Source organism: Chenopodium quinoa, unplaced genomic scaffold, assembly GCF_001683475.1.
Source record: "Chenopodium quinoa cultivar QQ74 unplaced genomic scaffold, ASM168347v1, whole genome shotgun sequence".
Taxonomy (NCBI): domain Eukaryota; kingdom Viridiplantae; phylum Streptophyta; class Magnoliopsida; order Caryophyllales; family Amaranthaceae; genus Chenopodium; species Chenopodium quinoa.
The window spans coordinates 334,718-478,896 of record NW_018744290.1 but is presented as its reverse complement, the minus strand read 5'-3'; the positions used below and the strand labels follow the sequence as shown (position 1 = coordinate 478,896).

The following is a 144,179-nucleotide window of genomic DNA, read 5'->3' as shown; positions in this document are numbered from 1 at the left end:
AAGCTTTGATTCAATGTTGAGTGATACATGTGACGTGTATCCTACAGAGTACCTGAATAAACTTTGTTCTGGTGGTTTAAGTCCTCATGAGCTGATTTTAAAGAAAAATTGTCCTGTAATATTGCTGCGAAATCTACTTCCTTCTGCTGGCCTTTGTAATGGAACACGCCTTATATGCAAGAATTTATACCCAAATACTGTGCAATGTGTCATTGCCATAGGACAATACAAAGGAAATGAGGTTTTTATTCCACGGATAAACCTTCGTCCTTCTGCTTCGTCTAGATATCCTGTTCAATTTGAAACAGTTCCCACTGAAGTTGAGCTTTGCTATGACAATAAATAAGTCTGAAGGACAAACCCTAAGCCAAGTTTCTGTTTATCTTCCTTATCCTTTCTTTTCACATGGCCAGCTATATGTTGCTCTCTCACGAGCAAAGAAACAGATTGATGTTACAGTGTTTTCTAATATGCCTCCAAAAGAGTTCCTTCCATCATCTGTTAAGAACGTTGTTTGTTATCAAATTTTAAGATTATCTGGGATATGTTAGAAAAGTTATTGATAGTACTTGTGTTTTGTATTTTACCTTATTATAGGCAGTGATGTGATTATTGGTAGTGTTCTTTTGGACTTAATTAGCATTTACAATCATACTTATCTTTATAATGTAATTTAGTGTGCTCCTGCAAGAAAGCCTGGTATATACATGTGTTGCTTTTATGAATTGTGTAGTTAATAATGATACTGAAGCAACAAATAATTCTGATGCTGCATCTGAAATTGTTTCTGCTATGTTAATGGTTACCATTGCTATTGCATGTTCTATTGGTTCATTATTTTCCAGCAAGAAATCGGAAGATTTACAGGAAATACATGTGTTGAACTTCACATCGCACTCTTAAGCCCACGAGGGCCATGATTATTATCAGTTTGGTTTGGTTCCAGTTTTCTGCTGTAATGGTGTTAAATGTGCGAGACTGACATCCATGATTTTGTATAATGTTAGTGTACATTATAGTAAATATGTTTACCATTAGGTCTTGTTAAAACTGTTTATATACAATTCAGAACAAGGGGTGATAAATGAGTTGACCATCGTATGTTAGCTCGAGCTGAGTTTAGGAACTTTTCAGTCTAAGCATATTAGGTTTAACTTATCTACTCAACTCAAAATTGTGACAAGTTTATACTCTTCTATATGTTAGAATTTTCCTATGACTCTGATTTTGGCTAATATTTTGAAGTAGTCCTGCTTGGCTCATGAACTTCTCAAGTTCAGTTTTTAGTAGTTTGCAACCTTGCTAGCTCATTACCATCCTATGTTTAGGGAAGGCTTATAGAGTCTGATTGGAAACGTAGCCAAAAATCTTGCTAAATTTTTTTTAATTTCTTGTTTACATGTCATTACAGTTTATATATATACCATAAATTTAGTTGAATGCACTATAAGTAAAGTAGAAATCACAAGAAGAATGAGTTGATAAAAACTATATAAAAAAAAAATTCACACTTATTATAATTCTATAGACACATGAAAAAACAATAAAACTATACCATATCAAATATATGCCACATAAAATCATAAACAAATGATGACACATGAAGTCTATAACCTAAGTCAACTTATAGTCTGCTATAAGATGTGAAAAAGTACATAAAATCTTCTGAAAGTACAAGTATGATCTAATAAGTTCTACAGTATATATATCTTCAGTGTTAAGAAATAGGAAAAAGACAAAACTTTGGCCTCTAGATACATGTATTCCATTGCACAACACTTTATGCTCTAGATATATTTGCTTGTCCTTTTCCTCTTGTATACATCTTATATATACTAAATCTCACAATCCATTTTTGTCATCAGAGACAACAAAAAACTTTTGAGCCATCAACTACTGCTACATATTCAAGGTAAATTCAAATTTTATTCTAATTTCTTGTTTACATGTCATTACAGTTTGTTTAGAAATATATATACCATTTTCTAATTTCTGATTATACATCACAGGAAAAATCTACACAATAAAATTGCATCTATGAAATTTGTAGGTTCATAATCATGGTACAGGGGTATGTATATCTGAATGAATTGAACAGCAGTAGCAAGAATTACAGTGTGAAAGTTAGAGTTGTGAGAAATCAAGGCCAAAAACTTCTTCCAAGAAAGGAATATTGTTTCATAATTTGTTACTCACTGATGAAAAGGTACTTTCCTCTTCTGAAATAATAATATGCTTTCTATACTAATATGTTAAAAGTTAGTTATCACAGTTACATGTCAGGAAAGTTTGTAAAATTTGATTAGCTGGAAATTGCAGGGAAATAAAATGAAGGCTGCATTATTTGGGGAACAAGTTGAGAGTATCAATGAAGCGATAGTCTATAATGGTCAATATATCATTTCAAATGCTCCTATCAAGCTCATAGAAGAACGGTGGAGAAACAATTCAAATGATCTTACTTTCCAAATGTCTTTTGGAGGACAAAATGTGGTGCAGAAAGTGAATTCTGAAGAAATACTAGATGGACCAATGTTTCAGTCTACACAGTCAATTCCACGCATGTTAATGCCAGGAGCTAAATATGGTAAACAGTATCTTACTTTCTACTTTATATTTCAGATAAACAAATTAGTAAGTGATCAATCACTGGCACTACAATTAATATGTTTATATTGTAGATGTTCTAGGCATTGTTCTTTATGTAGAAGATAAAGTTCGTATTATCAATATTAATCAAGGCCGAGAATGCTATGTGAGAGAAATTGTTATAATTGATCAAACGTAAGTTTATACATAACCTTGATTTTATATAACTCTATTCATAGGAACTCATTTGAAGCTAAATTTACATTTTGTTTTAATTATTCCCAGCATGGACCAACCTCTTGTCATAACTACTTGGAACGATTTAGTCGACAATGCCTGTAATGCTATTAGTTTATATGCTAAAACCTTTGATGTGATTGGATTCACTACTTTAAGACCATCTGTGCATAAAGGTATGCATGACTAAAAGTATTAATATGAAGTCAATATTGGTAAATAACAGTAAATATTTACCTATAAAAACTAATTGCCAATATTGCTTTACAAGGATTCTCTTTATCTACTGGTATGTCTACTGAAGTCATATATGATCCTAAAGGAGATAAAGCCGAAATTCTATGCAAATGGTATGTATACAAAAACATTATACGATCTGATATCTCTTACAAATGGAATATGATAAATATTAACCGCATTTGTACATAGGGCAAAGTTTCATACCCAACAGCTCTTAGAACGGCAAGCAAAGGTACTGCAGGTGCGTTTTGCAGTGACAGATGAAACACCTAAAGACATTAAGAGTATCAGAACAAAAAAAGTAATGTTCACTCTACCATTAAGTTTAGATTATCATGTAACTTGTTTCTATCGAATAGACCTATTAATGTATAAATCTACTTACAATGCAGCCATGTAATGTACTTCAAGAAGAGCATCATTGGTTACAAGTAACGATATCACAGCCTGATTTAAAGGATGTCGTTACTTATATAGGGTGTTCAGCTTGTGGGAAACGCTTAGATATTCCTGTTGGCAAAGAATTCAGTTGTAACAACTGCAAGAAAAAAGGATAGCATTTCTGTATATCGGTAAAAGTTAAGAATCCAAAGTTTTCATTGTTGCAGCACAACTATATATCACTAATATGATCAATTCCTCTATGTGTTGCAGAGTTACATTCAAATTCATTGCAACAGATCACTCAGGCACAATGACTTTCACAACTTTTACAGCTGATACAGAAAAGTTGTTTGGAATATCCGCTGAAGAAATTCATTTGATGAAAAACTCTGTAAGTATTTTTTACTTGTACAGAATGACTGCTATGCCTTTACAATTTAGGAAGTTCCCATTAACTTCTGTTTAATGATATAGTTTCAACAATGATAATGGTTACACAGGACAATGTTCTGATGTTCGATTCAATTCAGCAGCAGATTTGTAATAGCCATGTTCTGGTACAAGTAGGTCCAACAGCAGCCCTCTCAAGAAATAATATTCTTCAATGGTGTTTGAAAGGCATAAAGGTAGAAGTGAGCAACACAAAAAATGGTGATAGCAGTTCTATAACATCATCAGAGCTTAGAAAAACAGAATCACAATCACAAAATCATGGTGCTAATAAACTCAAACAGTTGAAATCACCACTTGAAGAATACACTACAGATTCTGGAATGGTTAAGGAAACAGAATATTAAACAGCAAATGAGATAGCCACTGTGAACTCATTGTTGGAGCTTTCAGAACAACCACCTAAGAGAAGATGTACTGAAGCACAATTAACCAAAGCCAAAGATGGTGCAATTCCTCAGGCAGCTTCTTCAGTCCATGGTCACTCCCCTTCACATGTGAGCAACCAGGTTGATTTGAGCACTGCTAAACCAATTTCTGTTCCAAGCCAACAAGTTGCTGCAACTTACAATTCTGTTGAAACATTCATTGTTCCTATGAAAGAAGAACCAAGAAACAACAAATTTGCTGAAGTGATTTCCACAACAACGCCAAAAAAACGTTCTTTGACTGCTCTGCTTGCAACTACAGAAGTTATAAATGCAGCACAGACGAGTAATTCAAATATCAAAAACTACCACCATGTTGAAGAACTTACTTCTTCCTCCACATCTGAAGGAGAAATTGCTCACACGGCTTCTCCAACAGCATGAACTAAGTAGCACCACAAGTTCTTAAAGCTTAGAAAGATATATAAAGTATTATTAGTATTTTAAGAGAGAACTCCTTGACCTTTTGCATGCAAACAATAGTACTTTCAATCCATTTTGTCATGCATGAACTATAAATAAACAGACTATGATATTACTGCCTATTCATATATGCATGTTAGTATCTTGGCTAAGTTAGAATTTTATGGACCTTTAAGTTTATATAATATATTAGACACATTTCTATTTTGCTTTTGTGTGCCTAAAAATATTAAATACTATGTTAAAAATTGTATTACTTATTTCTTAATGAAATTATATTAGCTTATATTAATGATGCTTTTTATAGTGCATAATTGCTGATCACATGTATACAAAAGTTACCTTATCACACACATAACTATCCCTCACTATTTTTCATATACTTAACATAGTAGTAGATAATATGATGCTCATGATCAGATTTCTATACAGAACCATTTTATCTCCATACAAGATGCTAAAGGGAAACTATAGATTTTTTAAAATATCACATGAAGACATTTGAATTATAGTTATTTTAAATGAAATATAGACAAAGCATATAACTATATATTCAATGTGTCAATTCTAAACTTGTATCAATACCATTTTCACCTAAAAGAATTTAACAGAGTACATGAATCATTTTAAACTCTCCCTGCTATCAATTTTTAAAAATCTTCTTTATGTTAGCTAAGTGCTAAGACAGTTTCATTACTTTTCTTGGATCTTTTTTAGAAATATCATTGCTAAAGAAACTTTATGCATGTGCACCATTCTCACTAATGTAGACATTCTTTGTCACGTAGTAACTTATCATAGACCACTATTAGTATAGCTAAATCTATATCTAACAAAACCATTCCCATAAAATAACAAGCTTGACTACAAAAAAAAAAAAAAAACAGGTCATTAATTTATATTATTTTTAAAACATCAACAATATTACAGTTAAGCAAAAATAATCTACCTATTATCAACATTGCACAAAATCAGAAACTCAAACTCAAAATCAAAAACTCAAACAGTGTAAAGTATGGGTTGCAGTACAATTATGCTTATTCCAGAAGTTAACCAGTAAAAGGAATTAGATTTCCTTCTGCAAAACACTCTCCTATCAAAATCAACTAAATTAGCAACAAAGAAAGTACATTGAACAAAGCTCCACCACATTCTTATTTACCTACTACAGTGTAAAAGTAAATACAAGTAAGTATCTTTTCTATAAATATAAACCATCCATTCACCTTCATTCTCAATTGATACATATACTTCACTGCCAAACGCATCTCTTTGCAAAAGTTGTTCCTTTCTCATTCAATATTATTATTATACTTAAAGGAAAGCAAAAACCTACTATTTACACACTCTACAAAACTAGGTAATTTGCCACACTCTACAATCTATTGTAATAAAAAATACTTGAATGTCGTAGATTTACTCTGTTTTCTTCTGAGATAAATATTTCTATTGTTTATTCATTAGTATGTTCAATTAGTTAGCAGCTTTTAAATGTTAGTAAATAATTCATAATTTAACAAACTCTTTGACAATTGAATACAGGGTTAACAATGAAGTCAGAATTGATGTATATTGAAGACCTAAATCCTAAAATAAAAGAGTATAGAATCCAAGTCAAAGTAGAAGCCATTGAAAAGCAACATCTATCTTTCAATGAAGTTACTCCCTGCCAGACAATCCTATTTGTTGATGAAAAGGTATATTTTGTACTTATTAGGCTTATCCACAATCTATATACTCATAAATATAATTTTGTTCCTTGTCACTTAATATATATATAGCTTTTTCGTTCACTATGTATATAGATACATAAATGCTATCCCATCCACTTATATAATAGCATAAATGTTACTTTAGCAAAACAGAAATATTCCTAATAATAACATACATGTTTTTATGATATGCATATAATGATATACAAATTGATTATAGAAATAGCTTATCTATGATAAATTTAATTATATATTATATATTCAATGTCAATTCATTGTGTAAAACATATAGTAATTTAAAGCACAAAATCAAATAAAGCATAAGTGAAATTCAATATAATCTATATGATCTTTATATATGAAATTGTTTAGTTTGTATAATCACTTATGGAAAAAGTAAAAGAATGCTCTATTTCAACATTGTTGATTAATCAAACATATCTAATTTAAATTCATAAAGCATATACATTTTTCTAACACATAGACTCCTTATTTTTGGTAAATAAGGAGCTTTCATATATGGTCATTTAATTGAAGATGAAATTCAAACTATTGGACCAAAATTTTCAATCAATAGGCACTATGAAATAAACAATGCTCCAGTGAATCTGATGCCAAAGCCTCTCGAGATTGCTGTAACCAAAAATCCATATGAACTAACTCTAAGAGCACCGGCTTTGATCCATCCAATATGTCCAATAAGTGGTCATGCTGTACCTGATTTTACTAAAATATCTTCTATTGCTACAGCTCATTTTCTTGACGAAATATGTGGTATTGTAAATTATCTTTTCATACAGTTTTGTTACTATCCTATATGTGATTTAACATCACTTTATTGCAGAACTGAAACGAGCAACCACCTTTACAGAAGATATCTGTGATGATTCAACATATGGAATATCCAAGTAAAACATTTATAAACACCGAGCAGAAACTAATAATCTAATCACTAAAATTTGCAACCTATTTCTAGATGTGTTAGGTGTAGTTTTATTTGTAGAAGAAGAAGCTCGGCTGGTTGACTCATTCTATGGTCAACAGGACTATGTTAGAGAGGTCATTATAACAGACCAAACGTATGGCTTTTTCATGATCTTTCACATAAACATTATTATACATTTCAATAGCCTAGGTAAAAATAATCTAATCCTCATGTTGTTATTACAGCAATACACAACCTGTAATTGTTAACTTGTGGAATCATCTTGCTGGGAGTGCATGTGACACTTTGAACGTGTGGGCTGAAAAGTTCATAGTAGTTGGATTCACATCAGTTAAACCCAGCAGCTTACAAGGTTAGTTTTACATATCAAACAATGAAAATACAGTATAACATTGTAGATAGCTAATTACCATGTTTACCTTACATATTATAGGGTTTTCTTTATCTACTGGAATGTGCACTAAAATTATCTACAATCTAGAGGGTGATAGAGCCAATGTTCTGCGTGAATGGTATTTAAGTTTCATTAAGTAGCTACTGAAATCTATTACACTTTAATTAGCCTATTCTAACACAATATCAACAATACAGGGCAAAGCTTTACACGCAATTGCTGCTAGATCGGCAGGACAGAATTTTACAAGTTCGTTATCCTCAAAAACACCAAGGAACTGTCACAATCCAATATTTAAAGGAAAAGAAGGTTTATTGATCAAATCATATATACTCATATTACATAAATGCAGTTCATTCTCTATGATACACTAACCTTCTCCCGAAACATCTACTTAAACTGACTGTGCTAATTCATTACAACCACAAAATGCATTACAAAATGAAAAGCATTGGATACATGCAGCTATACAATCTGCAACATTTGACCAACTGATTATATACTTAGGCTGCTTACAGTGTGGAAAACCCACAAATCATCCAGAAGGAAAACAATTTGCATGCAAAAAATGCTACACAAGAGAAACAATGTCTTGTTTCAGGAAAATGAAATTCTTATTACTAAAACTACCTAAATATAACTTTGATAATTATAATTACTCTTTGTTTATTATTTACTGTGTATTCAAACATTTCATGCAGAGCTGCGTTTACTTTTAAGGCTATTGACTCTACTGACAACATCTCCTTCACAACATTGAACAATGAAACAGAAACAAACTTTGGAATGAAGGCAAGTCAGCTATGTGCTATGAAAAAAAATGTAAGATTTAGTACATATATAGATTAAATGAAAAATATACTTACTACAAAAAAGGTTTTCTACTCTTTTTTGTGTCAAATACTCACAGAAATACTAATATTATCACAGCAAGACTTAATGTCTTTCACCATTGAGCAAATGAAGATAAATTCAAAGGTTTTCTGTTTCAAAGTTGGACCAACACCAGCCTTAACTGCCAGCAATACATTCAAATGGTCACTGGAATCAGCTACCATTGCAGATGCCAATGCACATGAAGACATAATTTCTAAGAAAACATCATTCCCTAATTGGTGGATGCATAAACAAATGAGGACATCAAAGAAAAGAAAGCAGCAGCAGATGCACAATGAAACTAAAACCACATCAAACATCTCTTTTCCTGAACAAGAGAACACAATAGCAACTGCTAATGCTACACCAGAAGTGAAGAAACAAAGGCACGAAGGAGGGAAATCTGAAACACCAGTTCCGCAGCATGAAATATGAAATCCAACTCTTCCAAGCTTGGGTGAGAATCCCTTTTTGTTAAAATATATATTCAGCTTATAAATAGCAATATATAAGTGCTACATTTTACTAAATTATGCAACACTCTAAGTTTAGCGGCTGTAAAGAGCAATGTTGTTGTTCCTGCTGTTTTTGCTGGTTGTAAGCCTTTTTCAAGGCTATCAAGAAACACAAGTGGTAATTTTGCCTAGCTACTTAGCTTCTGTATATCTAAGTTAAATCTTTTGATGTTTTCAATGAACATGTAACAAAGATTATGAAAAACAAAAGCAGTATATTTTGGATGAAATTTTATGTACTAAGACAAATTTTATATAGTTTATATAAATATCATATTTTAAGAATTTCAAGCGTATTACCTTTTTACTTGCTTATTAAAATTGCTTGATAAACGAGCTAATATATATACTAAGTTAACATGTTTGTCAAACCAATATGAAAAGTATAATTAATCTACAAACTCAACCATAGCTATGAGCTTAAAGCATCACCATCCAGAAGTTAATTTTATGTTCTTTCTGCTGACATATTTGCAGTATATACCCTGCATTTTTGAAATTTTCTTTAATGAAATGCACACTGCTTTTGTTGTTCAAAGAATTCAATAGGGGAAAAAAACAGGGTCCATTGTATTAGACAGTAGTTAGTAGATAAAAGAATCCCTTAAAACCCATTATCATAAGGCTTTTTATATTTTGTTGAACACCTTTGACAAGCAGCTAATTGTGCAGGATAGTTACCTACTTATATAGACAAGACTTCTAATGACAATGAGAATAATAACCACAAAATATATAACAGAAGTTGTACTTCGTATTTGATATGAAGGAAATCAATATATTATACGAAAGAAGAAATGAATCATTATCCCCCATATTACTAACTTATTTTGTTCCTTTCTTCCACAGTTTCAACCATTCCCTCCATTTCCACTTTTCCTTTTATATTTACCTTTTCAATCAAAGAATTAAACAAAGCAGAAGGAATTTCAAGTTTACATTTAGTCAATATGTTTTCCATTGAACCAGACACAACCAAAATTAAAGTATTCTGCAAGTTCTGAATAATTTCTTGAAATTCAAGCTCCTATAAGTTTATAAAAAATTATATAAAATTGACTGAGCAAATAACACCTAACAATGTCAATTATTATTCCTTGAATATTCAGCCCATCTCAAATCACTTTTTACCAGCTAAATCCACGCACAAAGTAATTTGGCAAAAGATTCTGCCAAAAAATTAAAACAATCAAAGCAAGAATTCTTAAATGCAGGGCTATGAAACCCAATCATCTGGTTGGACTACAATTCAATGGGCACATTAGATACCTAAGTTAAACAATTAGTACTCAGAATGAAAATTCTAAGCACCTTAAAAACCGTCAAGTAATATTATTATTGTTCCAAAGCTCTAAAACAATTACACCATCGTAGGAATCATCTTTGCAGCTCAGTGGACAATACTCATCAAATTGAACAAAATGATTTGAACATTGTGAGGATTTAAAAAATCATTGCTATGCTAGGGAGCACCAGTTGATCTCAATTTCAAAGATTTTAAGTTTAGCTAAAATTAACACAGTATATGTAGTTGAATACATAAGTGGATTTAGATAGTCCATAGTTACCCAATTAAAAACTCCACAACAAAAAATGTCTATAAAAATCACACAATAATATAATGAAATTAAACCAAAATCATTAATTATATATAGATCATAACTTCAAAGATTCAACAGGTTAAACCTATTGTTCATATTTCCTAATTACATATCATAGATTTAACAGTAATTAAAGATTATATACAAAAAACTAAACATCTTTCAAAAGCTTTCCCTTAATAATACCATCTAAAAAACTTAGCATGTTAAAAAACCCCAAAAAAAACCCTAAATTAACATTCCTGACCATAACAATCACTGTAGCCTTCAATCCAAACTTTTCCTTCCATACATGTCAGTGTCCTCACTTGACTCTTCATTTTCTCCATAGTAGTTCCCATGACTAGAATTCGACGAACTACCATCATCACCATAAGCCTTATCAGCATCAGCATTACCTGCATCATCATTATCATCATCAGCAGAATTTTTTTCTAATGATGCATCCAATTGCGGTGCTACCTCTTCTTTGGTCTCAGTTTCAGAATCAGAAATTTGCTCACTATCAGACTTTTCCTCAGTCTCATCATCCTCCATACTTTCACCTTGTTCTTCAGATACATGTCCTTCCCCTATTATAACAACATCATCATCTGTATCTGGTTCAGGAACAAGCACTGGTACTTCATGAACATCTTCATCAACCTCTCGTTTCCTTTTTTTTGCTCGATTCTCCTTTTTGTATTTTTCGCACCATTTTCAGAGTGCATTCTCGCAGAAAGTCCAGATGTCTATTCATCTGCTTTGTTATATCAGCAAAATATAACAAAAAGCTTGAAATTTTCTCCTCTTTTGAGTTGCCTACATTTGGTTTCCATGAGGGAGGAGTAAAAATTTCCCCGAAAGTGGCTGTGTTATCAGTACTGGACATTGTTTTGGGATTTTGAAAATTGAAGAAAGAAGATAACTTAAGTAAAGAAAAAACAGAGGAAAAAGAAGAAATGGAAGAGGAAACGAAAGAACAGTAAATAAAGAAAGAAACTGCAAACAGAAAAATGGACCAATCAAAATCAAGTTGACTAATTATTACACATTCTCGAAACAATAAAACATTCAATCTTCCAAAAAGTACTATTTCGCATCACTTGTTACATAATGTTTCGGTATAGAGCAAACATCTGAAAATTCTAAGAATAGAAATAAACTTTTCTTACATATCTTATTATGGAAAGTATCTATACACACGTGTGTTTGGATAATTTTCCCTGTTTTTTTGACCAATTTTGAGAAAATACGGTATTTTTAAAACAGATTATATCTACATCTAAGATTTTAAATTTAATTGTAACATTACATATTTAATAATTTATAAGACCATATATTCATTGTATTTCATATAATTGTACACCTTTTAATAAATAAAAACAATATGACAATATCCTTTCATAGATATCCTACTCGAATTCCAATTCTCTTATGCATAATCCAGAAGCTATTGCAAAAAGCTATAAGACTTTCCACATGTTACTTAATTACTAAAACATAAATTTAACAATGTAAATTAGGTTCCAAATTAATTAATAGAAGAAATCAAAGCTATCACAATTAGTTTATATGTACCAATGTACACATTAGTTTACACATTAGTTTATAGATACCAATGCAAACATCGGAATAAAAGATAGATTAGTTATGTGCTATTTCAACGTGATTATTTTTTTACACTAATTACTTATGACTCATATATAATCACAAATACATCAAGCAATTATGTCATAATTACTCTCTAATTAATATCGACAACTTGGGGAACCGCGTGCAGGTCCACAACTAGTAATATAAAGTATAGTTAGTAGAGATATATTTAATTGTTAATAGGAGAGAAATAATAAAAAGATAGTATAAATGAGGTTGGTAGGAGATATATTTAATTGTTGAAGGTGTATATGTTATTTCAATTAATGGGTTGAATGTCTGTGTATTAATTTATTTAAGGCTGGTTTATGAGTTGATGGATTGCATTTTTTTTTTTGTCGTTGTTGTTTTTGAACTAAGGTTTAGGTTATACTCCATAAAACATAAAATTTAAATGTTTATTTTTCCTTAAAAAAAAATCAAATTTGCTATTAAAATAGCATTTAAATAATATATTTTTAAAAAATCCGGATATTGGATATCCGAACTATCCGATCCGAAATTTTCGGATATCGAAAAGTTTTCGGATCGGATATGGATATCAAATACAAGACTTTTCGGATTCGGATATCCGATTCGAAATCCAATTTTAGATCGGATATCTGAACCGTGATCACCCCTAGGTGGTAAGGTAGAGGTTGTTGTGGGGTTAGGTGTGTGGTAGGGTAAATGCTGGCGGTGTGGATGGAGCTGGTGGCTTGAGTAGAGGTGGGGCTGGTGGTGGTAGGATTTTTTTTTATTATTATTATTTTGGTTGGATTTCCCGATGGACATTCCGTCGGAATTTTCCGGTGGAAAAGTTTCCAGCGGAAAAGGTCGTTTTTCCTACAAATACATTTACGACGACAGTTTCCAACGGAATAATTCCATCGAAAATCGCCTGTTTTCTAGTAGTGGATATTATCATTCAAACTTATGCATTGGCGTACAAGAGAAACGTTTCACTAATTTAAATACAAACGGAGTATTATATATAGATAGATAGATTTATCTCTCTCACACTAATCCTACTTTCACAAATATTATTATTATTTCTCTTTTTTATTATATACTATACTTTATTTATATAGTATAATAAAAAATCTTCTTTTAGTCACTAACTATAATTTTCCTAAAATTTTGTTCATACCCTCTAGTATTGCAAATCTGCAATTATTATGAAACGGAGAGAGTACATGGTAACTGATGAATAAACATGTATGACCAAACAGTTTAGACATTATACTAGAATGGGGTGCGAAGAGCCTTTCATATCTAAAGGGTCTAATAATTTGGACTGCTAGTCATTCTATAAAAGGGGAAAAAATCCTTATGAGATTATGACTTGGGTGCAGCGAGCCAACACTACGAGCATAAAGCGAGTTATGGGTGAAGCCAGGGGGGCTGGTGGAGGCCCGGTCCCAGCGGTCCAATTTTGCGCCCTGTGGTATGTGAACACATTCCTAAATGAACACATTCCATAATATGTGAAAAGGCAACTAATTGTTCAGCATTGAGGCGATGAATGCAATCAATACATTATTGAGGAATAGGTGCATCTAAAGCATCAACAATGTCTTTAGTATGCTGCAATCCATCTTCTTCACCAGAACATAAATCACCCAATCCTACACTTTTTAGTGTTTTTCCCATTGCTTCTAAATATTGTTCAAGTGATCTAATAGTTAGCTTTCTAACTTTATTCACATTCTCTTGGTATTGGTGACTGAAATCTTCAGATAAAGAGTTAAAATCTTTACACCATAAAGAATAAAGGTCTTTTGGTTGATAGAATATCAGGATAGTTGCAAATAAACGACGTAGAGCCATAGGTAATTGAGCATTTTCTGCCTCGGACATACAAATATCACCTACATCATCTTCCTCAAGTAATCCTAATTTCAGAGCAGCTTCTTGAAATGTAGGATATAAATGTCCGTTAACTGTTCTGAGATCATCAAAAGATGTTGGACTTTTAACGTTTAATCTCAGAAAAAACTGTTCCCCTTCAGCTGGATAAACAAATGCTAACCTCCCAACAACTATATTGTCTTGCTTTCTTTGAACCCATTCTTTACTGGATGCATTCCATCGATAGTGCTCACAAAATTCATCATATGAATAGCCCAAACCACCTTGGTAAAATTTCAGTCATTAAATAAGTAAAAAGCAGAGAAGAATATCCAATCTTTATATAAAAGAGATGTAATGTAGATAGTAATAATAATCATTTAAATCGAAGAAAAAACTCTATCTTAAACATAGCAGATCCTATGTAACATAGTGATAAGAAAAAGCATTATCCAATAATGAGTATAGAATTTCTTATATAAGCAAGAACATTTAGAAATGTGACAATAATGTGATTATGTACATACCTGGAACAACAACATTAACCGAAAAGAACTCAGTTAACGGAGTTCTACCCTGTCTACCATCAGAAACAACCGATTGTAGTCGTTCATGTGGCCTAAATTGAATATTCTACATGTTCGGCAAGTGAACTGGTAATAGGAGGATCGGGGGTTGCTTTTCAAATAAATCAAAACCGAAGATTTTCCATGCAGCTTCACACGGTGACACCCATCTCCCAGATTGATACTGTTTAATTTCATCAATCACATTATTGTTTTCAGGTACAATGTTATATTGGATTCGATCATGACCTTTATACACATATTTATACAGATATTTAACTGCTCTAATAGTTGAGCAGACCTCAACATTTATATGGCTATCAAACATCAGTGATAAATATGGATTGTATGGTATGACCCAACGATTGTCCAACTAGGCATTCCTTATTTTAACACTTTCTCCTATGTTTTTGCGTCTGTAAAAAGGATAGCCTTCTTTATTTACAACGGTCTCATCACAGAACTGTTTAGGGTAACCATATTTGCAAGATTCTTTTGCTCCTGATCTGCGCATACATGCACATTTAGGATTCAAGCTTCCACATGGCCCATACATCATATGTCTTAGCACTATTTTCCGAAGTGCAGGAGATGTAGTAGGAGGTATTTCTGCAGATACAAATTTATCATGTCTTCAATACGTCTCAGCTTGTACTCTGGCTTTAAAATGATCAGGAAGTGAGCATGTGGAAGTCCTCGTTTTTGAAATTCAACCACAAATATCGTAGCAGCTACTTCACCAAAGCACTTTTTCTCTTTAATTTCCTTTTTCAATGTAATTAATTTAGCATGGAAAATCCGTGCTACTAAATCAGGCCGATCTTGTGCTTTCTAATTAAGTCCCAATTCATCTTTGATCTCATGCCAGTTTACATTGCACGTTATTGTTACAAACAGATCAGGTTTTCCAAACCTTTGAACCAAAGCCATTGCATTAAAATAACGCTTCTGCATATCTCGTGGTCCTCCTATATACGTAGGAGGTAATACAACCCTGCGACCAACATTTGCTGCTATTTTTACACCACAATCCAAAGAATCAAGTACACCCTGATATAAATCAGCTCTAATTGTATCTTGATTCGTGCGGAAGAAATCTAGCCTTGTATTTTCTATCTTCACATACATATCAACTATATACTGCTGTAAACATCTCCCTGCCCGGAGCAGCATATTATCACCCCTTATTTGTAATTTATAAGCATAGTATTCTCTAGCTGACACATACTTATCTGCTTTTGTGTTTCGTCTTGCAGCACCTAGAATGTAAATACATTTAAACTATTAAACACATTTTATAATACACATTTATATGATTGATATATATGATAGATTAATATTTAAGAACATACGTGATTCTTCTTCTGCAAGTAATTCTTCTGTAGTATGAACAACACTTGACATAATAGGATCAACCTGTTTAGCTAATTGCTTCCTCCCTCCCCATGTCTTTTTCTTGAGTCCCTGCGTCCAACCACACTCACCTCTTGGAAATAAAAATGGATACTGTAATGGATCATAGCAGCCATAATAGTGTTGAATTCGATGTGGCTCTGATGACTTACCCTGAACAACGATGTGAGGACTATTACTATTGCTAGAGTTTGAGTTATCTGGCCATATACCAGCCACTTCATCAACTAATGGAGCATTGTATACACTTTGGTCAGGAACTGTATTTTATTCAAAATAATAATTGTGGTTTGTTCAACAGGTATCTCTCTCAAAGATCTGAAGAATCTGGCATATGGATTTTCCTTAGTAACATTCATCAATATAGAAACAATGTCCTCCCTTACTTCTGGGAAACTATTTGTGCGATTGGCAGTTTCATGTTGACCATCGTAGAAATACAACTGTAAATACTTAGCCTTCCCATCAGCCGGAAGTAAATCTGGAACAAATTAAAGTGATACATCTGACCATGTCCCTTGAACAAATAAATCCCCTTGTGAGTATCAGCATCATAATCACCGCCCAGTGAGCTGAAAGCAAATAAATTGTTGTCCAATCGAGCATATTTTTTAAAATGCAGAGCATCTTGATCATCACTTGTAAAGAGTCTCTTTAGCTCCAAAGGATATTCATTAGCAGCTATTTGGATTTCTCCATTACCGCAACAAAAATGCAAGGTTTCATATTCAAACACTACTACAAATCTGGCCTAAAGTATCACTAATAGAAACCCCTTTTAGTAAATAGGGGGTTTTTTAATAAAAGAAACCTATGATCTAAGAAAAGGGGTCTCTTTGAATGAGATATAAGAGACCCCTCTTTAAAAAATGAGGTTCCTTATTTAGTATTAAAATTTAACCAAACTTAAAGAAACCTTTTATTCCCAAAACCGGTTTCTTATTTTTTATTTATTAAATTAAAAAAAATGAAAAATTAGAATTGATAATTTAATTAAGTGCAAAACTCTGTATTACCCTCTTTCATTCACTTCATTGATATTCACGCTAATTTACCGCCACTACTACACTCACCCTCCCATCTTCCTCCATTACCTCCAATTACATACGATCAAGCTTTCCTCCACCGCCATCGCAACCGCATAAGCCCTTGCCCATCACAAAAGCCATTGCAATTTCGCTTATCTGCCACCATCGCCACTTTAATTTGTTCTGGTTTTTGTGTCGTTTGAACTACTGCCGGCACCGCCACTGAAGCCACCGCTCATCCTCTCTGCAGAATTTTGCGTGTTGTTTCCTTCTTGGTAATTCTAATTTTTTGACTTTTTAATTTAATTAATTTAATGATAAAAATACCCTAATTTTTGTTCTGTTGTTAATTTGGTACTTTTTTTTCGATTTCGTATGATGGGGTATGCATGTATGGCTAAATTAAAATTGAGATTATAGGACCATTGAAATTATAGGTTTAAATTATATGACTTGTTATATACTGTTTGGCGATGGGTTTAAGAGAACCATTGAAAGTATGGAAGAATGAAATGAATATAGCAAAAGGATTTTTTTTATATTCTAGTGATTCCTGAGTGAAAGAATGACGAATTATTAATGTATGAAGATGGAGATTATACATTTGGGCATAATATTAGACAGATTATTAAGGTTGGTTTGTACTCAGAAGATCAGATTTCAGCTTAACAGTGTGAGAAAAGAGTTGTCTGATCATGACTTTAAAAATATGTCATGTCAGCACAAAATTGAATACAAAATGCTTTTTTGTGATCTTTCCTCTAATAAAACATATATGTATTGAAATCTCGTGATTTTGATAGGATCTTCGCTTATAGATATACCATAACAACTTTTGTGCAGCTCCTAGAGCATTGGAGAAATGCAGGAACAGGCGCTAGCTTTCCTTGGCTTTGCTGATCATTCCTTGTCTTGGACTGATATGCAAAGTGTATATCAGATTGTTATTGTGTTTGTATTATCTGCACTGTTAGCTATGTTGCTAACTCCTGCTTTCTATCAGGACAGCCTACATGTAAATTACTCTGCTTGGCTATTTGCTGTAGTTTTCTATTGTGAGTGCTTCATTTAAACTTAATCGCGCTTGAAGATGCAAATAAGCTTATCTCTATGTTGCCTCTACCGCTTGTCTGCTATCTATGCTTGTTTGCCACATTATTACTTGTATTAAACAAGTGTGAATTTATATATAAAACTATTTTTTGGGATGTTCAATGATAATAATGTCAATGTTACTTCTCTTACTAATGTTACATATAGTCGGCATTGGATGGTTGCGATCATTAGTCCTTGGAATGCAGTGGTGTTTTGGCTAGATCCAGATGGAGCAGAAAATGAAATTAGTGAATTTGCTCAAAAGACCATCAACGAGTATGTAGTACATCACATATTCATTATAATGTGCTTAAAATCAGTTTACTTTCTTTGTGTTGTGATTGTTTAATTTATGAGGACGTATATTGCAATATTGATAATTACTAATCTAATTTTTTTTATATTACATTTTTTTAGTGGGATAAAAAAATTTAGCCAAAAACATCGAAAAGACATTATCAAGATAAAAAAAAATCCAGGAAGTAGGTGGAAGAAACCACAGGTAAGTTTTAGTTAATTTATACAAAGCTTCTTAATAATTATAAAAAAGAATTATCATGTGACATAACTAATTGTTTATTTTTGCAAGTGTCCTCGTCAATCACTAAATTCCTGCGATAGTGGATACTATGTGTGCCGCTACATGCTTGAGACTATAGACAAAAGACGACAAGTGATTCCTGATCAGGTATTATTCATGCATGCATAATGTATATTTATTCTAAAGAAAAAAAAATTCTGTTTTCATTTTTTTTATTCTATTTTCAATTTTTTATTTTGTTTTCATTTTATTCTGTTTTATTTATATTACTTGTTTTTATCTATATTATTCTGTTTTTGTATTCTGTATTATGTTTCTGGGGGAAACATACTCCATGTTTCTGGGGCAAGTTTACAGATTCTGTAGCAAACTTTGAAGGCTACTTTAGGATTATCAGCCTGTTAGAAGTGCATTATTTATTTGCCCTGGAAATGGGCTGGAAGTTTGATTGAGTCTGAACCACTGCATTATATGGATGTGAGAATGATCATATCAATAATTTTGGTCAAACTAACTTCCGGAAGTTGTACACATAACTAACATCAGTTATCTTAAGGCCTTTATGATTGTTCATTAAGAAGCTGGTCATACATTCTATAATAGTAGTTAAGAACCTAGAAGCTTTTAATTGCTCAACTTTGTTTGTGTTGGCTATGTTCTGATTGTCCTAGAATGGGTATCCGGCATATGACGACATGAATAAGTAAAAGATGCAGGCACATAAATATTGTGGTTTTGAAAATCCAGTCATTACAACTTTAGTCACATGAACTAATTAAACTGGTTCAGTTAAGGTCAATTTGTCGATCAAGTATCAACTAGGGTCAAGTAATGCGTTACTATGGTGTGTTTTCGTTGTGGTGGGCTTCAATGCTTTTTTATACTATAGAAAATTTTCCATTTAGATGAAATAATGCATGCTTGACTTTTAACAGAAATAAGGCATGTAAAGTTACTTCACATTGTCTTTTTTATGTTCTTCATAGTGTACTTTAACTCAATGTATTTGTAGTTATTAATGCATGTTGTTAATGCTTTATATGTAGTACTTAACTGGAGTATCTTCTTCTTATTCTCAAGCAAAGATTGACGAGCTAAGAGACTTATGGGTTAATTATGTGAACGAGCATAAGCAAGTCGGTGAAGAATATGACGATGGTGTGGATTATGATGAGTAAATTTATAAGCAAGTCGGTGAAGAATATGACGATGGTGTGGATTATGATGAGTAAATTTATATGCATCGCGCTACCATTACAATTTTAGTATTTTATATTGTCTTTTTTCTTTTGGTACTACGTACAACATAAACACTCTAAATTTGTACTCGTAGTAAAATATTTATTTCAATGAAAGTATGCAATATTTTATCTTGTACAGTAGCTTATTTTCATATTTTTGTTTATAATTATATATATATACAGGTTTGTCACCTGTTAGGTACTCGTTACATTATGTTGCTTTAAAAAAATTAAAAAAATAAATAAATAAATAAGAAACCGGTTGTCTAACAAATCTTGCCGGCGATTCATTCATATATTTAAAAATTTTGAGCCTAGATAAGAGACCCCTTTTCCAGTTAGGGGGGTTTTTTTAAAATGTGATATAAGAGACCCCTTCTCGCTCTTATGTGGTTCCATATACAACTTTCATGTATAATTTAAAGGGTTGGATAAATAACCACCTAAGAAAGAAAAGGGGTTTCTTATTATCTTTAAGAAACCACCTCCAAAAAGGGGTTTCTTTACCTAAGAGGTCGCTAACCTTAAGACCCCCTCTCATGTGGTCTCAAAGGGAGGTTTTAGGGGGTTTCTTATGGGTTTTTTGTAGTAGTGAAATTTCTTAGCATTGCATTCAAAACAATAATATGGGTGATAACCTTGCAGGACCAGTAGGTAAACACATTCCAATTGTAGCTGCTGGGATTTCTGCAATCCACAATATTTGTTTATTAGGTTAGCATTGTTCATGTACATGAAATAGGGAAAACAAAACACTATTAACTTGGCATTGCATTATATTACAAATACCTGACAGACTGAGGTTGAGACCCTATTTCAATTATTTTTCTTCGTCTAAAGTAGATTTTTTTCCACAGATATTCAAAGTGCATTCTCACATATCAATTAATTCATCTGAATATAGAACCTACCTGAAGGGTGCGTAGGTAAAAGATGTATTCACTTACTTGTGCTACGTCTGCTCTCTGCATCAAATGTTGTTATAGCTGCATAAAACATATATCTTCAGTACTTTAGTCTTTTGGTAAAGTTTCTATTTGTAGGCAATAGCTCTCACATACTACTATTTTACCAATTTCATTCACTTGCTGCTGAGCCCCGAGTTCCCTGTCAAGTATGTCAGTTTGGTTCTGTTGTGCTGGTAATGCAAACACAAAACATTAATGTGTATGTATATAAACTCTGCATAGGCAAGCAATTCAAGTGCACTAATTTAGAAGACACTACATATAACAACCACCTGACAATATTTGACTGAGACATGGCTGCTATTGCACGCCAACGTTTACTTGTACTTGGAAGAGACCTTAACATAAGTTCGAATGTCAACCTATTCATAAAATAAATTATTGAACAATTAGATACAACAACAGTACTATGACTAAGAGTCTATTTAATTATGATCATTGTTATATCAAAATAATAATTTACATATTGCAAAGCTATACAATATGCTAAATCTGCTATGATAAATGGATTAGTACCCCTATAACAATAAAATAGGAAATTATATACACTGACTAACAATAAACTTTAAGCTATTGAACATTGTTGAAAACTAAGATATATATATATAATCCGTTCAAAAGCGTTTCATACAACCAAATACATTTAAGCACAAGTCATGATTACGATACATTATAGCAACTGATAAACATTAAATAGGTCTTTACTACATATTGGAAAGGCTAAATCCATACACCCACATAGGTAACAAATTTCAAGACTCATACAAATTTAATTCTTTTTGGTACTACAGATGGGGTGCTAATTTTTGCTCTAGATGTACATGCAGTCTCTGGAGTCCTTGATGGTCTTTTGCAAACAGAAGGACCAGGAGTGCTTGGACCAGAAACAATCATAGAAGTTTGAGGATTCTGCTTATGCAAAGTTGATGAGCTTTCTTTAATCAACAAAGGCATCAGTTGTGCATTATCTTTATGCCCATTCTTTCGCTCTTCCACTGCTAAACAACTTTCCATTTCTAAAGAACATAGAACTCCTTTAAAAATTGCAGAACCATAATTTGCATCCACAATATCTAAATTATATAGCTGCATAAGATAATAAATTGTTTTCTTAGCAACCATTTGTCTAGATACATTGCTATCTAAACACAATTCACTGAATATACACTCCATCCCACACTTCGCATAAGTAGAAGTCACTGTAAGCCAAGATACATAACCCTGCCCTTCAGAATGTACTATTTCTAAACCAGTTATAAGAACACCGGTGTGTCTGATGATCTTAGGCAGAAAGGCCACATAATCTATCACAACATGTATAACATCACCTACAATCTTCTTACTACAATTCTTTGTCCTACCACGCGATTCTAGAGAGTTACGTTTTAGCCTATACAACTTTCCACACAAGTCATACATTCGCATTATGTCCATAGTGAAGTCACCTACACACACATCATATCTTTTAGTTAAAAAATGCACTGCTATTTCAGCTGCACTTTCCTGAGAGTCCTCAATAGTAGCTGCACCTTCTCCATTAAACCAGAAAATGCCTCGCTGACCCTCAGTTCTTATATATACACATGATTTACACTTAACTGGATCATCCACAGAATACGTAGCCCTAGGGAAGTCAAGACAATCTGTGATCTGATCCAATAGTGGTCGGAAAGGAATAGAAATTTTTTCACGAGATGAAGATGGAGATAAAGAAGCCATAACCTGAAATGGCCACATTGCTATCATTTAGGAAGCTAATTTTATGAATAGAAACAATCTTCATGATAAGCACATATGCATATATACATATCATAAGGCACTTAGTTATCACCTTAAATACTAACACATAGCAAGCCTAATCTTAGCATTCAATGTGTCAATGTATTTGTGTTATCTTAAGTCCATATACATTAATTTTGACTACTTAGCTTACATAACCATTTTAAACAAACGGTATACTGTCTCACTTACACCAAAAGTAATTGAAATATTAACTGTCAAAAGATTGAAACCAAACCAAAGGAACTACTACTTTTCATACTGCTTACAATTTGGCACACTTGCACAAACCGGTGATTACAAGGTTCAATGTAAAAAGTATGAAAGAAATTTCATAATGTTGTACATGTAAATTTTGAGAGAAAAGTGTGCATATGCCATGAAACAAGATATATGTATATATCAAAAAACCATAATATCATCCTACTTAGCCACAAATATTGACAATTAATTAACCACGAAGTTATAATCCTACTTAGCCACAAATATTGAAAATTAATTAACCACGAAGTTATCATCCTACTTAGCCACAAATGTTGAAAGATAACTAACCACAAAGTATGAGAAATGGGACTATGAATAGATTAGTAAAACAAATGAGTTTAACCAATATATTAATGTTAAAATAAAAGAAAAAATTGTTTATAATCAGAATGAATTAACAAATACAAAAGACTTACAGAAAATCTAACGTCCTTGATGATACGAGCAGCTTCACTTGGTCTCTTTTCTGAAATTTTTAAAATTAAGAAAAATAGCTTCAATGCTTTTGTACCCACAACTGTAGCAATCAAATACACATACTTCAGGGGGAAAAAAAAGAGAAAAAAAAAACCAAAGATACATGATGGAAAACAAACTACAATAATTAGACCTACAATTCTAAAATACATTTTGATAACATGGTTTTAAAGAAACAACAACCTTCAATACATATCAAATCATGACATTTACAAACACGCAAAACATAAACAAGGGCAAATGAAAAACGCATGCAAAAAAACATAAGATGAACTCTAATCCAGAAAATTCGAGAGAACACTAAAGCAAAGTTAATCCACACCAACTGCAGAATTATAAATACAGGGCAAATGAAAAATGCATGCAACAAAACATAAGATGAACTCTAACCCAGTAAATGGCAGCTATCTTGTAAATTCGAGAGAACACTAAAGCTAAGTTCATCTACACCAATTGCAGAATTATAACACTCACCTTATTAAAGGAAAATTGAATCACCAGACTAAACACTTCTCTTGCTTTCTTCCTAGCAGTGTATACATCTTCAAAGAAAGGTTCTAACGTTGAGTATTTCAGTGAAAATAAAATACTGACTTTGAGTATTGCTTTGTGTGAAGCCACAAAAGCTATAGAAAGTACAAAGGTACTACAACCTACCCTACAAAGCCTATACCTCACTAAACACTCAATCTTCTGTACTTGCACGTGTACAGGGAAAGCAGAGGAAAAGGATAGAAAATGAGAGGGGAAAAAAGCTATTTCAGTATTCATGTAGAAAGAAGAGGAAGGGCAAAACAGCCAATGCACTACTGAGAGAAGAGGAAGGGCAAAACAGCCAATGCACTATTCATTTTCAACAGTAGCTAAAGTTCTCATATTTAAAGAAGGGGTAGATTAAATTTCTCATTTGGCCCCCACCCTATGTTCTTCCTAAAACCATGTGTCAAATCTATTGTTGCGAGTATTATGAAACAGATAGTCAGATAGAGTAACACAACCACACACGGATTATGTACTAAGCCTATCATAGCATGGAGAAATTCCATGTTTCTAAACGGAAAATTATACACCGTTACTTTGCTGGTTTTGCTCTTCATTTTCAATTTCTCTTTCAACCCCTATCTTTTTTCCCTCTTCAATTATTCTACAATCTGGTTTTAAGATCAATAAGGCCAACAAATTTAATAATGTTACAATCTGGTTTTGCTGCTTCAATTTCTCCACCACCAGCACACCATTTCATTCAGATTCTTACTCATTGTCGCTTCCATTTCGCCACCACCAACACTAGATATAAACATTAAATAAATTTAAATTATAAAAAAAAAAAAAGAAAAAAAAAGAAAATTTACATACTTACACAAGTCATTTAATTTATTTCAATAATTTAATTTCAAAAATTGAGCATGGCATGATATCATTAATTTAATTTCTCTACACAAAGTGGAACATCGAACTTGGCATCTTTAGTAAAATTGATCGCATCAAATCGACCATGGTCGATCGATCGTCCTTCACACCTTCAAGTGAGGAAAAACTGCACAAGTCATATTCGTCTCCAAATCAAGATAGAAAGTTACAGTAGAATGTAAGATATTATTCTAACGCAAATTCACTCCAACACCATTAATCACTTATGGGTCTGTATTATGACTTGAGTGCAACCAACAACACGAAATTAAACAAGTGTAGGCGTGTAGCACATAACAATATATAATTGCCATTAAACAGAATCAGCATTCATAGCTGTCGTCCGTCAAATCTGGCGGAAGACAAGCAATATATTATCTCACAGATCATACATTCAGATAATCAATACATTTTCAGCTCCTTAATAAATACTTTATGGTATTGGTATATGTATATTGTATATAAATATTTGTTAATGCTCAATCATTCTAACTTTATTTGAACTAAACCTACTCTGACGTACGCCTAGATGGTAGTACTACTCTCCTGCACGATGATTTGGAAATTTAGAAATTTAGAAATCGTATACATTGAAATAAATTTACCAAGATTTCACTTGAATATGGAGTATTTTGAATAGAGTTGGCAATCGTGTCATGTCATGTCGTGTTCGAAATTAAACGGGTTGGAAAGCTTCAACACTAACCTGACCTATATAATTAATAAATATGTCGTGTCGTGCTGACCCGTTTAATTCAGAAACCCTTAACACTAACCAGCTTTTTTTTATCCGGTTCGTGTTGTGTTGTCGTGTTATATGAAAAAATATAAGCCACATTCAGTAAATCTATCAAAATTTCCATAATTTATTACCCCCTCTGTTTTTTTTTAAATGCATCAGTTTGACCAGCACATTTGCCAAGACGTAACTTTGACCATTAATATATTTAATTGTCTATTAATTAGTAAAAATTGTAACAAAATTAAATTATGAAAATAGACATTGTGACGAATGTAATGATACATTATATCATAACATTTATTTAGTTTATAATAGGAAAAAAATAAGTCAAACATGACACGTGAATAGTGCAAAAGTCAAACTGATGCATTTACGGAGGGAGTAGGGGTTTTTCTTAGTCAGATTGAGTCATGTTAATTTTGTGTTGAGAACCTCAACACTAATCCGACCTGTTTAAGTATATGTGACAGTCTTATGATAACCTGTTTAATTAAACGTATCGAAAACTCTTGACAATAACCCAATATTTTCTTGTCCGATTCGCATCATGTCAACTTTAGCCAGCTCTAATTTCGAGTAGGTTTACTCCCAAATACGAAGTATAAATCACAAAATTACAGTAAAAACAAACCAACTAATATAAAATGGAGGAACTCGAGGAAGTACACACTACACCCTTTATCTATTAGGTATATATTAACTTTGATGGCAGTATTTTACTAAATTATTAAAAATATATATTATCGTGCAAAATGTTATTATATAGGTGGTGTTAGGGCTTGTTTTGTTCACCTTAATTTTTACTTATCTGATCTGATCTGGTCTGATCTGATTCTATTGTCTGATTTCACCAAACTTTGACCTTATGTGTACGATAATCTATAAAGAAAAAAAAATATATCAAGTGGGGTATTGTTAGATTCGTAATATTGTGTATTTTATTAATATGTTATTTTTATAATTTTTTTTTCATTATGAAATTAAAGATATTTAGCGATAAAAAACCGCACATAAAACAATGATATGATCTGAACTTAACTTACTTTTCTGAAATAAGTAAAAATAAGTTGAACAATGCCTTAATATTAGGTTTTGCCAATTATTTAAAAAGTAAAGTTATTATCAAATAATAATCGATGCATTTTTAATTTAAAAATTTGGAATGAAATTGCTTGTTGAAACCAAATTCCCAATTGAAAATGTTATAAAGAATAAAATCCACATCTGTATATCCGTATGTCAATATATAAAGCTGCCGTCTAACCAATACTAATACTTTGTAGTATTTTTTAATAAGAAGCTGCATGAACTAAAAACGTACTATAAATAGGGTTCGGATTGAAGGGTAAGAGGCATCCTCATTAAAAACCACTAGAGTTATTTCAAAAAGGCAACCAAAGAAATTTGTTAATCCTCTTATCACTACTGTATTATTATTCCAAAAATGGAGGGCAAGCAAATTATTTCCAACAAGAAGAATGTATTAACAGTATTCCTGGTTCTTGCATTAGGTAATTTAATAACTATACTTCGTAATAATCTATTTACTCTGGATCCTGCATGCGGATTATTTAATTTGTATATTTTCTAAAATAATGGTACGGAGTATTAATTTGACAATTTATGGTGTTATTATATGTTTGTAATATTTAATGTCTTTTTTTTTCTTTTCTTTTTTTTTCTCATTTTGGTACATACTTTGTGTTTAATTTTGAACCTTTAATTTGCAGTGCAAATGATGTTGGGTGGAAAAGTACTAGGATGTGCTGATGTTCGAGAAGGTTGTGGGCTTTTTAATTGGTGTTGTGCGGGAGGTATATGTTCAAATTCCTTGACTGGAGGTGAATGTCAAAATGGTAAGCCTTAGCAAATCCCCCATTATTCTTAGGGACTTAGGGTACTCTATTCTCTTTGGTTTCATTATTACATTTTTTCAGTCGATATTTCTTCATGTTCTATTTTTTTACTTGATCCAATCAGACTTAAATTAATCGTTTTAGCCATATCATAAGTCAAGCATATCATTAAATCGATTAATACTGTATATAGCTAGTGTAGACATAATAAAATTAAAAACCAAATTCACCTACAAGATTAACAACCAATATTTATATATCAATTTAGCCCAATTTTCAAAACTGTTATTTAAAGCATTTTGTCAGCTAGTTATATACTCGTATAACATACGGAGTACAATGTAACATTCATAATACATACGGAGTAGTTCTAATTTTTTTTTATTTTTTTTACTACGTATATATAAATTGGTTGACATTTAATTTGTTGCACCATACCATGTACGTACCATTTACCTGTACCACATGGCACATACAGTTGTGTATAAAAGATTGATTTTGAAACAATTACTGTGTATTTTTGCAGACGCTACCTCAGGTTGCAGGAGCTTAGGGGAAGATTGTGGGTTTTTTGATGCTCCATGCTGTGGAAAGAAGGTTTGTTCAGCCACCTTTTCGGGTGGTCGTTGTGAAGTCTCATGAAACAAACTACTGCGACCTCGAAAATCTTCAATAATATCTCAATATAATTAATCATCATCATGGGATCATATATATATATATATATATATATAATACTCCGTAATATATATGCTGCCGATATAAGTATTATTTCAGCATTATGTATCTTTGATTTCGAATTTAACTTGATTTGTCATGTTTAATTTGTTGCATGTATTTCACTTTTATTTCCATTTTAATCCCAGCTATGACTGGTCAAATTGTAATTCTCCCCAATGGATTTTGGGAGTGCATAATAATAAGTTTATTTACAGAATTGGAGAATTAAGCATCGTTATCAATCTTATCATTATTACTTGTATTATTATCATTCATTTTGGTAACACATGCACCCTTTTTTTAATACATTTTATATTTGCTTGGTACTATTAATTTAGAAAACTACATTTCAAAAAAATTAAATAAATACATAAAAATAGAATTGCTTAATTTTTTTCCCCAACTTTTTACATAGGCCACAACTCTTCACATCGTCAATATTCAAAATCTATGCACTTTATTCTTACAAAATAAATAAATAACTTTCAACTAATTTCCCCCTCTTAACCAAAAAATAAAAAAATAATCCTTCCATAACTTTCACTTCTACTCTTTTTTTTTTTTAATTTTCTCCTAACTCTATATTACTCCGTGCATTAGCAGGGTTCTAGTGTGTGACAGCTGACAAATGAAGTACTCCTTCCGTTTCACCTTGGTAGTCTTTTTTTGGAATCAATCACTTAAAAATGAGGAATCCTAATAATCTGAAATTTGATTGCAACTTTGTAATTAATGTTTGTCATTTTCTATTTTATTTGTTTTATTAATGGAAATTGGAGGCAAATTTGAAATCAAATCTATTAATCTATTAACTAAAACTAAAACAGAAAATTCTGATGTCACCGCTGCCTAGTGCCTACATGTCGCTCTCTTAATAAAAAAATTGCCCGCCTAAATGCTAGGATGATGTCATCTTCTTTTTTTTTCGGAGAGGTATCATATTTAACATTTTTGAAATTTAAATATTGGAAGTTTCTACATTACAACAGGAAATTGAAATTATTTTAAACAAATTATCTCCTACATTGAAATATGTATTAGCTCCTACATTGAAATATATATTAGGTGACGTTGAACCGGTACTATATCATAATTTTGATGAAAATCTAAAATTTAAAATTACTCATTTTTTTCGTACAAGGTGCATAATTCTTATATAGATTTTATATAAATCGTGCATTGCACGGAGTCTAACCTAGTCGCCTATAATATATCTTGATTTGGAAGAATTTGCCATGTCGACAATCCACTAGCACATATATTAACCAATCAAAATTATTTGACTCTTTAAACACCCAATTAGATTAATTATTCACTTTCATATTATGAAAATATATGTGAAATTTTTTACGCTCAAAATATTCCATATGTGTATATCATTTTGAAACGCCCAAAATAATATATGGGGCTAACAAAGTGAAACGGAAGGAGTACTAATATATAAATTTTGGTGTTTGATTTAACTATGTGTCGCCTTCTTTCTAACATTATATACATAATACGAAGTTCGTCATACAGTTCGATTTTGGATTAAAATGGATTCATTTATTGTCGGGTCAGTTCGGGTGAATTATTGGTTTTGTTAATTAGTTTTTTTTTTTATTTATTTAATATATTTACAAAATTACCTTATTTAAAATATATTACGGAGTAATAATTTATAAGAATAAAACATGATGTATTGTACTATTTAAAAATATGACATACGGAGTAACATTTATATGATACTCCCTCCGTTTTTAAATAAATAAAACGTTTTCTTTTTTCGACCGTGTTTAAATGAATAAAATATTTCTTTTTTTAGTAATTTCTCTCTTTTTTTTTAAATAATATGCTCTCTATTTTTTAATAATATTTTATTAACTAATGGTTCCCACAAACCCTCTTACTTTTTTCTCTCTCCTCAAACTTACACCCCATTACCTATTATTATAAGGGAAATTTTCAACGGTAACCCCTAACTTTTGCTACGCACCAATGGTAACCCCCTTTTTTTGGATGATACAAAATGACCTTAATTAAAATTTTCATCTCACTCATAACCTTATTTTATTAATTTTATTAACTATAGTTAGATTTATATTTTTTAAAAAAAAATACTAAAAAAATTAACCCAACCACCTACCAAGCCACCCCCACCTGCCCAGCCACCCCCAACTTTATTTTTTTTTCCCTTTCTCCTTCTTCTTCTTCCCTTTCCCCCTCCATAACTTCAGGCCACCACCTCCGCGGCCTCCTGCCCCACTTGCCTTCCGGCCACCCTACCCAAAAACCCATTCATTTCCCGTCCTTTTCCGATTTCCGGCCACCCCCACCTGCCCATACCCCATCCCCTGCGCCGACGAAGCTAATTCGCCCATCTTCACCCACTTTTCCCCCTTAAACCACCATCCTCGACACCCTAAAACCCTAGAAACGAATTCCCTAAATATTTCATGAAGTCACTGAATATTTTCTAAGGCGATGCAAACTCTAATGTTTCCCTTAATTGCGAAGGGCTGGAATGACACGAAGTCGCTGAGCTTTTTCCAACGTGATCCCAAATTTATCTTCCATATCCATTTTTCCTGGTGGAATTCCTCCTTCTAGCTTCCAGTCAAACCTGTGAATTAGTGAACCCAGCATCAAATGGATCATCCGATGAGCCAATGGCAATCCAGGGCATATCCTACGACTAGCACCAAATGGAATCAGCTCAAAATCACAACCTTTTACATCAATTTTAGATCCTATAAATCTCTCAGGCTCAAAGGAGTTTGGTTCTTCCATAGATTCGGTTCCCTTCCAATTGCCCATACATTGACCAGGAATTGTGCATTTTGAGGCACTGTGTAACCGTAGAGCTTCACATATGCATCAACTTTTCTCGGTACTAGAAAGGGTGTTGGTGGGTGTGGCCTGAAGGTTTCCTTGACAATGGCCTGCAAGTATGGGAGCTGGGGTTTTGATTTTAGGGTTTTTTAATTTGGGGTTTTGGCGTGGTGGTTCTGGGGGTGGAGATGGCAGAGGAGGGGTAAGGGGAGATGGCGTGGGGTTCGCCGGCGGGAGAAGGGTTTCGATTCGTCGCTTGCTGTTGGTCAAAGGGAGTTCCGGCAGATTGAGCAATCAGGAGTCTTGGAGGTTCCGGGATTGTGCTACAGAAGCACACCTGCTGTCGTCACCAGTGTTGTTGGTCAAATGGAGTTCCGGCAGATTCGGCGCTGGCCGGGGGATTGGCGGGGATAGGGTGGTGGCGATGGCTACGACTGGTTATGGTGGGTGGGTTTTTTTGGTGGGGGTGGCTAGGCAGGTGGGGGTTATGGTTGGGTTAATTTTTTTATTTTTTATTTTTTTTAAATATAAATCTAACTACAGTTAATATTTAATAAAATAAGGTTATGGGTGGGATGAAATTTTTAACTAAGGTCAATTTAAATAAGTGAAGCGTTTTGACTTTTTGAACTATTCATCTAATTCACTTTGAGTAGTATTTGTGATTTATATATAAGAATTATTATAGTCTTTTGGGTACTTGTTGGAATTGTCTCAATGAAAAATTTATAAATATTTAATTGTTATAATTTTACTTATTTATAATTAAAGATCACTACACGAATCAGGTCGATTTCCGACAGACAGGTTTCAACGTACATGTAATTCCGTCAAAAAAAGGGAAATTTTTGAAGGATTTGTATTCCATCCGTCGGATATTTCCAATTAATTCAAAAATTCCGTCGGAAATCCTTTTAAAATTTAAGACGAAAATTATCCATCCCGTAGGAATATATGTAATTTCCAAAAAAATATTCCGTCTTTAATTAAAATTTCCGACGGATTCCGTCGAAATATAATATAAATTAAAAAAAAATATTTAATCCCTTTAACCCTAAAACCGGATCCCCTTTCCCCTTCTTTTTTTCCGCCTCTTTCTCTTTTCTCGCCATTTTCCCCTTCTATCTTTTTTCCTTCTCTCTCCTCTTCTATTTCCTCTTCTGTTTTCTCTTCTTTCTCACCTCTTTCTTCTCTCATCTTCTTTCCCCTTTTTCTCACACCAACAAAAACCACCGCCGCCGCATCTCTGTAATACCCCGTATTTTTTAAACGTATTTTCTAATTAATTAATTAATTAATTATTTTTTTAAAAGGGTATCTTAATAATTTATTTACTATTTGAATTTTGGAGCCAAAATGATATTTGAATTTTGGCGGCTAAAAGTATTTTAAAACTTAATTATTTTTGGATTTTGAATTATCCATTTATTTTATTTTAAAAATCGGATTATTTATATATTTCGGATATTTTAATTAAAGCAAAAACTATATTTTATTATTAAATTAATAAGGTCCGAAAATTCCTAATTATTGACTAAGATTTTCAGATTTTCCTAGTGTGGAAAATCTGATTTTCTAGGTTAATTATTTAGTGAATAATTGGTATCTTTTTAACTAATTATTTTATACAATAAATATTATTTACACAATTATTTTTAATTCCTTAAATCTAGCAAAATAAATCTCTAAAATATACTAATAGGATCCTAAAATTTGAGCTATGGAAGCTCAATATTTTCGGCCCTCATGGTCAAATTTTGGGTGATTTATTTGGAAAATTGTATTTTTAATTATCTCCTTAAAATCTCTTATTTTCCTTAATTTTATTTCTCCATCTCCTAAATATTTGATCATCTTATTTTCCTACCTTAAATCTTCCTTGATTATTCCCCAAGTAATGTCTTTTGCCATATTATTTTTCATGACAACACACTTTCCTTAATTTTATTATTCTTAATCACCTTAATATCAAAACTTTCCATATTTCTTTCATTCTCTTCTCCAAGTAATTCCTTAATTCTTTTTACCATAATTCTTCCTACATTCTCCTACCATAATTCTTGCATGAGCTAGCCTATAAATACCCCCTCATACCTCTCATATTCTTCACACCAAAAAGTCAATTCTCTTCTTCTCTTTTACTCTTCTTTTCCCTCAACCTTTTCCTACTTTTCTTCTCCTCTTTTCTAAAAGAAAATATGCCCGTATATCTTTGGAGTCAATTTTCGGGCAATTTTGGTCAGTTTTGAGGTTTTCCTATTTCACGGAAAATTGTTTCTCTCGGAATATCCTTGAGTTTAGGCTAAAGAATCACCCAATTTGAAGTTATATAAAGGAGTTATGACCTCTGCAAGTTCTGTCTATTCTTTCTAACGCAAATTCAATTCTCTTTAATCCCATTCCTTTATTTTTTTCATGGTTAGGTTTCTAAAATACAAATACCTATTTCAAAGTTATAATTTTATATTAAAGTATTATTTTTAAAAAAAAAGAGTTTTATAGTCCATGCACATTAGATTTGGGCTTATGTCTAAGATGTTGTGATAACCTTATGGTTATGTTAATTGCAAGGTGTATTCGTGATTGAACTTTGAAAGTGCGAAGTGTTGATTGATATTCAGAATCAAGGTACGTTTAGGTGGCTAGATACATTCGAAAGTGATTGGTTTAAATAACATGTTTTATATGATTTTATTGGTGATTAAATTAAATTGATTTGAACTATGATTTATGAAATAAAGTATGGTTGGAGGAATTGATTTTAATATTTATTTTAATAAATGTTTTTTTGAAGGATTGATTTTAATATCATGTTTTGAATGGTTTGAAATTTTTTATTTTGTTTAACAGAAATTGGTTTTTAAAAGTATGTAGGATGGATTTAAGGAGTTTTTTTTTTTAAAAAAATGGATTTTATAAATAAATTGTAGGATTGATTTTATATCATGTTTTGAATAAAATTATTTATCATGTTTTAAAAAGATTTGATTTTGAAAGCAAAAAAAGGAGTTTTGAATTATGTTGGAATTTTGAAATTGAAAAAGGATTTATGGAATTTTTATTATTAAAGCTTTACAAGCATGTTGATAGTAATCCCACTATGCGGATTTGGTAGATAAGACTTTGGACTTTGTATAACCGAGTCTTTCCTCAAGAATAGCCTTGAAATAGTAGGAGACTAGCTTGGGGGGTGTGCACACTTGGGTGAGGAATTGGTTTTCAAAAGAGGAATTGGTTTTAAACCGTTTTATCGAATTATTGAATAATTGGAATTGGTTTTGAATCATGAATTTTGGAATTATATTATTAAAATTGGTTTTGAAACTATGAGTTTTGGGAATTATTGGATTGACATTGGAATTGGTTTGTAAAAGCATGTTTCCAAATAAATTGAACTTACTTTTCTTGCACTTATCGTACTTAGCAAATTTTTCTAATCCGTATTTCCTATTTGTTTTGGTTCGCCCTGTTTACCTTAACGGTAATTAAGCAGTGTTAACTACTTTCAGGTGGAGTCAATATTTGAGCATATGGGAGTCCGGGATGTTCTTCACCTAGATTAGGAAATGTTGGTCTTTGTTTATTTATGAGTACTCATGACAATGGTTTCTATTTATAGTTATTATTAATAAAGAAAGAGTTTGAGTTTCCGCTGCGAAGTATTGGTTTTGGTTAGTAGTTTTGGTAGCTTTGCGTAATCACGCGGCGGTAATATACCTAAGTCTATCTCTATGGTATAATTATACGTATTATACTAGTATTTCCGTAGATGGAGATTTGGGGGTGTTACAATCTCACACCAGCATTAACAACCACCAACGTCAACAACATCAACACCGCCGTGCAACAACAACTACGCAACCAACACTACTACTACCACCACCACCACCACTGTGCATCCAACACAAGCCCGACCACCATCTCAAGGTTTTTTGTATTAATTTAGGTTAGATGGTAGATCTAGGTTTTTTTTTTTCAATATTTATGATTATAGTTAATTTTTTTATGTAATTGTAATATAAGCTAATATTATTAGATAATTGTAAATTTATTTATTTCCTTCAAATTCCTTTGGTTAATTTTTTTTTTTAATGAAATTGCGAATAAATATGTAGATCTACTGGTTTGTGGTAATTGTGAATTAGTTTGTGACTTTGTGGGTTTGTGGTAATTTTCGATTTTTACTGTGATAATTTACTTTTTTTTGGGATATAATTTTTCGTTTTTGTGGTGTCCATTTTGGTTTTTGTTTTTTTTTTTTTTGGACGGTGAAGGCTGGTGGGGGATGGTACGGGTAAAGATAGCTCTGGGCCGTGGCGAGTCATGCCTTGTGCCAGAACCACGTGCTTTGGGGTTCGTTAGGCTCGGCCCATGAGTTTCGTGTCGTGCCGTGTCGAGCAGAAGTTTTCAAAAGGTTGGCCCGTGCACGACCCAGGCTCACGTGCCATCGTGGCGGGCTTGCGTGCCTAAACAAAATTATTGCATTGATTTTAGCATGTGCTTTGTCGTGCTGGGCCGGTCGTGCCGTGCCTTATCGTGCTTCTCCCAAATAAAGACCGCCAAGCCCGGCCCACGGCTCACACCCACAGTATTGTGATGTGCTTTTTTCGTGCTAGGTCGTGTCAGGCTTCGAGCCGGCCCGACCCAGTGCCATCTTTTGGTACGGGTGGGAAATGGTGGCGTGGGGGCTAATGTGGGGTGGGAAATGGTGGTGTCGTGACTTGTGAGGTCTAGATCTAATGGATTTTGCTTTTTATGTGTATAGACACGACATTTAATAAAAATAGTAAAATATGCTAAATGTCATATTTGTCCATGTGATACAAACAAATTATAGAGTGAAATGTAGGGGTAATCTGGGAAATAATGGTTGTTGCAAATAATAAGGAATAGAAACGAATGTAGAATATTATAAATTGTGATTTAGTTCTCCGGCTAGGACCTCTTTTGCAAAATAATAATAATAATAATAATAATAATAATTAAAGTGCAATTTAAAAAAAAATGAATGGTCTTGACTCTTGAGGTCTTGACCTTTAAAATGACTGTGTTTAGTCCTTGACATGCTATAAAACTGAGAATACAAAATGTCAATTCTTAAAACAAAATGTCAAAAGAATAGGGATGTCCATTTAGTTTTCGGTTTGGATTTAGGCCAAATTCAATCCGATCCTAAATAAAATCCGATTTTGAATTATCATATCCAACCTGATCCAAATTCCTCACCAAATCCAATCAGAATAAAAATTTGATTATTTTGATCCGAAAATCCGAATTAAAATATGTTGTAAATTTTTTGAAAATATAGTTTTATATGATTAATATTAATGTAATTATAAATATAGTTTAACATAATTAATATTAACAATTCTTATTTGTATAATAATGGTTTCATATTTCGATTATTACGGTTTTTTAATCCAAACTAGTATTTAGCCCTCGCGATGCACGGGTTAATTTTTGGCTAATAATTTTTTTAATTAAAAAACTTGTACTATTGTGTATTTGGATAATATTGTTCCCATAAATAAAATACTACGTAAATGTAATGAAATATATTCTTTTAAAAAAACAACGAAAAAGTAAAAAATGAATTTTGGAAAGAAATTTGAAAAAAAAAATGAAGTGTAAATAAAGTTGAGAAAATATACCTTTGATTGCTCCCATAAATTCAATACCACTATTATTTCTTGAAGTTTATATAGATTTTGATAGTAATAATTTTTATTTTAAATTACTTGAGATAAATTATAGATTTAGGAATTGTAAAGAGAGGGAAGATAAAGAAAGAGTAAAAAGTGAGAAAGAGAGAAGGAAGATAAATTATTAAATTTTTGTGTAATTAAAAAATAATACGAAGTATAATGAAATTTAGAGGAACCAAGAGATAGAAATAAAAATTGATATAGTATTTTTAAAGTGATTCAAATTAAAGCATTTGGGAGAAAAAAGAATTTTTTTTTTTTTTTAATTTTTAATATTTACACTTTAGTTGGAAAAAAAAAAGTGTCCTTTACACTTTCGGTTTTAAAATAATACGGTGTAGTATAGATTGGATTAAATTGGATTTTCGGTTTTAGGGTATGTTCTATTCACCTTATCTTCACTTATTTCAGATCTTATAAACTCAGAAAAGTACAGTTATTCATATAAAATAAGTTTAGAAAAAAAATAAGTTTTGATCTGATACGGGTTACCCAAGTTTATATTGCAACTAAATTTTTTTTTATAAGGCATAATAAAAATTTAGATAAGTAAAATTCGGGTGAATAGAATAAACCTTAATTAATATTGTGAAACTTAATATTAATATAGTTCGTATAAATTTAAACCTATTTAACAACATTTTGATTGCATGATTATGTCAATTATCGTACCAGTATTTTGGAATATCCCTACATTTTTAAAAGTATGAGTAAACTCTTATGAATAGTGTTGAGACGGTTATGCCCCTAAAAATGTTTATTTACGTATTTACCCATTTTAAAAGTATGACCACACTTTTATGAATAGAGTTGAGACGATTATGTTCCTAAAATGTTTACTTATATACTTGCCCGCATTAATGTTAATTTTGATTAACCTCTTAACAACAGTGTGTGGACATTTATACCCTTAAAAAAATTTGTTTAATATATTTACCCCTTATTAATGTTGTTAACAACTAAAGTTATAACATAACGTCAAATCAAAAGAACTTCTCAGACATGGCTAACTAATTAGCTACGATGCGCGCGATACTTCTCGAGCATGACTAGTTATGACGCGCATCGCACACGTTAACCGCCCTAGTTTTAATATAATTAGAACTCTAACCCTTCTCTTTTCTTTATCGGGTATTCGGGATTACAAATTTGGCTATTTTCGATCTTTTTTATCCAATTCATTTAGGAATTTGCGGTTGATTTCATAAAGCTAGCTACAGTTTATGAGCATTGTGGGTTTGTTCTGTTTTGTCTATCTCTCGATCAATTATGAGCATCGTGGGTTTAATCGGTTTTGTCTGTTTCTCAAGCCATCGTCAAAAAGTCAGGGTGTTAACTACATAATGGAATCTCTATTCATCAACTGAAAGCTGATTTATGGTGATTTTTTTTTTTATCATAAACTATCTAATAAATCAGGCCTATATTTTATGAGAAATCACCTAATAAATAAAATAGGCCTATATTTTGTGAAAAATTACCTATAATTAAAATGTTGTAAGAAACTACCTTATAAAATTAACGGTAAAATGTTGTAAAACTCAACCTCGATCTGCCGGATTTCCACCGTTGACCCACCTCAAAACACCCCAAAAACCACCGTTTTCATCCCCAAAACCAACATAACTTGCTTGAAATCGCCTCTGCCATGACGAAACAACCATCCAACCCCAAAACAACCCCCTCAAACCCCAAAAACCACCATCCCAAAAACGCAAAACTACCCTCACCAACTTGGAATATCCTCCAACCACCTAAAAAATAACCTTACCACATTGAAAACCAACCCTCGCGTTGGTTTCGGGGGGATGTTATGAGGTGGGTTAACGGTGAAAATTCGGTTAAAGGTGTTATTTTACAACATTTTAACTTTTATTAGATAGTTTCTTACAACATTTTCTTCTTAAGTAATTTCTCACAAAATTTAGGTTTAATTAGGTAGTTTATGACAAGAAATCTTTCATATTATTTACAAGTTTTGAGCTTTTGACTCATTGGACAATATTCACAAATTTTCCACTAACGTTTGTGATTTATATATCCACTAAGTTAGGCCCTATTCACTTCACCTTATAAAATAAATTTCAGTAAAAAAAAATTCAGTTTAGCAAAAATAATTTCAGTTCAGTAAAAATAAGTTTAGTTCTGTAAAAATAGTTTCAGTTCAGTAAAAATCAGTAACTTTAAAGAAGAAATTAATATAAAGAGAATTAGTAAAAATAATTTAAGTTCAGCAAAAATAATTTCAGTTCAGTAAAAATAAGTTCAGTTTAGCAAAAATAAGATGAAGTGAACGGGGCCTTAGTGAAAAATTAATGATCGCGTAAATGGAAAATTCATATATTCACAAATATTCCACTAAGTTTAATTTTGATCTTGTTAAATTTGTTTTTAATGTAAATTTTCCAAATTACTCCATATGGAGAATTGAAATAGAAAAACTTTTCTTAATTAATTAGTGATCGTGCAGGAGAGTAATATTAGGAGTTCATGAGTAGGTTACGTGCAAAGAAAGCTAGCTAGACTGATTGGGCATTATTATATACATATTACATATATAATATACAGTATGTAATACTGTATGTATTAAAAAGTTGATAATGTATTGATTATCTGAATGTATGCAGATAATATACTGCTTGTCTTGCGCCAGATTTGGTGGATGACGGTTATGAGTGCTGATTTGCGCCAGATTTGGTGGATGACGGTTATGAGTGCTGATTCTGTCTATCGAATGGGGTGATTCTGAGCACGTGTAGGGTGGTCGATCGCACAGGGCCCCTAAGTGAAAGTACTATAAACGGGCCCTAATATTTGAAACTTACTTATGCAAAGTAAGAGATAACTTGTTAATTAATAATCTATTAATCAATTTTATCATAAAATTTATAATTTAGTAAAATATTTTTCCTTAAAGAAATGATTTTAGGGCCCAATTTAACAAAATTGCACCGACCATTTTCAGTGTTAGCATTTGTAGCTCCGCCTCTGCTATCTAACATGATATAGTGGCAATTATTGTTACAGGCCGGTTGATACTTTAATTTACTATAAAACATAAATAAAATAGCAGCTAAGTATTTACTAGCAACATAAATACAAAGACGAGATGTAAAATTGAAGCTACAAAAATCAAATTTACTAGCTAAGCTAAATTTTTTAGTAGCAATTTTTTTTTAAATTAGAAAGTCTATATCAATAAATAATCTAGGATACTTTCTTCTTATTGTTTTGTATAGCTAGATATTTATCTTTAATAAAAGATTCAAGTGTTATATACTCTGTATTAATTTATTCGATAACCTACGAAAAAAATAATTATTCAAATTCAATCTATAGTAATATAAAGTGAAAGGGATTTTGAGTGATAAATTTTACTTTTCCAAAATACCCTCTCATCTTTTATTTTCTTTAAAAGAAAAAACTACCATCCTTTTATTTTATGGGTAATGCTATATGCAGACTTCCATTTTTAGTATTAAGTTGGGAATTTATCGACAATTCACGAGTAAATCAGTGTAATAAATAATGTTTATTTATTGTCTATTATTTTCACTTTTAGCTTCTTATATGCAGCCCTAAGGGATGCATATATCATTTTCCTTATTTTATTAAAATATAACTACCATCTTTTAATAATTTTTTAAAAAAACCTACCATTATTTTAATTTTTTTTAAATTTTTTTTTATAGGGAATACTATTAGCCTCCATGACTTCATCAATTTTTAAAGCCACAATTTTTTTTTTTATTAGATTAAGGTAGATAATATCTCAGGGAATTAAAAAAAAGGAGAATCGAGCCAAATAAATTTTTATGTTGCACACGCAATGTGCGTGTCTCCTAACTTGTAACATACTTTTTCCGTTCTTTTTTACTTGACTCGATTTGACTTTTACACTACTCACCACCCCAATTTTGACCGTCTTTTGTGAATTATATATAAGTAAAAACATATTCATGTGGGATTTTGTTAGATTCGTCTTTTGTAACAATTTGTTTAAATAGCTTTTTTGTGTCACTAAGATTGAGAAAAAAATTGACAATTTAGAGTGAAGGAGAATCGAACCTAGAATCTAGGATATTAAAAGCTTTAACAAACTAAAAGGTCAAACCATTGAAGCAAATGCAATATTACAAAAAATACCTCACAAGAATATTATATATACATAATTTTAAGCGGGCCAAACATATCAAAAGGCGCAAAATTGGACCGCTGGGACTGGGCCTCCACCAGCCCCCCTGGCTTTGCCCATAACTCGCTTTATGCTCGTAGTGTTGGCTCGCTGCACCCAAGTCATAATCTCATAAGGATTTTTTCCCCTTTTATAGAATGACTAGCAGTTCAAATTATTAGACCCTTTAGATATGAAAGGCTCTTCGCACTCCATTCTAGTATAATGTCTAAAATGTTTGGTCATACATGTTTATTCATCAGTTACCATATACTCAATCCGTTTCATAATAATTGCAGATTTGCAATACTAGAGGGTGTGAACAAAATTTTAGGAGAATTATAGTTAGTGACCAAAAGAAGATTTTTTATTACACTGTATAAAAAAAAAGTAGAGTATATAAGAAAAAAGAGAAATAATAATAATATTTGTGAAAGTAGGATTAGTGTGAGAGAGATAAATCTATCTATCTATAAATAATACTCCATTTGTATTTAAATAAGTGAAACATTTCTCTTGTACGCCAATGCATAACTTTGAATGATAATATCCACAGCTAGAAAACAGGCGATTTTCGACGGAATTATTCCGTTGAAAACTGTCATCGTAAATGTATTTGTGGGAAAAACGACTTTTTCCGCTGAAAACTTTTCCACTGGAAAATTCCGACGGAATTTCCATCGGAAAATCCAACCAAAATAATAATAAAATAAAATAAAATAAATCCCACCACCACTAGCCCCAACCCTACTCACACCACCAGCACTTACCCTACCACAAACCTAACCCCACAACAGCCCCACCACACACCACCTCACAACACCACCATTTCCCACCCTACACCAGCCACAACCACTATACAATTCAAAAATCGTCCCAAAAAAAAGCCAAAAACCAGTAGATCTAGACCTCACAACACCACCATTTCCTACCCCACATCAGCCCCCACACCACCATTTCCCACCCGTACCTAAAGATGGCACTGGGCCGGGCCGGCCCGAAGCCCGACACGGCCTAGCACGGTACTGTGCGTGTGAGCCGTGGGCCGGGCTTGGCCGTCTTTATTTGGGAGAAGCACAATAAGGAACAGCACAACCAGGCCGGCCCAGCACGACAAAGCATGCTAAAATCAATGCAGTAATTTTGCTTAGGCACGCAAGCCCGGCACGATGGCACGTGGGCCTGGTCGTGCACGGGCCAACCTTTTGAAAACTTCTGCTCGACACGGCACGACACGAAACTCATGGGCCAAGCCTAACTAACCCCAAAGCACGTGGGCCTGGCACAAGGCATGACCTGGCACGGCCCAGAGCTATCTTTACCCGTACCAGCCCCCACCAACCTTCACCGTCCAAAAAAAAAAACAAAAAACAAAAACCAAAATGGACACCAAAAAACCTAAAAATTATATCCTAAAAAACGTAAATTGCCACAGAAAAAATCAAAAATTACCACAAACCCAAAAGTCACAAACTAATTCACAATTACTACAAACCAATAGATCTACATATTTATTCGCAATTTCATTAGAAAAAAAAATTAACCAAAGGAATTTAAAGGAAATAAATAAATTTACAATTATCTAATAAAATTAGCTAATATTACAAGTACATAAAAAATTAACTATAATCATAAATATTGAAAAAAAAACTAGATCTACCTTCTAACCTAAATTAATACAAAAAACCTTGAGATGGTGGTCAGGCTTGTGTTGGTTGCACAGTGGTGGTGGTGGTGATGGTGGTAGTGTTGGTTGCGCCGTTGTTGTTGCACGGCGGTGTTGATGTTGTTGACGTTGGTGGTTGTTGTTGTTGGTGTGATATTGTAACACCCCCAAATCTCTCTATACGGAAATACTAGTATAATACGTATAATTATGCTGTAGAGATAGACTTAGGCGTATTACCGCCGCGTGATTACGCAAAGCTACCAAAACTACTAACCAAAACCAATACTTCGCAGCGGAAACTCAAACTCTTTCTTTATTAATAATAACTATAAATAGAAACCATTGTCATGAGTACTCATAAATAAACAAAAACCAACATTCCTAATCTAGGTGAAGAATATCCCGGACTCCCATATGCTCAAATATTGACTCCACCTGAAAGTAGTTAACACTGCTTAATTACCGTTAAGGTAACAGGGCGAACCAAAACAAATAAGAAATACGGATTAGAAAAATATTCTAAGTACGATAAGTGCAAGATAAGTAAATTCAATTTATTTGCAAACATGCTTTTAAAAACCAATTCCAATGGTAATCCAATAATTCCCAAAGCTCATAGTTTCAAAACCAATTCCAATAATATAATTCCAAAACTCCTAGTTTCAAAACCAATTCCAATTATTCAATAATTCGATAAAACGATAAGTAAAACCAATTCCTCTTTTGAAAACCAATTCCTCACCCAAGTGTGCACACCCCCCAAGCTAGTCTCCTACTATTTCAAGGCTATTCTTGAGGAATACTCGGTTATACAAAGTCCAAAGTCTTATCTACCAAATCCGCATAGTAGGATTACTATCAACATGCTTGTAAATCTTTAATAATAAAAATTCCATAAATCCTTTTCCAATTTCAAAATTCCAACATAATTCAAAACTCCTTTTATTTGCTTTCAAAATCAAATCTTTTTAAAACATGATAAATAATTTTATTCAAAACATGATATAAACTTAAAAGTCGTTGCCTTTTAAGATCAGTTTGCCCATATGTGGCAGGGTGAAATGTTGTACTCATCTTAAGTGTTGTACCAAAGTTTTCCTGCACACTCTTCCAGAACCTTGAAAGAAACCTAGAATCTCTGTCAGACACAATATCTTTTGGAACCCTATGTAGTCTCACCACATTTTTTATGTAAGCTTTTGCAAGTTGTTCCATCTTCCAGGTCTCCTTCATTGGTATAATCACTGTAGATTTTGTAAGTCTATCCACCATTACCCAAATGGTGTCATTTCCACTCTTTGACTTTGGGAGGCAAGTCACAAAGTCCATTGAAATACAATCCCATTTCCATCCAGGAATTTCCAATGATTACACAGTTCCTTGCGGTCTTTTGTGTTCTATCTTCACTTTCTGACAAGTTAAACACTTTGCCACAAATTCTGCAACTTCATTCTTCATTCTGGGCCACCAATACACCTTTTTCAAGTCTTTATACAGCCTGTCCCTTCCTGGGTGTACTGAGTATGGTGTATTGTGACTTTCTTCCATTAACTTTCCCTTTACCTCCTCACATTTTTGTGGTACACACCAACGGCCTTTGTACCTTAAACTCCCATCTTCATGAATTTTGAAATCCGTAGCTTTTCACTAGGCAAAAAACCTCAATCCCCACCGGTTCAAACCACACATTCCCTGCCGGTTTTGAACCGTTCTTGATTTGGGGGGTGCTAAATCCCCAAAGATTTCCCACCGGTTTTGGAGTGAACCGGTGGCAAAAACATGTGATTTATCTTATAGCTGGAGGACTTTTCCCACCGGTTTTCAAGTGAACCGGTGGCAAAACTATAACATTTCCCACCGGTTTTCACACTGACCCGGTGCCAAAAGTGCCCCAAAAAATTAAATTTTTTTTATTTGCATTTTTTTCACTTAAATTGTACCAAATACTTATATATAATCATAATATACATAAAACACATATATTTGCCTCAATAACTTGTAATATTACACTTTAAAAACTGAAAAAAAAAACATATAGTTGTTTTGCTGGGCCTGGTGCTACAACGTTGTGAACGATAGTGCATGTCAACAAGATAATTATAAAAGCTGCCCAGAACACCTCCGATAACTCCAAGAACTATCACAGCCAGGATATCATAACTACTGCTGTTCTGCTTCTACTACTGCTACTGCTGTTCTGCTACTGCTTCTGCTACTATTGTTCTGCTTCTGCTACTTTGTGTTCTGCTTGTTGTTCTGCTATTGCTATTCTACTACTGCTTGCATTGCTTTGTTGTTCTGCTATTGCTATTCTGCTACTGCTTAAAAAAACGTATTTGTTGGAATCTGTGTTAATAAATTAGAAGAAACAAATCCATTCAGCAAGGTGATTTTTCTAAGAGCATAGCATGGATACTGGAAACTATATGCAACAAAATAACCTAATAAGGAACCATAGAGTTGCATGATCCCTAAAGAGAAACATCAGACCCATAGTCTAAACTAGATGCAGCATTCTTTTCTGAAAGAAAGTAAAAGAATTTCAATCACTTGGACCACATGGCCAACAGCCCGTACTATTCAGACACCTCATTTTATATCGTGTTGACTGCTATGTACTTGACACTAAAATAAGTGTGTAGACAATTTATTATCACATTTCGGACCAAAATCATCCAAAATCTTTCATAAAGCAGCTAAGTCTGACACTTAGACAAGATCTCCTATCCAATACAAATAGCCAATTCTGAGTAACATAGCTTCTTATCATCCATCTGTTTTCCCTCTCTCCTTCTTAGAGACAGTGTATTAGGACTGCCAGTTCATAAATCTAAAGGTGTGGACAAAGCTAAATAAGGTCAGAGCCCATACGCTACAAGTAACAACTAACAGCGGTACGAAAATCCAAGATAGAAACAGATAAGGTCAAAGTAAGGGTTAAATAAATTTCAAAGGAAAAGAAATACTTGGATAAGAGAGAATGTGTGGTCCAAAAAATCTAAATTATATAAGATTTACCGAGAAAGGAAAGATGCCAAGTGAGTACGAAATTCATGAAATGGACCAAAACAGAAAGTAGATAGCAATTCATGGAACGAAGGTAGTAGTTAATAATAAAATGGCACTTTGTATCATGATAGCAATAGAAAATTAAATGTTTGTAAAATAAGACAAAAGAAAACATCCATATAATAAAAGAAAAGACTGGCTTCATCATCAAAAACACCACATGCAATCCTAATAAGACAAAGGAAGATATCCATATACGAGTAATAGAAGAAAAGACTACTTCATCATCAAAAACACCAAATACAATCCCTCCTAAAATAAAAATGCTAATATGATATTTTATGAGTCGGCAAGGAATTCGTTTGACAAAATTTGTTGGCTAGTTAGTAAGGCATACACTGAATCAACTTATTGCATGTTTATGCTTAGAAGCCTTAGACCACAACTCGTTTGAATAAGCCGTCTCAAGACCAGCTGATTGCAGCAAAAATAAGTTGTGAGACCGATCTCATCATACAACTATAATTCTAGCGGCGAAATGCCTCTGCCTATTGCTAGAAGTTTGTTTGATCACCTCACATGAATGATGCAAACTACAATATCCCAACATTAAAAATCAGTTTTTGCTTCATAGTTCAGAGAAATTTAAAGTTCAAATGCTTCATTATTATACATATGCAACAAGCTATGATCAATCAAATGATCCAGAATTCACAAATTAAGTTAAGAAATTATTAATCTGATCATATATATCCCTCTTCATTTTTAAGAATCTACATTTCTGTAACAAATGAACTCTTTTAATTATTTCTTCCACAAATCAGATCAGATGAACCCGATTCGGATTTCATACACTTAACAAATTATCAAGCATATTCAAACAAATGATCCTCAGAAAATAACATATATACTGTACATAACTTTAACCGTATATGTTTACATCATCAAAATATGCATTAATAATATGAATTTTATTGTATGTCACCGACAAATCTTTTAGATCAAGCAAAGAAAAGACAGCAACAGTCCAAATATGAGCCACAAAATAATAACAGAACTGCTAAAAATCAGGTGAGTTTAATCTGATAAAATTCCATTCCAACTTCCAAAACTACTACTATAATTAAACATTTCATAGATTAATTAAACGTGATTAGCACTAATAAGTCAAATTATGAAATATATGCAGATTCAACTATTCAAGGTATGCACATACCTTGTGGAGAAATCTGCCACCACCACCACCAAACAATCGAGTCGCCTCGTAAATGGTAACATGAAGAACACCATGTAATAGTATCTTCGCCATATTATATCAATCAACCTAAATCATAAATAATTGTATAAAATAAGAAAACATCATAATTATAAGCAATAATAACAACATTTTGTAGCAAATTCATCAGATTAATTATACACTATATCTATATAATTTTATTTTTACCTGAAACAAACCAATAGTAATCTCTGAACTTATTTATTTATTTTTTCAGAAAAAAAAAGATGAAAAACAAAACAAAATAACAAAACTGAAAGCAATAAAAAAATTAAGGGAAAAACAAGAATAGAGCAATTCAACAAATTTAGCAACATGGTCTTCCTGACTTTAGGACTAGAGCTAGCTAAGTATCAATATTATGCTGCCAGAACTTGCACTAACTGCTAGCATAAACATCATTTGAAAAGACTTAATCTATTGATGCATCCAATTTATGTGTGATAAATATAAGCTCAAGAACTTGCAACAAGATAAGACTTGCCTAATATACTTAAGTAGACTAGAAGACTCCTAGGACAACAATTCTATATTCTCAATTCTATCTAACTGACAAAACACCTGAGGTAAACAGGATTATAGCTTGCAAAATCCATGAACAAGCAAAATTTACAATAAACTCAGATCATTAACATATCATATTAATTTCCAAAAAGCTAATCTAATTTTGTCAATATACTACTGATTAGTGCATTAACACAATTATACTCTTACAATCATCAAGCGGTGTACTGAAATACAAACTTCTTGATAAGCCACTTCCTCACATATACTGGATTCAACATATACTATTTAGGACCACCAAGCTCATTACTTAAATCTTATTAGTTATAGACTACCACATGGCATAAGTGTACTGAAATGTAGTCTAAAGCATAAAAGCATCCGGTAGACATATTAAAAATACAGTAGGCTTACTCTGCATAAATACATTAATAAAAACTGAAAATTAGTTAAACCATGAATATATAAATAATCTCCCCGACCTTTAAAAAAATTGGACCAAGACAAGAACCCCCAAGACACAGCATGAAGTATATCTTGTTTGGATGCAAAGGCCAAACCAGAGAAACTCACCTCTACTGGCTCCAACTCTAGAGAAAATCTGATGCAAGTTATACAAAATGGGTGATCACATTCTGATAGCAAACCAAGCTTCCGTTCAAAGGCTGCTGTCTTAGCGAGCACACGTTCTAAGCACACACTGCACTCTATCTCTTGATTGCGTTTTAGCCCAACAACCACTCCCCAACCCAGCCACGACAGCCACCCCCTCCCCTTGCACCACCACTGAAACCACCCTCCTTCCAGAGCCACATAAGCGCAATAGACCCCCCGCCCCAGCCTCACCAACGAAACCGCCCAAAACTTGAATTCCTTAACCCGAAACCACCCTAACTCCCATCCCTTTCCCCACCAGAAACCCCCACCCCTTTCCCTGACCCGAAACCGCCGTAGACTCGAAACTCTACCCCTGAAACCATTCCCCCACCCCCAGAATTTGTGAATTTGTGTTTTTCCTATAAAATAAAATAAATAAACTACAATTCACAAATTAGAAACCAAAATTGACTCAATTATCAAACTAGACTCCAAAAATTAAGTTAAATTCTTCGACTTTATACAACCAATAGTTCAATTTTCCAACTTCGAATAACCCTAAATTGAGTATATACTAACAATTAAATACACGAGTAACACTAGATTGTCAAAATTAATATTAGATGATTAAAGAAAAAGAAGCATCTAACCTTAGAGACTGCTTCAATGGAGGAGAGAAAGCTCAGAAGCCCCTTCAATGGAGAATTTCGAGTACGCTTAAATGGAGGAGAGAGAGAGGAAAGAGTACAACGAGAAACGCTTAAATGGACGAGGGAGAGAGGAAGGAGTACGGCGAGAAAGATATGAAGGAGTACATAGAGAGGAAGGAGTACAGAGAGGTTCGTTTTAATGGAGGAGAGGGAGAGGAGAGAGAGGTAGCGCAGACGAGAGAGGAGGAAAGATCGAGGAATTGAAGGAGAAAGAAAGAAGAATATAAGCGGTTTTTTTTTATTTCATAACACTTTTCCCACCGGTTTTGTTAGAACCGGTGCGAAAAACATACTTTTCCCACTGGTTTGGTTAGAACCAGTGGCAAATCCATTTTCCCTCTTTTTTTTTTTTTTTTTTTATAAAACAAAACTTTTCCCACCGGTTTTCAAGAACCGGTGGAAAAAGGGGGGTGCCTTTTTCAATTTTTCTACTAGTGTTTCCTTGCTTTATTTTCTCACGAATCATATCCAACTTTACATCTCCTGCTTGATTCTTTCTTATCTCATCAAATATTGTTGGTTTAATACTTAGGTTCGCAAGTATGCTTGCCGGCACTCCCCATTCTACCATTTCTAGATTCATTCTCCTCATTTCTTTACATAACTCATCAGCCACTATCAAAGTATTCAATCCATGACTGGTTTTACGACTTAGAGCATCAGCGACTACATTTGCTTTCCCTTCATGATATTGTATGTCTAAGTCATAATCCGTCGTATATTCTAACCTTCTCCTCTGCCGTGAGTTAAAATCCCTTTGAGTGAAAATGTATTTCAAACTCTTATGGTCTGTATAAATCCTACATTTCACTCCATACAAGTAGTGCCTCCAATCTTTAGTGCAAAAATGAATGCAGCTAGTTCTAAGTCATGAGTAAGGTAATTCACTTCATGAGTCTTTAATTTTCTTGATGCATATGAAATCACCTTCCCATTTTGCATAAGTACACATCTTAGACCATTCTTGGATGCGTCGCTATACACATCATAAACTCCACTATCGTCTGACAGTGTAAGCACTGGCGCTGTGATCAACTTTTGTTTCAAGAGCTGGAATGCTTCCTCACACTTGTCATCCTATTCGAATTTCTTGTCCTTCTTCATTAGAGAGGTCATAGGTTTAGCAATCTTCGAGAAATCCTTCACAAAACGTCTATAATACCCTGCTAAACCTAAGAAACTCCTAACGTCAGACACTGTTTTTGGCGTAGGCCAACCCTTCACTGCCTCAATCTTTGCTGGATCTACTTCTACCCCATTTTTGGGCACAAAATGACCTAGAAACACCACTTTATCCAACCAGAACTCACACTTAGAGAACTTTGCATAAAGCTTGTTTTCCCTTAGTGTTTGCACAATTGCCCTCATATGTTCTACATGTTCTTCTTTACTCTTCGAATACACCAGTATATCATCTATGAACACTACCACAAACTTGTCAATAAATGGATGAAACACCATATTCAGCAAGTCCATAAAAATTGCAGGAGCATTCGTCGATCCAAATGGCATTACTGTGAACTCATAATATCCATATCTTGTTCTAAATGCAGTTTTGGGAATATCCTCATATGCAATTCTAAGTTGATGGTATCCAGACCTTAAATCAATCTTAGAAAACACATTTGCGCCTCTCAACTGGTCAAATAGGTCATCAATCCTTGGTAATGGGTACTTGTTCTTTATGGTGACCTTATTTAACTCCCTATAATCAATACATAACCTCATACTTCCATCTTTCTTCTTCACAAATAACATTGGTGCTCCCTAAGGCGATGCACTTGGTCTTATATAACCCTTTTCTAACAAATCCGGCAGTTGCTCCCTCAACTCACTCATCTCTGCAGGTGCCCTTCGATATGGCGCTTTGGATATTGGTGTTGTTCCTGGAACTAGCTCTATCGTGAAATCAATTGTCCTTTTGAGTGGCATTCCAGAAATCTCTTCTGGAAACTGATAACTTGTTATTTGGCATGATTTTAGGGTACTTTTGAACCTAGTTTTCGTTATTAATCGGCATCAAAGTTCATTATTTATCCTATTTTTATGCAAATTTTGTACCATCCATGCTTCACGGGTTGTTTGTGCCTTTTGATGTAATGTAGCTATTTTTAGCACTATGGATGTTATCAAGCATGAGTGATCAAGGATTAGAGCAAGCTTGGTTGATAGAGCCATGGAGGAAGAAGGAGGAGTGCCTTAAAGGGAAATGAAAAGTTTTTGGAGAGTCTTATAAGGTCGTTTGTGTAAGTGACAACTTCAACTGACCATAACTTTTGATCTACTCAACCCTTTAAAGGGATTCAAATTGGAGATTAAATTTCGTCTCAACAGCTTTCCAACGACTGGTTAGAAGTCCATTTCCGGCAAGAAACGAAGAAGTTACAGCCTCCCAAAGTTAAGCTGTCTAGGCAGGGCATTCTGCATGGACGTGCGAGATGATGGCACGTCTGTGCAAGGCTGCACATCCGTGCCAAATCCGTGCAGACCTGCTCGATTCATGGCAGTAGCTTCTGCCTCCTTTTTGGCCCTTCTGCACGTCCGTGCCAAACTTGGCACGACCGTGCAGAGCCTTGCACGTCCGTGCAGACCTGCAGTCGAACGCCTTCCTCATTTTCTCCGTCCTTCTTATTTGGGGGTCATATAAATACCCCCCTTGAGCTCATTTGTACGGGCTATGAAGGTTTTTAGTGCTTTCTCTTAGTTTAGCAATTTTAGAACATCAAAACTCTCAAAATCATTAGTTAGTTCTTAATTGTAACTTGGAAATATTCAAATTCAATCATTGTAGAAGAAAAAGTCCACCATTGTTGCTCACTTTGAAGCTTCATAGTAACCATTTCTTACTCATCTTTTCCATTTCTCTTTACTTTGTTGTTAATTATTTGCTAGTTCTTGCATGTTTAGATTGTTAATTAGCTTAATCCTTAGTTTGAACTTGTTCATAAATTGCTTGAAATCTTTAATTGCTTTAATCTCCATGGATTGTGAGTAGTCTAATTTCTAGGGTTTGGGTAAAACCCTCAATGTAGTCACTAATAAATAGTTGCATGTGCTAATTTGGTTGTTGTGGGATGTTAATTAGTTGAGCTTAAGTGGTTTAATTGCTTAGTTCTTGTATATGGCCATTGCTAGAACTATTTATCCAAGCTTTCTCAACGAAGGATCGAGAGATGAACTTGAGTTAGCTCCCTTATGCTTAATGGACTTGAAATGCCATGAGAATAGGAATTTCCGATCAAGGGAATGTTTATCTCATCGTGATTATGCTTTAACACTTGCTTTATGCTTTGTAACCATGAGAGTAGGTTGTATTCATGATTCAAGTAATCCCTCTAGCTTGAGAGAGTAGTTGGGTGCCTTAGATGACTTCCCCTAATTTATCCCTTTAATTTACCTTGATTGTTGCATGCTAATCGTGATTTGTGATGAAGTTGAGTGGTATAACCCGAGCCCTAGATTCCTCTAAATCTTGTTAATCTTCTCCTAGATTTAGTTGAATTGAATTAGTAGAAGTTACTCAAAACCAACCCAATTTAGACTTCATTTAGCTTATTTAAACGGTAGTACTCGGTGGTTGATTCAAGCCTCTCTTGAGTTCGACCCTTTCTTACCCTTGCTATTAGTTAGTGAGACCAAGATAAGAATTTATATTTAGGCTCGACGACGGCCTATCAGAAACACATCCAGAAACTCATTCACTACTTTTATATCCTCAGGCTTAGTTGTCTCCTCATTCTCAATATTCCTCACACTACATAAATATACTGGATGCCTCTTCTTAATATACTTTGCCAATTTTAATACAGATATGATCCTTGGGCACTTGGTTTCACCATGCATCCAATATGTCATCAATTCATTATCAGTTGTACTCATTTTTACTTTCTACGATCGACAACTAATCTCTGCACTGTACTTGCTCAACCAATCCATTCCCAAAATGACATCGAAGTCACTCAATCCAAACTCAATGAGATCCGACAAAAACACTTTTCCTTCGATTTCTAAAGGTACATCAATAAAGGTCTTGTTACACTTTACTACCCCTCCCGTAGGAATACTTATAAGAAAATCTACCTCATCTACGGTTTTCAAACAGTTTGATAACTTTGAAACAATAGCCTTTGAAATGAAAGAAAAAGTTGCACCAGAATCAAACAAGACTTTAATAGGAATAGAGTTGATAGAAAAGATACCAGTGATGACATCTTTCTTGGAATCAGCCTCATGCCTACCCATAACATTCAACTTTCCTGCAGCTCCACCTTTCTGTTGGTTGTTTCCATTACTATTGTTGGTTTTCGGCGCAATATGTTGTGCTCCTTTGTTCCTATAATAGTTGCTACTTCCCTGAAAGTTCTTTTGAGCCACACCTTGATTATTTCCCTGCCTGTTTCTATTAGGGTCCTTGGAGAAACATTCATACTCCCTGTGTCCTAGCTTGTTGCACGCACGACAGGTAACCAAATTCCCATCACAATCCTTTCCAGGGTGGTCGTTCTTACACCTCTTGCAATAGAAATGCCTTGTTCCCCTGTTATTTCCCTGGCTAGAGTTCCTAGCTCCACCATTAAAGTTCCGTCCACCTTGGCGATTGTTGCCTTGAAAATTATTGTTGTTGTGGAAGTGGTTGATATTATGGTTGTACTTTTGCTTCTTAAAGTTGTTCTGGTTACCTTGCGGGTTTCCAAAATTCTGTCCCACCTCTTTTCTCTTCTCTTTCCCTTCTATCTCAGCTAGCTCTTTCCTTTTCTTCAACTCCAACGCATAAAGATGTGCGACTCTCCCATACACTTCATCCAAGTTTTCAAATACTTGTCCATACAGCTTTAATTGCAAATCAGTAGTCAGTCCACTCTCAAACTTTCTAGCCTTAGACTTTTCTATAGAAACAGACTCCTTAGCAAATCGTGACAGCTCAATAAACTTGGTCTAATGCTCAGTGACTGACATTTTTCGCATTTCAAGGTTAGAGAATTCCTCAGCTTTTTGTTTCTGTAAGAAGGTAGGGTAAAACTTGTCCCTAATCTTCTCCTGAAACATAGTCCAATCAAATCCAAGTAATGCCCTAATAGTAGCTTCGTTCTGCTGCCACCAAAGGTCAGCTTCACCCCTGAGATAATAGGTTGCACAACCCACTTTTGAATTCTCTGGACACCTTACTGCCCCGAACAGTTTCTCAAACTCCCTCAACCAATTTTCCAGTGTAGTTGGATCAGGCTCTCCTTGATAGGTTGGTGGCTTACTCTACGCCACCTTCTTAAACAGCTCTACCTGAGCATCACGATTATTGGTTGAGTTCCTCGCCAACTATTGGGCAACAGCTGCCAAATGCCTCATAACTTCACTCAACTCTCCACCGTTATTGTTGTTACCACTCCCTCCTGCCATTCTTCTTGGTTAGCTCTCAAGTTAGACACTCATCTAACTAGTTAACACCCTTGAGGCATACACATTAAATTTTAAGCTAATAAATAGGAATTTAAAACTCCCAAAATTTGTAGCTTTTTAACCAAATATAGATTGCTAACTAACCACACATTTAATAAAGCATCACATTAATAAATAAAAATAATTCCCATAGATTCCTAGAGTTTAGAAATTAATCATTGGAATATTTTGAGTAAGAAATGGCTTTTTGGAGTAGCGATACGAAATAAATGATTTTGGAACGAAATAAATGATTTGAGAACGAAATGAATGATTTGTCAATAAAATGAATTAATTGACATAAAAAATAAATGAAATTTTATTGCTGAGTGAGGAAATGAATGAAATACTGAAATAAAATGAGTTTAAATGACTTATCAACTACATAAGTTTACTGTCTCATATGGACATGTCACTTATTGCTTTATTGAAACTGGAATGATTAAATGCGGAAATGAATCTAAGAATCCTAAAAGAGATGAAACTACAAAAATCTAGTCATTTCGAACATTGTCCCTCCTGTAGGTAGATTGTTTGTAGCTTCCAGGATCGAATTCAGAGTCATCTTCTTCCTCTACTGGTTCAGGTGATCTGGTTCTTGCTCTACTTGAACAAACTCTTCATCTTCCTCATCATCAGATGAAATATCAATTATAATTGGAGTTGGAGGTGGATTTGGATTTGGAATCTCCATAATGGAACTATCAATAGTCTGGTTACTCTCATCCATCATCTCTCCTCCTTCATGCCCTCCACCTGTCCTTGTGTGATTACCCTAAGTAGAAGAAGAACTTCCTGACTGATGACTAGTGGATGGGGAATTATTCCCTTCCAGAATATTATAGTAATAGTTGGGATATGGAATATTTAAGTGCTGGCAATAATCTTTCTCGACTTAAACAAGGTAAGAAATCAAGTATCTGTAATCAAGGTACCACTGTCCATAGATATTTTTATATTTAGAGTAGTTTGGAATGTCCCTTAGTAAATAGAAATCAGAGAACTTTGCTTTAACAGCAAGATATGGGGGTTCATCTGGAAGACAGTGAATAATCATAGCAGAAACACGATCAGGAAGATCATAGTGCTTGTCTCCTAAGATATTGCTCATGTAGGCACAATAGAATTGGATTTTGTTGACATAGTCAAACGGATGTTCATAGTCTTTCTTGATTAGAGTACCAATTTGGGAAAGTTTGCTAGGAATAATTGGCATCCTGAAAAGGAAAAGGTTTAGAAAAGAATTCCTCTCCCCAAGAATAAAAATAATACAGTAGTTCTTGCATGAATTAGGTTCAATGTTCAATAAAAAAATTTCACTTATTCTAATCATATAATCACGTGCTTTCAATCATTCAATCCACATGATCAAACATCACAACCTAAAATTTAATGCATACGAGAACATAATTATTTCTAGCTTATATACCCAAATTCTTTCCTACCCAAGCTCACCAACATGCTTTTAAAAGCTTTTAACACATAATATTTACCTCAATCCTTGCTTCCCTGAAAAATGAACAAACTAAAAATATTTTTGACTCCTTATTTTTAAAATTAATTTTCGAAAATAAGCCCGAAAAATGCCTAAAACTTTCGGCCATATTAAAAAAAAAATCGAACATCCAAAAATTTAAAAAAAATTCGGATGTCCAATTAAAAAAATAAATTCGAATTTTCCAAAATAATAAAAAAAATTTCGGACCTCTCTTTTAAAAAAAAAATAAATAAATTTTTTTTCGGTTTCCAAAAATTTAAAATAAGTTAAAATAACTCACTTTTAAAATAACTTAATTAAATAAGCACTTGGCCAAGTTTAAAACAAAACACTTTAAAACACGTTTTTAGCTATAGTGGTAATAAAAATCTCAACCAAAACTCCTAGATACCACTTTGTAACACCCTAGAATTAAAATACCTATTTTTCCATTTTAAAATACGAAATAGGAAAATCTAAGACATTACCGCCACCGTGAAAACGGCTAAGGCAAATATCAAAGACTCACACAGCGGAAGACTATCTTTAAAACCATTTAAAACAAGTCAACTTTAAAAGTCAAACCAAACGAAAGTAAGTCAAACTAAGTCAAACAAAGTCAACCTACAACTTGAAACCATTGTAGGCCTTTAAAACCAAACAACATTAAAAACCTTTGCGTTAGTCTCATAAACACAATAAAATAAATAATAATCAAGAAAATAAAACACATCATAATCCTATGAGAACTAAGCATGATTCGCTCTTCACTCATGCCCTTCATGAATATGCTTCATCACCATAAAAGTTTCTCTCTACTTGTCCCCACTACTTGCCATTAGAAATGGTCGTTGTAGGGCCAAGGTAAAGACAAGGCCAAACAAACATACAGACACACACAATCAGCAATGCTGAGTACATAAGCGTAATAAAACACACTAACATGCTTTCATCCTATCATCACACAACTTACCTCGTTGCACCTGTTTGCAAGCATACATGACACTCAACACCTAACTAAACAAATACCAATGTTCATTTAATTTTGATTACACATCGAACGGGTTTCCAACCAAATCCCTGACTTAAATAAAATTGAGGTAAACTACACCGGGAGCTAACCGGGTAGGCAAATGTCACATGAAATGACTGGACGTCCTGCGCATAAAATAAATAAAAAGGAAAATACAGCTTCCTGTACTCCCAATAGAAGTCATGGTTAAATATAAAACCCCATAACTCCCCCCATATGTCCATACTCGAGGTATATACGTTCCAAGAGTTTTGGTGTCTAATCTCTTTCACTTTACGTTGTTTACATATAATTATACTTGGTGATGACTCTCAAACCATGGCACAATCAATCACAATAAATCATTCAAGCAATCAAACATACCAATTTAATTCTTGAATAATTAGTGACCACATAAATTTAATTGTTGAACCCTTTTTAATCTACCTCGGTGTCAAAGACACCTTAAACGCATAACGCGCCGCAAATCCTATCCCTCGGTGTTAGAAACACCTTAAGTGCACATAGGCACCGCAATATAATTTATTCCCGTGTACTAAGACACTTAAATAGCTCCTTCCTTATGCGTATAGCATTAGTAAAAATTATATGAACCATAATAAAATTTACTTTTCATAATCCAAACCAAATTAAACATTTAGTTTAATTAAACATGCTCTCTACCATGCCAATAATAAAAGTATGGTTCATATTCAACATGCCAACATAATTAATTCCAATCATCAATTCACCACAAATAATCCATACTTCACAAATCAATCACCAACATCAATCCAATCAACAATTCCAACCAATACCTATCATGATACTACTTTGGAATTAATTACTTAAAACCTAGCATGCTTTTGCATATTCAAATAATTACTAAGTACTCGAACGTACCTTGAATATGATCTCAAAATCACCACGACTAAATAAAATCACTCACTTGGAAGTCTCCTACAAACCAAAATTACAAAGAAATATTAATACCTCTTCCACACAAATTTCCAGCAATATATACTCTCTTTAAATCACTCATAAACCCTCTAAAATAATCTGAAATTTAGTTTAAAACCCTTACTTTTATTCCCAATTAATGGGTAATTAAAAATCCTTCCAAGAAACTTAATTATAGCTTAAATATAGAAATTCCAGCATTATTAAACCATCTATAATTGCTGTAATTATGTTTTAAAACAATTATTTCAATAATTTAAATCACCCATAAACAATTTCCATCAATAAACATTAATTTAGAAGCCTAGGGTTTTCAATTTGGGGCTTTTTAATTCAAAACCAAATCTGAAAATTTATATACAAAATACTTATTATTAAACATTATTAAATCATCACAAAACCCAAAAACAATAATTAGATTTAGGTAGATTTAATTAAAAATCAAAAAGAAGTTTTTTTTTTTTTAAACACACGCACGCACAAGGGGAGAAAAGGGGGTGGCTGGCGCCACCACCCATGGCTGCTGCTGCTGCCGGACCTGTGCTGGCAGCGCCGCCTGATATGTTCATTTTATATAGTATTTATCCCCGTCCCCTGATCATAGTTAGGAGTATTTTTGGTTCTTTAGAACCACTTTTATTACTAATATGCGTTTTCCAGTGTTTTGGTAGTTGTGGTATTATTTTACAAGAAATTGTAGATTTGAGCATTTCCCCGTACTTAGTTGAGCCACCGCGAGCATTGGAGCGGAGACGCATTACTATGATAATATTCCGAAGCCCAGGACCGCGTTAGAGAAATCAACCAGGTGATTAAGGGCTCCGTGAAGAAAGGAAGAGTTCGGGCATTGGACCTAAGGAGGAAATTTTATTGGGCCAAGCATTTCCAGCCCAAAGAATTGGAGAAAATCCTTCGCCCGAGTGCTCGCCCGACCGGGCAGGGCTTCGCCCTAAGGCGCTCCCGGCCGGGCGAGGGAGAAGACTAAAGGGCGAAGCTTCACCCGGATGCGCGCCCGACCAGGCGCGAGTAAGGAAAACTGAAGGAAAAAAGTGCGCCCTGCCAGGCGGTGCCTCGCCCGACCGGGCGCGTGTTTTTATTAGGATTTTTAATTATTTTATATTTTTCTTTGATTAGGATTATTAGTTTTTTGTGGCCAAAGATTAAAAACGTCTTTGACACGGACCACCTTTTCTTTACCTTTTTTTTTCTCTCTCTCTCTACTTTTATCTCTCTCTCTACTCTCTCTCTCTACTTTTCTCCCTCTGCGACACTTTTAATTTATGCAATTCATTATTTCCTTTAATTTTGGTAACGCTTTCTTCCCTCTTTACTTTCAGTAATTTTATTGCTTTGATTTAATTATGTCTTGCTTTATTGCTTTGATTAGTGTAGATTTAATTATGTGTGAGTAGATTTATTTCTAGGGTTGTAAGGATCCATGAATAATACGAAGGGGTAAATTATTATTCTTTATTATTGATGATTGGTTAATTTCCTATTGATTGATTTAATGCTATGCAATTAGATTAGGCCTGGTCTAATTGTATGAGTTATGCAATATTGATTCAAGATTCGACACATGAGAATTGATGTTTAGGCTTAGTTTCAATAGGCATGTTAATCTATTAATGGTTAGATCGAGATTCAAAAGATGAGATTTAATACCAGTAGATTGATTATGTGATTATGATACGTAGCGACAGCCCTTTATAATCTGGTTAATTTATGCATTGATAATTGTTCGTATGTTTTACCCTGGAGTATTATTTATTGGTGAACCTATACCCTAGAGCTCTTTATTATTGATTATTCCTTTGATTTATTTGCTTAGTTTTATTATTAGTTTAATCCACACAAATACAAATCGGTTACCTGATAATTTAGATTATAATAATTAATTAGGAGTAAAAGAACATTGTTTCCCTGTGGATTCGACCCTACTTCCCTATCTACTTTAGTTAGAGGACTTAGGAATTACTTTTGATTAGGTGATACGACTAGATCCTGTCAAAATTTTGGCGCCGTTGCCTGGGAGACGGTTTTATTTTTATTTCTGATTATTTTTGTAGTCTAAATTATTTTCTTTCGTCTCAGAGAACGCAAGTTCTTTGGGACAGTCTCTCATACCTGTTTGTTTAGCTCTGTGTTTATGCCCAGGAGTTCTAGATCAGGTTACATTCCGTTTGACCCTGAGATTGAACGTTCTTTTCATAGACAGAATAACCTTTTTAGACAGGTACGAGCTACTTCCGAGGGTACTATACCTTTGGAACCACCATCTGATTCTAGTGACACAGAAGTCTGTTTAGAACCAGAATCAAAGATGACGGCCCAACCACCTCGCAAGCTCAGCGATTATTTGCAGCCGTCCCTGGCAGATTTTCCACACCTTACCCCTACACCTGATCTCGAAGGAGTACATTTTGAAATCAAACCCTAGTTTATTACCATGATCGAGAGGAAGCAATTTAGCGGAGCTAAGGGTGAAGATCCAAATCTTCATATTTTAGATTTCTGCCAATAATGCAACACTATTAAGCAAGCTGGGGTTACGCAAGACCAAATCAGGGAGATTCTTTTTCCCTTTTCTTTATGTGGTAAAGCTAAATTGTGGTATAATGGATTGAATAGAACTGCCCTTGGTATTACTAACTGGGATACTCTTGCTTTGAATTTCTGTAATAAATATTACCCTGCAGAGAAGACAGCTAGACTAAGGAGTTCAATCCAAAAAATTTCCCAAGAAGTTGATGAAAGTCTATATGAGGCTTGGGAAAGATTTAAGGATTTGCAGAGAGGGTGCCCCCATCATGGATTAGCGCAGTGGCAGATAATCTAAGCCTTCTACAACGGGCTCGGAAATTCATCTAGATCAATTCTTGACTCAGCAGCCAACGGAAGATTATGAATCTCCAAGTAGATCTAGCAGGAACAGTGATTGAAGAAATGGCAATTCATAATTCTCAATACGGGAATCCAAGAGGTTTTGCAAACAAGGGAAAACATAATGTCGATTCCGTATCCTTTGTGCAAGCTCAATTAACCTCTATTTGCAAAAATCTAGATAATATTAGTACTGCTATTCCTACTTCCGTAGCTAATATTTCTGTTGTTAATAATAATATTAATGATGCTTTTTGTGAAAATTGTGGAATTGTAGGTCATTGGGAACAAGATTGTAGGAGTTCCATGGAGCAAGTTAATGCCTTCCAAACCTATAGACAAAATAACCCATACTCCAATGCTTATAATCCTGGTTTACGAGACCATCCAAATCTTTCCTACCGAAGTACCAATGTGCTAACCCTCCACTTCCACAACAACCACAACAACAAGCACCACAACAAACACAACAAAAATATTATCAACCTCCCAACCAAAGGGCCCAACCACAAAATCCACCTCCATCCACTGATCCTGCCTTGTCAGAAATTAGAACTATGTTAGCAAGTATACAAAAACACATGCAGAGTAGGGATGCACAAATTGATGCACTTTTATCCCATAATAAAATCGTGGACAATCAAATTGCGCAACTTTCCTCTGCTCTACAAACTCGCCAGCAGGGAGCCCTACCATCGCAGCCGGTGCAACCTACAGATCACGTGAATGCAATTACGCTGAGAAGTGGTTCAAATTACGATGGGCCTTCTATGCCCAAAAATGATGAACCAATCATTACAAAAATTGCTAACCATGATTCTGTTACACCAAATATTGTTGTTACTAGTCCTGCAGGGCTCCAGAGTAAAACTAACATTTCTGATGATACATTGCAGGGTATAACTCCAAAGAAGGATAAAAACCAAGACAAGAGTGGGGATGTACAGAAACCAGTTATCAAACTACCATTTCCTAATAGACATCTCAAGATTAAATTAGATAAGCAGTTTGGTAAGTTTCTGAAAGTCGTCAAGAATTTGCAGGTAACGGTTCCTTTCACAGAATTAATTACTCAAGTTCCTGCATATTCTAAATTCATGAAAGAAATTTTGACCAGAAAAAGATCTATTAGTGAGGTAGAGACAGTTGCTTTTACTGAGGAATGTAGTGCTATATTATAGAATAAATCTCCACCTAAACTAAAAGATCCGGGTAGTTTTTCTATTCATTGTCATATTGGTAATTTGATGATTGATAAAGCTTTATGTGATTTGGGAGCTAGTGTAAGTGTTATTCCATTATCTGTGAGCTCTAAATTAAATATGGGTAAATTAAAAGCTACCAATATTACTCTGCAAATGGCTGATCGTTCTCTTAAAGATCCTTTAGGTGTTTTAGAAGATGTTCCTGTTAAAGTAGGTAAAGTTTATATACTTGTTGATTTTGTTGTCCTTGATATGGAGGAAGATTTGCAAATTCCAATTATATTGGGTAGACCATTCCTTCATACTGCAGGGGCAATAATAGATGTAAAAAGTGGTAAACTTACATTATGCGTAGGGGATGAAAATATTATTTTTAATTTACATAATGCCTCTAAAAGCCCCATGTCGGAAGAAAAGTGTTATAGTATTGATGTGGTCGATGTATATAATTTTTCTAATAAGCCTCAAGCTCTCATTAGAGATCCCTTGGAGGCGGTATTTTGTGTTACATCTTCCACAGGAAAAGCCACTACATGGAAGGATGAAGTGGATGCTATAGAAAGGGCTCTAAATTGTTTTGATTCTTGGTATATGATGATGAGTATTGTGGATAGGTTAGCCATGATTTGATGTTTGATTGCTTGGATGCCTTAACATGAGTCAATTTTGTCCAACTATTTGTGGATTTGGTGCTTGACTAGTTGATTTGGTTAGGAATGTGTATTAGTTCCTGATATGTCAATGAATTTGAGTATTGATTTATAACTTTGAGTAATGTTTTTATGACTCATTATTATGCACATTGAGGAGGACGAAGGCATTTGTTCTTTTAGGTGGCCTTCAGAATTATTAGATACATTTGTTCCCTTCTTGCTACCCATGTTGTTGCTTGTGCCCTTTTCATTGTTTATTAGCCACATTACAAGCCTATTTAAGCCTCATTGGTTACTAGTCTCAAGCTTGGCTTGGGGAGCTAATAGTGAGTGAGATGAGGGAGTTGTAGTGTGCATATAATTTGCACAATTTTGGGTGGATTTGAGAAGTTATTTTTTTTTTTTGTGTTCTTATTTTTGTGAATTGGAAAAAATTGAAAGGGTGTTCAAAAGTTAAAAAAATTCCAATGTGAGATAAAAAGAAAAAAAAAAGAGCAAAAGAAAAAAATTGGTTCAATGTTCAAGTGTTCTAATTGAGGGTTGCTCAAAGGAAAAAAATTCAAAAGAATAAATCACTAGGCGAAAAACCCCAATCCCCACCGGTTCAAACCACACATTCCCCACCGGTTTTGAACCGTTCTTGATTTGGGGGTGCTAAATCCCCAAAGATTTCCCACCAATTCAAAACCGGTGGCAAAAACCACTTTTCCCACCGGTTTTGGAGTGAACCGGTGGCAAAAACATGTGATTTATCTTATAGCTGGAGGACTTTTCCCCCCGGTTTTCAAGTGAACCGGTGGCAAAACTATAACATTTCCCACCGGTTTTCACACTGACCCGGTGCCAAAAGTGCCCCAAAAAATTAAAAAAAAAAAAATTTGCATTTTTTTCACTTAAATTGTACCAAATACTTATATATAATCATAATATACATAAAACACATATATTTGCCTCAATAACTTGTAATATTACACTTTAAAAAACTAAAAAAAAAAAAAAAGTTTCCAATAGCTATATGTTGCCTGTTTTGCAATTCTGGCTGGTGCATTTTGCTCCTTGTTGTTGGTGCTGCCTACTGTTGAGTGTTACAGCCTATTAGTCTGCATGATGCATATGAAAGATATTAAATAATGCACGCCATTACAAAACACAAGTATATCCAGTGAAAAGTCGAGAGTCTATGGATTGGGACTCGAGAAGTCGAGAGTCTATAACTCTAAAAGCATCTCACATAATAATAATCAATGGAAAAAATATAACACTGCACTAGCACAAGTTATTCAGAGTCCAACTGAGAATTAATTATAACAATACTTTTCCTCATCATTTAGGTGTAACTGCTTGTATTACTTTGCATTTTTTTGACCTAAGAGTTCATAACAATTGATAGATTAAAATGGAAATAAGTCACACACCAATGACAGATGTATATGGAGCAATTCTTTCATGGAATATTGGAGAGTAATGCTGTGAGTAGTAGTCAGCCTGAATAGAAAAAAAAAATGCACAGACAAGCGAAAGAAATTTCCACTTCAAACACAGATTATATACCTAGTGAAAAGCTTATATTTTTCATCGCAAGCTAAAAATTGAAACAACGAACAACTAAGAGAAGATGAGGGACCAGAACACTCTGCCTACCTAAACACTCTCCACAGAGCATGCAGACGTGCCATTATTGTTAATTAACATAGTATGTGCAGACAACCAGTTTATTCTCAGTATTATGTTATTATAATCATTTCAGGTCCAGTTGCGGTAAAGATTTTAGGCAGACATCCCAAACTGCTTACTGTCATTCTTTGACTTTTTTATTTCATAATAAGGTGTAATGTTTAACACATGAGCAGTCAACAACAGAGTACACAAATAAAAGGGCAAGGTGTCCTCAGAACACACATATCACACAAGTTAGCCCAATTCCTTTGAATTCTCCTTCAAGTTAACTATTACCCAAAATATTAAATTAGTTAAAAATTTATTCCCACAATTTTGAGAAAGCAGAAAATTAGAAAAGCATCAACATCTCAAAAAGGTCATAAAAATATTCTCTGATTTGCAATGGAGTAAAGCTACCTTTTAGTTAACCTCACTCCACAATAGAGATGTGATATTGCTAAATGATTTTTGGAAAATGTAAGAAGCTAGTATATTACATAAAAATGATGAACAGAAAAAGTCCGTCACACTTCTTAAAATAATAACAGATCATGCTTGGATTTGCATGATACCCTTATTGTAATAAGTGAAGGGGAGAGGGAGGGAGCATACAATTAAAACAAAGGATCCTTGGTTAATCATGTAAATATTTCAAAAAACGAAAAATTACTTAGGACAATGTGACAAGTCTTGATGAAGGGAGTGTCTATTATGCGCCTAATGCTACACAAAATTTTTTTTGGTTAAGATAGGTTTGTGCATTCTATTAAAAAAAATGATTTGCCTATGCACATACGTGTTTTGTCATACCTTTTTTCCGAATTTCCCTCCCTTTTCAGATAAACCTTATAGGCTTAAAAGGTATATTAACAGGTATTCCTTATACGTCCCTATATAATAGGCCATATTAGATTGAAGGTCAATTTTAAGAAATAACTCTCCAAGTTAACATATACCATAAAACATATAAAATGGTCTCTAACAAACTAATCATATCCAATTAGTAGTGTCAACTTACCACAAACATTGATATTTGTGTAGAAGAGCCATTAGCCCCTTCAATAAAGATCAAGACTTCGGTTAGTTTGCTGCTTATTTTCCTTTACTAGCCAAGGTTGGTTTCCTTCTAGATATAACCTCAGCAGCCTAGCTTTTTCCTAATTCAGTCTGAAACTTTCCTGAAAACTGTACAAAGTAACATTGGATATTAGCTATATGAGGTATGGAGAAAAAGGTTAGAGTACAATATTTCATGACTGAAAGCCAGGCTCACCAGCTGTTGACAGGAAGAACTCATCAAGAACCATCCCATGCTCTGTCAAATAAATAAGAAAGCAAACATCAGACCTAAAAACTTCAATGTCAGTATGATGAGCTTAAGGTATGGACTTCTAGAAGCTGCTATCTGCTAGCTTTTAAAGAATGTTTCACCAGTTCAAATCATACCAACAATCACATTTTCAGCTTTGAATATAAGACTCTAGAAACGCTAAAAAAGGGTCTCGACAAACTTATACTTATTATGCACAATTACAGAAAAAATTAAACACAGACTAACATAACCAAAAGGGTGACTCCTGTCAAACCAACAATGACATATGAAACATAAGTTGTAAGCTCAAACATAGTGTAAACTGCCAATACAAGACTGATCAACATACTTCTAGTAGCTAAGTTTGTGAGCTAGTGATCACTAAAACCAGATTGGGAACATTATTTTTTTTGGAAAGGTAAAATTCACACATAAACCCAGCTGACTCAATTAACCCTTTACATCTAAACCAGGTAAGTCTCAAACCCATCACAACCACTTCCGCATCCTGGAACCACTAGCTCAAGCCGCTGCCAGTCATCACACTATAATTGAGAATTGCATCATTTGCAGGAAATTGAGTCACATTAGTAGCTACTTTTTTAGGAAAACCAGAACCTAAACCACTTCCTTGTGGTCCAGTCCACCGGTGTGGATATCTAATGATTTTAAAACATTGATCCTTAGTATGGCCTCTTCTCTTGCAATATTCACAAATTGCATCACATTTCAGTTTCTTGAAATCCTTCCTCTACGATAGATATATTAGTCAATTTTTGCTATTTTTAGTTCTATTTGCTGCAAGGTATAGCATGTCTTATTGAGGTTTGGCTAACGATGATCTATAACCGTAAACCTACAAAAAATTATCTTTAATGATTTAGTAGGCTGTAAGGAAACGCACAAAATAACATAGCTAATCTAAAAAAATGGGTTACAGTTATTACAGATTTTTGAATTCCAGATAGTGTAAACTACAAAGAATACAATCCAACTGCAGCAGGCCACAAAACATAATTGATTCGGTATTTTATCCACAGTTGTAAACTTGTAATCTATTTAATTCCAATCCTTACAACAGAAGCTAAAACGAATATCTAAACATTTAGCAGTAGTAAAACAAAAAACTTCATTATTTGTAATAATTTACGGAGTACATCTTTAGGTTTCATAGTTGTATTTCAAAAAATAATAATAATAACAAATAACTTATATAAGTTAAAGCTATAACATTTCATACATTAGCCTCGCATGCAATCACTAGTATATTTGAACACAGGTAAATACTCAAAAATGCTGAGAAACAGATGACCAGATGTATGGACCAGTCAGGACTATTAAGAGAGAGGGGGAGAAAATGCCCAAGCTCAAAAGATCAACCAAAATAGCTTTTATAGGAAAAGAAAGCACAGTAAGGATATGCAAGCAAACCTGGCCTCTTGGGTGCCTTTTCTTGTTAGCCCAAGTATGATGGGGTTGATAAGCACCCATAGGAATTTCTGTGTCTTTAGTACCGACTAAGGATCGTTGGTTAATGTTAGCAGATCCCATTAAAACATACTCATCATAAATCTGTGGTACTTGTATGAATCTGAAATATGATGGAATCATGTTGTCAAGGAACACATATTCAGCTTCATTTAATTTAAAAAACTGTCATTATACCATCTATCTAATGATCAACTTAAAAATTGAAACAAAAACACACGGAAGTCCTAACAATTTCAAGCATAACAAAGAGCAAAAAATCAGATTGATTACTAAATTAAGCATCACCAAATTAAAGTTTACTAAACCGAACACAAAAATCTAGCAGTGTAATAATCTCACCCATAAACTGCAATACAAACCCAAAAATCTCAACAAAACACGAAAATCTATAAATCTGACAATTTAATAACACAACATAGCTAGCAGATCAAATTTCATTACTGTTCAACCAAAAACAGAGAAATCTTCAAAACTTAAAACTTAAAACTCGAAAAAGCACATATTTTTAGGGTTATTTGATTCAATTATCAAATTATGCTCGAAAAATAACATATTTTAAAGGATGTTTGATTCAATTATCAAATTAGGGTCAAAAATTCAGAGGGAAATTGGATTCAAACATAAAAAATAGTTGAGATTTCGAACCCTAAACTTACCGCATTAACAATTAAAATGAATCAATGTGGTAAGTTGAGGAAGTCAATGTTTGTAATTTATGAAACAATGGAAAAGGTCAGGAAATACCCACTTCAATCATGAATCCTGAAAGAGGAAGTATAACTAACAGTAATAGAGGGTTTGACCTCACCCCAACCCAACTGTTACAACATAATCCACCCAAAATCTCAAAGCAAACCACAAAGAACAGAAAACCCTAAATCAACGACTAACCCTAGATTGCGAAGCTATTCAATAGACTAGGAAGACCACGAAATATTTCTTACCTCGAAGCTGCTACAATGGAGTTGGAAAGCTCGGAATGCGCTTCAATGGAGGTCACAAAGCTCGACAGTATGCGCTTCAATGGAGGAGATAGCTATATATGGAGAGAAAGAGAGGAGTTGCGCGGCAATGGAGGTGAGAAAGCCCAGGGAATGCGCTTCAATGGAGGACAACTTATGCGTGAAGGAGATGGTGAGGGCAGGCGAGAACGAGAGAAGAAGATTAATTGAAGGGGAAGCAGGGGAATGAAATTGTTCGTGCTGAAGGAATTGAAGAAGACGAGTATTTCACGGTTTTTTTTTTAATTTGCGTACTTTCCCCACGGTTTGGGTTGAATCGGTGGCATATCCATTTACCCTTTTTTTTTTAAACAACACATTTACGAAAACATACATTTGCCACCGGTTTCAAAGGAACCGGTGCGAAAAGTAAATATCCGAATCCCGCCCAAATCTTTTCCCACCGGTTTTTAAGAACCGGTGGGAAAAGGAGGGGTGCCTTTTTCAATTTTTCTACTAGTGAATATTAAAGTTAAGTTGAAAAAGAAAGAAGTTCAAAGTTTGTTTGTTCACTCAAGTTTTATGATGTATATATTTATGAGTGAAAATTGTAAGTATGTTGAAAAAATAAATGTTGGATGTTTAGTGAATTTTTGGTAGAGTTGGGTTATGATTGGAGATGTTGGTCATTATTTATTTTTGACCCTGATTTATTAGGATTTGGCTCCCTTTGGCATAGCTTTACTCTCACATTTTCCCAATTTTTTCCTACCCTTTACCCTAGCCTTACATTACAAGTTTTAAAGACCTTCTGACCTTTGTGCATAGAGTTATGTGAATGTGAAATTAGTTATTTATCAATGCAAAGAATGATTTGACATATTTCGAGTCGACTACTAGATTGAGTGCTTGTTTTCTTAAACACACGATGTTGTGAGTTTGGGAGGGCATTGTTCACATTATAGGGGTTTGGTGGAGAGCGATCGGATACATCTTATATCCGCCACAAAAAGAGTGCAGAGTGCGCGAGCACTAGTCTTGAATTCCATATACACTTGTGGTTTGCTCTATTTGACGATTGTTAGGGATGATAGGTAGTCAGATGGATTTGATTGGTTGATTTTGATGCATACTTGTCGGATTTATCTTGAATCATTTGTGCCTGATTTTTATTTATTTGGGGTGAAGTATGTTTTGTCTGTTCATTGATGAGCTCTTTTCTTTGGGACAAGCAAAGGTTTGGCTTGGGGGAGTTTAATATCTTCATTTTATATAGTATTTTATCCCCGTCCTGTGATCATAGTTAGGAGTATTTTTGGTTCTTTAGAACCACTTTTATTACTAATATGCGTTTTCCAGTGTTTTCGTAGTTGTGGTATTATTTTACAGGAAATTGCAGATTTGGAGCATTTCCCCGTACTTAGTTGAGCCGCCGCGAGCATTGGAGCGGAGACGCATTACTATGATAATATTCCGAAGCCCAGGACCGCGTTAGAGAAATCAACCCGGTGATTAAGAGCTCGATGAAGAAAGGAAGAGTTCGGGCATTGGACCTAAGGAGGAAATTTTATTGGGCCAAGCATTTCCAGCCCAAAGAATTGGAGAAAATCCTTCGCCCGACCGGGCAGGGCTTCGCCCTAAGGCGCGCCCGGCCGGGCGAGGGAGAAGACTAAAGGGCGAAGCTTCGCCCGGATGCGCGCCCGACCGGGCGCGAGTAAGGAATACTGAAGGAAAAAGGCGAGCCCGGCCGGGCGGTGCCTCGCCCGACCGAGCGCATGTTTTTATTAGGATTTTTAATTATTTTATCTTTTTCTTTAATTAGGATTATTAGTTTTTTGTGGCCAAAGATTAAAAACGTCTTTGACACGGACCACCTTTTCTTTACCTTCTTCTCTCTCTCTCTCTCTACTTTTATCTCTCTCTCTACTCTCTCTCTACTTTTCTCCCTCTGCGACACTTTTAATTTATGCAATTCATTATTTCCTTTAATTTTGGTAACGCTTTCTTCCCTCTTTACTTTCAGTAATTTTATTGCTTTGATTTAATTATGTCTTGCTTTATTGCTTTGATTAGTGTAGATTTAATTATGTGTGAGTAGATTTATTTATATGGTTGTGGGGATCCATGAATAATACGAAGGGGTAAATTATTATTATTTATTATTGATGATTGGTTAATTTCCTATTGATTGATTTAATGCTATGCAATTAGATTAGGCCTGGTTTAATTGTATGAGTTATGCAATATTGATTCGAGATTCGACAGATGAGAATTGATGTTTAGGCTTAGTTTCAATAGGCATGTTTCCAAATTAATGAGATTTATTGCAAGGTATAATTGATTTTAAGTGGTGAGGGAATGACTTCAACGAGAGGGGGTGAAAGGGCAAGATAGAGGATAACATGCAGAGAGGAGGGAGAGAATATGTAGAGTACTTCAAAAGACCATTATAGTGTGCACTTTCACCAGTCCATAGGCTCCATACTTATGTTGGAAGCTTGGAATGTCGAGTGTTACATGGATACTCAAGTAAGTAGGGGTGAAAGTACGGTTTGCGGTTTGTATTATGGCCAAAACCGAATCCAATTTGAATTAATTCGGTTTTGGATTTCTCAAATCGAATCATAACCAAATTAAGATTCGGTTTGCGGTTTGTATTAAGATGAACTGAATCTTTCGTACGCGGTCTCTCTTTCTCTCAAGTGGGAAGTATCAAATAAGTAAAGATTGTGTGTTATGCAAAGAACCTTTGATTACACTATACCATGATCATCATTTTAGAGTATGATTACTCTTTTTCATAATTCTTGTCTTTTCAAACAGCATAGTGGCATTTGACATCACCTCTCAGTATCATATATTTGTTGTGTTCTAAACCTCCAAGAATCATAGTCAAGTGGTATGGTGAATTTTAAATACTATTGTAATTGTAATGGTATATTTTAAATATCATTTTAGGTTTCTAAAAAAAAATTAAAAAAAGTTTATGATGTATAATCCGACGTGGCCCGACTCAGAACATGTGCAACCTATAATTTTCGAAGCCACTATAAAAAAGAGGGAATAGAAAGACAAGGTTGAAGGATACAGAAAAGAGAGAAATAGAGGTTTCAATGCTATAGAGGAAAGAAGGGGTGAGAAACACTTAAAGAGACCATTTTTAATGTTTAATTGTGGAAAATATCTTATATTATGAACTAACAAGGACAATATTCAATATTCAGCAGCCGCAGCAGCAACAACAACAACTTATTTCAGCAGCAGCAACTTATTTCAGCAGCAGTAGCAGATTTCAGCAGCAGCAGATCATTTCAGCAGAAGCTTATTTCAGCAAAAGCAGATTATTTCAGCAGAAGCAGATTTCAGCAGCAGCAGATTTTAGCAGAAGCAGATTTCAACAGCAGTAGATTTCAGCTGAAGCAGATTTCAGCAGAAGCTTATTTTAGCAGCAGCAAATTTCAGCATAAGCAGATTATTTCACCAGAAGCAGATTTCAACAGAAGATGATTTCAGCAGAAGCAGATTATTTCAGCAGAAACAAATTATTTCAGCAGCATATTTTTGCAGAAGATTAATTCAGCAGCTTATTTCAGCAGCAACAGATTTCAGCAAAAACTTATTTTTGCAGAAGATGATTTCAGCAGTGCAGAAGCAGATTTCAGCAACAACAGCTTAATTATTTCGAAAGACTTTAGTAAACATTCTAATAAATGAATGTAAATGTACATTATGATTTCAATGTACTTATTTCGAAACAACTTCAAATATATTAGTAGAATTATGTATTTCTTAAATTTTACACATTTTTTTTACCATAAGATTAAACCTGGCCACGGGACGGGGTGGCCCGCGTGCCGCCCGACACGGCCCGCCCTTCGACGGAGCACGGCACGGCCCGATCCCTAGCCCGGCACGGCACGCCAGTCGAGATTCGTGCCACGAGCCGTGCCACGGACAGGGTTCTGGGATTCCAGGCACGGCCCGGCACGAGCACCGCCAGGGCCCGGCGTGCTGGCACGTCGGCCCAGCAGGTGGCACGAACACCCAGCCAGGCACGCCAGGCACGACGTTTGTGCCGGCCCGGCACGACCCGCGTGCCCAGACAGAAAAACGGTAATATTACTGTTTTATAACGGCTAGTTAACGGCTAGTTTTTGGGCAATTAGCTCCCCAAAAATTCTATAAATACCCACCTCCATTTCATTCCCAAATCACAATCTCTTCTTCTTATCTCTTAATCTCTTATATTCTTTAAATCTCTAATAATCCTTATTCTCTTAAATTCTCTAATTATTCTCTTAAATTCTCTAATTATTTTCCTAATATCGAAAAAAATTAAAAAGTTCATAATTGTAATTAGTGGAGCGTTGAAGCACGGTTGTAAGATCTAAACTAATCTTTAATTTATTGTTGTTTTATTGTTATTATTAGAGTCATCTTGTTTAATTATTATTGTTGTTAATTGTTATTGTTATAATTGTTGTTATTAGTTATTATTATTGTTACAATTATTGTTATTATTTATTATTGTTGTTATTGTTATTGTTATAATTGTTGTTATTAATTATTATTATTGTTAAACTTGTTGTTATTAATTATTATTATTGTTAAACTTGTTGTTATTAATTATTATTATTGTTAATCAGTTTTTATTAAAAATCTAATTGTTAATTATGGCATCGAACAACCCATCATCTAGGAGGGGGAAAGGCCGACTTGGCCGTAGTAGCAGTTCTAGGGAACCACCTAATACATCGAGCCACCAAATTCCGAGTCCAACCAATGACCCTGGTTACTTCCCCCTGGGCTATGAGCCCCAATTTAGGCACGATTGTACTTCCGGTTTTCAACCCTATAATATGTCGGGATTTCCACCACCAAACCAATTTTCACCATCAAACGAATTTCAAAATCCACAACAATTCCCACAATTCGGTCAATTCCCACCTAATTATTTTGGTGATCAACAAAACTATTATTCTAGCCAAAGTAGCCAAGAAACTACCCAAATTCCCTCCAGTTCTACCCCTTCTACTACTACTACTAACCCAAACACACATCATGAATGGTTAACCGAAAGTGAGATGGTACTTTTGAAAAACCGAAAGAGTGAGGTATGACGTCGTTTCCTCCTAAATAAACCCCACCAAACACATGCAAAATGTAAAACATGTAATGGTGTATTCTCGGCACTATCCAAATCCGGGACGGGACACTTAACTAGACACATGAGAGCTTGTGCAAAACCAGCTAGTGATCCAACCCAGCCAAAAATTTCCCAGTACCATCCACAAGGCTTCACCTACAACTATGAGAGGGATAGAGATGAACTAGGGAAAATGATAGTACACGCCGAACAACCTTTTCCTTTCTCGGAAAGTGAGCCATTTAACACCTACATTAACAAAGCACTACAACCCCAACATAAAAGAATCTCTAGGAAAACTGTTCGTTCCACCGCAATGAAAAATTTCCTAGAGTACAAAGTCCAGTTACAAGCCGAATTGAGTAACCTTAACTGTAGAGTATCTTTGACAGTAGATTCTTGGGATAGTGGTTATAAATATCACTATTTATGTGTGACTTGCCATTGGGTAGATGATCAATGGTTGTTACCAAAAAGAATAATACATTTCAAAATGCTCGAATACCCACACACCGGCATTAACATTTCTCACCATTTAATGGAAGCAATGAACGAATACAACCTTCGAAATAAAATTATGTCAATGACTTTTGACAATGCAACCTCTATGACATACACAACTAATCTTGTCAAACAAAACTAAACCGATGTAATATTAGACGGTGATGCTCTTCGTACTAGATGTGTTTGCCATGTACTTAACTTATGCGTACAGGATGGAGTTCGGGCAATTGGCCCATACTACAGCAAAATCAGAGATGCTATTATGTCTATTAATAGCTCAAACATGAGATACCAAGAATAGAAGAGTTTTCTAAAACAACAAAAGATAAGGGTAATAAAAATTAAAACCTATTGCCAACTAGGTGGAATTCCACCTATGACATGTTAACAAAGGCAATTGAGTACAAGAATCCGTTAACATTATTTTACAACCAAAAATTTCCACAAAATGCTTTGTATGATGATGATTGGTATAACTGTGAAAGATATATGCAATTTTTACAGTTATTATATAACATGCGTTTTGTTTTTCTACTGTTTACAATCCTTGTGCTCAAAACTTTCTTTCTAATGCATGTTTACTCGCCCAACTTTTCGCTGATCATCGCAATCAAAGTGATTATGATCAGTATCTTCCAGCAATGGAAACAAAGTGGCGTAAATATTATAGTGAAATTCCTTTGATTTATATTTTTGCATCCATATTAGATCCTAGGCAAAAGTATGAAAACACATTTATGTTAGTTGACATTTATTTTCAATGCATGAATCTTGACGATGATGTAGAAACGTATAAGAGTATTGTGAAGGATCAGTTTTTTGCTTTATATGGAGTCTATGAAAGAAAATATGGCACCGTTCCTCCCTCAGGCCCTTCCTAGCCATCCAAAAACGTAAGTAAGAAGGCCAAACATTTATTTTCACAAGCTACTAACTTGATATCAAGGTTTTCAGGTGATTCATCAATCAGGAGAACGCAAAGCGACGTCTCGGAGTTGCAAATGTACCTGAGTTACGACTTCACCAAAGGCATGGATGACGATGAGATAAACAGCCTCGACCTCCTTGCATGGTGGAAACAACAAAGCGGGAAGCATCCCAACTTTGGCGGCAATGGCACGAGACATTCTTGCGCTTCTGGGAGGGTTTTAGACGATACAAGAACAAGTCTAAAACCCGAAACACTAGAAATGTGCGTGTGTTTCAAAGATTGGTTGGATGCGGAAAATCGCTCACAAGACCGTTCTTACGAGGACAAGGACAACGAAGAAGGAGCCTCCGCTTCCGACCGTTCGAGTTCGGCTAGTTCCCAATCTATCCAACTAGCCGATGACCTTGAAGGCGAAGTCGAAGACGAAGACGAAGACGAGCAAGAAGAAGAAGAAGAATAGACAATTGTTGTATATTGTACGATTTTAATCATTATCAATATTATCATTTTCCAATTTTTGTTTAATACTATCATTGTACGATTTTTATCATTGTACAATTTTCTCAACTCATGTAATAATAATATGAAGTACGCATTATTCACATCCAAAGTCCAATTTGCCTTTTTTCCCCGTTTTGTTATAATTTGTAAATTCATATTAAAAAAAAAATATATACCAATTACTAATACAAAATTATATTTAATAAATCATAAACATTAAATTTTAAAGTAATAGTATAAAGTAAATATATAAATATAAACATTGAATATACAAAATTATAAAACATAAATATTCAACTTAATTTATTTTATAGTTTTATACCTTAGAATTTTATAACTTATAAGTTATAATTATAATTTTATAACTTATAAGTTATAAATTTTTATAACTTATAAATTATAATTATAATTTTATATTTTTATAAATTATATACATTATAATATAAGTTATAATGTTGTCCCTAATTAAAAATAAATAAATAAAAATAAAAATAAATAAATAAATAAAAAATTTGAAACTAACCAGCCCGCAGCCAGCCCGCCAGGCCAGCACGCAGGTCGGCACGTGGCCGGCACGGCACGAGCCCGCTAGGCACGAGGGCCGTGCCAGGCCGTGGGCTGGCCTGTGAAAATGGCCGGCACGGCGGCACGACCGGCACGGCACACCGTTGACCGTGGCCCGCCAGGCACAGCCCGCGACGGCATGGCCCGGCACGATGCCCAGGTTTACATAAGATCATTGTTTTTAAATTAAGTTTATTTCTTTACCATATTTATTAGTAATGTTTTACAACAATGGCCTTATGTAAATATCCAGTTCTGTGCTATTAAACATTACTAAGAAATAAAGTGATATCCAAGTTTGATATTTACACTGTTTTCTTAATTTTTAGCCATTTCACATTTTAAGCCAATTAGAAACGCTTAATAAAACAATGATCTTACTTAACTATTTTATTAATCATATGTTTCTTGCATAGCATTACTGATGTGAAAATGCTCTGTTTTATTCATCAATTTCTAATTTTTACTTCTATGAAAAAACACTATATTGCAGATTTGCAGTACACTTTAGATTTTCCATTTTTCAAGTTACAGCGATGGATTGATGAAGTGAGAGTTTGATGGGTGTGCTTTCAACATATTTTGGTTGGATGAATAAGTGATTCTTGAGATTGCATATTTTCACATAAAGTTTGTTAAACTATTATTTACTAATAGTTTGTCCTTTTATATTAAGTAACCTATTATGGTGCTAATGTACAAATTTTGTCTGAATTTGTATACCTTGCCTCTATTAAGGTGATTCTTGAGATTGCATATTTTCACATAAAGTTTGTTAAACTATTATTTACTTATAGTTTGTCCTTTTATATTAAGTAACCTATTATGGTGCTAATGTACAAATTTTGTCTGAATTTGTATACCTTGCCTCTATTAAGGTGATTCTTGAGATTGCATATTTTCACATAAAGTTTGTTAAACTATTATTTACTAATAGTTTGTCCTTTTATATTAAGTAACCTATTATGGTGCTAATATACAAATTTTGTCTGAATTTGTATACCTTGCCTCTATTAAGGTGATGTTGTAAAGACAATATTTGAAATGGATGGATTGTTTTTTGATGTAAATTATTTATTTTAGGAATATTATTAAAATTTTGGCAATCAAAATTCATACTACTCAAATTTAGTGGGTTCAAATTTCAAAGGTTGGATTCTAATACGGAGAATTTAATAGCCTACATAAATTTTTATATTCTTCATATTATTTTGATCAATTTGTAGAGTTGGCTTCTTATTATTTAATAATAATAATAATAATAATAATAATAATAATAATTACACCATCCTATTAGTGTAACCTCAACTGGATACATTGAATATTTTTGTTGGTTAGTATGAATTAAAACATAAATATTATGTTGTTATATTGGATGATACACATGTTATGCATTTGAAATAATTTAAGGAACTACAGATAGGGGAACGGAGAGAGGGAGATAGGATCACTTAAGAAAATTGGGGTAAATATCAGACGACGAAAGGAGTCGGAAGAACAGTGATATTTTATATCAATCAGAATATAAAATATCAAATCAATTGGTTTCTTTTCATTGTTGGAAGAAAAATGCTCAACAAAGTGTAGGAGACATATGACACTGAGTTGGCTGGAATACATTTTAATGCAGTTTTATAATAAATAGTTAGGCTATAACTAATAGGAATTTAGGAAATTACATGACTACAATATTAGTTGTTATAATATTGAATATTGTCCTTGTTAGTTCATAATATAAGATATTTGAGAAAACGCTTTTTTGTGAGTTCAAATATTGTTAGTTGTTATAAAGGGAAACTGCAAGACAACAGGGACTCTTGATACTCCAAGCAGCCAACGCCAAGTTCCAGGCACCTTCTCAACAAACACACATTTAAAAATGGTCTCTTTAAGTGTTTCTCACTTAACAGGCCTAGGTAGTGGTACTAAGTGGTGTGGCAGAAATTTTGCTTACGATGGTGAATCTTATGTATAAGGATGGTCAATCAGATGTATGAGGGTGGTTGCTCTGTTGAAGGGAAAGGAGTAGGAAGAACAGTGCTCGACAGAGTGCAGATATTCCGCTTACGATGGCGAATCTCATGTATAAGTATGGTCAATCTGATGTATGAGGGTGGTAGCCCTGTTGAAGGGAAAGGAGTCGGAAGAACAGTGCTCGACAAAGTGCAACAAACATATGATACCGAGTTAGATGCCAAACACTGTGCCTACGATGATGAAAAGCGCCTTGTTGAAGGAAAAGGTGTCGGAAGAAAAGTGGTTGACAGAGTGCAAAAAACATATGATACTGAGTTAAATGAAAAACATTTTGCCTACGATGATGAGAAGAGACTGTTCACCTATGGGACACTCTGTGAAAAGAAGTCGGAGTGCCTACGATGTTGAAAAAAGACTGTTCACCATTGGCACACTCCGTGGAAAGAATTTGGAGTTTACAGTTATTTTGAATGACGTCATTTCAGCTAGGTGAAATGTGATAAATTGTTATAATTTGTTTCGAATGATTTAAAGCAAAAAATGTAACTTATTATATATGGAGTATTATGTCATGTATAAGGATGGTCAATCTCATGTATGAGGATAGCTGCCTTGTTGAAGGGAAAGGTGTCGGAAGAAAAGTTCTCGACGAAGTGCAAGAAACATATGATACTGAGTTGGATGACAAACATTTTGCATACGATAATTGAAAGAAACTATTCACCATTGGGACACTTTGTGGAAAGACAAATTTAGGCTAAACCAGATTCGCCAAAGAAAATATGTGTCCTTATGTCTAGACACGACATTAGGATCAAAGGTTTTCGGTTTTAATCGACTTTTAACAGGCTTAGAAAGTGGTACTGAGTTGTTTGGAAATTTTTTTGCTAACAATGGCGAATCTCATGTATAAGAATGGTCAATCTCATGTATGAGGATGGCTGCCTTGTTAAAGGAAAAGGTGTCGGAAGAAAAGTGCTTGACGGAGTGTAAGAAACATATCATACAGAGTTGGATGGTAAACATTTTGCAGAGGATGAAAAAAAGAAATTGTTCACCATTGGGACTCTATGTGGAAAGACCAATTTTAGCTAAACCAGATTCGCCAAAGGAAAAATGTGTCCCTATATCTAAACACGTGGTGCCGGGGTTGCAGCCAAGGAGACTGATATTGTTCGCCCCGCCTCTTCTTCTGCTGCTGCTAAGACTTTGAAGGCCCCCGACTCTGATCCAGCAAATGCCGAAGCATAGGGACTCGGGCAGTCGTCTGCAAAATCTTGCGGGTCTACGTGCTCTTAACTGAATCAACGCCGCAACTCCTTTTTGCCTAACTCTTTTGCTTCAGCTAGCCTTGCATTGTACAAAATTTTTTCGTTTAAGTACATTTCTTCGGCAGCTGTATTTTCCGCTTGTGGGCGGCTGCCGACTCTAAAATTTCTTGCATAGTTTTATAGCATTAAGAAAATTAATATTGTACAGAATATTTACACTCAATATTCATGTAAGTACAGGCTGACTTGGAAAGTGCAAAGGAGCTGCTGAAAACCCGGATTTACACTCAAGAGCAATACAATGAGGGTTTTGAGAATGAGTTTAAGGTTGCTTGCCGCCTAGCGTTTCATGCTGAACCGAACATCAACTGGGATTTGGCTGAAGAATGGTCTATGGACCTCAACCACCCTAACATGCGGCACCCTCACCCAAATGAGCTTGCTTGCCTTGCTCGGCTAGCCGAGAAGGAGGCCTTGGAAGAAAATGATGATGAGGATGAAGAAGCTGGGCCTCAAGCTCATAAAGTTGCCAAGCCTGCCTCGTCCTCTGCTGCTGAAACTTCGAAGGCTCCTAATGCTGACACGGCAAGCGCTGATGCATAGGAACTCGGGCAGTCGTCTATAGAATACTGCGGGTCTACATGCTCTTGGTCGCTAATTGCCGCTTCTGCTCTTTTTGCCTTTTTCTTGTTTCAGCTTGCCATTTGTACAAAAACTCCTTATTAGTTTTTGTTTGAGTTTGTACTTAGTTCGGCAGCTGTGTTTCTTTTTCTTCAGTTTCTGCTCTTCAAACTTTGATTTTAATAAAGATTAATTAACATATAACTAAATTACCGTATAGATTATTTCCAACAAAAAACAAACGGGAATGAGGTACAACACACAAAGGTAAAGGTTTGAAAATTGTACGATAATGTTATTTATTTCAATAGTAATTCAAAAAGCTTCTTTTTAATAACATAATTTAAATTACATCTATCCCATATACTAACTTTAAATACAACAATCTTCTCTAAGATGACACAATACGCAAACATAATTACCGTGTAACAGAAACACCGAATACAGTAATCACTAATAATAATCACCGCCATTGGGGTGGCGCGCGCGAAGCGCGCGTCGCCACAACTAGTTAATAAAAATACCATAAATAATTCATTTCGAATTATTTAAATACTTCAAGAAATACTTATTTAAATTAAAATACGTATAAAAATACGGGGTATTACAGCACCGCCTTGCAACCTACCTTGTGACCAGCGCCGCACACTGTCGTCGTCGCCCATCATAGCCGAGTACCACTATCTCGACACCCTAAAACCCCAAAATCGAAACCCTAGATTTCGATTTTAGGGTTTTTAAATTTGGGGTTTTGGCGTGGTGGTTCAGGGGGTGGAGATGGAAGGGGGAGGGGCGATTTGGGTTCGCCGGCGCGGGGAGGGGTTCTTGGACGCCGTCGATGGGGAGGGGAGGGTTTTTCGAGGGAGAGAGGAAGGGTTTTTTCGATTGGGGAGTGGGTGGTTCAGGGGAAGCTTAGGGGCGTCGGCCGGTGGGGTGTCGGGGTCAAGGTGGCGCCGACGCAGGGGTTCTGGCATATTTGGCGCCGGCCGGGGTTTGACGAGGACAAGGCGGTGGCTGGGGCTGGGTTATGATGGGTGGGTTTTTTTTTTAAATTTAATTATATAATTATTTTAAAATATAAATAATTTAAATGACAACCAATCATAGGTTGCCACGTGGCAAATGCAGCCTTAATGACTAACGGAGTTAACATTCGTTAGTCATTTGGACATTTAGTGACATTTTTGTGAAACTTATGGGTATATGGTGAATTTGAAATTTTTTTTGGGTATATGGTGAATAAATAAATAATTCAGGGGTATATGGTGAATAATCCGTTCCTAAAATACCAACAATATAATAGTAACGGTTATTGCCAAAAAAATTCCAAAAAGCGCTTTCTCAAAAAAAAAAAAAGAAAAAAAGAAAAGAAAAAGTTCCTAAAAGCAATGATATTTGTAAACCACCCATCCGCTTTAACATATGCGGAGTCTTAAAACTTTTGACCTTGCTAAAGATCTTAGCAAGGCGTTTGTAATTTTCCAACAATTTCGTAACTTCTTTAATTTGATGCCCAGCTCCACGTGCAATCCGCATGATTCGTGAATTGCGCATATCCTTTTCGCAATCTAACACTGCAACACGTACAACACCATAATCAAGGCAAAACAAAGTCAATTACGTTTCAAGTCAAAACAAAGTCACAATCTAACTCATTTTAACTCAAGTTAGTATCTGACAAATTTTCGACACTTGGTTAAGACATTTATTTCAACCCATTAAGATTCTCAATGTAATCATACGGTGGATATGGGTTCCCGAGTGTGATGAGCAATATAGTTGAAAATAAGAATATATAACCTGCCAATCTGGGTGAACATCACAGGAATTTTACTAATCAACAATTGTTAAGATTGATTTAAATTTTTCAATAATCCAATTAATCCACTACAAGAAAATTACATTTTCGTAGCGATTATTCTAACTTTTGGTATCGATTGTATTTGCTACAAAAAACTTTCCCAACGAATGGTTATTCGATACAATATCCGATCCGCCGTTACCATAGCCTTTAGTAGTGTTTTTCGATATCGCTAGAGTGTTGTCCTTAATAATCGATACGAAAAACTACATCCAATCATGGTGATTAATCATACCTATGATCTTTAAAAGATTCTACCACGCAACCTCAAGTTCTAATATTAAAAACGTTTATAAAGTTTCCAAAATGAAACACCTAACCTTAACTTAATCTCTAGTAAATACTTCTAGTTAAAATGTGTAAGGACTAATAGGAGTTTTGATCCAAGACATATTGTATTTGTATTCGTTTAGTAATAGCAAAGCCATAAGGTGCATGAAGCGTTGATCAATAAGTCAATAACCATTTGGAAATATATTGTATGGAGTAATTTACAATTTGTTGATGTCCCATGACCACAGTCACTATCTCAAATTTTGATACAAAAACTTAAGCTAAAAACTCTCACTGTCAAATGTTAATCATGAAATTCAAGCCAATACCTTACCGTACCATTCTATTTCTAGTGCAAATAATTCTACTATTGTAATAACAATAATAAGTCAATTTTTTTTTTAATCATGGAATCCTCTCTTTCTTACTTTCGATATCCAGATCTAGCATGGAAGTAGATTACTTTATAGTAATAGCAAATAACTTCTATTTTTCTATGAAGTTCAGTCCAACAAGTTGATCCTAACTTCGTTTAACCTACAAAGCTATCAATCATTCAAATCAAGATGTTGGGTTGAACATTCTTATCCAACTAAAAAAAACTCAAACTTCATTATTAGGTCAAGTTTTTATATAGCAATGTCATCAATTACAATATCGAGAACTCCATTTTTAAGATCCCACTTCGTCACAACTCACATTGTGAACTTTTTATAAAACAATGATATCAAATACAATATCGACAACTCTAAATTCAAAATCCCACTTCATCACAACTCACACATCGAACATCCACAAAATACTCCAACTTTGTAAAGAATAAGTCCCGACCTCAAGGGGCCAGGACTAGTAGCACAAAAGGTAAGTGGGACTGTTGGGAGATGATCAGATGCCGGGTAGCATTTGAGTTATTCTAGCACCTCTAATAAATTACAGTACTTAATAAATAAACAATGTAATTAATTATTAATACTCCGTAATACTATGTACCACATCACTTCATCTATTTTGTCTTTTTCTCAACACATGACAAACACTGGACCACAAACACTAGAAAACGACCTGCTATAGATATTTGTTCAATTTCACAAAAAACATAATACCTGGTACTAACAATAAATCAATAATCACTACTGTAATTACTCAAAATCTCGTTGACTTTCCTTTTCTCTCTCCTCACTCAATCTTTCACTTCAATTTCCATTTTCAGTGTCCTCAAAAATATTATTCCGCCATTGAAGCACCTATGGCTGCATATCGAATTGCGGTTCCGTTTCCGCTAATGTTAGCGGAAGTCGGAGCCGAAACTACCGCCCCAATGAATTCTACTATTTCTGCTTCTGCTATGGCGGAAGAATCCGAGTCTAATCCAACTGACGCCGTTATCTTTTTCGGCGTCAGTTTAATTCTAGGGATTGCTTGTCGTCACTTTCTTCGAGGTACTCGCGTTCCTTATACTGTCGCTTTGCTCATCATTGGTATTGGTCTTGGTTCTTTAGGTACGTCTTCCATAATTTCAATTGGTTGTTGATTATTTCAGTTTTGCTGGATTTTTGCCGTTTTTTTTTTCCGATTATTTTGGATGTGATTTATATTTTCAGATTTTAGGAGATCTTGCTGAAATTTAGTTTAATTATTATTTTGGATTGTGATTTTCAAATTTAATTGGTTGTGTTGTGTTGTGTTGTTTTGATTAATTGATTTCTATTGGTGGAATTGAATTTTACTGTACGATTATAAGCTGTTCATAATAATTTGAGTTGAAAAAGTTGTAATTTGTGATTTGCATAAAAAGCATCTTTATTTTTTTTACTGTATTAATTTTGAAAGAGTTGAACCTTCTCAGCAGCTGGTAGATGCTAAATTCTCTGATTTATTGCTGAATTTTTTTTATTCGGATGTTTATGTTTGATCGTGTTAAGTAGACAATTGAAATCGGATGAGAATTGTTGCTCGAAGATTAGGGAAACTGGTTATTGCTAATTTGCTAGTTTTCAAAATGTGGATACTATTAGTCAATGGTTTTAGAATATCCATGAACAAATATAAGATTTGTTCCAAATTGATGTAAATATAGTACTCCTTATTTGGAGTCTGGACAGTTGATATACATATAGTACAACATATGAACTCCCAATCTATCAGCGAATCAACACCAATTTCCAATCAACCAAATGACTTTGTATTTCCGAATGTGTGAAGAATTCATTACACATTTTCATCTCATGAGTCATGACTCATAACCAAACATTCCGAACTGTTAGTTGATTATTACGTGTAAATGCATCCCCATGACCACAGTAGCTAGTATAAGCAGAGATAAAAAAAAAAACTTTGCACCACCAAGTAGGCTATGGCCAAAGATTGTGCTGCTAAAAGGATGGTGTGTAATCCAGCTTGTTGATGTACTGCCACTGGACTACTGGAGAGACAGAGAGAAAATGGGTAAGGTGAAAGTGAAGTGAAGTGAGAATTCTAGTTCCAGCCAAAAGATGCTTTCCAGCGGCCAGCCCGTATCATTCTTGTTATTGTTGGCCAAATATGTTTCAGCCCCTTTTGGCATTTCTAAGAAGTTACTCAAGCGGAACAGGTGAAATTAAAGGGCTAGTGTGATTGTGTCTACATTTGAAGAAATGATAAGATAGGACTGTATTTGTTAGAGATTGGTTCTGACAAAAATGGTTTGTTTGGATGGTCAAAGTATTTTGGAATTGTTGATATTTGAATAGTGGAAGGTGAATTAAATCATGTTAATATGAATTTTGTTGGTTATGGGAAGCTAATTTGTAGTATTGGTCAACATTAGAGAAAATCAATAGTGATAGTAAATCACAAGTTCAGAAATTTGGGGTATTTGAGATTTCATGTGCTGGTATATCAGATGATTTAGGGAAACAAGAGCATATTGGACCCATCATTCTGTTGATTGGCAATGTTTGGTAATAATACTCCCTATGTTGTTTATTGTTCTTAACATTTGCTTTCTTTTGAGTCACTCTTGCACGTATGCATGTAGAAGAGATGCTTTTTTGTTATGGGGTATCGAATGGCATTCACAAATTCCAGTCTTCGAATTACATTTTTGTAAGAAGTTGACATTTGTGTATTTTAACCTTTTTTTTTGCCCCCTGGGTTTTGTCTCGTACATGCGTCTATTAGTGTTGAACTGTTGACACCACAAATTGTGTCTGCATGTGCATGTGTTTGGCGTGTGCATATTTTTTTAGTGTCTCTCTAACTCACTTTACGTGTACATGAGTGTGTGCTTCACTGAGATGGGAAGCTCTATCTCTCTCTCTCTGTGCATGAGTGTGTGTCCACTTTTGTTTGTTTCACTTAGATGTGCAGCTCTATACTTATTGTTGTACTGTTATAAGTCTTTTAGACACTTTCTTTTGCTTCAGTATGTTGCACTGTCCTCTTTCTATTCTCTTCATGATGTATTCATATGTATGTGTGTGAAACTGTGAATCTTTAGTGCAGTTGCCTTATGCTTTTTGTAGATAGTGATGAAGTGATCACAAGCGTTGGTGCTTCAAGCAATTAATTTAGTCCTTTGCCTGCTGTAATTGTGTAACAGAACACATATTTTCATATCAATGTTGGTTGTTGTGCAGAATATGGTACAAAGCATGGTTTGGGAAGGTTTGGGGATGGTATCCGCATTTGTAAGTCCCTCCTATTGTTCATTTTATCATTTTCTCTGGTGGATCTTGAATATGTATCAAGCTATTGAAATTTGATGCCAATATTATTACGTCCAGGGGAAAATATTGATCCAGAGCTCCTTTTGGCTGTATTTCTCCCTGCCCTTCTGTTTGAAAGTTCCTTTTCAATGGAAATTCACCAAATAAAGGTTCGTTTACCCACTTTTTCCGATATACTATGTATTTAATTAGAGATTTCTTTATATGTAGAACTTTTCATTAGTTTTCTTTTTGTTGGTGAAATCTTGTTTAAGTTAGAACTTAGAAGGGGATTAGTTTTACATGGTTACTTTAAATTGTATACGCAGCTGAAGACCCTTGAATGTTTGATGACAGTCTCTAATTTTGATGAATAATTGATGGTCTGAACTGCTTTAGTGGGGAGGTGCCATAAGTTTTTCTGAGAGAGTCAAGCATCTTTGTACATATATTTTCATAATAGATTTTTGTTCCTTTTTGTATTAGCATGTTTTTATGTGTACACAACTGCCAGTCTGCCACTCTACATATAAGTTTATATTGATCATTGTATTTATTTTGCATGTGTTTTGTCTACACATGTTGCATTATTGATTTCTTTTCTTGTGCCATATGAACCAAGAAACGGCAAATAGTGTGCCTGTAGCAAGTTGCAACCATCTTTTTTTTTTTTTGTTTACTTTTAATTTCCTATATATTGCTGATATAGGCTAGTTCTCTTTTACTTTTCAATGCGTGTTTTTATAAGGGTTCAATAAAGTTTGCTTTTATTCTCTCATAAATTTTGTGAATTTGTTGTTGTATTTAGTAATTTATTTATGGAAACTCTTGAAGTGCACGTTCTCCAAATTCCTACACTTTCTGTGCAGAGATGTGCAGCTCAAATGATTCTGCTTGCTGGACCAGGTGTTCTGATATCAACTTTTTGTCTTGGAGCAGCACTAAAGGTAGATACTATCAACTGGGCAAATTATGATTTTTGTTATACTCTTGCAAATTTTGACCTTAAGTTGTATATGTATAAGTAGGTTATAGTTGACAAAGTTGTGTGTCTTCCACAATTAAATGCTGCACATTGTGCTGTATGCAAACTTTTGTTTTGTATGACCTTTGAGCTGCATGTGGTTTGTTGCAGCTTTCATTTCCTTATGACTGGAGCTGGAAGACATCATTGTTGCTCGGTGGACTTCTCAGTGCAACTGATCCTGTAGCTGTTGTAGCTCTCTTGAAAGAACTTGGGGCAAGCAAAAAATTGAGTACAATAATTGAGGGGGAATCCTTGATGAATGATGGGTGTGATCTCACTTCCTTGAACTTGTATTCTATGTTTCTATTTGCAGAATATATATGCTTTGTTAGAACCATCGTGTGAGATCAGTTTGAAGTCAACTATCTATTTTTTTATTACTGGTTGAATGCTTACAGATATCTGTAAACTAAAAGAACTTCTCGGTATCCATTTTCAGGACTGCGATTGTGGTTTATCAACTGTTCTTAAAAATGATCCTTGGTCGAACCTTCAATTGGGCATCAATTCTAAAATATTTAGTTCAAGTCTCATTTGGAGCGTAAGTTGCATTTTTTTATTTACATCTTTTGCATAGCTTATGATGTTAGATCATTTCTTACTATCAATATCTACTTTCACCGTGACAGTGTGGGATTCGGAATTGCATTTGGAATAGCATCAGTGTTGTGGCTCGGATTTATTTTCAATGACACTATAATAGAGATTACTTTGACCCTTGCTGTGAGCTATGCTGCCTATTTTACTGTAAGTTGCTATTTCTGAATGGACATTAAATCTTTTATGCTATTTGTTAAGTACCTTTCTGTAAGTTGCCGCTATTTTTCAATATTTTGGAAATTATCGGTGCAAGTGTTAAGTTTAATTTGCTAATTTTTCTAGGTGATATGGTTAGTTGGACACAATAAGTTTTATCAGTATTTATATTTAGAAGGAAAAATTTATAATAACGCACCTTTTAAAGGTGAGCTTTTTTTATATATATTTTTATTTTTTAATTAATTAAGAAAAGAAATAAGAATCTAACTTTTGATTTTGTATGGAAACTGCCTTCTAATGTGGAAGGGTACCGAATCTTTGTTTCCTGTCAGTTGACCTGAACTCTGGCATTGACCAGTCATGTGCTGTTTATTAGACTTTTTTTCTTCTTCTTCTTCTTATTTTTTTACTCTTTTATTTCCTTCCCCTTTGATCACCTCTACTTAGCACTCTTTACTCATCATGAAGCCATCATGTCTACTATGCAATTGAAAGAATACAAATTATCTGATCCTCCTCACTACCCTTCTTAACCTTTTCTCTCTTGAAAATGGGCACTGTAGATGTCAAGCCATATGTCTCCTCATCCTCCAGTTTGATTCCTTATTGTTTCCAAATAATAGATTTGTATTTGAAACTTTTTAGATACCTAAAAAGAAATGATGATACTTGGCCAAAAGTTAGATTTGGCTGGACTTGCCCTGAATAGATGTTGAGTGTTGGATGGTAATGTGGTATTTGACTGATGTGGTCAACTAGGAAGAGGGATGCCAGAGGAAGTGGAGCTGGGTCAGAGGGGAAGCAAATAAGAACTAAGAGGAGAGGGATAATGAGGGAGAATGAAGAAGATCGAAAAATAAGTAGCGTAATGGTCAGCGCTAGAATATTGGTCAACTTGTCAAATCTGAGATTTGGTACCACTCACAACCAAAAACATACCATGTATTGTAGAGTATAAGGTAGTTACCCTCAAAAGGATTTTAAAAGTTATTTCTCCCAAAAATTTCCCTTCAGAAGGTACTTAAAAAATTTCCTACTTGTCTTTGAAATTCTACTACTAGGGACTCTCAAAACATTAAAGGGTGAAGAACAGTGCTATGGCTGCTATGGTAAAAATTGACCACCTTTTTTTTTTTTTTTTTTTTTTTCCTTAAGTCACCAATTATCTATAACAACAAAATCTGTAATTTCCATAAAGATTTTGTTCTGACTCAGGCTAGCATACTTCCCATCATTTTATGATCTGCCGTATCCATATATGTTTTGTTATGTGATAGGCTCAAGAGGGAGCTGATGTGTCTGGTGTCCTGACCGTGATGACTTTAGGAATGTAAGTGTAATCTTCAGTGAACTGTTTTTTTTATATATATATATTTCTTTGTAGTAAAGAAAATATCTATATTATTTCCAATTGATTGGCAGGTTTTATGCAGCAGCTGCCAGGACAGCATTTAAAGGTGAAAGTCAACAGAGTTTGCATCATTTTTGGTATGTATTTTACCATCTTATTTTGATAGGAATTGTTGGTGTTTTAGATTAGAGTTTGAAACAATTTGTGTGGGCTTTATCTAATCTGATCTACATATATATGTGCTACTCTCTAACACTCTGACGTGCCTTCATTCTATATCCATTGTCTTTCTTTTTCCTTTGCTCTATTCTTGGTACTATATTTGTTTATTATCATTACTTTTTAATGAGTAGTCTTTGCAATTAATTTTGCCTTTGAGTCTACTTATACTCCCTCGGTTCTTGAAAGTTGGACTCTTGTTTCTAGAAGAGTTGGTAAAAATTGAATGGTTGTAAGTAAAAGGAGGATAAAGTAAGAGAGATGGAGTAAGAAAGAGGTGGATGAAGTAAGAGAAACTGAGTGGAAAGGTGTAAATAGCGGGTTAAGATAGTAAAAGGGGTTTGGCAAAAATGAGTGTTTTTATAAAGTGAGTCAAACTTTCGGTAATTTAGGAGTACATATCTTTGTTTTTGAACATTATATTTGGGTGTTAGAGAGATTGGACCTAGTTTTACTTTTTTTCATTTTTTTGGAAATCCCTTTTACTACCTTACCCCTCTTACCCCACACTATTTACACCTTTCCTCTCTCTATCTCTTACTTTATCACCCACCTGCCTTTTACTCCATCAGTCCATCTCTATTGCTTTATCTATCTTTTTCTTATGTCTACTCACTTTTCACAAACTCTAGAAATAGAAGTCTACAGTATAGTCGAACTTTCGAAAACAGTATATGTGCAGTGATTAATTTTCTGTACATCCTTGGTAAGGTCCAGTACTAGTTGCTGATCTGAAAGTTTCTTTTGCTGAAATAAAAGCTTATTAATCATGTTACTGCTTAATGAAGTGTATACGTTATATGCAGCATGAGCAAATCCTTGTAATGATTATTGTATTTGATGTTTTTGAGAGGATTCGTCACTGATGTACTCCTTTTTCTGTGTTAGAGTCCTAGGAAAGAATTCTGATAAGTTATTTCATATTTACTGTTTTGGTGCTAAACTGAACATTTTCTTATAATTGACATCTATGAAAAAATTGATTGCCCTTGGGTAACATTCCGGTCCTCAATCCTCAACAAAACAGGGATAAAGAAATTAGGATAATAAAAGAACAAATTAAGGAAGTTCTGAAAGTAGATCATCTGATTTTCTTTCTCTCCACTTTTAGGCGAAATTGGGTTGGGGGAGGGTGGAGGTTTGCAGTTTGAATGCTTCTACAGTTGGATCTTTGTTCACTTTTGTTGATGGTGGACGAGGTTGTCAAAGTTACTCAAATTAAACTTCATGCACCATATGTGAAAGAGTTTAATATGCACATACATAAATCAAGCTCCTATATTTACTAATTCTTATAAGGAGATTTTTGGTTTTTGTTTTGGAGAAAATTTGCTGGTAGATTAAAACAAGTACCGATTATTAGTTACCAAGTTAGCCATTCGTATACATATGGAATCTGTGTGTCGACATGCCTGGTTGAAGAGATTGCCTATAGTCATTGCCGGACTTCTGTTTTCTATCATTTTTTTTTTTTTTTTTTTCCCTACATTAAGCCAGAGGCTTGGCTTTCTGCTTGATTGAACTACGCTCTTATCCTGCCTTCCGCATTTATCCTAACATATAAGCGTAATGCTTGTCAATGCAGGGAGATGGTGGCATACATAGCCAATACGCTGATCTTTATCTTGAGGTAATTATTTGCATCATTTGAAAATACTTATGTTTGATATGCTTAATAGTAAAGAGAATAGGGAATGTTGGGATTGCAAGCCAAACTCCATTATAATATTCATATAAGTACGGAGTACAGGAATCGAGTTTAGATTATTAAGAACATGGGTCATGGGGTGGTCTTTGTGTGTGATACAAAAATCAGTGACATGTTTTTATTTAATGTAGAATGTGTTAATTGGGTGGATCTTTCATTACCTTTTCTTTTTTAAGTGTTTCATAGTTCAATTTTAGTTCCTATTTACGAATTGATTGCATTTAGGATAGTGTAAAAAGAATTTTCTAGATTTATTTGGATATCTAGTATTTGGATCAAGGAAGGTTGTGATTTTTTTAATCCTAGTTGATCTTGGTTTAGGTAGTATGGAGTCCTTTAATAGGTTTATTGCCATTGGCTTCTATCAGTCTGAAAGTCAGTTAAGTGGGTAAACCATTTATTTGAGCCTTTTGAGGGGCCCTATTTTGAAAGTGTTCAAATAGTGCTGTGTATGACTTTGCTGGAGTGGAATTCAAGGGTCTTTCCAGAAGTTTTATGTCTTCTTTACTGGTATGGGACAAATTCATGTTTCATTATAGATATGGTGGCTGTAGTTTTAAAGAGTTACTCAATTGAGGAGATTCAAAGAAATTGGGTTAATATGTAACTTTTGCCTCTGATGATTACTGGTATGGGACAAATTCATGTTTCATTATAGATATGGTGGCTGTAGTTTTAAAGAGTTACTCAATTGAGGAGATTCAAAGAAATTGGGTTAATATGTAACTTTTGCCTCTGATGATTTGTACTATTTTTTAATTTTTAATTTTTACATGGCATGCTTGTCATCTATTTCGATTTCTTATGGATTTGCAGCGGAGCTGTCATAGCACAAGGTGTTCTCAGCAGTGATAACATTTTTGAAAACCATGGTAATGCTTCTGTATCTAAACTTGTATCAAATTCTGTGTCAATGAAATATTTGAATGGACTGTTCTTCTCTGTCCCTAAACTACATATGAGAGGCTAGTAGAATGGAAATGGTTACAAAGATATTTCTGTGGGTGTGCTGGTGGGGGAATTGAGAAGCGGATTCAGCGTCACACATTGGGTCACCTATCTGACCTGTCTGTTGGTGTGGTCTTGTTTGAACTTGACTCTGATGGTATCTTTTAGGAGCTATATCCTTATGGAAGCAGGTCATAAGAATTGTGATCATAACGAAATGGGTGAAATGCATGTAGGTCAATACACACACATTGCTTTTGAGGGGGGGGGGGGGGATATTGGCCCCCCATTTTTCCATCTATATATCCCCCAAAGACCACTGTATTTAATTTTACCTCACCGGCTCACCCTTAACTCATAAGACCTCGATCCCACAGCCTTGCAGATCAGAGTTGGGGGCTTACTAACCTGCTCCATCTATGCCTCTCATGACTTGTACAGCTTGTGGACAGGATAAGCTTTGTTTCAGCCTGATTTGTGGGTTGAGACAATTCTGTTTTTGTTAACATTCTGGCTGACACCTCATTCATTGCATGTCCCAATAAATTTTTTAATGAGGGCCACAAAACTTCTTGGTATTTTCATCAGAAAAGTAATATTAATGAGTAGGGAAGTGGGTGAAGCTATGATTTTGCATTATACATGGAAAATTATTTCTACCATTGACCTGCTAAAAGAATTTAGAAGAGAAATCTATATGAAGTTTTTCTTGTGACCCTTTTGTCAGCAACTCCAATTTGCAATACATCCTGTTGTAATAAAGCAACATCAATGATAGGTATACCTGTAAATTTAGTAGAGCTATATGGTTTGTCATACAGAAGAAGGAGAGGAGGGGGGGGGGGGGTTACCACTTCACGTGCTGTTATGTTGGTGCTTATATCTTTGAACAATCCTACTGATACAAAGTGGACAAGTGGACTTATTCACAAAGTTGAGGAGCATCTCCAATAGTTTTGCTGGTTTTGGAGGACAAGTATATTAAAAAAGGTTTGGAGTCTTTTTTACAATATTTAATACTTGAGGCCAGAGAACAATGGTTTTATCTGTGGGTCTTAGATTGTATTACTCTTCCCTGATACATTGTGGGTAATTCATGGGCATTTGCTCATTTGTAAAGGACTGTTCTTTTTAAGTGACAGTTCATTTTCTTCTGTAGGCATATGATCCAAAAAGTTCTTGATGAGTTACTCTTATTGGCATACCAATAAATTGGGTGTCTTTTGCAATGTTTTGTGCTTGAAGCCAGGTTCCTGCCTGGTTGTATATTTGGGGCAGAATGGGATTTGGATTCTGTTTGGCTCAGATTAAATTGTCTGTTACACATTGCAGGGGAATTTCTTTTTGTGGGTTATTCATTGATATCTGTTTTTAATTCTAATGATTCCTCTATAAAGGTGATATTATGTACCTTTAGTCCTAATAGGAGAATGTCATACACCGAATTCAGGTTGAAATTGTAATAGAAAGCAATTATATAGACCTAGTGGCCCTAAAATTATGAGACATGTATGGTTTTACCTTGCAAAATATTTCTTCTGTCCACCCTATACCCATTTCTAAAGGTTTGTTTCTCTTCAGGTACTGCATGGGGCTACCTGATCCTTCTTTATGTATACGTCCTAGTTGCTCGGGGAGTGGTTGTTGGAGTTTTGTACCCATTTCTATGCTATTTTGGCTATGGTATGGAATGGAAAGAAGCTATGATTTTAGTATGGGCAGGGTTGCGGGGAGCTGTAGCATTATCTCTTTCACTATCTGTTAAGGTAGGTTAAGCAGCTTTTACTTTACGTTTCTGTTCAGTTTGTTACTTTGTTATGCTTGATGTCTGCACTCTGCTATTTTCAGATCTTTTTGTTTGTAGAAGCTGGCTTTTAGATCTGTGTTTGTTAAGTCAAAAGTTTGATGGTAATTCGGCTCGATGTTTGTTTTAAGTAGCTAATATTTGGCATAGAATAGTAAAAAAATGTGGTGCATTTTGTGCGGAATGAAAAGAATACAGTTGCCCACCGGAAACTACTTTACTTTATATTGCGGAAGCTTGAGTGTTTTGGATCGCTTAGAAAGGCTTGTTACATCTCTATATTCGGTCTCCAAGATGCTTCTAAATTTTTTTTATATTGTTTTGATTATAGTTGTATTACTTTATATAATTGATTAATTACCTATATTAAAAGAAATTACTAAAATAATGTAATAGTAAATATGTGGATTAATTACCTTTATTGAGATATTTTTTTGGGTGCTATATGTTCCCTATACTTGCACTGATTGTAAAAAAGGTTAACCATAGTGGTGACTTTATCAATTTCATTACCGTCAGTGTTATTCTGGATGATGATAATGGGAGGTATTTGTTTAGAGTGCACTGCATATTAATATATTGTTGATGTAAAATTCCCATTCTTCCCTCTTCATTATTTTCTGTCTTTCTCTAACCTTTTTTTGACTGTCTGTGTGTGTTATCTGTGTGCTTGTGCATGAATTTCGCTCTCCTTTACTGACTGCGAATTAAATGTTTATTTATTTGATGTTTCAGCGTTCTAGTGGCGACCCAGCTTATCTCAGTACGCAGACTGGAACTCTGGTATGAACCTGATAAACCTAGATGATGTTCATATAATGTAATAGAGGATCCTGTGTATTCTATGGAACAAAGATTTATATGTGTTCTTACTCTTCTTAGTGCTTATTATTTTGACTTGTGGATGCAGTTTGTTTTTTTCACCGGCGGAATTGTATTCTTGACGCTAATCATAAATGGATCAACCACACAATTTGTCTTGCAGTTTTTAGGGATGGACAAGTTATCAAAAGCGAAGGTAATCTTATTTAGTTTATTTGGTGCATCAATAATTAAATGCCTTCCATTTCTGGTAATTCAGAGTGTCAGATAGCTGTGAGAAACTCTGCGATATGGTAGTATGATTCAGTCACATTCGTATTGGTCCAACAAGTCCTTTACTATAGCCTTACAAATGTTATTATTTATGCCTCGATAAGTCATGACCGGTTTCTATTTTTTTAGGGAGTGGTCCTTTCAGAAGCATGCAATTTAGTTTCTGGTGATTGTTTCCAATTTAACATACTGCGTTTTGCGCCTAACTATGAAATTTAAGGAGTCTCTGTCTCATAATATATAAAAAGTTTGACAATCTAATAAAATTTGTAGAGGAATATAGCATTGACTGATTCCAAATTACTATGGAAGCGCATTGATGCCAACTGCTGCTGCCTCTAGATAGCTTAGTTTTGCACTTTTCCAGACGATGTCCTGTGATTTAGAGTATATAAGTTGATTTGAATGAATCAATCAAATGTCTATCCTATCTGATGTAAGAATTCGTCATTTTGTCTTAATCGAATCGTGTCCTCCAGCTAAGAAAGAAGACAATTTAAGCCTCTCAGAATCTGCATAATTGCTATTGAACTATGTACTAGCTGCTGTGGATTGGTCAGGGAATTCCAGTACTTTCAGAGCTTAATATGAAAAGGAAATAATCGGATCCCTTATTCCTCTCTCTTGTCAGTTCTTTGGTTCTTCCACTTACCTTTTCTTTATTCTTTAGTGTGCTTTTTTTTTTTTTTTTATTCAATTACTTTAAAAACCACTTATAAAGCAGTTAAATTTATCTTAAACAAAATGTCATGTCCGTCATGGAATTCTAGCCTTTTTGATAATCTTTTTGCCATAGAGTTTACCGTACTGTGTATTTTCGATATATTTTTGGGCTTTTTGATTTGAGTGGGTGAATAAAATGATTCAGGATCCCCTAGTACTGAACATATTTATCTTCTTGAACCTTTATTGACGACTTTTATGTCTGTAGAAGATGTTCAGATACCAAATGTAACTTTATTATGCTACTATTTGTGGCTTCTTGTTTCCATATTTATATATCTATTTTATTTTTTCGTCCTAGTATGACTGTTAGTGCTATTATGGTACTTTTCACTCAAATGTTGTTGTTAATTACACGATTTATAATGTATTAGTATTATTCTTTTTCAAGAGGCGCATATTGGAATTTACAAAATACGAAATGGAAAAGAAAGCATTAGAGGCATTTGGGGATCTCGGTGAAGATGAAGAACTGGGACCTGCTGACTGGCCCACTGTCAAACGATATATTAAGAGCTTAAACAGCATTGATGGGGATCGCATCCACCCTCATGATGCTTCCGACAATGGATTTTTGGATCCAATGAACTTGAAAGATATGCGTGTACGGCTCTTAAATGGTACTGAATGTTTCCGAACTCTTTATCTTTTATGACATGGTTTCTGCCAACTTGTATTATCTTAGCAATTATGCTGGCCTTCATCTCAAAGTAACTCTTACTAGTTAGAAATTTTATTCTGATAAAAGAAAAGGAATTGTTATTGTGGATTATTAGTATGTGAAATTTATTGTAGCTATTCTACTAAAAGTATATATCATAACTTCCTTTACCGTTTTTTAATAATAAAGGCGACATTTAGTTTTGAAAATCAACATTCAAAACTTGGGATTGTTACTGCTACTAGTGCTACATTTATTCTTTTATGAAACTAAAAACAAATCAAACTAATGAATTGAAACCAACAAATGTTCAAACTATTATCTAAGTGGTTTTAATTGTAAAGATTACATTCAAACCCAAAAATATGGTCTGAATTTTGGGGGTGTTACATACGGACAAATTCAGGGGTATGGAAAATTTAATTCTGACACACTTTATTGAACTGAACCTGTACTGGTGCATCTATTGATGTTTCCATTATCTAATCTGGAATGAGAATTTGTCCTGTTATTTTTAAGAGATTCAGTTCTCTGGAGATGATGTGAGGATATAATCTAGACTTGGTTAATTTCCTGAATGAAGCTTGACCATTAAGCTGGTTAGCTCTTGACTGACAAAGCATGGCTACTTAAGATTTTCCAGGATCTGTGTTATTATGCTGTTTTCTTCATGTTGCTTTAAAAGTTGCTCCAATGAACCCTTTCCGTTATTTCTTTGCTGTTAGCCACTTAGCCTAAGTAAATCTGCAGGTTGGCTATGTTTATGCCATGATGTGCTACATGAACTTTCTTTTATCTTCTGTGATGGTAAATTGGCAATCCTGTACATAACTAAGTGAAATTTCTACTTACTGATGTTAGTCATGTTACCCAAGTTGGATGAATTTTCTTTCTGGCTGATGGAGGTACTAATGCACCGAATAAATTTGAGAGGGTGATCTTTGGATGATGGTTTGTTTCTTGTATATCGAGTGTCTTTTTAGTCATCTGCATGTTGCTAATACAGACTAACACACATCGTGTAGAATCACCAGATGTGTGATGTACATCATGATATTTGTCATATCTGATTTTGCTACGTGCTTCCTGTTTGGATATCACCATTTGTGACTAGACTATGACACTTTGCAAAATCAGGTGTTCAAGCTGCTTACTGGGCGATGCTTGATGAAGGGAGGATAACACAAAGTACTGCAAATGTATTAATGCAATCAGTTGATGAAGCACTTGACTCGGTGGATCATGAGCCATTATGTGATTGGAAAGGATTAAAAAATAGTGTTCACTTTCCTAAATACTACCGGCTCCTTCAAGGAGGCATCTATCCAAAAAAGCTGGTTACTTTTTTCACAGTTGAAAGATTAGAATCTGCATGTTACATATGCGCTGCATTTTTACGGGCTCATAGAACTGCTCGTGGCCAGCTGCATGATTTCATTGGTGAGTGTACCTAATAAAAAGTAGATCTTTCATCTTCTAAGCCATTCATAGTTTTCTATCCCTTGTTTTATATTTTGCAAGAGCTGTATAGATACCTTTCCTCCGTGATGGGTAGCTGAAGTTTATGGCTCTTGGCTGCATATGATCTTTGTAATTATTTTAATTTGATTTATTTTCTGTCCTTCCCAAAGAAAACCATATGTTTTCTATGCCCCCCACCCCCCTCCTCTTTCCATCTCTCTCTGAAAATGTCATGCAAAACAAGGTAGTATCAGGGATCTTATGGTGAAGTCTTTATGACAGGTCATTATAATAAGTTGAATTTCTGAGAGGAAAACAACTAGACCAACCTAATAAGTAGAAAAAGGCAGATATCACTATAACTAATGTTGCTAGTTTTCTTCTCTTTTAACTTTTTCCTGTTCCCCCAGTGTGATATTGATCTATGAAATAAAATTAGGGAAGGATATGAAGACTAGCTAACCAGTTGTGGTGATATCACGTAATTAGTATATAAAGAATAAATCAACTAGCTATTTAGCCATTTCTGTAGATGAATATGGGTGACATGCAGCCTTTTATGTTGTTCCCTAATGATTTTGACCTATGTGGGCTCTAAATAATTTATGTTCTTTTTTTGAAAGCACTTGTTGAAATCTATTCTTGAAGTAACAAATCTAGAAAGAGTGCATGTACAAATTTGTCATTCATGTATTGACAGCCTTCATGGCTACTCTTTTGTCTAATGGTCCAATTCTGATACAGGTTACAGTGAGATATCTTCTGCTGTCATCACTGAAAGTGAGACAGAAGGAGAGGAAGCAAGAAAATTTTTGGAAGATGTCCGCACTACCTTTCCTGAGGTTATGTTGTGCCCTTTTTGTTATTCATATATTTATTACTGGCTTCACCCTTTTTTATCGATGTCTACCTCATTCATTTAATTGACTAAATTATTTTACTACCTCACAGCTGGTATGGTAGAGAGTACCAATTGTCATGATAATTATTTTACATTAAAGTTTGCTTGAAAATTCTCTTCACTTTCTGTCATACTGCAACTCCATCCCTAAACTTGTGTTTTTCTTCATAAAATGCATCATCAACCATTACTACGTTAGAAGTGGTAATAAAATTTATGAAGAAAAACAGATATTTAGGATCTATATGTTTTATGGCAAAAATTTAACGGGAATTTTCCGTGAAAAAAGTTTTTGAAGGGAAAACACAATTGTAAAAATAGTTTTTCTTTGTTTGTTACATTACATGAAATAACCTAGAGGAAGAGGAAAATGGGAGTGGAAGGGAGAGGATGGATGGGAAGAGAAGAAAGGAAGTCAGGAGTACGGAAAAATATATGGTGTTCCTTAGAGAATGCTTTCCACTCATGGGAAAACCATTTCTACCTTGGGATATATTGTTATTAAGCCTTTAATAACCATACAATGGAAAAAGGGAACCCCGTTTTCATGGAAAAAAAAATTCTGTTAAAACAAACAGAGCTTTAGGGGTGGACCAGTGTTACCGTGGACATAAATATGAGACATTGTTTTCAAAATTGATAACTCTTAAATGCATTACCATCATCACCTTTTTATTATTTCCTACCAAACTATTTGTGAAATGCTTGGATATGGCATTGACAATTGGGTCTGGAAATTTTAGGTTTTACGAGTTGTAAAGACGAGGCAAGTAACATATGCTGTATTGCAACATTTAATTGAATATATTGAGAGTCTAGAGAAGGCAGGAATACTGGAAGAGAAAGAGATGCTTCATCTTCATGATGCTGTTCAGGTATGTTTATACCTCATTGTGTCATTTATAAAAAGGTTGCAGCTTCTTTGCCATTTGACAAGAACTTCTTTCAACAGACTGACTTGAAAAGACTTGTACGTAATCCTCCTACTGTTAAGATTCCAAAGATTGGGGAATTAATCAGCATGCATCCTTTCTTAGGAGCCCTTCCTTCAGGTGTTCGTGATCTGCTGGTTGGTTCTACTAAAGAAGAAGTTAAAGTTCGTGGTATGACGCTGTACAAGGAGGGGGGCAAGCCTAATGGGATCTGGCTTATATCAAACGGCGTGGTGAAGGTAATTGAAAAAGTATCTTTTAGATAAGTTTTGGACTTTTTTTCTTTTTAAAGAATCTTATATTGACGGAGCTTCTCTTTTGTAGTGGGCCTGCAAGGTTAAGAAGAATAAGCATGCCTTGCATCAAACTGTTACCCATGGAAGTACTTTGGGGCTGTATGAAGTGCTGATCGGAAAGCCTTATCTTTGCGATATGATTACAGATTCTGTTGCAGTTTGCTTCTATATCGAAACTGAGAAGATTCTCGCAGCTCTGGGATCAGATCCTGCAGTGGAGCATTTCTTCTGGAAGGTATCTTAATAGGACATTAATGTGTGTGTGTGTGTGTGTGTTTTTGCTAAGTGGTTATTTCTACATATGTGTGACTTTAATACATTTTGGTATAATGCTGTAAAGTAAGACACAGAGGAGATTATCTGGATGAGACATTAGATAATATATCTGAAACCTAAAAGTGTTTTGCTTCGGCTCTTTCAAATCAATCTAATACACAGATAACAATGTAAAACGAATTATGTGGCTGCTTCTCTAGAGTGATAAAGTGCAGAAGCTCAATTTTCTGTATACAAAAGAGAGCGGAACAAATATATACGTCTTCTTGTCTGCAAAATATTGCTTCGTATTAGGCTACACTTTCATCAATAATTTGAGACCAAAAAAAAAGAGAGTATGTTGTGAGTTTTATTCTCTCTTAATTGATCTGCTATTCTGCTTGCTGGCATGGGTCACTGTATCGATCATAACCGAAAAAATATGTTGACTTGTTATTGCTCATTCCGATGAAAAGTTTGGAGTTGTTTTGGTGGATGAGAGAAGTTGGGATGATATATCTGCCACGTTATGCCCCCTTGATTTTTCCTGATTGGCACCATTTTATCTGCCCCTGGTAGTTTATGTGCATACTAAGGCTAGTGTTAAGTGGCTTTTTGATGCTCCCTCTGTCCCTTAATGTTTGCCCCAATTTTCTTTTTAGTCCGTCCCGCTAAGTTTGCTCCATACTACTTTTGGCTGTAGGGGCCTACGGCTTTACTCTCACAAAAACTATATTTGATGTTTTAGTCTCAACACTTTTCTCTCTCATCAATTTCTCCCAACTAAAAATTAAAAAAGTGACTTTACCCCAAGGAGAAAACAAAAGGGGACGGAGGGGGTAGCTTTCACTTTGAAGGAACATGTATACATCTTCAATCCAGTCTGAGTATAAAAGTGGCTATAAGTGGGTCAAATGTCACTACAGAATTTGATTACTCAAATATCCTGATTCTATAAGAAGCTTCTTTGTAGGTCTATCTTGATATAGTTTTAAAAAGTCTATTTAAGTATGATGCAATGTTTTATATATTTGCTTATCAATCTTTCCTATTTGATTTCTATTTAAGACTTGAGAAAGCTTCATGGATATACTCCGTGAGTAATATGTTAAACATTGACTGTATATTCTCTTTTAGATCTTGTAATTATTAGCCAAAAACTTTCATTACAAACTCACTGACCCTGCAGTTCAACCCATTGCCTCTTGTGGATCCTGCATATGAAGAATTATGTTAGGAAATTTAGCTGTAAGCTATGTTACTAAGACTCTACTTTGCCTTAATTGCCCGTGTTGGATCCTAGGCACTCCAACATGAGTAGGACACAACGCTTCAATTTGTGCCAAAATTATGAATTTTTTTTCACAAAATAGTGAAGTTGGACATGTTTACCCGAGCCCGAGTAACATAGATTGTAAGCTACATTATCTTCAGCAATAGATCGGCTGGAAAGAACCAATTATATGTGTAGAGCACCAAAAAGCTATCTAGATGATTTATCTTCTGAAAACCACTGACTCACTGAGCTATCAAGCATGATGTGGAAGCTTGAAAGTTGTGATCATCTTTTGCTCAGAGGAAAGGGGGGTTGGGCTGTGGAAGGCTTATCTTGTAATACTGTCTAAGAAGATTGTTGGCAAGTATGACAACTGAAGTATAGGGATCACTATAGGTAGTTTCTAATTGAATGTTTTCCTTCAACAAAGTCAATTTTCTCGCTTATAGAAAAATTCCAGAGGATCATCGATCTCTTGTAGCAATCTACTTTTAAATGGATTAACTGATTAAAGTTAAGGATCTCTTGTCTTGCTGTATGCTTTAGCCAATGTGGGAGATCAGGATATTCTTTGTACTATTATGATGACATTCTGGTGACTCATTTTCAGGAAAGTGTTATTGTGCTTGCCAAAGTCCTCCTTCCTCGAGTTTTTGAAAATATGTCAATGCAAGATATGAGGAAGCTCACAGCTGAGAGGTCAACATTGAACACCTACCTGAGGGGTGAAACTATCGAAGTCTCATCACATTCTATAGGGTTTTTACTAGAAGGCTTTGTAAAAAGCCATCCTCTTGCTGAGGAACTGATTCCATCACCAGCAGCTTTATGGCCTGCACAAGGAAATTCGAGCTTCCTCAGCCAAGAGGGTTCTGGTCAGCCATTTTTATTTTTTCGATTTTACCTTTTCTCCTCATTTTAATTATACAATGCCTAACTTTTGCCTTTGTTTAGGATATAAATCAACCAGCTTTTTACATCAGGGAACTTCTTACTATGTTGAGACTAGAGCTAGAGTCCTTTTGATTGACATGGTTCCAATACAAGCTGATAATACTCTCCTGAGGCGGAAGTCCTCCTTATTGCTCCATGATCAGTCTTCAAGATCTCTGAGTTCTAGGGATCATGCTGGTCTCCTGAGTTGGCCTGAGAATCAATACAAGTCATATCAGCATCTACCAGACGGTCAAGAAATAGATGATAGTCAAAACTTGTCAGCCAAAGCTATGCGGTTGAGCATCTATGGCAGCACGGTAATTTTCTCTCTGTTCTGTTAGATTCCAGCCCAAAAAAAGAAATTTGAGCTTCTCAATCCTGGCCTCTTGTTTGAGCTTTTTACTTCATATCATTTATCTACTGAATTTCAAATATTCTACTTCAACACTCTGAATAGTCCCTGAGGTCAAGCAAAATACTCAAATTGACCCTGTGCTTTGCCGAATACCTTTGGTAACTGTTAGGTTACATTTTCTTTCCAAATTTGACCATAGTAATGATGGAGGGGAATGCGCGCTCATTTTCTTCCCTTCTACTCTCTATTATTTTTCTGTACAACAGTGATGCCATATCCTCCTCTCTCTCTCTCTCTCTCTCTTTTTTTTTTTTTCCCTATGTCAATGTTAACAATTAATTTTTTGCAAAATGGGAATTTTCTTTAATTTTTTCCTTTTGTCCTGTTGGATCCCTATCGAAGAATTCCCTTTTTACCCTTGTTTGTTGAGGTGTTTTAAGCATTTAAACTTGCTTTGCAAATGCTGATAAGTTTGTGGTCGTTTTCACCAAAATTCCCCCCTTCCCCACTGCCGCCACTAAATTTTGTGTGGACGAAATATCACTTTCTAAATGCTGATCAAGGGTGGGATTTAAAACCAGATATCTGCCTGTCTGCACTGCTTAGTAGAGGAGGATGTCCACATCCTCAGTTGTATCATCATCATCATCTACTTTTCTTACTCCATCACTCAAAGAAAGGGCTTTCTTTTCCCACTTGTCTCCATGTTCATTGCGTCATGCCTTATTACATTCTTTTGGATTATTAATCTACATAATTTCTTCTCTTAACTTCCTAAGTACTGAATGTTTGTCTTTTCAAATTGTTTTCTTTTTCTTATCAAATTTGTTTGGTCACTTGGTTTTGTTTTTGTAGTGGTGACTGGTGAATATACACGCGTGTTTAGATTAAGATTGTATTTAGAGTGCTTGCAAAAAGAGCAGTGTTCAGATCTACATGTTTAAGTTGTATGATTTTGAATGGAGAACTTTGTATGTTGCCTATGGGTATAGTGAAGTTATATATTCAAAATATGGGGGAAGAGAGGGTGAGTCAGTTAAGTAAAGGGAGTGGGGGAAGGGGTTTATCGGTTTGGTGTTTGTTTTCTATATGTTTGCTTGTGTTGGTTAGGAAGGTTAAGTGAGGTATCTTTTACTATTAAATTAATTACACGACAAGAAGGAAGAGGAGAGGAAAAGATAGAATGACGCTTCCATTATCATTAAGGTCATATGTGAGAAAACATAACCTCATGTGTCTGCAAAACAGTTAATTTGATTATTTTACTAGACCTCAGGGTTGGAAATAAGAGAGCAAAATATTGAAATTTACTGAGGAAATATTACTGCATTCTCCTCAAATGAAATTAGAAGAAAGTGCCTACTAATAATTGTGGAGTACTTAGTGCTATAAACATAGGAACCATATATCCCACTAACTAAATCATGCTAGTAGTTGTTAATGCCACATTGCCACTAACAATGTTGGTTTACTAACTAAAGCTAGAATATAGCGACTAAATCAGAAAGATTAGTAATTAATTTGACCAAAGAATTCTTATTTTTGAAGCATATTTAACAGGTTTTACCTAGAAATTTTCTAAGTAACTATTATGCCTTTAACTTCCTCCTGTTTAGTAGTATTGCTATTGAAAAACCTCCCTCCTCTTGTCACCTGCCCTAAAAGAATGGAGTGCCTTGAAGACTGTAGGAGAGAGACTCTTGCTAGCTTTGGTACTGTTTTAATATGGTTCTAAAATGTCTGATTTATTTATTTATTTATTTATTTATAATCTACATTGTTGCTTTTTTTACATTGCTCTCTTTGATGTTGCATGTTTCATATTCTTTGAGACAAACTATCAAGCAATCACTTTGATCTTTTCCTTATGAAAGAGGTTTACGTACTGATGCCTCGGTTTTTTTATTCTTAACAAATTTCTAGGCAAAAGATGTCCCTGTGCGAGGGCTTAGTTTTCAAGGGTATACCTTGGGTAATCCTTCACATGTTCGTTCATATCCTCAAGTTCCTATCGGCCAGAAACAACTTCCTCTCACTTCAGTAAAATCAGAAGGATCTAATACTGTTAGGAAGAGACTTGGAGAGGATGTTATGAGAGAAGAGCTTCTTCCTCCAACACATAGTAGGCACCCAAGTCGTGCAGTAGATGATTCAAGCTCTGAATCTGGTGGTGAAGATGAAGTTTTTGTGAGAATCGATTCGCCAAGCAAGCTCTCTTTCCGCCAAGCACCTTGAGAGCTCTTTTGGCATATTCCTCCACGTCTTTTCCCACCTCTGTATCACACTCATTCCCTTCTTATTTATCCTGGATATTTTATTCAGTAATTTGCGTTTCCTATGTACATGGGGAAGAGAGTGGTAGTTTTCACTCAGTTACAAACTGTTGGGAAGTTTGTAGTCCGGCGAATGTCTGCCACTGTATGTCTGTATCCAAGAGAAATTTCGAGAAAGTTACCATTTTTGGCTTGTAAGGTTGTATGTATCTAAACTGTATAAGCAGTGTTATTATACAATAACGATAAATAATAACAATAATGTCATATAAGCAGGAGCGTTGTTAACTCAATGTTCCACTGTCTTGATGCCTGCTTGAGGCCGTAAACGCTTTTGATCAGCTTGCATACCTTCCCTTATTCTTCTTGATACCCTTGACTCCTTGAGGAAGCTTCATGTTGAATTCTTTCAAGTTTCCATGCAAAAATGCAAGCAATATTGATGTTCAAATGATGCAATTTTTAGTTTTGTGCAGCTGCTAAAGCAATCAAAGTCCTTACTGAAGTTTGCCACTGGAGAAAACGTGCTTTTATAATCTTTCTCTTTCACTTGTTTTGTGCAACTGCTAAATGACCAATAATTATACGGAGTAACTACGTACAATAACAATTTTTTTTGTGGAACCACCTAATTTCTCAGTTTTGCACGGAACTGAGAATTCTAGGCGGTCTCGTGTGGTGGAACTAAAAATATTTCATGGATCGGCTAAAATTCTTGGTACTTCCTCGTGGAACTGTCACCAGGTGGTACAAGGAATTTCAAATAATTTTCTTTTTTGGTACATTTTTTCTCCCCCTTTTTTAATATGATGTCATGATTATATCATTCCATATTGTACTTTTATTGAAATTTGCGCATTAATATACAATAAATTGATTCGATATCATGCGTTATTTCAAGCAATTTCACAAAAAAGTCATATTAGTTCAATATATTATATTTCATCTTTAAACGCGTTTATTGGTATTCTTTTTTATGATGCTTCGAGTGGAATGCGCATTATTCAATTAAGTGTTTTATTTATAATATTATGTCGTTTTGGAGAGTATGCACGGTGCTCATTGTGCATATGCCTCTACAAATCAATTAAGTATTTTTTAATAACATATGAAAATTAATGTTCATTAATTAAAATATAAATTGTTTATAGATAAATTTCATTGTATATTAACGGTTAGAACTCAAAGTTGTATGTTAGTTAGTATATCAATTAAACTGTTACATTTAACCTCAAACGGATTAGTATATTTGATTGTGCATGATAGTCACATGTAGCAATGTAGCATATTCTACTAGTATTTTTCACCCTTTCATGCAGCGGCCTCGATCGCCCTTAACCTAGTCTGATCCAACTTATTCTCCATTATCATGCATTTTAATTAGTCGTATAAAAAGTATATTATCACTATAAAAAATAGTGGAGCATAATTCTTTGTTATCACCAACGATATTATGCTATATTGTGTAATCAAGGCGGATATCTACGTTCCAATAGCATTATTATTTCAAAAAGTAAACTGATTGTGATTTTATATTCCGTTTGTTTTAAGCTTATTGGTTAGATTCCCCTAAAAAAAGCTTATTGATTAGCTAGATGTTTTAAATGGGACTGATAGGTTAGGTTTATGACTTGTGACTGAAAATTGAAGAGCATGATTTGATAAGATCGACCAAATTGAAGTTACTTGTGAGAATACTACTACATTAATTTATTTATATGGATATTTTATAATTCGTTTGGTCAAACTTTAATCAAATCAACTCAAACCAAATCTCCTTGTTTCGGGTGAAGAGAACAAGTTCATAGCCGAAATCTTCACTGATTAATTATATGGAGCAATCTTGCCACTAAAGTAAATTATTAACCATAAACAAAAATATTAAATTATTCCAACCCTTTTACATACGTTACATTGAATAATTTATACACCCTGGCCCAGAATACTTGACACAGTTCTCATTTTCGTCCGTCCCAAAATAATTGACACCTTACTAAATAAGGAATGGGATCACTAATAAAAAAATATTTTCCTATACTTTCTTTGGGACCACAAACCTCAAAACCCAATTATATATTTATATATCCCATATTTTCTCTCTCCTCACCACCCCACTTATTGTTTTCTTACAATATAAAAATACAAAAGAGAATTTTTTATACAATAAATTTTAAATGAACCCACTGATAATTTTCTTAAATTACGTGTTCACCCTAACGTCCCAAGTATTCTAGGACGGAGGGAGTACTTCCTTACTTTTCTATAAACATTTACGTAGATCCATATAATAATATTGTAGACTACTTTTTTTCTTGATCAATGATCACATTTGCCCCATCAAATGAGGAAAGATCGATCAAATATGCTGTTTTCGTTCATAGTGAAATACTTTAATTAAAGTGGTATTCTTTATCAAATTTTTAATTATATATAGTGGTATTAGGGATTCTTTAGTGGTGATCAAATTTATTTGCCCTATGCATGGCTAAGGAGAAGATCAAAATATTAGGTACAGGTATAACAAAGTCAATATATATGTGATATATTACTTAATACTACCTCCGTTTATTTTAATTGACACATTTTGATTTTAGTACTATTCACTCACTTCATTTTAACCGTGTTTTGTGTTTTATACGTAATGAAAAATATAGTCATGTGGGATTTTGTTAGATTCGTCACGATATATATTTTCAAAATATCAACTTTTTATAATTTTTGTTTATCGGTAATTAAAGATATTAATGATTGGAGTTGTACATTGACAAACGTGACTAAAAAAATGTGTCAACTAAAAAGAAACGGAGGAAGTATATTTTATTCACAAAATATACAAAACTAACCTAATTAAAACATTTTATTACAATAACTACATTTTTATTGTATCTATATTGTCAAATCTTCTATTGATAATAAGGAAGATAAAAGACATATCCGGCCATCAAAATATTAAGCAATGAAGTCATACAAAATATAACAATATGTAATACGAAGTATAACATAATACTATATATACATTTGAGTACCTATGTCTTTTATTTTATTTTTTCATTCTCTTACCCATTACCTCATTAATCTATTCATCATTATCCGACACATCATCAACATTGAAAACTTAACCACATAAGAGTACAACAATTTTTTTTTACACAAATTGTGACCTTTTGCAATTGCGCTGAATCATTTTGAATTGATAAATTCAGATTAAAACAAAATGTAGTACATCTTTATAGAGTTGGAACCTTAATTTTAGAGGAATGATATGGGGTCGATTGTTCTTGTTCCCGTCATGATTGGAATGGAAAAAAACCTAAATGGAGGAGTATTTTTTAAAAAAATCATGTCATGAAGATTGAGTACAATTTGCCCCAAATCCCAATTGCCCTCACCATATACTCATTTACTCACTAGTCATAGTCACTACTCACTAATAATATTGCCAAATACGGAGAAAAAGAAAAACGTTTCAAAATTGGTCCCCATTTATAGACAATATTGTCACAATATAGAAATGAAAATGAACCCAATATGTGCTTATTTGTTGGATATTCTACTACATATGGTGGAAAGCTTTGTGCTCGGATTGGCTTGACGGAAAAAGTTAGTGCATGATGGATATTGACTTTTCGGTTTCAAAAGCCTTCTTACTTGACTTGGTTAATTAAGACTACATTAATTTAATTAATTAAGAAATCATTTCTTTGATCCAAATCTAAGAAGTATGTATCCGTTGTAAAATGTTTGGTATAAAGGGATATACAAAAGGTGGTGACGTAGACATATTTAATCTTATATTTTGCATACCATCTTCGAATAATGGTACTAATGCATGATCTGTGCATCCGGGTGCACCATGCACATGGTGCACCTGGTTAAATAAAAAAAGATGGAAAGAACATTTAGGTGTTTGAAAAAGAATATACAGGGTTTTGAAAAAGAACATGTTTGTGTTTAACAAAAAACATGCATTATTAAAGAACATAAAGACATTACAAAAAGAACGTGATAAAAACTTTATTAAAATTTTATGAAAAATACACATTAACGGAAAAATATATACCAAAGATGTCATTTCTCCAAATAAAAAATTTTCTCTCTCCAAAAATTTAACTTTCCATAATAATTTTAGTTTTCTCTCTATAAAATATTTTCGACTAAAAAAATTTAAGATTTCATTTTCAAATGAAATTTCAAAATTCAAAATAACATATGTTAAAAGAACATAAGTTATAATGTAAAGAACATATATATTATGCCCGAATAACACACTGATCAAACTCAAAGAACATACGATGATAAAAAAGAAGTATATGACCATTCAAAAAAGAATTTGTGCGACACTCGTTACCTCAAAGAATATACGAGTCAAATTCAAATAACATACTTTGTATTATTGAAACCCAAAAAATATGTTTAATCAACATATGTTAAAGAACATAAGTATAAAAGAACATATTAAACAACCGTATGTTCTTTCCGCCTTTCGGGTGCACCATGCACATGGTGCACCTGGGTGTACTATCCTATTTTAACGGTACAAGTAATATTTGTTTGTATACATACCAGCACCAGATGAGAATATTGCCACATTTAAAACTACTCTATATTTTTTTTTTTTTTAAATTAGAAACTAATAAAACTTAGTTAGGCTATCTAAATAGGTATAAAACTACTCTATTTGAGATAAGTGGTATCAATTCACATGTGTGTTGTTTTCCTATGAATCCTATCAATTGGTCCATCAACTAAATGATAGACCGAGTTCAGTTGACACAAAACACCACCTCTAACAAAAAATAAATAAATAAATAAAAATCTATTAGCTATTACTAAAACAAAACAACGCTAACATCATCTCTCCTCAAAACTGTATACGTTTCGCTTTCTTATGAAATTTTTTTTCCCGCTTAAAACCATTGATGATGTCATTTTTTTGTGATAGGTTTTTTTTATTTTATTATTTTTTTTTTCTGAAAGGATTTTTTTTTCTTTTGTGTGATACCTCGTAAACAAGCTAATTAAGTTCTTTCAACAACTTTAATGTAGAAAACCGAAGCAAGTATAGTAAATTGAATAGCAACTGTATTCCTTTCTTTTGACTTAAAGATCTATCATTCCCTCTTCTCAATTCCTTAACACTAATATTCAAGCGTCTAGAAATTTCCTGAAATATTCAAATTGTATTTCTTTTAAGAAATCTCCTTCTAATGAATTTATGATAAAATTGAAAAGATTCATTGTATATACGAGTTCTATACTATAAATTTTTTTATTAAAACTATGCATCGCACGGGGATAATCTAGTTTTAACCACTCAAGTATGAGGAAAATCAATAACATAATACTAAAACAGACACTAGGAATGACACGTGTCACTTCCTGGTGTAGTTTTTTTTCTTCCAAAACTTATTTCCAAAAAAAAAAAAAATAGTAATGAAAGATATTCTTAATCATTCTATATATTTTTTTGTTCACTATATATTTATGGAAATAACTAAAAAAAAAAATTTATAATAAACTTAAATAACTAGACTTTATAGTACTAGATTATATTATAATATAATAATAAAAGGAATTAATTTATTGCATATATTCTTTATCGCATTAAACATAAAATGATTGTTTAAATCAATCAACCATAAAAACTTTGATAACTCAATATTATATTTAAAATTGATATATCAGATGTATACATATGTTTCCATCTATATATTTTTGGCATTAATCATACATAAAAGTTGCATGAATTAACTATCTCTTTTTTTTTTTTTAATTCAATCATAATATTTTTAGATCAAAATTACACTTTTATGAGTAAGCTGTAAGCACATATTTCATTCAACTAATTGATACTCTAATAGAAAAAATATCTTAATAATGTATAATTAATATATTTTTTTGAGTATATGAGTCATATTTTAGTGAATTTTAGTCAAATTTTACATAAGTCTTCTGAAATAACTAATCCTTTTCCATAGCCTTATATAATTGATTTTTTTTTTTCTGTAAAACCTATATATACAGTTTTTTTTTTAGTAAGGCCTTTACTAATTTGAGGTGTTTATGATAAATTTGATCCGACTCCTTCTAAAATTAACTCCGCCTATATAATGTTAATTGAATATTCATTCCATAATTTTTGTGTTGGTCATTATTGTAAATTTTTATATAACATGTAATGATGCGTTTATTAATATGCTAAAGTCCAATAGTACTTAATATTTAGATTTATTTTAAATTATCAACAAAATAAATATTTTTTAAACCGTGCATCGCAAGGGCACTATACTAGTAATTAATAAAAAATAAACCTAACAAAGATTTGATCCTTTCAAGCAACGGAGGGGGTCATATACTGTTATAAAACTATAATTATATAATTCCTCCTAAAAATGGCATAAATCACAAGTCCACTCGATCTATTTCAATCCTATTAAAAATGGAAGATTCAAAGAAAATATTTATAAATATATTATTCATGTATTTTGATGCAACAAAGAAGCATATTTTGCCACTAGCTTTTTGTCAAGTGTATTTCACTATCTCCCTCCCACCTAGCTTCTAAGTTGTTTTGCTTCTAATCAATTAAAAAAGCACCTTTATTCTCCATTTCTCATGGAGAAAATGCAAGCTTATCCTCTTGATAAACAATTAGCAAGTGACAAACTTGTCATTAAATGACTTAATTTTGCATTGCATAAGATAAAACTCACTAAGATTGTGTTTGGTATGATGTATAATACTTTGCAAGAAAAGTGGATTTTCCATTTTTGTTCATATTTTCTGTTTGGTTTGTGAAGAAGGAAAACAATTTTCCCATTTTAATGGTGAAAAACATATTCCTTTATATAAGAAGTGAAGCCATATATATTTTCTTCTTACCTCCTTTCTATATTTCTTAGCTCTCATCCATATTTTCATTTCCACTCTTATTATTAATTTCCCTAACTTTTCGTATGAACAGACAAATAAAGGAAAACTAATTTGTAATCATGGTTTCCTATAAAAAATAAAAAAAAAAAGTCATTTTTCACTAACAATATTTTACGTCTAAATTAAACAGTGCCTAACACCATTAATTATTTTACTCTAAAAACTGCTAACATCGTAGTAGCTAGATTGTGGTAATGATTTTAGAGCAAATTAAAATCGCTACTAGTGTTTGCGATTGTCACAGTTTTACCCAAAAATTACATGTACAAATTTGTCATATGATAATTTATCAAGGTGATAAATGTGGGCAAGCTCATTGTCCTATATATATATGCAGATTTTGCATTATTAGTCTCAACTCAAACTAAACACAAAAACATACTCAATTGTGCATTTCACTCTCATTCGCTCTCCTCTATTCTTTTATTCTCTCTAACTTTTGTTGTTCCTATAAACAATGTCAACTGTTGATAATCAAATACCATCACCAATGTCCCTTTCTACCACCATTGTTGTTGATTCTGATTCCAATGGTCACCTTCCTATGCCTAACCTCAATGTAAAGGTATGATTTTCTGCATTTTTTCTATTTTTATGCTCAATTATGCTTACAATGACTATAATCCAATGACATTTGTGTGTTAGCTGGTGTGTTACCCTTCATGTCATACTGTAGCTTATTGATAAGTTAATTATTTAATGCTATGCTTAGTTCACCTTATTTTAGGACTTTATTACTTATTTTATATTAGGTACAAAAAAAATAACAAATAAGATCACATCAGATCAGAAAAAATACGTTCAAATCTTATTTATTATTTTATGCGCAATTTTTCATAGCTAAATGTCTTTAATTCCATAATTAAAAAATTACACATAAATACAAGTTTATTAAGGCACCAATTGATAGAAGGTTAGCTGTTAGCGGTTGATCAAATACAAAAATACATAAATATTGTTTTAAAAAATTAACCAAAATTTGACAACCGCTACTTGCAATCTTAACGCTATTATTTTTAACATTTGAGAAAAACTACTCAAAGGCTATTTCTACCACTAACCGTTACAACGCTACCTTATTTTTCTCTAGTAGTGTTTTTACCTGGTTAAAATGCCTACTCCTACTTCAAACGCTACTGCCAAACAGGGCCTTTGTCTTTATAAATTTGCATACATAATTAGGGTGAACTAAACCTAGCCTAAGTTCTCCCTCAGATGAAAAATTGTCAAACTCGCTCATCAACGGTCGCTGTGGATTATGCATCACATAGACTAGGTTGGATATAATTAAGAAGCATAATTAGGGTTCTTGTGAAATTGTGGAGGTTGTAAATGGAACAAATATCATGAGGTTGAATGTTATTTTTTCTTATCAAAAACAAAAATTAGGGGTTGGGAGTAATAAGAATGTGGAAAATGAGAGAAATAAGCTATGGAGAAATTTTGACAATTTTTCATCTGAGGCATGGAGTATATTCAATTGATTAGTTTGATCAATAAATTACGGCATAATAAATCATCAAATGTAATTAACATAGTGCTTAATAAATTAAACGTGATTTAAAAATACTAAAAACAAGAGAGATAAATTGTGTATTTTACCATTATAAATCAAGTAAATAGATTTATTTAAGGAGGTGCATCAATTATAATTAGTGGTACGTACATGGAATAGCACAAACTGTGGTATAGAATTTTTGAATCAGTTTTGCATAACTTTTCCATTGTTACACACATGTAAATTTAAATAAATTGTCTTTTGATGCATATATACTTTCTGAAGGACTAGTGACATTCCGAGTTTATGTTGAATTTAATTATCAGTCAAGTCGATGGAATACATTATTTCTTGCATACAAGACACTGGGAGTGGTTTTTGGAGGACTTGTGACATCCCCACTTTATGTGTATCCTTCAATGTCTTTGAAGTCTCCCACCGAAGAAGACTACTTGGGAATTTATTGTATTATGTTTTGGTCTCTTAGCCTCATCGGGGTTATCAAGTATGCATGCGTCGCACTCAAAGCTGATGATCAAGGGGAAGGTAATAGCAATCGCTTGTTTTTTGGATGCAAAATTTATCTCCAACTATGAAATTAGGTTGCTGTACGTTGCTCATATTCCTTCTCTTGGTCTTTTGTAGTTACGACTTATAGTAGTATCCTCAATGCCACTTGTGCCTATTTCTTCTGTAATAAGAAACCTTTTTGGCCAGTGCATTGATATGGGTGATTGGATGAATATAGCTTATTTTCATGTATTTAGCATCACATGTACTTCGTATTATAACTTCTAACAATTACAGATTTGTGCTACGTATAACTGTCCGTTTAGAGCAGAATGAAATATTGTCTCATCATGTATAACGCAAAGTAGAACTCTGAAATTGATCTACTGAGAATAAGTATTCTAATTAACGCGTTCATGATTACACTCGTGCTGCACTAATGTGCAATCCAGACTGGTGGATGTTCTGTATAATTGTATGAATAAAGCTTGCCTACTGGTTAAGTTTTTGTAATAAGGAACTGGTGTATTGTATTCTTGGGTTGTTAACCTGCTGATTGCATTTATATTAAGTTTGATGATCAGTTTGTTGAATTTCAATTGTACATATAATATCTCCAGTTTGTTCTGGTAATATTTGATACATTGCAGGCGGCACATTTGCTCTATATTCGTTACTTAGTAGGCACATGAAAATTGGGTTTCTTTCCGCAAAAGATGGTGATTCTTCTGGAGTTACAGATTCTACACTTTTTGAGGGTCAGGAAAAGCAGAGTAAACTTGGCAAGATTTTTAAAGAAAGTGTGGTGGCTAGAAGGGTATTACTCTTTATCTCAATTCTGGGCATGTGTATGTTGATTGGTGATGGCATACTTACTCCTGCAATCTCAGGTTTCATGTCTAGCAATATTATTTATTTTCTTCTATTGCTATCTTGTTTTTTAATTGCTTCGAATTGATTTTTATGTTTCCTTTTTAGTGTTGTCTGCAATTCAAGGCATAAGAGCTCCTTTTCCTAAAGTAACCAAAAGTAAGTTTGGGTTTTAACCAAGGCTTTGTTCTCATTTTGTATCCTGTTCTTCAGCTGGAACTGTTTTCGGGTAATTTAATTTTTGAGAAAGATTATGTTCCTGTGATTCAATTCGGGTTGGGTCTTTGGAATGTTTCCTATTTAGGATGATATTATCTTCTGTGGTATTGAACATTTTATATCACCCTTGCAGCTGCAGTTGAAGCCCTTTCGGCTGCAATTATCATACTTTTGTTCCTACTACAAAAGTTTGGTACTTCGCGTGTGAGCTTCCTTTTCTCACCTGTAATGGGTCTGTGGACCTTGCTACGCCGCTGGTTGGGATTTACAGCATCATAAGCCACTACCCAGGCATATTTAAGGCTATATCACCACATTACATAGTCATGTTCTTCTTGAAAAATGGGAGGGAAGGTTGGCTGTCTCTTGGAGGCACAATCCTCTGTATTACAGGTGAACCTCAATCACTACAATCACCCATTTGAGAGTGATTTTACTGGTTTTTAATTTTATTTTAGTCTGTAGGTCTACATTTAAAATAAATTTGATTATACATATAGTTGATAGCTTGATATATAATATTGTGTTACTAGTGAATATTGATTAATCTTTTTGATATAGTTTAATTGTTGGCACTTTGTAGTTTGTACATAGAGCAACACGTGTGTCCGTTTACATAAACATTACTATTTTGTGTAGGTGCTGAAGCCTTATTTGCTGATTTAGGTCATTTTAGCAGACGTTCCATCCAGGTTTGATAACTTGCCAACAATCAGTTTTCTTTTTTCTGAAGAAATGTATATAGTATTGTTGAGTTCTTATAATCTTACATACGCGTTCTTCTATTCTTTCTTTCTAACAAATCTATATTGATGTTGGCTTTCCCTTTTATAAATTCTTTCCTTTATAGAGCAATGACATATTCTTGCTTTCCAGCTTGCATTTCTGTTCACAATATACCCGTCTCTTGTTTTCACATACGCGGGGCAGACAGCTTATCTCATCAGACACCCCCAAGATCATGAAGATGGATTCTACAAATTCATACCAACTCAAGTCTATTGGCCTATGTTTATCGTTTCTACGCTTGCAGCTGTGGTTGCTAGTCAATCATTGATATCAGCCACCTTTTCAGTTATCAAACAATCTGTTGTGCTGGATTATTTTCCACGGGTCAAAGTGGTGCACACCTCCTGTAACAAAGAAGGCGAGGTTTACTCCCCTGAAATCAACTATATACTCATGGTACTCTGTGTTGCTGTCATACTTATCTTTGGAGATGGACAAGATATGGGAAATGCCTTTGGTAAGATAACAGACACATTGATATGCTTTATAATATTGTTCAAGCTAGCAGCTGGAACTGTTGAAGGAAAATATAATACTACCTCCGTTACATATTATGTTAAACTTTTGGATATATTTTGTGAAATATAAAAAATTCAAAGTTGCACATAATATGTAACAGAGGTCGTATAATCTAGGAATCCTTTTTAGAGGTGTTTTTTCTCTTCGATAATTTGACCTTAAAAACCATGCGAGTCAACTCAGATACTTGCATATCTGATAATTCCTTGTGTGCATATTATTCATCCCTTGATTAGCTTGTTGAAGCATGCATTGGACTTAGAAATCGATACAGTTTTGCACATGTCTTATCTGCACTGTTTTGATCTCAATCTGCTGCAATTCAAGAGTGTCACTGATATGACATTTTAATAAGTATACACTCTAATCCAATATGTGTTCTGAATCTTCTGATTATCGTGACATTTGAACTAATTGGTTAGTCAGTATTACCCAGCAAGGCCAGTACCCGATTCCAGAGGATTAATATCTGTGTAGGCTGCATCTACTTTGGAATTTCATTTTATTGAGATTTCTCCTAGGTTAATTAGAAAGTAGGGACTAAGTTTTGTCTGAGAATTTTGTGCATCATTTGTCTAAAAGCAATGGGGTTTATTAGCTCGAAGTAATTTGATTGAACTTTATAAGCATGAGTGCTTATATATCTAGCTTAATAAAAAGACCAAGCGAGCCTAAGCTTTTACCCATGAAATGGGTCGGCTTCAATTCTACAATGGGAAAACTAGCATGTACATGCCATGACCTTTCTCCGTGTTGGGTGGTTGATCTGTTTAATTTGCTAAATGTTAAAAACTAAAATTGTTTTCTTTCCGTACAATAATATTGATAGTCAACATTATTATTATATGTCGGGACAAAGGTGTTACCTTATCCAATATAATGATGGTTTATAATAGATTCCCAATGTGTCACTACTTAAGTGCTAGCAGGAAATAACATTCAGCACAACAATCATGAAGATATTCTTATATTTCAAGCCATATTCTTTTTTGCAGGGTTTGAAGGAGTCTTGGGACAATGTGACAACTAATTCTAGACAGTCGGAGTAATTTTCTTGCTATACTGACTATTACCATGGCGGTTTGATTTATTGCTGCATGTACTGATCACTAATTCTTGTTGGCAGGTGTTGTTGTCAGTATGGTCATGCTTATAACTACCATACTTCTGACTCTGGTCATGATTGTAATCTGGAGAACCTCAACAATATTAGTGTTCCTTTTCTGCTTGACATTTATTCCTATGGAAAGCGTATATGTCAGTGCTGTATTGATCAAAATTCCTGAAGGCGGATGGATCCCTTTTGCCATTTCCATCATCCTTGCATTAATCATGTTTGGCTGGTATTTTGGCCGAGAAAGAAAGATAGGCTATGAGTTAACACACAAGATAGACGTCGATAGACTGCAGGAACTGTTGTCTGATCCTGGTGTCCACAGGGTACCTGGAATTTGCTTCTTTTACTCCAACATTCAGGATGGTTTAACTCCCGTCCTTGGACATTACATCAAAAACGTAAAATCTCTTCACAAGGTCACAATTTTCACGACCCTTAAATACTTGTTGGTCCCGAAAGTTGCACCACAAGAGAGGATTATTATCAGCAAATTCGGCCTGAAAGGGATATATGGGTGCGTAATTCAGTATGGTTATGCAGATTCTCTACATCTTGAAGGTGAAAACCTTGTAAATCAGGTTACAACATGTTTACAGCATTATATAACACATTGCTCAGGGCCTTTGTCAGCTGATCAAGCGAGTATCCAAGACGAGCTTTCCAACTTGGAGGAAGCCTTGAATGTTGATGTTGTTCATGTTCTAGGGAAAACAAGGTTTCATGTAGGTCAGAATTGTAGCTGGTTTGACAGGATTATGCTTGCATTTTATGAAGTCATGCATAGTAACTGTCGGTCTTCTCTGCCTACGTTAGAATTGCCACTTCCCCAGCGTATGGAAGTTGGTATGCTTTATGAGGCTTTAAATCAGGGGACAATAGGGTTCTGATACTTTTAAGACAAAATTATAACTAGATTGAGTGTACACTAATTATTGTAAATCAGTTATAAGGTTATGCTAATGTGATTTTTCGTAAAATGTTATCCCCGTATATATAAAAGTTACCTTTGCTTTTATTGATATACTTATTTTTTGTTAAAAGAGTAAAAATCAAATCTAAGTGTGTTAAGGTAATTATGTTAAAACTTAAAAGTTACCCAAAAGTAGATTAAGCATACATATTTCAAATTGAGATTCGTTGATGCAATTATGTTGAATCTAAAGAAAACTCCTAGTTGCATATGAATCATAATAAATTACAACAATAACTGAGTGATAATTGTTGCAAATTCGTCTCAATCTTAATAATTAATTCAATTGGCGAAATATGTAATTTTTGTTTATCAAGTTCTTTGATATGACATCCACTTGGAACTTTGGAAGTATTTTAAGCCTAGTACGTATGTTGGTTTATGAATTTACCCAAAGCACGCAAGATGCTTGCTTGCCACAATATTGTAGGAAAATCAATGGAAATTAAGCCAATTTCTAGTATATGACCTCTAATCAATATGGCTTGTCAATATGATGTTGCTTTCAAGAAATTTGTGTTTGCCTTTGTATGTGTGTTTTTTTTCCCTGTACGTAAGATAAACAACCCTAGTGGGGATTGAACTATGGTGCTAAGCATGGTTTGGCAAAGGATAAGGAAAATTCTTTCCTCGAAGTAACCCTAGTGGGGATTGAACTATGGTGCTAAACCATGGTTTGGCAAAGGCTTAGGGATGGCATTCGTCTTTGTGATTCCCTCGTTTTTGCTTAATCATTTGTCATATTGTGTTGTTTCTTTCTTAGTAATTAGCAGTTCAGTACAAGTATGACTCGAGAAAAGGCAACACATGCACAGGAAGTGACGAAGTGACACCGTACTAGGTAGGGGTCGGATAGAATTAGCCAAATACACCACGTCGGTTGGCTACTCCGACGATACAGCTCTACTAATTCCTAAATACAGATACACCACTAGGAATAATTGAGAGAAACCTTGAATACAGAAACACCACCAAGGGGTTAGGGAGGTAAAGCTCAACCTAACAACAATCAAAGTGTTTAGTTATATTTTCATACTCAAAAGCTTGTGTTTCACGGGTTACATCTATAGCTATTTATAGCCTTAATTCAGTAACTATTACAACTGTCTAAGTTAAGCTAATTAATGCAAGAACCTAACTATTGTTGAATTTGGATATTGCCGACATGAGCTTCTAGAGGTGGTCAATTGGAGAGGCTTCTACAAAGAGCTGTTCAAACCTTGTAGCTACTTGAACCTTGTCACGAAGTCAAGCATATTTTGAAGTGGGTTCAAATATATTAAATGAGTTCATTTTCTTCATTAGACTATTTTCAAGTTTAATTGAATCCACTTGCTTCAATGTGGCTCTGCCAGTATCCGATCGGCGCAGCTGGGACTAATTTTTTGTCCTAACCAACACATATCTTGCATCACTTTTCTTTTTCTGTTTTTTTCCTCCAAGTTAAAAGATAAACACAAAAGAAAAAGAAAAAAAAATATTATTGTGCGACCAACACCCAGTCTGAGTGTCTGACCTTTTATCTATCATCATCATTATCAACCAGCAATCACCCAAAAAAACAATTTAAAAAACGTGAAAACAAGTCAATTCCTGTGAAATCAATCACTAACTTTTTAAGTTGTGTAGTGATATGCTGATATCATTTGTCAATTTCTAAAAACACTTAAAGGCGGCGCTTACTCAAATTAAGGATCCACTTCTATTAAAAAGGGTATAAATCCCCAATTTCTGGCCATTTTCACTCTCATTCTGCTCTGTTTTTCTTTCTCTCTAACATTGGTTATTCTTATCAACAATGTCAGTTTTTAATGCCCATATTCCATCATCAATACCCCTTTCTACCACCATTGTTGTTGATTCTGACTCCAACGGTCACCTTCCTATCTCTACCCTCATTGTTAAGGTATGATTTTCTGCTGTTTTTATTTTTATGCTTTGTTATGCTTACAGTTACAACGACTATAATTTAATTTCTATTTTTGTGTTATATACTTCATGTCGCATTCTACTCGTTCTAATTTACTTACCCCATAATCATTTGAATTGTAAAAATAGAGAGAAAATAATGAGTTGGATGAATAAGAGACTCAACTGATTTATATTTTATCGCCTCAAAAATTATTTTTTTGTTAAGATTGCATCACTGCTTATTAAATTCTGGTCATCCCTCGAAAAAAAAATTCCAGTCAAGACTCTGTCTAGTGGCCTAGTGGGTCTCAACTTTTATTTTTTAAGCTTATGGTCTTGTTTGGCGGTATTGTTTTAGCTAGCAATTAGCATTTTGACAAAGGTACTATTTGTCAAAATTAGCTATCACGGGTAACTCTTTGCTGTCAAGTAGTTGATAGCTCTCAATTAGTAGTCGATAGAGGTTAATTGTCAAAGACTCAAAGTAACCGTTGACTAAAGCAGCTATTGAATGTTAATTCTCCCTCCCGTCTTTTTTTAAATGCTACACTTTGATCCACTCGAAGTTTTATGGGGTTGAGTTGAACTTGTTAAAATGTTGTGTTGGTGGCTGGGGTTTTCTCCATGTTTGATAGATATTTTATAATTGATCGATATAGCTAGTTTGTCTAACTAGTCATAAATTGTTGGTTATGTAAGTGTAGTCATAAATTGTTGGTTATTTAAGTGTGGTCATAAATTGTTGGTTATGTAATGAGTTTTTTCAAAGAGTTTTTTAGCCCAAAATGCTCTTTTAATAAGTTGTTTATCAAACTCCCAAATTAACTTTTTAAAAATGGTCAAGTCTATATTAGGCCTCAATAAGCTAAAAGCTCTCCTAAAAGTTCTTTCTCAAACAAGACCTTTATTCGGTGGAGTTGAATTTGTTAAAAAAAAATCATGCATATTATTTAAAAAATATTTAACTAAAGTAATCAAAATTGACAAACAATATCCACTACCTTTGAAACGCTAATATTTTTAACATTTGAGAAAAGCTACCCAAACTCTATCTCAGATACCAACCGAGAGTAGAAGTAGTGCTTCAATTTGACAAGTTAAGATTACTTTTTGAAAATATAGTATATGGTTTTTATAGTACTTTAATATTCAACGACTACATTTACTGTATCAACAACTACAAATTGTATTTTAAATGCTTTTATTAGTTTAATTGTTCACGCTTAGATTGTTTTGGCTTCTAATTTCTCAAAAGCTCTTAGATTTAGTTTCATTTTCATCAATATACTTGAAATTTGTGATTTTACTTTGTTTGTTAATCATGTTTGAGTAGTTTTTTGCTTGCTAGGAGTTGACTGAAGCTTTGTGATATTAATTTGGAATTCATTGGTATGAAGTTGCTCTTTTATTTGGTAAATTGGTGGATGTTGTAAGGTTTTGAATAGATGGAGTAGTTAACCTAGAGCTCTTGATTCATGGAGTACATATGCTTTTGTTTGGCATGGGAATAAGGACATTTGCATTGCATTTACTTAGCTAACTCTTGACTGTGTACTTCATTAACTTAGAATTGTATGCGAGAGCTAGATATGAAGCTATTGAGAGAACTTTTGTGAGTTGGCTAAGGTTCATTGCAATTGGTGCTTGCATGTGTATTGAGTAATTGAATTGTAAATTAATTGATCAAAGTGGATCTTTACCCTAGTATTGTTTATACTTGAGTTCTTTTCATTTAGTTGCATACTAGTTGTTAGATTTCTCAACCAAAATATTTCTTCGACCTAGCTTATTGTTTTATTAGCATAGATTATTGTCCCATAGTCCTTGTGGACTGATTCCAAACTTACCACTGGACTTTTTTAGGAGTTAATTAGGATTTATAATTTTTGTTTGATCTAGGAGGTAGTGAACGACCTTATTGATGATAAAAAAAAAATTATGGGAAATGTATGAATAAATCCTACCCTTAATTAACACCATTCTTTTTTATATGTATTTTCTTTTTAAAAAAAAATTGATTTTTGGCCATGAATAAAATATGATTTGAAAGTAATATGTTGCATATTAGTTTGTTGCACAGTTTTTCTTCCATAAATTTATCATGTTTTTTTCGTTATATTTGGAGAGGTGGTATATAAGATGTCATATATTTGCTTCCATATCAATAATTGTAATCATGGTCCTTACTATTAATTATGTCTATTGTTTGAAAAGTCAATAATTTTACAAAATCTAGTTAAATAATTGTGTGGTGTATGTGTGTTAAGGATGCTCTCCATTTTTTTTCCTTCATTTCCTATCATATTTTTATGACACCTAAGTTTCTCAAAACAACAATGTCCCAAATAACCCTCTATTTTCCTCATCTTGTCCTGCTTATCCAACCATCAATTAAAAACATGGAGTGGATCTTGTTGCTGTGAAATATATAAATCGAGGGTAAAAAATATCTTTGAGCATGAAATAAAAAACATAAGTTACATCTATTACGTCGTTTTGTTTTCTTTACATTTTATATGCAGCCATGATTTTGAAATATCATGTTTGCATAACTTTTCCATTGTTGCGCACATGTAAGCTTAAATAAAATTTGTCTTTTGATGCGTACTTTTTGGAGGACTAGTGACATCCCCATTTTATGTTAATTGAATTATCAGTCAAGTCGATGGCGTACAATATTTCTTGCATACAAGACACTAGGAGTGGTTTTTGGAGGACTCGTGACATCCCCACTTTATGTGTATCCTTCAATGCCCTTGAAATCTCCCACTGAAGAAGACTACTTGGGAATTTATTGTATTATGTTTTGGACTCTTAGCCTCATTGGGGTTGTCAAGTATGCGTGCATTGCACTCAAAGCTGATGATCAAGGGGAAGGTAATAGCAATTGTTTGTTTATTGGATGCATAATTTATCTCCTATGAATTTAGGCTGTTGTAGCTCATATACTTTTGACGTGCTTAGCTCTTGGTCTTTTGTAGTTACAGCTTATGAGTAGTATCATCAGTGCCACTTTGCCCATGTGTGCTGTAAATTTTAGGCCAGTGCAAATGTGGAGAGGTTGTTCTTGGCTTCCATTTTGAGATATGGGTGTGTATAGCTTATTTGAACAAGGGAAACCAAAATGTATTGTTGATTTTCTTAGTGCACCTTGCCTTGTCCAGCATCATGTTGATAAGACCTTGATGTTAGCTTAAAATATGACAAATTAGTACTATGTATATTAGTTTGTTTGGAGCAGAATGTCATACTGTCTTTTCATGTATGTCGCAAAGTAGATCTCTGAAATTGATCTGCTGAGATAAGTATTCTAACTAGCTTGTACATCAATGCACTAGTGCTGTACTAATGTGCAATCCGGACTAGTGGACGTTTTGAATAATTGTATGAAATTACACTGGTGTTTGAATTTTTACTACGTTCGAAAATCAGTTTTGCTGAATTACAATTTTACATATTGCTTTCCACGATTGTTCTGGTAATATTTGACCTGCTGCAGGTGGGACATTTGCTCTATATTCGTTACTTAGTAGGCACATGAGAATTGGGTTTCTTTCCGTGAGAGATGTGGATTCTTCTGGAGTTACAAATTCTACTCTTTATGAGGGTCAAGAAAAGCAGAGTAGGCTTGGCAAGATTTTTAAGAACAGTGTAGTGGCTAGAAGGGTATTACTCTTTATCTCAATTCTGGGCATGTGCATGTTGATTGGTGATGGCATACTTACTCCTGCAATCTCAGGTTTCATTTCTAGCAATATTTTTCATATTCTTGTATTGCTATCTTATTTTATTTATTATTTACCTCTTCATTTTTTTATTTTTTTTTAATTGTTTCAAATTGATTTTATGTTTCCTTTTTAGTGTTGTCTGCAATTGATGGCATAAGAGCTCCTTTTCCTAAAGTAAGCAAATGTAAGTTTGGGTTCTTACAAAAGCCTTTATTCTTGTTTTGTTGCTTATTCTTTAGCTGGAACTGTTTTCGGGTGATTTAATTTTTTGAAAGATTATATTACTATGATTCATTTCCTTTGGGTCTTTGAAATTGTTTTTATTCAGGATGATATTATCTCCTGTGGTATTGAACTTTTCTATATCACTAATGCAGCTGCAGTTGAAGCCCTTTCGGCTACAATTATCATACTTTTGTTTCTGCTACAAAAGTTTGGTACTTCACGTGTGAGCTTCCTATTCTCCCCTGTAATGGGTATGTGGACATTGACTACGCCTCTGGTTGGGATTTACAGCATTATAAGGCACTACCCAGGCATATTCAAGGCTATATCACCACATTACATAGTCTTGTTCTTCTTGAAAAATGGGAAAGAAGGATGGCTGTCTCTTGGAGGCACAATTCTCTGCATTACAGGTGAACCTCAATTCCTATAGTCATCCATGTGGTTTTACTGGTTTCAAGCTTTTCTGTATATCTACTTTCAAATGAACTTGATTATACATGTAGATATAATATTGTGTTACTATTGATTGATCTTTTTGGCAGAAACGCATTTTCAGATGGACTAAACTCGACACTATGTACGTAACATAGAAAGACATGTGTGTGTATTTACATAAACGTTATTTATTTTGTGCAGGTTCTGAAGCCTTATTTGCTGATCTAGGTCATTTTAGCAGAGGTTCCATCCAGGTTTGTTAATCTTGCCAACGATCTATTTCTTCTTACAGAAAGAAAGTATTTATTACTATTGAGCTCTTTTATTCTTTCTTTTTAACATTCTATATTGATGTTGGCTTTCCCCTTTATAAAATCTTTCCTCCATAGATCAATGACCTGTTTTTTCTTTCCAGCTTGCATTTCTGTGTACGATATACCCGTCTCTTGTTTTCACATATGCAGGGCAGACAGCTTATCTCATTAGACACCCCCATGATCATGAAGATGGATTCTATAAATTCATACCAACTCAAGTCTATTGGCCTATGTTTGTTGTTGCCACGCTTGCAGCTGTGGTTGCTAGTCAATCATTGATTTCAGCCACCTTTTCACTTGTCAAACAATCTGTTGTGCTGGATTATTTTCCTCGGGTCAAAGTGGTGCACACTTCCTGCAGTAAAGAAGGCGAGGTTTACTCCCCAGAAATCAATTACATACTCATGATTCTATGTGTTGCTGTCATACTTATCTTTGGAGACGGGAAAGACATTGGAAATGCCTTTGGTAAGATAACTGGCACATTGATTTGCTTTTTATGTTGTTCTAGAAGCTGAAATTATTGAAGGAAAATATAATGTAAAATCTAGGAATCCTTTTTAGAGGTATGTTTATAATTTGACTTTTAAAACATTGCAATTCAACTCAGATACTTGCATAACTGAAATTTCCTTGTGTGCATATTATTATGACTATATTTTACTATCTAGTCTGCATATTCACCCCTTGATTGGCTTGTTGAAGCATGTATTGGTCTTTGAAATCGATACAGTTTTGCACATGTATTATCTGCAATATTGTGATTACAATCTGCTGCAATTCATGAGTGTCGATATGAACTTTTAGTAAATATATACTGTAATGAGTGTAATCCACTCTGTGTTCACAAAGCATTGTACAACTCTGGATACAGATGGTTCTGATTCCAGAGAAAAAAATTCTTTGTTGGCTGCATGCCTGCATCTACTTTGGGATTTCATATTATCTTGATTTCTCCTAGGTTAGAAAGTAGGGACTGACTGAATTCTGTCGGAGAATTTTGTGCATCATTTGTCTAAGAGAAATGGGGCTTTTTAGTTTGAAGTAATATGATTGAACTTTATAAGCATAGGAGCATATATATCTCAATAAAATAACCAAGCTAGCCTAGGCTTTCACCAATGATTTTGGTCAACTACAATTCTTCAATGGAAAACTAGCATGTACATACTCCATAAAAACTGATCAGGTATACCTCTGTTTTTTTGTTTTCATTAGCTACATAGAACATAGCATGACCTTTCTCTATGTTAGGGTGGTTGATCTGTTTGTACCTCTGTTTTTTTTGTTTTCATTAGCTACATAGAACATAGCATGACCTTTCTCTATGTTAGGGTGGTTGATCTGTTAGCTAAGTGTTAAATCCTTAAATTGTTTTCCCTCCGTAGAAAATTTATCGTCACACATTACATATTGTCCACTCAAAGTTGTCACCTTTCCAATTGTGATAATGGTATATAATTAAATTCTTAATACTCCGCATGTTATTACTTAAGTAAGATGCTAGCAGGAAAAATATTCAACACAACATTCATCAAGGGTTATTTCCTTATTTCTTGCACCATGTTTGTGGGGTTAAAAGAGTCTTGAAACAATGTGACACCTAGTTTCGGACGGTGGGAGCAATTTTCTTGCTGTACTGACAATTTATTACTGCAGTTGTTTGATTCGTCGCTGCTTGTACTAATAACTAATCATTGTTGACAGGTGTTGTTGTCAGCATGGTCATGCTTATAACTACCATACTTCTGACTCTGGTCATGATTGTAATCTGGAGAACCTCCCCAATATTAGTGTTCCTTTTCTGCTTTACATTTATAACGATGGAAGGCATATATGTCAGTGCTGTATTGACCAAAATTCCGGAAGGCGGGTGGATCCCTTTTGCCATTTCTATCATCCTTGCAGTCATTATGTTTGGCTGGTACTATGGACGGGAAAGAAAGATAGGCTATGAGTTGACGCACAAGATAGACGTTGATAGACTCCAAGTACTATTGTCTGATCATGGTGTCCAAAGGGTACCTGGAATTTGCTTCTTTTACTCCAACATTCAAGATGGTTTAACTCCTGTCCTTGGACATTACATCAAAAACATGAAATCTCTTCACAAGGTCACAATTTTCACGACCCTTCGATACTTGTTGGTCCCAAAAGTTGCACCACAGGAGAGGATTATTATCAATAAATTCGGCCTGAAAGGGATTTATGGGTGCGTAATCCAGTATGGTTATGCAGATTCTCTACATCTTGAAGGTGGAAACCTTGTGAATCAAGTTATAACATGCTTACAGCAATATATTACACATTGCTCAGGGCCTTTGTCATCTGATCAAGCGGGTGTTCAAGAAGAGCTTTCCAACTTGGCGGAAGCCTTGAGTGTTGGTGTTGTGCATGTTAGAGGGAAAACAAGGTTTCATGTTGGTAAGAATTGTAGCTGGTTTGACAAAATTATGCTTGCATTTTATGAAGTCATGCACAGCAATTGTCGGTCTTCTCTGCCTACATTAGGAGTACCACTTCCCCAGCGCATGGAAGTTGGTATGCTTTACGAGGCTTGAAATCAGGGGGAGACAACAGAATATTGATACTTTTTCTGCAAATGCAAGGACATAGAGGGCATTTGCATAACTAATGCCAGGAGATAGTTTGAAGATATGGTGAGTTCTTACAGCGCTCTTTATTGCTTTCTCTATTCTGAATGTGAATATATTGATTACTGAGATATAGATACAGAAATCATACCGTCTGCTTAGGTTTTAGATTGAACCGATTAAAAACCAACATATAGAAAAGCAAACTTGCATAATGGTGCATTGTTTGATGATTGATGTATTGTATTATTAACAGTATGGAAATGAAATACCAGAACATGCCTTAGTTCAGAATTTAGATTACTTTGTCTTGATTTTAGCTTGTGTTTCTGTATAGTATCTGTGTTTCAAAATATGCTTCAGGTGAATTGTAATTGATCTAATCTAGATACATAATCCATATTGAATGCCCTAAGGCCTGGCAAATTTGGTTAAAACAACCCATTTTTGACCCCAAATTGACGATTTGAAGTAGAACTAAAACCTATATTTAATATAATCGACCCTAACCTATTCCGAAATTGCCGGACATGATGTTGACTCGTTTCTAAACTGTTTCAAAAAAAATTAAATTTGTATCTAACATCATAATAATAGAATCTTTATGCAATTGAACTCACTCATTTAATAGCCAATTATAAATTGCGATAATGGAATGAATAAAGCGTAATTTAATATAGAAAATAACTTATAATTTCCATAGGAACATAATTTTATCCCCCAAGCACGTGTTTTCTTCAAGTTTGTTCCATTACCACTTGAAAGGTAAAATTGAGTGGGGAGAAAAATTTACAATTTAGGAGTCATCTTGAGTACGTGTGCATGAGAATGAACATTGATTTTCTTTCAAATTACATACAATTTTATTCGTGTTGTTACCATTGTTTATGCCCAATTACCAAATGGGCTGGTAAGAGTCCATTCAGTATTGTAGATTTTAGTTTGTTTTAGGATTGTGTCTTATGAGGAGTCAAAAGTGGGATTTGAGCTAACACTAATTATATTCATTGAAGTGGACCTATTCACCTAATTTTCACTTATCTAAACTTAAATTATCTTATCTATACGACTATACCTACCTGAACTTATCTGAATTTATTAGATTTTATAAAAACTTATTTAGTTGTAATTTGTAATTGGGTAACCCTTATCAGAACTTAAGGGTGTGTTGTATGATTTTCACTTATCTGAAGTTATATTATCTTACATGAATTTACCTGAACTTATCTGAGTAGACTTTATCAAAACTTATTTTAGTTGTAATTTGTAGTTGGGTAACCCTTATTAGAACTTATGTTTCCTGAACTGAACTTATTACACCTGAAATAAGTGAAAATAAGGTGAATAAAACAGACCCTTACTTTTCCTGAACTGAACTTATTATACTTGAAATAAAACTTATCTGAACTTATTATACCTGAAATAAATGAAAATAACGTGAACAGAATATACCCTAATTTAGTAAATATAAATTAGATGGTTATATAATTCCTAAAGGTTGCATATATATATATATATATATATATATATATATATATATATATATATATATATATATATATATATATATATATATATATAATTAGCCTTAAAATATACTACGTAGTAGGCTTTACTCTTATCAGTCATACATAGTAGTAGTTATAGTACTACCTTTGTTCTTTTTTGTTCAACTCACTATTTATGATTAAACTATGAAATTTTTTACCGTCTATTGCTACTTACATACAAAACAAAAGTATAATGTTAGATCTTTTTAGAAATGTTTTAATGTATGGTAATCAGATATGAATTTTACATCTATAACCTATACCAAAGCGGAAGCTTTTTTAGGGGGAATATTCCTTTCTGAACTCTATTTTTTTTTTTTTAGAATTATTTATTACTTGTTTCGATCTTATCAAACTTTTGTTTCTTAGTCCTTTCATATCTATAAACAAATCAAAAAATTAAAGTAAGTATATGTTGTGCACCTTGCTTATCAAATCTAGTATTTTTCAATGTGCTCAAACAATAAAAAGGATTAATAAATAATACTGCTAAATAGCATTAGGCCATTAAATTATACTTTAATGTTTTATGATGTCTTACTTTTTATTTTAAAGGTGTTTTTATTGATATGATCAAATCTAATTCATTTTATTGTTGACAAATTCATTTTACTATTGTTTCATCTCCTTACCACTTATATTTAATCCTTCATTTTTACCACTCTCACTTTTAACTACATTTTTTCCAATTTCATCCAACCTTCTTACCTTTTTTTTTTTTTTTAACTCACTCAACTCTTATAAAGATAATAGTATATCATAATTGGGCTCATCAAAAGAAGATGAAGCGAGTATATCTTTATATGCTAAGATTATTATAACTGAAATTATTTTATGAAAAATTATCTATGTATCGTAGCTCTTGATAATCTTTCTATTTGATCAAAATGCACTAACCCTCTACCTCGAAAAAATAAATAAATAAATAAATAAAATTAAAACAATAAAAAAAAGCTAAAAAGGATCGGTAAAGTCTGTTAATAACTAAGCATTAATTACACAAATTTGATGTGTGTTATCATTATAAATTCTCATATGTATACCATTTAGGAATTGAATTTAAGGTTTTTATATTACATTATCCTTCAAATGTAAAAAGATAAAAAAAAAAATTAAAAAAAAAGTAAAAAAAAAAAGAAAAAAAGAAAAAACAGAAAAAGAAAAAGGAAAAAAAAAAGTAAAAAGTAATGAAGAGATGATATGGTCCATTAATCGTGGGAGACAGTGATTAAACAAGGTTTGTCTAATAGAGACAATGATTAGTTTGTGAGTGAATGAAGAAACCTTTATTGACCTTTCTAGGGGAATGCCCTTTGCCTATTGGCGTGTGCCCACCAAATCTTTGTAGGTCTGGTGTGAATACCACTTCCTCACTTCCTCCTTTTTCATTTGCTACCTCACCTCACCTTACGATTTTTCAATACAACTTACCATATGCATGTTTTGGCCAATATATAACTATACAATAAACTATTAAACTCCAATAGTTGTACCGTGTTTGTCAACAAAAAAAAAATAATAATAAATTCCAATAGTAGTAATATTTGCAGACTTGCTTGCAATTTTTAATAGTCCTTAGCTACTAACTTAACCATTGAAGCTAGAATATGCAATTAACTTGGCCAACCAAAATAGCTTTGCCTGAAAAAAACTTGTCAAAAAGAATAATGTTAAAAAGTAAATTAGTAATTAAGATGAAAACAATAAATTAATAATGCAAATAGTAAGTTAATAGCTAGTCATTGGGACTGAAACTAACTAGGAAGATAATTAGCTTAAAAGCTTACGTGGCATGCATGACAAGCTAATTTGACAATTAGCTTGCCATTGGAATTGCTCTAGGTCATCAACTATTTCTTAATTTTGATAATAATAATAGCCCTTTTTTGTACGGTTGGCTTGTAAAAAAATCGGAGTAACTCCTATAACATTGACAGAATAACCACTATTATACTGATAAAGATCAAGTAACCTCATACTTGTATTATATTTATTGAATAACTCCTACAACATTGACAGAGTAAATCCTATATTATTAACTAACTAATAACCCCTATATGGCTATATTACTAAGTAACCCCTATAATTGTAACAGGGTAACCCCTATAACATTAACAGAGTAATTTCAGGACGGCGGTGGGCGGTGTGACTAGCCCCACACACACACACATATATATAAGTTACTTTAATAATAATAATAATATACTTACTTCGTTTTTATTTAGTTGACGTGTTTCATTTTGGCACACATATCAAGGAGAAGTGAGAAAAAAAAAAAAAAGGTTGAAGACAAAAATACCCTTATACTTACCCACCCACCCTTACCAGCTAGTCAGCTACTGTACCACTAACGAGCACCTTTCTCTCTCATCATCACCATTCACCATCATTCTCTCTCCTCCTCTACTCACAGTCTGCACCTCCATTCTAGATCATCTAACCTCTAAATTTTATTTCTTTCCTCCTTTTAGCAATGAAAACAAAAAAGCACAAACTAGCTAGCTGAAAATGTCAAATTCATATATACGATTGAAGGTTTGATCCTCTATAGCATTGAGGGTTTTGGACGGCAGTGGTTTTGGGAGGTAGCGTCGTCGGCGGCGAGGTTTTGGTGTCGCGGCGTGGTTGGGTGGAGTTGCAGGAAGCAAGGAGAAGCTTTGGGGATTTTAATTTAATGGGGTTTTATTTGGAAAATTGGGTATGTTACAACTTACAAGGAAGAGAAGAGAGAGAAATGGTGGTGGTTGCTGTGATGGTCTTATGGTGATGAATTTGATGATGGAAGTGGTGGAGTGGGGAAGGTAATGGAGGAGTGAGAAATCAGATTATTTGCTAAAGGGAGGAGAGAGAAGATGAGTTGGGAAATTAGGGAGGGTAAAATTGTCATTTTAATATATAAAACTTATCTAAAATAGAATCGTGTCAAGTAAAAAGAAATTTCTCAAAAAGAAATACGTGTCACCTAATAAAAAACGGAGGTAGTAAGTAATATATACTCTAAAAACTTTAGAAAGTCGTTGAGTTTACAATAATTAGTTTTTTTTTTTTTTTTTTTTTTTTAGAAAAAACATACTCATGCGATACATCGCAATATATTTGAATTAAACAGTGTAAGGAATTTTTTTTTTTTTCTTTTTTTGGATATGACGCCACCGTAATACTGTATATGATCGATTGTTATTCTTTTCCAGCTTTATTCTAATTATTATATAAAATATGGATTATTAATTGGAAAATTCTCCTGTTTATGGTTCTCAAGGAACAGAGTAACCTGCAAAAGTGATTTAACAAACCATGGTCAGTCACTTAAAAGAAATCCATAGAAATAGAGCCAATGGAATAGAGTACTTATACTCGTTAAGAAGACATGCACATTTTCGGAAATATTGTTGGAATTTCATGAACCTTGACGTGAAAAAGTCTCAAATTGCACATAATGTAAACAAATTTTGAATTCATGTCTTTAATCGCTTGTGTATCATTCTGAAAATTTTAACCAACTAACCTAGTTGATAAGAAATTTAAATGTCGTTGTTCCTACTCCTCGTACTAGGCCACATCAGTGAGTGAGTGAGTTGATTCCTCTGAATGTGTGTGCGGCTGGAGGGGATTTTTCCCATTTTCATATTTAAGAGATTGAATCTACTTTGATACTTTGACATGGGTAGAGCCAGGGTGGGTTCAAGTGGGTTCATTGAACCCACTGATTTTTTGAAAAAAATTAAAAACTTTTTTTTTATAAAAAAAAAAAAAATCGAAATAGGTTTAAATAGAATATTTGTGTATTATATGTCAACAAGTGAAGCTGTAGCCCAGTGGTTATTTTTACCTCCCATCACACAAGAGTTTGTGGGTTCAAAACCCATAACTCACACTTTTTTTTTTTTATTTTGTTTCCTGAGCTTACCTTCCCAACTTTCCTCTTCCTCATTCCCCCAAATTGCAAAACCCTAACTTCTTCCTCCTTCTCTTCCCGGCGCAGCAGAACACGGCGCAGCAGCCAGCAGACCCACCGTCACAGCCGTGTATGAAGGTAAGTGAATTTGGGGATTTTTTTTTGCAAATGTAATTTACTTCTCAATTTGGGGATTTTTTTTGCTAAATCGTTGAATAATTGAAATTCATATGCTAATATACATTACAAATTTTGTCTCCCAACGAGGTTAAATATGAATTTATTTGTTTATAATTCAACGAGTTTCAATTGATTTTACCGCTTTTTGTCTGGAATTTTCTAGGTTTTCTAGTTTGATTGATTTTATGTATGTTTATGTGCTTTGATATTGCAGTTGTGGCTGATTTGGTTGCTGAGACTAGCAAGTATGTTGTTCCGAAGCGATTCGAGAGTCGAAATCTCGAAGAAGCTTTAATGACTGGTACTCCTTTATCTTCCGTCCTCTTAGCTAAGCCTCTCTTGTTGATCATTTAACTAATCAGAGCAAGTTTTTATGAATTCAGGCAAGATTTTATCCTAAATAGTAATAATTGTATATTAGCATTGAGGAATTTGATTTACATGAATTTGAAATATTACTGGTTTAGTGAAGATTGGTTATAATTTGCTAATTTACTTCTCAAGTTCTCAATTTGGGGATTTTTTTTTGTTACATTGTTGAATTTCATATGCTATTTCGTTTTCTGCCTTCTGGATTTCATATGCTATTTCGTTTTCTGCCTTCTGGATTTCGTTTACTAATTGACTGTAAATCTTTAATTACGATAGTTTTAATTAGTCTTCATAATTTATTAGTCTCAAATGATTTTTTAAATATGGTTAGCTGATTAAAAACTGAGCAGTGGTTTTGATTAGCTAATTTGGGGAAAAATCCTCTAGAAATTGAAGTTTTGCTTGACTGCTTGTGAGTTGTGACTGTATATTTGAGTAATGAATATTTGAGCCGTAATGCCGTATGATAGTATAATTTCTATTTAATTTATACTGATTTATTATTTTATTTCTGATATTCTATTTCATTGATAATTTGATATTGTCATATTGATTATTGAATTTATCATTCATTCATTTATGTACTGAATATTTAATTATTATATTTTTATTCCTTTGTTAATTACGATTTCAAATTTTCGAAGTTTCGAACCCACACTTTGAAAATCCTGGTGACGCCACTGTACTTTGAAGTTGTTGGGCCCAATCTTTTGTTCCTAAAGATTAAAGAAACATAAAAAGAACTTCTCATTATTATGGAACCCTTCAATCTTTAGGACCTGCAGACAATCCTTATAAAAGTGTTACTGTCCCAAATAAATTGTTAGTTTGCTACATACAAAATTCTTTCTCGTTAAATAAAAATATGAATCTTATAGAGTTTTTTTTTTTTATTTTAATTTTTAAAGAAATCTTATTATAAAATGTAGGATTTGTTCGTGATCATTTTTAGTTTCCAGTATTTGGTTTTTATGAAAACTAAAAACAAGAAACCAGAAACCAGAAACCAGAAACCAGAAACCAGAAAAGGTTGTTTGTTCTATTTTTCTGTTATCAGTTTTCAAAATTATCATGATTTGAATAAGGTTGACCAATTTTTGATTCATTACATTACATATATCATATGATTTTTAAAAACAAAAAACCAAAAAATAGAAAACTACAGCGATATCGAATACTCTTAAGTAACTGTTCTTATACTTGCTTGCAATTTAATATTCAATTATTAGTTTTTTATTTTTTTTTGTGTTAATGAGCGACACATGCATTACAAATTTCAACCGGGGAAAGGATTATGCCTGTTACAGACCGTACCCAAGCTCTTTTTTTTGTCACTAGATTAAGACCTCGTTAGGCCTGAAATAAAAAATGTGACAATTAAATTAAGATAAACATACATAAAAGAAAAGTATTACGATTAAAATATTAAATTTAAAAGAACGTAAGTATTAGAACTGTCATCAACCGAAAATAAAAAAGGGATTAATGTTTGAATTTCAACCTAAGAAACTTTAATGTTTGGGTTGATATGGACATGCTAAAAGATAGACAACTACTTCATGGACCATTGATACCATGCTGAAAAACAATATGATAACTAGTGCATGACTTTATGCTGCTTAAACTATTTGCTACTACTTCCTGTTTTTCAAAGTCAGACAACTCTGGACTTCCAAAGAAAATCTCCCTGCCAGAAAAGAATGTCATCTGAACAAACCCAACTAACCATAACTATTTTTCAAATTCTATCACTGTATTTTTAATTTTGATTTTTGTTTAATATTTCAATATTTTTTAACTTATTTTACTTAAATGATGATTAAATTCGATCTTTTTATTGGATGGGACATTGATATTTAAGTTTTAATTGAATTGAAAAGGTTTATATGTAGTATAACAGAGTCATATATATATATTTTATTTATAGGGTGATTAAATTAAAGTCCATTCCATCAACATTAAAAAAAGTACTTGATAATTAAAAAAGAGAGAGAGAGAGAGAGAGTGTGTGTGTGTGAGAGAATTATATGTATATATTTCTTTAGTACTAAAGTTTCTCAAATGTACATATATTAAGATCTAGGTCAAAAGGAAATTGACATTCTAAATAGTACAATGAAATTTATAATACATGGTACATATATCCACAGTTCGTTTTCTTTTTTGACCCTAATATTAATTATACGTCAACCCTTGGTTCTAATGATGGTAATGGTACCCCTACCTTGGGTGTGAATTTTGGTCAAGGCAACCACGGCCTTGCCAGATAACCCGGGGCCGTGGGGCGACACGGCAGGGCGACAAGCAAAGTCCCCCACAGGATGTTTGAGGGGTCTAGTAGGAGGCATTAATATCCTTTTGTTTATGTCTTTGAGGGTTATATCCCCCTCTTCTCCCCCAGGCTTCACTAGCCCAAATGGGTATACCATCTTCGAAGTCGTGTTCGCCTTCTTTATCTTCTTCTTTTCCCTCTCATCTGTTGTAACAATTAGTAAAATGTACAAAATTTAATTAGCAATTGATACATAAACTTGAACATGTCACAATATTAAACAATAATAATGAGATTTGTAATTAACAACAATTATATCAAACTAAATAACATAATTCTATCAAATAAAAAACTCCATGAACTAGGATAACGGTTTCATGGTTCATATTGTATGATCAATTGGCCTACAATAATTTCATAAAGTTAAATTATATACACCTAAAATAGGTAACAGATTTGACATGTTCGCATAAATTTTCCACTAAAAAAATTTGACTAAGTAGTTGAATTTAATGACATACATTAGCAACTACTATTTACGTTCGTTGGTAGTGATATCCCTTTATTTTGCATGGGGCCTCTAAGTATCTTGTCGGCAAATTAAGCTTGAAATTGGATGAAACAGCTCAATGTTAGCTAGCTAACCTGGATGCCGTGGATGGTAGTTTAACCTTCTATTCCGTACTTATGTTTCATTTCAAGTAAAATTATGCTTTTCTCGTCTCAAATTAATCATCACATTGGTCAATCGATGAAATTTAAACTAATAATAACTATTAAATAATTTTGAATGGGCGTAATAGGTTTTACGGCTTTTACCCACTAAACTATATAGTCGTGCTTTTTTCTAAAAAAAAAAAATTACATTTTATGGTTAGTGGTACATGCATAATTACAAATATTTCACTTTTTAATATTTCTATTATGATTATGCTAAAGTAAAGTAGCCTCCTTCCCATGATTAACCACGACTATAGAGTTTCATCACATGCATGTCAATATATTGTCTCAAATTCGGCAAATGTGGTAAAATTTGACCAGTAATAAAGTCTCAAATGCGGAAGTATATTTTGTGGTAGAAATTCGAGTTCACATATATACGTAGTATGTGCATTTCTTGTTATTTATGATTTTAATAGGAAGACAGTTTAATAAGCGTAACGTGGTACGAAATTATTAGTTGTCACTAGTCAAACTCATGAAAATCTAATTGTCTCTAAAATTCAATCATATGCTAATTTTGTAGAATTATTATTCACTACCTTAGAATTTAGATTTTTGTGTTATGACTTTATGCCGTTATGCGTAGGGAAGTATAGACCATTTTTATATCAAGGGTTCCACCTCTCTCGGCCCCTCACCCGTACCGTTCATAGCACACAAATATAGAGCCCACAAATATTGTAGTATACAGTATATGCCACTAATATTAGATTTTATGTCGAGAATCGGGATAATGAGATCGTGTCAGTACAACTGTTTTAGTGTAGTGTCTCACGTTGGAGAATAAGACACAATAAACACGACCTTTTTGTAATAGTATTGGTTTAAGATTAAACTTTCTTCGTTTGAACTTTAAATTGTGGTTCATTTCTCGTCGTTCTTATTAGCAAATGGGCGCAGCTCAAGAGCCTTAAATTATGTTGATAGCGTAATTTCTAACTAATAATGTGAATAAAAGCTGGAGAGAGAGGGAGAGAGAAAGTACCAGAAATTGATGAAGAATCGGTAGAAATTGTGTCACTGTTGTAAGCAAAAGTTGTAGACTTTGAGTTGAATGAATTATTGTGTTTGGAGTAAGAAGACAAGTCCATAACCTTTGGAGAACTTGTGATTGCTTCTTCTAGTAGTAATGTGTTTGTTTCTTCTATTTTAACTACTTCCTCGTACATTTCCTTATTAGCTGGTTTCTCCATAATTTCCCCTGCGCCATCATATCATTGCAACAAAATTCAAATCAATAAAATATCTTCGCAATGAAAGCTAATCTTTTTTTCATATAATTAATCATTATTAATTTGTGCTCGTTTGGTTGAAGAAAAGAAGTAAATTATGCCGTCATAGTTAGTACCGAAAACTTTATTTTTATTGTCAACTAGACAATTGTGTTATTATGTAAGAAATGATTACTTAAATATTAGTACTCGTATTGTTTAATTACCTAAGGAGTAATGCATGTGATCATGATTAAGCAAACTTGCATGGCTTAACTCCTGATCTTCTGATTGCATGTTGTAGTTGGCAAACAAGTTACTCCAACAACTCTAGACAATAACAACAACCACACTTTTATTAGTATATTTATTTCAAAAACATAGTACAACTTCGAGCTATGAATCAGGTGTATACAACCTTATTATGAAATACACTAAACGACATAATCGAGTAAAAAGATTACTTACAAGATCATCAAAAGGATGGCGAGTTGCAAACTGATTATCATGATCATGGTGATCATAATTACCACCAAAATTATAACTGTCATTATTGGAAGATACCATAACACGTCTTCGTTTAAATCGAACACTAAACTCGATCAAAGCATCTTCAAGGTACCCCGTCGAGAGGAGATTATTAGAGTAATTATTACCATAATCCGAACTTGGTAACATCAATAATGATCCTGCATTACTGTTCTCCATATCATCTACATTAAGATGAAAATGAATCAAATAACTTCCAAAAAATGGCAAGTTTTAAACGTATAAATAGTAACAAAAAAATCAAAAAGAAGAAAAAGAAAAAGAAAAAGATGAGAAAATATACAAGAAGATGATATGTCTGCGTTGAGAACTCCAAGGTTGTGTAGATCCCAGCAACCTAGGGAAGAGAAGTTGTTATGGAGGCTGTTAATGTATGCCATTTTATTTAATTTTTCTGGCCAAAGTTTAAACTATATAGTATATGATTGTTAATTTTAATGAGAAAGAAAATGTGACAACGGTCTATTTTAAATATATTATGGTAGAGGAATTTGATTGTGTTGTATTTGTATATATATAGATGGAGAAAAGGGGAAAAAGTGAGAGGAATAATGGATGAATTTTAGAAGAGTATGTAATAAATGGTCAGTCAACCATATGAAAGAAAAAATTACGAAAGAATAAAGCATGCCATGTTTTTATTGGGATTCGTTAGTTTGTCCTTTTTACATGGATTTTTATTTTTATTTTTATTTTTTTAATTTGGTAGATTTTTGTTATAACAATGATGTCATAAGACACTACTACTAAGCAGTAAGTTGTTTTATTTTCAGGTTAGATTCAGTTTTGTAGTATTAATTACTCTTGTTTCAAAAAAAAAAAAATTATTAATTACTCCTAATTTTTACTTATTTAAACTTATTTGAACTTAACTGAACTTATCTTAATTTAACTTAACTTATCTGAATTGAACTTATCTGAATTTAACTGAACTTATTTTAGTTGTAATTTGAACTTGACTAACCCTTATCAGAACTTATTTTACCTGAACCGAACTTATTTTTTCAGAACTGAACTTATTAGATCTGAAATAAGTGAAAATAAGGTGAACAGAACATGCCTTAAGTTTCAGTATTACATTCATTTTTGCAAGTTCTAAACATCTTGCCTTTTATTTATTAATTTATTTACTATTAATATTTATAATTATGAATTGTAAAATTATAAAAAGTTACAGTCATATTTTAAAATACATAAAATAATAATAATAATAATAATAAATTAACAAGACTCTTCATAAAATATATTTTTCTCTTACGTAAAAATTACAAAAATGATCAATGTAAAACTTGTAAATAGTTTAAAATTTTAATTATTATTAGGAACTTTTAGAAATAGGGAGATATTATTTTGATTTTTTAAAAAATAAATATATAAGTATATTAGGAGTAATGTTTTACTTTTTTTTGTTATAATTTTTAATGTGTAGTAGACTTTATTGGTCAAGTTAAATTACCATTAACATATACTTCATATAATACCTTGGCTATTTATCCAAATTGCACAACCAGAACTACCGTATACTTGAGGAAAAATTGTCAAAAATATTACAAACTTTGAGCGGTCCGCTAAAAACAAGTCAACCTTTTAATTATTTATAAATAATACGACATTTGGAGGTTGTCTGCTTTAAACAAGTTATTTTACCTACAACCTAGAGGTGACCGGTTATCAGATTTTTATTTTTTAAATCGTTTATCAAATTATAATTAATTGCTAATTAACTAATACTAATTATTAGTAACACTTCTTAAAAAAAATTAACACGCATTAATTAAAATGAATTTCTTTAAAAAAAAAAAAAAAAAAGAAACAAAACATAATTCAATTTTTTCCCCTCCCCTCCATTGATGTCGGCTTCCCCAACTAGCTCAGCCGCTTGTCGCCGACCAAAAGCCCCACCGACCACCATAGATCAGCACCTTCCCTTCCTCCGGTCACCTTTGACCAACTCCTCCCACCAATACTTAAAAACAAACCCCGTACCTGTCGACCCCCAAATCCGACCCTTTCTCTCTCCCCAAACCCCGACCCAAAATTCATCTCCTTCCCCTAATGTCGACCAACGAACCCTCCTAGCGTCCCCTCCCCCTTGTCAAACCATTATTCAGTGGGTTTTAGGTTGGTTCAGGTGGTTTCGGGATTTAATTTCTATGAGGTTTAGGTTGATCTCGGCCGGCGTTAGGGAGGGGAAGACATAGGGGTCGACGCCGGTGTTTTAGTAGGGGAAGGGAAAGGGGTCAGGGGTGGGGGAGGTGGCTAGTGCGGTGGCCGGCAAGGGATAAGGTGGAGGGGTTAGCTGGTTTTTTTAAAATAATTTTAAAAAGTTAAAAACATTAAAAATATATATATATATATTTTCAGACCAATAAAATGATGACACGTGTCCATATAACCTATTAATCAGGTTACCAACATCTTACAACCTGTTTAAAGCGGATACCAATTAAAGGTTGTATTTTTAGAAATTAAATAATAAAAAAGTCGACTTGTTTTTGGCGGACCGCGCAAAAGATTGTATTATTTATGACAATTTTTCCTATACTTTAATACTCCGTATATGCTTTTATAGCTTTAGTTTGGATTTTTTTTTTTTTTTAGCTGTAGTTTGGATTTCTTTTTTTTAGCTTTTATAAAGATCATATTTTAGATAGCAACTAAATTTAAAAATGATCTTGATCTTGATCTTGATCTTAAAGAAGTTCGATCTTAACCATTTCTTGAGAATCAAGCTAAGTCTCCTGCACTACAAGTGGATGAAACATATTTGCATGGTTTGAAATGATCAAAGTCGGTCTTGCCCTTTACTCAAACTATAGCACAGTCAGTTTTTGGAATGATCACCTAGTATATTCTCTACAGAATATAGTAATTATTTGATTAGTGTCATTTTAAAAAAAAAAATGTGTAGAAAACTGTAGCAAATAGTACCTTTTTAAAAAATAATGTTAACATTTGAAATTTATATTTAGGTGTTTGGCCCTCTCTCTTAATAGAGTATTTCATAGAAAAGTTTGACCGATTTTGATAGCTAATTAAATCCCTGAAAAAATATTATCAAGTGAAATTTTGTTATATTCGTTGTTGATTTAATGTGATTTTTCATAATATCAACTTTTCATTATTATATATATATTTTTTTATCGATATAGAACTATAGATCATGATGGATGTGCATTTGATAATACCGTATATATAAAAAAAAAGGGTAGAATTTCATGTAACAGAAGTAGTAATATTTATATAAAAGAGAAAGTATTTAAAATTTGCCAAACAATACTAATAAAGGCAACAATAATAATCAAACATGCATGTCAATAATTAATACTCCCTGATTTAATTTGAAATGATTACATGGCCTACCTTCTTAATTAATTAATCAAAGCTTATTTGTGTTTTTTACTAATAATTAATAGTGATTCTAGTAGATTTAGTTATGTAGTTTAGTGTGACTCGTGAAAGGGATATGATACAAAGTAGGGGACTAAAATAATAATTGACAAAGAAGGTGCTAATAATATCATGTTTTGGTTAGCCAAGGCAAAAGGTAAAAAATGCATCAAAGACAAGAGAACATGCTTTAGGTTTAGACTAGACACAATTCAAATTTCAGCTTTTACTTTCCATTTAGTGAGTAACTTTTTTCTTTATTTATCATTTTAATTTATTTATTTATTTAATTTTATAATCTCTATTTTTTGTTTTATTTGGAATAGATAATTTGGTCACCAACCGCATTTTGCTTTAAATTGTATGTTTGGGTAATTCAGGAACCTTTTTTCTTTCTTTCTTCACAATATATATTATCACTATGATTTTATGTGTACAAAAAAGGTGACACCATAGTGTTGGCATGATGAAGTGGGGACATTTCTATAAACCTCTCATTCAACTTGCGACTCCTTTAGAGTTTTGACTATACGCTTCAAGAATTTTTATTACCATTTAATTTAATTTGTACCATTTTTAGATTTATAGCTAGCAACTATTGATTGACCATGCACATATGCGTGTCTTGCATAATGACTAATGAGTAATAATGTGCATTGCATGCACTATATTTATATTATGAGATCAGATGTATTAATTTGTCCTAATACACTTTAATTTACATATCATTGATTGATAGAGTATAAAGGGCCTCAACCATTAGCTTAAACTTTTGGTTGAGATGGTCCTCTAACATTGATCACTCTAAGGCTGTTTATATTAATGTAAAGTACTACAACACGGTATAAGAAAGAAATGCATTATGCAATGACACTGAATACTTTTAACTAAAATATATGTGATATCAATAATACTAAGCTAGTTAGCAAACATGTTTGAGAGTTGCTCATGATGCATATAAGACTTATTATTGCACCTTGGTAGTGCTGAGATTACTAGCTATTAACTCGCGAGCTGTGACATTTTATCCTTAAATAATATGGAGTATTTCGTACTTTATAGTGCAAATATTGTATTAGGGTTCATTTTGAGTTTAATTTATTGATATCTTCACCGAATCTGTAACACATTTAACATTTTGCAACAAATGTCCCATACTTTTAGGGTCTGTTCGGCAAAGTAGTTGTAGCTGCTTGTTGTTAGCTTTTGAGCAGCTGTTGTGAGATGTCAAGATAGTTGTTCATAATATGAATGTTTGGCAAAATTAGCTGTTGAAATTATTATTATTATTATTATATTATTATTATTATTATTATTATTAAAGTATATCTTTGGATTTAATATTATAAAACTGTAGCTGGGTAGAAATATTATTGAATATAACATGAGAAAGTCGAATTCATTATAACTTATTGTAATAAATGCAGTAAAATTTAAAAGCGCAAATTATTAGTTTAAATTAATACTAGTTTATTATAAAAAGTGACATATTATTCAAACGTAGAATATAAATTACTGTTGAATATTGTTATTTTTGTTGTAGAGTAGAGGAATTTGAAAGTGTGAAAAATGACATTTAATAGTGGATTATGTTGACGTTGGGACCATATGCATATGCTTAAGGACAAAGTAGTTAAGACATCGGCTGGACAACATTTGGATCGGAGAATGCTTTAATTTAGATATGTGATCATTATTATTTTTATTATTACACCATATTATTGAGGACCATTTGCTCTATTTTGACTCCCTAATGTAGGGTGACCTTGTGGCCCTTCCTATGAATTCAATATCCTTTTTATTCAATTCATATGCTACAGTAAATCAAAATAGGTAATTAATGGAATAGTAGTGTCATTTCACATCAGGTGTATTTTATTGGTGTAGAGAAAGGCGTAATGAGAAAATATGGTTGAATGAGAATAGATCTCAGGATTTTTATATCACCTCCAATACTTAACCGTACCTGTCATTATTTGATGTTGAGTATTGCTTATCAGGCTCGACCCTGAGGGTAGGCGGGGAGTGCGCCCGCCTAGGGCCCAAGGCTCAGAGAGGCCCAAAATATTAATCTGTTAGTTAAAAAATTTAATCACTTTTAACCCTATATTTATTAATAAATAGATTGTTAGTCATAGCTCTATTTTCAAAGGGTTTCTCCAACTCCTGACATCTACATAGCATTTAATTCAATATGCAAGCCATTAAAAACGGAAATTGAAAGTTTCATTGCATCGAAAATATGAACATTTCCAATGAATATTATTTTTTCTGTTTTTGTTTTTGTTTTTTGGTAACACAATAATCGAATTATAAGAATGGTAACTCGATTGTTCTAAATCTCATCATTTAACTCCATTCCTTCTTCTTATGCCTACTATCTACTGAAGTAATCATGTCCTATGGAGTTTTTCGTCCCAACACTCACCATAGCCCACTGATTAATAATTTGGATTTTGGCCTTATATGTTCCTTGTAAGTTCATAAGCAATTTTTTTTTTATTTTACTTTTATAATAAAAGTGCAAAGCATTGTTTATTGATTATATTATTGAAGTGGGATTTTAGTTTTTTGAATTTTTTTTTTTCCATCTGCTAATATATAATCTGTTATATGTAATGTAGATATTCCTTTTCAATTCAAGGATTCCTTCCCATCTTGTTATTTGAGCTACTATATAGAAGTAATTTTTATTTGACTTGTATTTTTATTGTATAATTATGTTTCTTACATGCAACTTTTAATTCTTTTTCTTCTTTGATCTTGAGTTGATGTTTATAATTTTTGAAATACAAAACGCCAAAATTAATAACAATAAAATTATGTTTTGATGGACTCTTTATCTTTGAATTAATACAAGCTTTTGGTTTGTTTCAAAAAAAAAAAAATTAGTGTTTACCTTTTTATATAAGAGGCCCCTAAATACTTTTTTGTCTAAGGCCCCGAAAATGTCAGGACCGGCACTATTGCTTATATCAACACATTTTTTATTTTTTTTATTTGTGAATACAAGCTAAGGTTTACACTTGCTCTCATTAAAAAAAAAAAAAAAACAGTTAAGCTATGTTATTGTATGTAAGTTTATTTTCAAACACTTAAGTTATAAGCTACATATGTTACAATGTTTTGATCGTTTAGAGACTTCAAACTATCATTCTCGAGTCATATTTGGGTTTGAATATAAGTTAGATTATAAATTTAAAAGGTCTATTTTTGTTCATATGATGCCTTGTTAGATCATAT

At 33.6% G+C, this 144,179-nt stretch overlaps 5 protein-coding genes and 2 pseudogenes across 6 annotated transcripts; 5 read left to right on the top strand and 2 right to left on the bottom strand.

The window, feature by feature from the left end:
- Nucleotides 1-17,139: 17,139 nt before the first annotated feature.
- Nucleotides 17,140-20,413, top strand: LOC110695351. Its single transcript, XM_021872599.1, has 5 exons — nt 17,140-17,542; nt 18,528-18,638; nt 18,780-18,864; nt 18,952-19,050; nt 19,989-20,413. Exons 2-5 carry the CDS (start codon nt 18,538-18,540, stop codon nt 20,079-20,081), a joined length of 378 nt encoding a protein of 125 aa, XP_021728291.1. The 5' UTR covers nt 17,140-17,542; nt 18,528-18,537; the 3' UTR covers nt 20,082-20,413.
- A 6,719-nt stretch (nt 20,414-27,132) lies between these two features.
- LOC110695349 lies at nt 27,133-28,362 on the top strand. The gene is made up of 3 exons (XM_021872598.1): nt 27,133-27,295; nt 27,515-27,640; nt 28,167-28,362. Exons 1-3 carry the CDS (start codon nt 27,229-27,231, stop codon nt 28,280-28,282), a joined length of 309 nt encoding a protein of 102 aa, XP_021728290.1. The 5' UTR covers nt 27,133-27,228; the 3' UTR covers nt 28,283-28,362.
- A 2,482-nt stretch (nt 28,363-30,844) lies between these two features.
- LOC110695312 lies at nt 30,845-47,037 on the bottom strand (annotated as a pseudogene).
- Nucleotides 47,038-82,594: 35,557 nt separating this feature from the next.
- LOC110695068 (sodium/hydrogen exchanger 8-like) lies at nt 82,595-104,504 on the top strand. Its single transcript, XM_021872262.1, has 23 exons — nt 82,595-82,989; nt 85,108-85,158; nt 85,255-85,346; nt 86,046-86,123; nt 86,312-86,469; nt 86,643-86,744; nt 86,833-86,950; nt 88,240-88,292; nt 88,385-88,450; nt 90,118-90,162; nt 91,057-91,112; nt 92,770-92,954; nt 93,728-93,775; nt 93,903-94,010; nt 95,202-95,430; nt 96,609-96,911; nt 97,677-97,774; nt 98,577-98,708; nt 98,786-99,004; nt 99,090-99,296; nt 101,203-101,467; nt 101,547-101,845; nt 103,807-104,504. Exons 1-23 carry the CDS (start codon nt 82,737-82,739, stop codon nt 104,116-104,118), a joined length of 3,477 nt encoding a protein of 1,158 aa, XP_021727954.1. The 5' UTR covers nt 82,595-82,736; the 3' UTR covers nt 104,119-104,504.
- Nucleotides 104,505-110,781: 6,277 nt separating this feature from the next.
- Nucleotides 110,782-117,632, top strand: LOC110695067 (annotated as a pseudogene).
- A 1,425-nt stretch (nt 117,633-119,057) lies between these two features.
- On the top strand, nt 119,058-127,097 carry LOC110695066 (probable potassium transporter 17). Of its 2 annotated transcripts, XM_021872260.1 has the most exons (8): nt 119,058-119,487; nt 122,150-122,369; nt 122,992-123,231; nt 123,354-123,404; nt 123,598-123,858; nt 124,085-124,137; nt 124,299-124,668; nt 125,908-127,097. In XM_021872260.1, the coding sequence occupies exons 1-8, from the start codon at nt 119,380-119,382 to the stop codon at nt 126,759-126,761; spliced, it is 2,157 nt and encodes a 718-aa protein (XP_021727952.1). In that variant the 5' UTR covers nt 119,058-119,379; the 3' UTR covers nt 126,762-127,097. The 2 variants fall into 2 exon arrangements, with proteins under 2 accessions (XP_021727952.1, XP_021727953.1); XM_021872261.1 differs by lacking the exon at nt 122,150-122,369 and having other exon boundaries at nt 119,372-119,487.
- A 7,774-nt stretch (nt 127,098-134,871) lies between these two features.
- Nucleotides 134,872-138,371, bottom strand: LOC110695065 (protein XRI1-like). The gene is made up of 5 exons (XM_021872259.1): nt 137,830-138,371; nt 137,466-137,710; nt 137,225-137,327; nt 136,772-136,987; nt 134,872-135,267 (listed from the first exon to the last, which is right to left on the bottom strand). The coding sequence occupies exons 1-5, from the start codon at nt 137,924-137,926 to the stop codon at nt 134,978-134,980; spliced, it is 951 nt and encodes a 316-aa protein (XP_021727951.1). The 5' UTR covers nt 137,927-138,371; the 3' UTR covers nt 134,872-134,977.
- Nucleotides 138,372-144,179: the final 5,808 nt, after the last annotated feature.

Bases quoted from the DNA above. Each gene is read 5' to 3' on its own strand.
- LOC110695351 (XM_021872599.1), top strand. From the start codon at position 18,538: ATGGTTGCGATCATTAGTCCTTGGAATGCAGTGGTGTTTTGGCTAGAT. The intron at 18,865-18,951 runs GTAAGTTTTAGT...TATTTTTGCAAG, and splicing joins GTAGGTGGAAGAAACCACAG to TGTCCTCGTCAATCACTAAA. The intron at 19,051-19,988 runs GTATTATTCATG...TCTCAAGCAAAG, and splicing joins GACAAGTGATTCCTGATCAG to ATTGACGAGCTAAGAGACTT.
- LOC110695349 (XM_021872598.1), top strand. From the start codon at position 27,229: ATGGAGGGCAAGCAAATTATTTCCAACAAGAAGAATGTATTAACAGTA. The intron at 27,296-27,514 runs GTAATTTAATAA...TTTAATTTGCAG, and splicing joins ATTCCTGGTTCTTGCATTAG to TGCAAATGATGTTGGGTGGA. The intron at 27,641-28,166 runs GTAAGCCTTAGC...GTATTTTTGCAG, and splicing joins TGGAGGTGAATGTCAAAATG to ACGCTACCTCAGGTTGCAGG.
- LOC110695068 (XM_021872262.1), top strand. From the start codon at position 82,737: ATGGCTGCATATCGAATTGCGGTTCCGTTTCCGCTAATGTTAGCGGAA. The intron at 85,159-85,254 runs GTAAGTCCCTCC...TATTACGTCCAG, and splicing joins TGGGGATGGTATCCGCATTT to GGGAAAATATTGATCCAGAG. The intron at 99,297-101,202 runs GTATCTTAATAG...ACTCATTTTCAG, and splicing joins TGGAGCATTTCTTCTGGAAG to GAAAGTGTTATTGTGCTTGC.
- LOC110695066 (XM_021872260.1), top strand. From the start codon at position 119,380: ATGTCAGTTTTTAATGCCCATATTCCATCATCAATACCCCTTTCTACC. The intron at 123,405-123,597 runs GTAAGTTTGGGT...TCACTAATGCAG, and splicing joins TTTTCCTAAAGTAAGCAAAT to CTGCAGTTGAAGCCCTTTCG. The intron at 123,859-124,084 runs GTGAACCTCAAT...TATTTTGTGCAG, and splicing joins CACAATTCTCTGCATTACAG to GTTCTGAAGCCTTATTTGCT.
- LOC110695065 (XM_021872259.1), bottom strand. From the start codon at position 137,926: ATGGCATACATTAACAGCCTCCATAACAACTTCTCTTCCCTAGGTTGC. The intron at 137,328-137,465 runs GTAAGTAATCTT...GTTATTGTCTAG, and splicing joins GCCATCCTTTTGATGATCTT to AGTTGTTGGAGTAACTTGTT. The intron at 136,988-137,224 runs GTAATTAAACAA...ATGATGGCGCAG, and splicing joins TCACATGCATTACTCCTTAG to GGGAAATTATGGAGAAACCA.